We start from the raw sequence: 123,220 nt of genomic DNA, 5'->3' as shown, positions 1-123,220 counted from the left end.
TCTCTCTCTCTCTCTTCCCTCTCTCTCTCTCTTCTCCTCTCTCTCTCTTCTCCCTTCTCTCTCTCTCCCTCTCTCTCTCTCTCTCCTCTCTCTCTCTCCCTCTCTCACTCTCTCTCTCCCTCTCTCTCCCTCTCTCTAACTCTCTCTCCCTCTCTCTAACTCTCTCTCCCTCTCTCTAACTCTCTCTCCCTCTCTCTAACTCTCTCTCCTCTCTCTAACTCTCTCTCCCTCTCTCTCCCTCTCTCTAACTCTCTCTCCCTCTCTCTAACTCTCTCTCCCTCTCTCTAACTCTCTCTCCCTCTCTCTAACCTCTCTCTCCCTCTCTCTAACTCTCTCTCCTCTCTCTAAACTCTCTCTCCCTCTCTTCTCCCTCTCTCTCCTCTCTCTAACTCTCCTCTCCTCTCTCTCCTCTTCTCTAACTCTCTTCTCCCTCTCTCTTAACTCTCTCTCCCTCTCTCTAACTCTCTCTCCCTCTCTCTAACTCTCTCTCCCTCTCTCTAACTCTCTCTCCCTCTCTCTAACTCTCTCTCCTTCTCTCTAACTCTCTCTCCTTCTCTCTAACTCTCTCTCCCTCTCTCTAACTCTCTCTCCTTCTCTCTCCCTCTCTCTCCCTCTCTCTAACTCTCTCTCCTTCTCTCTAACTCTCTCTCCTTCTCTCTCCCTCTCTCTCCCTCTCTCTAACTCTCTCTCCTTCTCTCTAACTCTCTCTCCCTCTCTCTCCCTCTCTCTAACTCTCTCTCCTTCTCTCTCCCTCTCTCTCCCTCTCTCTAACTCTCTCTCCTTCTCTCTAACTCTCTCTCCTTCTCTCTCCCTCTCTCTCCCTCTCTCTAACTCTCTCTCCTTCTCTCTAACTCTCTCTCCCTCTCTCTCCCTCTCTCTAACTCTCTCTCCTTCTCTCTCCCTCTCTCTCCCTCTCTCTAACTCTCTCTCCTTCTCTCTAACTCTCTCTCCTTCTCTCTCCCTCTCTCTCCCTCTCTCTAACTCTCTCTCCTTCTCTCTAAACTCTCTCTGCCAAATTCAAATTCATATTCAAGCTGCTTTATTGGTATGAAAAGCAATATTGCCAAAGCAAGAATGTAAACAATATACATTGTAATAAAGAATAATAATAACAACAATAAAATGTTAACAGTCAGTAGAATTAATATAACAAATCACTCTCTCTTTCTCTTTCTCTCTCTCTTTCTCTCAATTAAATTACATTTTATGTCATTAAATTAGCTTTATTGCTTTACAGGCAGTTAGATTTGGGTATGTCATTTTAGACGGAAATTGAAAAAAGGGGCCCGGTCCTTAAGAGGGTAACTTTGTTAAAGCAAGGCTTCTGAACTCTGGTGTATTTTCTGCACTATGTAATGATATGGGCAGCGACCATCTAACGCTTTTACAACATACAGAAGTGCTCTGGTTATCAAGGGGCAAAGTATTGACATGCTTTTTTGAATTGGGAGATGAGCTTCAAATTTTATTTACTGACCAAAATGTTCACTTTTCTGACTGCTTATATGATGACGAGCTTCTCACACGACTGGCCTATCTGGGTGATGCTTTTTCTCGCCTGAATGATCTGAATCTAGGATTACAGGGACTCTCCACAACTATATTCAAGGTGCAGGACAAAATTGAGGCTATAATTAAGAAGTTGGTGCTCTTCACTGTCTGCATTAAGAAGGACAACACTCAGGTCTTTCCATCATTGTATGATCGTTATCCCTTTCATGCCCTGCCTCCAGTCCACTTACCAATACCTGAACAAGAGAGCCTCATCGAAATTGCAACAAGCGGTTCATGAAAATTGAATTTAATCAGAAGCTACTGCCAGATTTCTGGATTGGGCTGTGTTCAGAGTATTCTGCCTTGGCAAATCGTGCTGTTAAGTCACTGAGGCCCCTTATAACCACGGACCTATGTGAGAGTGGATTCTCGGCCCTCACTAGCATGAAAACTAAATACATGTATGTGTGGAAAATGATTTAAGACTGAGACTCTCTCCAATACAACCCAACATTGCAGAGTTATGTGCATCCTTTCAAGCACACCCTTCTCATTAACCTGTGGTGAGTTATTCACAATTTTCGATGAACAAATAAGGTTTTATATGTAAGACGGTTAAATAAAGAGCTAAATAATTTATTATTATTATATTATTACTGATGCCCTGGTCCTATAAGAGGTCTTTGTCACTTCCTACGAGCCGGGTTGTGACAAAAACTCACACTCATTCTTATGTTTAATAAATGTATCGTGTAGTGTGTGTGTGGCAGGCTTACAACGATGGCAAAAAAACAACATTTGAGAGTGCGCTGACCCTGGTGCTAGAGGGGGTACAGCTGGAGGTTGAATGTTTGAAGGGATACGGGACTATAACACGTTTGGGAACCACTGCAGTGGTCTCTCCCTCTGTATTTTCCTGCCCCTCTCCGTAAGTGTATCTCTCTCTCGCTCTCTGAACATGTCTCTCTGTATATTTATGTCTGTGCATTCCTCTTTCCTTCTCTTTCCTTTTCTCCTAACAGTGGGTATATCCCAAATGGCCCCCTATTCACTATTTAGTTCACCACTTTTGACCAGAACCCTATGGGCACAACATAGGGAATAGGGTGCCATTAGTTACAGAAACACTGAGCGATTGAAGCTGACTGCTGAAGGCATGTTGTCCTGAAGATGCATGGGGCCTTATCTCTCTCTGGCTCAGGGACTTTCAAGGCTAAGCTATAGTATAAGGCCTACTGTGTCCCTGGCTCTCTCTACTCCATTCTCCAGTCCACACAGAGCACCAGTCCTAATGCTGCCTGGTGACAGAGGGCTCCAGTAGCAACACTCTAGATTCCAGAACACTCTATAGCTACATTCCAGTAGATTCCGGAACACTCTACAATACTGCAGTCCTAATGCTGCCTGGTAACAGAGGGCTCCAGTAGCAACACTCTAGATTCCAGAACACTCTATAGCTACATTCCAGTAGATTCCGGAACACTCTACAATACTGCAGTCCTAATGCTGCCTGGTAACAGAGGGCTCCAGTAGCAACACTCTAGATTCTAGAACACTCTATAGCTACATTCCAGTAGATTCCGGAACACTCTACAATACTCCCTCTCTCGCATGTTGTGTACTAGAGGACATGTGAAGACCGAGAGGGTGAGAAATACAATAACAGCAAGAGGAGGTAGATGACACAGTGCTGCAAAATAATCCGAAACCATCTGTTTATAATAGCAACGTCAGAGATTCATTTCTATGTGCTGCGAATGCTTCCTTAGTGTAACTATCTTGCAGTACAAATACAGACACTGTATTCTCGACAGCATATTAAAAAAGGCAGGTAAGAACCATTCATGATAAAATGTCTTTATTGTAACACGTTCCTGGTACGATCAGACATAGTTCACACCTGCTCACTATATGGCTCACAACCAAACATGCTCGCCTTTCACACCAGGTTTAGATGACCATCTGGGATAGCTTCAGCGTATCTAAGTGACCCTCTTACACCAACGCTGTTGAATGCTGAGCCTCATAGTTAACCACAGAGGTATAGACCTGTAGCACGGACACTACCTTCTGATATTCCCTCAATGTGCTTCGACACCTCCCAGCTAGTGGCTTGCTTTGGCGTTTTACACTACGATGTGGATGTGACTCTACACTACGATGTGGATGTGACTCTACACTACGATGTGGATGTGACTCTACACTATGATGTGGATGTGACTCTACACTACGATGTGGATGTGACTCTACACTACGATGTGGATGTGACTCTACACTATGATGTGGATGTGACTCTACACTATGATGTGGATGTGACTCTACACTACGATGTGGATGTGACTCTACACTACGATGTGGATGTGACTCTACACTATAATGTGGATGTGACTTTACACTACGATGTGGATGTGACTTTACACTACAATGTGGATGTGCACAGTCACTCACTGACGAGACTCTACACTACGATGTCAATGTGCACAGTCACTCACTGACGCGACAAAACCCACACTCATATCACTGCCTCAATCACTCCAGACTCAGTTTGGATTGGTCGGAAAAACATTCCAGGCACTGTGACATCACACTCTGGAGGATTCCACTGCCATCATGCATTCCGAAACAAAGACCCAAAAATAGACGGATCTAGATTGGAAGAGGCGGCACACAAAGATTTTAACGTGTTTGTGTGTGTGCGCAAGATAGAGGATATTTTGAGAACCTCTGACATCTAAGCCATTTAAAACATTTATGACTTGACTCACTTACTTTACATAAGGTCATGACGCATTGACTTGATTCATACTTAATAGACTCACTCACTTTACATAAGGTCATGACGCGTTGACTTGATTCATACTTAATAGACTCACGTCACTTTACACAAGGTCATGACGCATTGAATTGATTCATACTTAATAGACTCACGTCACTTTAAATAACAAGGTCATGATGCATTGACTTGATTCATACTTAATAGACTCACGTCACTTTAAATAACAAGGTCATGACGCATTGACTTGATTCATACTTAATAGACTCACGTCACTTTAAATAGCAAGGTCTTGATGCATTGACTTGATTCATACTTAATAGACTCACGTCACTTTAAATAACAAGGTCATGACGCATTGACTTGATTCATACTTAATAGACTCACGTCGCTTTAAATAACAAGGTCATGATGCATTGACTTGATTCATACTTAATAGACTCACGTCACTTTAAATAGCAAGGTCTTGATGCATTGACTTGATTCATACATAATTGTGAGAAAATGTTTTACATATTTTTTCACATCAGACAAGTCAACACCATCCAACAAGCTCTCACAATCTCTTTGAAAAATGAGACGTTCAGCCACGTTCTCCAAACTTCAACTTTTGAAGTTAAGGGTTAAGTTTAGTCACTCATTCTGAATTGTTATGGTAAGGGTTAAGTTTAGTCACTCATTCTGAATGGTTATGGTAAGGGCTAAGTTTAGTCACTCATTCTGAATGGTTATGGTAAGGGTTGAGGTTAGTCACTCATTCTGAATGGTTATGGTAAGGGTTAAGTTTAGTCACTCATTCTGAATGGTTATGGTAAGGGTTAAGTTTAGTCACTCATTCTGAATGGTTATGGTAAGGGTTAAGTTTAGTCACTCATTCTGAATGGTTATGGTAAGGGTTAAGTTTAGTCACTCATTCTGAATGGTTATGGTAAGGGTTAAGTTTAGTCACTCATTCTGAATGGTTATGGTAAGGGTTAAGGTTAGTCACTCATTCTGAATGGTTATGATAAGGGTTGAGGTTAGTCACTCATTCTGAATGGTTATGGTAAGGGTTGAGGTTAGTCACTCATTCTGAATGGTTATGGTAAGGGTTGAGGTTTGGGACTCATTCTGAATGGTTATGGTAAGGGTTAAGGTTTGGGACTCATTCTGAATGGTTATGGTAAGGGTTAAGGTTTGGGACTCATTCTGAATGGTTATGGTAAGGGTTAAGTTTAGTCACTCATTCTGAATGGTTATGGTAAGGTTTGAGGTTTGGGACTCATTCTGAATGGTTATGGTAAGGGTTGAGGTTTGGGACTCATTCTGAATGGTTATGGTAAGGGTTGAGGTTAGTCACTCATTCTGAATGGTTATGGTAAGGGTTGAGGTTAGTCACTCATTCTGAATGGTTATGGTAAGGGTTGAGGTTTGGGACTCATTCTGAATGGTTATGGTAAGGGTTGAGGTTTGGGACTCATTCTGAATGGTTATGGTAAGGGTTGAGGTTTTGGGACTCATTCTGAATGGTTATGGTAAGGGTTGAGGTTTGGGACTCATTCTGAATGGTTATGGTAAGGGTTGAGGTTAGTCACTCATTCTGAATGGTTATGGTAAGGGTTGAGGTTTGGGACTCATTCTGAATGGTTATGGTAAGGGTTAAGGTTAGTCACTCATTCTGAATGGTTATGGTAAGGGTTAAGTTTAGTCACTCATTCTGAATGGTTATGGTAAGGGTTGATGTTTGGGACTCATTCTGAATGGTTATGGTAAGGGTTAAGGTTTGGGACTCATTCTGAATGGTTATGGTAAGGGTTGAGGTTAGTCACTCATTCTGAATGGTTATGGTAAGGGTTGAGGTTTGGGACTCATTCTGAATGGTTATGGTAAGGGTTGAGGTTAGTCACTCATTCTGAATGGTTATGGTAAGGGTTGAGGTTTGGGACTCATTCTGAATGGTTATGGTAAGGGTTGAGGTTTGGGACTCATTCTGAATGGTTATGGTAAGGGTTGAGGTTTGGGACTCATTCTGAATGGTTATGGTAAGGGTTGAGGTTTGGGACTCATTCTGAATGGTAAGGGTAAGGGTTGAGGTTTGGGACTCATTCTGAATGGTTATGGTAAGGGTTGAGGTTTGGGACTCATTCTGAATGGTTATGGTAAGGGTTGAGGTTAGTCACTCATTCTGAATGGTTATGGTAAGGGTTGAGGTTAGTCACTCATTCTGAATGGTAAGGCTTGAGGTTTGGGACTCATTCTGAATGGTTATGGTAAGGGTTGAGGTTTGGGACTCATTCTGAATGGTTATGGTAAGGGTTGAGGTTTGGGACTCATTCTGAATGGTTATGGTAAGGGTTGAGGTTAGTCACTCATTCTGAATGGTTATGGTAAGGGTTGAGGTTAGTCACTCATTCTGAATGGTTATGGTAAGGGTTGAGGTTTGGGACTCATTCTGAATGGTTATGGTAAGGGTTGAGGTTAGTCACTCATTCTGAATGGTTATGGTAAGGTTTGAGGTTAGTCACTCATTCTGAATGGTTATGGTAAGGGTTGAGGTTTGGGACTCATTCTGAATGGTTATGGTAAGGGTTGAGGTTAGTCACTCATTCTGAATGGTTATGGTAAGGGTTGAGGTTAGTCACTCATTCTGAATGGTTATGGTAAGGGTTGAGGTTAGTCACTCATTCTGAATGGTTATGGTAAGGGTTGAGGTTTGGGACTCATTCTGAATGGTTATGGTAAGGGTTGAGGTTTGGGACTCATTCTGAATGGTTATGGTAAGGGTTGAGGTTAGTCACTCATTCTGAATGGTTATGGTAAGGGTTGAGGTTTGGGACTCATTCTGAATGGTTATGGTAAGGGTTGAGGTTTGGGACTCATTCTGAATGGTTATGGTAAGGGTTGAGGTTTGGGAAAGGGTTAAAACCAGAAATAATAAAACAGTGTCCACGACTGGGATCAAACACCCTTCTGATCCTGGGTTAAGGGATTTCCCAAGCCACCCTAGTCCACAACACCATAGCAAAACCCAAGCCTACTTGATGGTAATAATGCTCCCTGTTGCCCCTAGTGGCCAGTTTTGAAGGCATTTCAAAACGTCCTCAGGATATGGACAGACGTCCAAATCTGCCGTCAATCTTTAACAACCTGGCTGCACCAGCGCCCTATCTCACCACGGACGCAAATGGTGCAAAACTCCTTTGGCTAAAAACAGAGACTACATTGACTACGTTCTCTGATTCTCTGGCAAAGATCAGAGACTCAGTTTACTCTATTTTGATGGCAAATATCAGAGACTTAGTTATCTCTGTTTTCATGGTAAAGATCAGATACTTAGTTCTCTGTTTCAATGGCAAAGATCAGAGACTTAACTTTCTCTGTTTTGATAGCAAGAATCAGATAACTAGTTTTCTGTTTCAATGGCAAAGATCAGAGACTTAACTTTCTCTGTTTTGATAGCAAGAATCAGATAACTAGTTTTCTGTTTCAATGGCAAAGATCAGAGACTTAACTTTCTCTGTTTTGATAGCAAGAATCAGATAACTAGTTTTCTGTTTCAATGGCAAAGATCAAAGACGTACTTTTCTCTGTTTCAATGGCAAAGATCATACTTAGTTTTCTCTGTTTCAATGGCAAAGATCAAAGACTTAGCTTACTCTATTTTGATGGCAAAGATCAGAGTTAACTTTCTCTGTTTTGATGACAAAGATCAGAGACCTAGTTTTCTCTGTTTCAATGGCAAAGATCAGAGACCTAGTTCTCTCTGTTTTGATGAAAACGAGGGTTCCCTGTTTGCGGTCTACCTGACCTGGCTGTTACTCAACAACAACAATGTTTATTAATGTCTTGTGTCTGACTGATACTAGGTTGCTACAGTATACTCAGGTCGTCTAATTAATGGATTAGAGGCAGAGACACACAGAGGTTCTGTAATCTGCTTTGACAGAGCCACTTACCTACCGTTGCTATTCCAGATCCGCTCTGTCACTGACTCTGGCCTGCCTTTTCACTGCGAGAGAGTGAGAAAGAGAGAGAGAGAGAGAGAGAGAGGAGAGAGAGAGAGAGAGAGAGAGAGAGAGAGAGGAGAGAGCAAGAGAGAGAGAGAGAGAGGGAGAGAGAGAGAGGAGAGAGCAAGAGAGGGAGAGAGAGAGAGAGAGCAAGAGAGGGATATGGCTATCCAACAGAGAGAGAGCGATAGAGAGATAGAGAGACAGAGAGGTGGAGAGACAGAGACAGAGATAGAGAAAGAGCAGAGAAAGAGAGCAGAGAGGTGGAAAGAGAGAGACAGAGACAGATAGAGAAAGAGCAGAGAGAGAGACAGAGAGCAGAGAGAGGTGGAAAGAGAGAGACAGAGATAGAGAAAGAGCAGAGAGAGAAAGAGAGCAGAGAGAGAAAGAGGGCAGAGAGAGAAAGAGAGCAGAGAGAGAAAGAGAGCAGAGAGAGAAAGAGAGCAGAGAGAGAAAGAGAGACAGAGATAGAGAAAGAGCAGAGAGAGAAAGAGAGCAGAGAGAGAAAGAGAGCAGAGAGAGAAAGAGAGCAGAGAGAGAAAGAGAGCAGAGAGAGAGAGCAGAGAGCAGAGAGAGAGAGAGCAGAGAGAGAAAGAGAGACAGAGATAGAGAAAGAGCAGAGAGAGAAAGAGAGCAGAGAGAGAAAGAGCAGAGAGAGAAAGAGAGCAGAGAGAGAGAGAGCAGAGAGAGAAAGAGAGCAGAGAGAGAGAGAGCAGAAGAGAGAAAGAGAGACAGAGATAGAGAAAGAGCAGAGAGAGAAAGAGAGCAGAGAGAGAAAGAGCAGAGAGAGAAAGAGATCAGAGAGAGAAAGAGCAGAGAGAAAGAGAGCAGAGAGAGAGAGAGCAGAGAGAGAAAGAGAGCAGAGAGAGAGAGAGCAGAGAGAGAAAGAGAGCAGAGAGAGAGAGAGAGAGCAGAGAGAGAAAGAGAGCAGAGAGAGAAAGAGAGCAGAGAGAGAGAGAGCAGAGAGAGAAAGAGAGCAGAGAGAGAAAGAGAGCAGAGAGAGAGAGAGAGCAGAGAGAGAAAGAGAGCAGAGAGAGAAAGAGAGCGGAGAGAGAAAGAGAGCAGAGAGAGAAAGAGAGCAGAGAGAGGTGGAAAGTCTTGGAAGTATACAGTTACTTTTACAGGCTTGTGGTGTCTTCAGTAAAAGAAATGAAGCGTTTACTTGTGAAATATTTGTTCTTTTAACAATTTTAGGTTACAATAATAATGTAAATGAGAGCGTACACAACTCTCCTGTAGTATGTCACCCTACTTTACCAGGTTAGTTCATGAATCATTCCTAACGGACATACAATGCAACTGTATCAGACGATAAAAAACACATTTGAATTGACAGATGACATTTTCCTTTCGTCTGCTGTATAACAAAAGACATAAAGCTGACGCCCAAAATGTCTTGTAGACGTTCTGACTAACGGAGAGTAGAAATAAAAGCACAAAGAAAGTGTCACACTAATCATGTTCCCACAACATGTAATAGGTATAGCAGTGTTTTCTTCAGGGTGTACGGTGTACCTACTGAACGACTAAGATGTTTTCTCCATTGACGTTTGGTCTATGTTTGACTTGTGACTTTGATACTGAAGCTGACAATGACATTGGCTCCGGAGTGGCGTAGTGGTCTAAGACATTGCATCTCAGTGCTAGAGGTGTCACTACAGAACCTGGTTTGATCCCGGTCTGTATCCCAACCGGCCGTGATTTGGAGTCCCATAGGGACAACAATTGGCCCAGCGTCGTCTGGGTTTGGCAGAGGTAGGCCGCCATTGTAAAATAAGAATTTGTTCTTTACTGACTTGCCTGGTCACATGTTTTTTTTCCCTCATTGCTCCTGTCAACACTGTGCTATCATACTCGAAGAATGTGATATCATACTCGAAGAATGTGCTATCATACTCTAAGAATGTGCTATCATACTCTAAGAATGTGCTATCGCACTCTAAGAATGTGCTATCATACTCGAAGAATGTGATATCATACTCGAAGAATGTGCTATCATACTCGAAGAATGTGCTTTCATACTCAAAGAATGTGCTATCATACTCGAAGAATGTGCTATCATACTCGAAGAATGTGCTATCATACTCTAAGAATGTGCTATCATGCTCTAAGAATGTGCTATCGCACTCTAAGAATGTGCTATCATACTCGAAGAATGTGCTATCATACTCAAAGAATGTGCTATCATACTCGAAGAATGTGCTATCATACTCGAAGAATGTGCTATCATACTCGAAGAATGTGCTATCATACTCGAAGAATGTGCTATCATACTCGAAGAATGTGCTATCATACTCGAAGAATGTGCTATCGTACTCGAAGAATGTGCTATCGTACTCGAAGAATGTGCTATCGTACTCGAAGAATGTGCTATCGTACTCGAAGAATGTGCTATCGTACTCGAAGAATGTGCTATCGTACTCGAAGAATGTGCTATCGTACTCGAAGAATGTGCTATCGTACTCGAAGAATGTGCTATCATACTCGAAGAATGTGCTATCATACTCGAAGAATGTGCTATCATACTCGAAGAATGTGCTATCATACTCGAAGAATGTGCTATCATACTCGAAGAAGGTGCTATCATACTCAAAGAATGTGCTATCATACTCAAAGAATGTGCTATTATACTCGAAGAATGTGCTATCATACTCAAAGAATGTGCTATCATACTCGAAGAATGTGCTATCATACTCAAAGAATGTGCTATCATACTCAAAGAATGTGCTATCATACTCAAAGAATGTGCTATCATTCTCGAAGAATGTGCTATCATACTCGAAGAATGTGCTATCATACTCAAAGAATGTGCTATCATACTCAAAGAATGTGCTATCATACTCAAAGAATGTGCTATCATACTCTAGCGATATCCAAGAAAACATTTATCATCCGTCAGGCATTCAGAATGCCTTCTTTACACCTTCACTCAAATTAAAATCACTCTGTCTACCGAACCGCAAAGAAAGTTTCTTTATCAGGGAGAATATTCTGTCATTTACGAGTCACATTACTAGTTGATCCATTGATTATTACTGGTACAAGTTTAGCCTTTTCAGATCATTTGTGTTCCTTGGTATTTGGAGATGATTCTAAGCTTTATTTTACCTACTGAGGCACTGAAAGTTCAAATTGTAACGTTGTTGTTGATATGCAGACTTGCCCTGAGGGTATACCTTAAAATGACCCTTACCACTTAACCCCTCTTAACTTTTAACCATGCTTAACTCCTCTGAACATTTAACCCCTCTTAACCTTTGACCATGCACACACTGTCTCCTGTTACTGTGGTTATAGTTGCTGTGGTTACAATTACTGTTCAGTCCAACTACATTCAACTCCTGATATACAACTGTTATAACTGTAATGACAACGTGCACTAACCAATGATTTTGCACTTATAAGAGGTGTACTTATCAGGAATCGACTGTATTACAACATTCCCCAGAAAACATCTCTGTCCTGTACTGTTGTTTAGCTGCTACAGCTTTCAGAGAATGTCGTTCTTTGGTTGGCTATGGCGTAATCCTTTCTCCTTCTCACGGGTATACACATTACAGCCAATAAGATCTATCATCAAATATGAAAAAGCTTAAAACTGGAATACTGATCTGAATACAAGAGCTTGGGATAGATAGCTGAATAAAAACACAGTCCAATGAGAAAAATAATCCAGTTTCAGAAGAGGTCTAAGAGCCAAACGCTGTGGGCTTTCAATAACAATCGTATCCCTGTCAAATGTTCTTCAATGAAGAAAGTAAAAACAGAATGGCAGTGTAAAAAACAAGATGAGAGGAGGAGGAAGAAGAGGGGGAAGAGGAGGAGGAGGAGGAGGAGGAGGAAGAAGAGGGGGAAGAGGAGGGGGAGGAGGAGGAGGAAGAAGAGGGGGAAGAGGAGGAGGAGGAGGAGAAGGAGGAGGAAGAAGAGGGGGAAGAGGAGGGGGAGGAGGAGGAGGAGGAAGAAGAGGGGGAAGAGGAGGAGGAGGAGGTGGAGGAGGAGGAGGAGGAGGAGGAGGAAGAAGAAGAGTGGGAAGAGGAGGAGGAGGAGGAGGAAGAAGAGGGGGAAGAGGAGGAGGAGGAGGAAGAAGAAGAGGGGGAAGAGGAGGAAGAAGAAGAGGGGGAAGAGGAGGAGGGGGAGGAGGAAGAAGAGGGGGAAGAGGAGGGGGAGGAGGAGGAGGAGGAGGAAGAAGAGGGGGAAGAGGAGGAGGAGGAGGAGGAGACGGAGGAGAAGGAGGAGGAGGAAGAAGAGGGGGAAGAGGAGGGGGAGGAGGAGGAGGAGGAGGAAGAAGAGGGGGAAGAGGAGGAGGAGTAGAAGGAGAGGTTTTGTGGACATTGTGATGTAACACTTCACATCTCCTCTGGTCTTCCAAGCATGGGCCATGGGCCATTAGAATAGTCAACACTCCGTCACACAATCAATAAACACACTTCATCAAGCACCCCTATTCCTTATGTAGCACACTTTTTTTGAGCAGGGCCCACAGAGGACTTTGCTCAATGTAGTGCACTACATAGAGGATAGGGTGCCATTTCAGACAAACCCTCACCCTGCACTTAAACCCCTTAAAACCCTTGTTTTTCTCTTTCTGCAGTCAAATACACAACTTGATCTTTTTGAGTTGAGTTGAGTCATTCTTTTCTCAACGTTTTCTTTCCTTGTTTGTTGGTTTTGACTCTCGTACAAGAATAGCGTTGTTTTTCTAGAATGCAAAGAACTGGTTTGTCCTGAAGAAGACACACATAAACAACATGAGAGGATGCTATTGGGGGGGGGGGGGGGATATGTTAAATCATTTGAATAGTAGAACTGAACGGTCCTTTCCCAACAGTCACAGACATATCATAATGGAAATAAGAAGTAGGAGGAATGGAAGCGAAAGACTTCCGTTTGTGTAACACTTTGTTCTTGCTTGTGCCGGGCTGGCCACTCTCTCGCTCATTCCTCTAGGCTGCTTAGATGTCACATTAATCGGACATTTTTTGTTCGGAGGAGTAGGAGGGAGAAGAGAGGAGTCTGATCTGCTGGAGTAAGCAACAGCAGAGGCTTGATTCAGAACAAAATAGTGCCAACCAGGGGCCACTTCAGGCTAAGCTCTTTTCCAATAGGCCCCTCCAGCCTACTCTCTGAGTTCTGCAATTAGTTAAACACAGATCAGGAAGGGCTTGAACTGGACTAAATAAGCTATTTTACACACAGCATTGTACTTCACTGAGGCAGATACTATATACAGGAGAAGGAGACAGTACATGGAGGGTGGAGGGGGAGGCAGTTGGGTCTCTGGGGCTTGGTGCGGAGGCTTGGGGGTGCAATGGTCCGTTTATAGAAGGATCAGAAGAGGGGACAGCAGAGGCGGTAAGGAAGGCAGCTGATGGGTCAGAAAGAAATATGGAGGAGGGGGGTTTGAAGCAGGGGGCCGTGGCCCATGGGGCTGGGGTCCAGGGGGCTTGAGGCAGGGGCCCATGGGGCTGGGGGCCAGGGGGCTTGAGGCAGGGGCCCATGGGGCTGGGGTCCATGGGGGCTTGAGGCAGGGGCCCATGGGGCTGGGGTCCAGGGGGCTTGAGGCAGGGGCCCATGGGGCTGGGGGCCAGGGGGCTTGAGGCAGGGGCCCATGGGGCTGGGGGCCAGGGGGCTTGAGGCAGGGGCCCGTGGGGCTGGGGGCCAGGCAGGGGGCTTGAGGCAGGGGCGCATGGGGCTGGGGGCCAGGGAGGCTTGAGGCAGGAATCCAAGTGCTGGAGGCTGGGAGAGTGGGGGGGGGGGGGGGGGGGGGGGCACATGGTGGTTGGAGCCAAGGACTGGAGGCTAGGGAGCACAAAGGGGGGTCAAAGAACTAGGGTGGGCTGGAGGCTGGGGTCCAGGAGGCAAGAGGACCCAGGGCTGGATCCAGGGAGGCAACGGGAGAGGGGCTGGAGGCTGGGGAGCACTTGGGGGCCCATGGACCAGGGCTGATGATGGTCTCACTCACGGTAGAACACGTATTCAGTGTAGCTGGTCCAGATCTTGTCGTCCGTCTGCTCGTGAGCAAAGGCGCAGGTCCCAGTGGAGTTACAGGCCACCATGTGAAACCCGGCGTCTGCCAGCTTGTCAAAGGCCTGCTCCAGGAAGGTGAATTTGAGGGTAGTAGCGTGACGTGTAGCGCTCTGGGGGTCGGTCCGGGTCACGGCTCTCGTTCAGCGTCTCCCCAAACACCTCTTTAGCCAGCGACGTCTTGCCACAGACCATAATGCGAGCTACACGTCTGAACTTGGCGTCGGACTGACTGTCGCGCCCCAAAGTATAGGAGCCGCGATAACCGATGGTGATGAATCCCGAGCGTTTACCGTCTCCACTGGGGACCAGACTGGCGCAGGCAGCGGCAGTGCCCAGCGAGGCCAGGTTGCGCCCGGTGTCGATGCCCGGCGAGGAGTCCTCCGGGTCGCTCTGACACCCCTCGTCACCCAGCGAGTTCTGCTTGCTGAGTTTGGGCGCCAGGATCTTTATGAGCTCAGGTAGGTTGAAGAACTCAGCCTCCCGCTGCAGGCGACCCCGCTCTGGGAAGTGGTCAGGGAGCACCAGCTGCTGATCTCTCATGTAGTCCAGAATATACCGGAACAGGAAACCATCCCTGTCCAGGAAGAAACGGCCCTTGGTGTCCCTCGCCAGCCCTTTGGTGGTTTTCCTGCTAAACATCTCCCACAGGAGAGAGTCTGGTACGCTGACGAGGGTTGAGTAGCGGGTGATGTACACCTGGCCGCCCACGTTCAGCTCTACTATCTCAGGGAAGATGACTTCCTCCATTACGGGAATGCCTGGGGTGTTATCTGGCAGAGCCATGGTTGTTGTCCTTCTGTCACAGAGAACTCCGCTCACACTGCAACCCTACTCTACTGTCACCTTGCTCGTGCAGTGGGCAGATGATTCCACCTTATAGCCTACAACTGTACACTGCAGCTCAGAATAGGTTACTTGCGTTTATATGAATTACATTTGATTTTGTATATATATATATATATATATCGGTTTGTTGTCAAAATGAACAAAAGGGTATTTCTGAAAGCCTATAGGCGATCTGCGTAGCGTCTATCCCGACAGGCCTTTCTCTGTTAAAAAGAGCTTAACTACAGCAGAGCACTATTCCTACCAGCGCAAAGCAATCCTCTAAACTGCAGTTATATCATCCCAGGCCGTTAATTGCAAAATAGAGAGCACGAAGACATATATTCTAACTACAGGGATAATTTATGGTAGCTAAAACATAACTTGCGTAGACAGTGGATAATAAACATTGTGTCCATGCCCTTTACACGTCACTCAATGGAATATCCTGAATATTGCAGCCGAGGATTGAAACTAAATAGTCTATCAAAATCTATTTCGGGTAAAAATCTGTTGACTCTGTATTTCTCAATGACCCGCTCTATAGATGGGGATCAGTCCGGAATGGAGAATAACCCACAGTCGTCCGTGATGTTTTTCTCTTACTTCTTATTGTCTTGACGCAGAAACACACAAGGTGGAACTTCAATGCAATCCATAGTTGGAGGTGTCGGTTGATGTACCGGTCAGGATTAGCCAATAAAGGAAGCAGATTTCCCAGACGAAATGCGAGCTAGAGCCGTGAACAAAAACACCTCTAGCTGTGCCATCGCCGATGGAACGAGTCCACGAGGCTCTGTCTTTTGTTTGGTCGGTAGGCTTTCTCCTCCCGTAGTAATAGCCACTCTTATGCCATCCCGGAGAGCTCTGCTGCTACAAAAAGTACCGTAAATAATCAGCCCCGTTAAACCCCACCTACCTGCCAGAGTCAGCGTTTATATTATGCAAAACTAACAGTTTCCCATACAGCTATAAAAACAGAGGCAGGTCTTTGATTGTTTAGATGATTCATCAAAGGGAATTATAGAGATGATTCATAATTTGGTGTCATGTCATTGCTGTCATGAGCCATATAGCAAAGCAATTGAGATATCTATTTGATTTGCAATTTCAATTCATTTGTCTTTGTTGTTAACATCAATTGTGAATATAGCAAACAGGAGTGTAAATTACCAACTAGAGTTAGAATAAAAATTTTAACGGTCCTTATAACAAAACTCAGGTTCTTATAATAAAACAGAGGTAAACAGCGACACCTAGCGGAAGAACTAGAACTACGATAATGGCAAATTCCCAAGAGTAAATACAAAAAATGTAACACTAAAAAAAGTTACATATAATTTGAATTCCAAATAAAAAAATATATAATTTCAAAATCGCATTGTAATCAATATCACTTTATCAGTCAATTGCACACAAGATCCAGCTGAAATTTGACTTCTGCTTTTAACCCAACGCCTCTGAAAAATACATATGCACAAAGTTTTTGGGGGAGAAGCGCAGGGGGCTGCCACACTGGATGCCCAGGGAGCAGTTGTTGTGGGGGGTTAAGTGCCTTGCTCAAGGGCACAACGGCAGACAATGGCATCTAGGATTTGATACCAGAAACCCTTTGATTGCCAGGTCACTTCCAGACAGACTTTTCCCGTCCGAGCCGGGATTAGAGCAGGCAGCCCTCCTGAAGAGGTAGCCGTGGCATTTAGCCTAGCGGTTAGAACAACACAACATTTGAGCCACATTCACTTGCCTTGTGTATAAGATATTTGATTTGCAATGCATCCTGCACCTTAGAATAAACTGAAGGTCAATAAGATGTTGTCTGGTTGATTATTTCCTTGTTAGAACAGGGAGTATTCCAATCACTCCTACAGGAGTCCCTCCTGACACACCAGTGTTCCAGCTCCTACAGGAGTCCCTCCTGACACACCAGTGTTCCAGCTCCTACAGGAGTCCCTCCTGACACACCAGTGTTCCAGCTCCTACAGGAGTCCCTCCTGACACACCAGTGTTCCAGCTCCTACAGGAGTCCCTCCTGACACACCAGTGTTCCAGCTCCTACAGGAGTCCCTCCTGACACACCAGTGTTCCAGTTCCTACAGGAGTCCCTCCTGACACACCAGTGTTCCAGCTCCTACAGGAGACCCTCCTGACACACCAGTGTTCCTTTTGGGGAGAGATTTCATCCGGAGGGTAGTGGAAGTGGGAAGCTGAATCCTCTCTCTAACACATACACTCATGCACACACACACACACACACACACACACACACACACACACACACACACACACACACACACACACACAGTGTGTGTCTTACTCACACACACAGTCCATGTATGACTCATTGGTTCTCTCTCACACCAATCTGTTCCCTGATTTCCCAGAGGACCTCCCTCTTTGGGTCCAATACGGTCCCTGTCCCTTCAACACCTAGATCTGCCCGTTGTTAAAATAAAACAGTGTGTGTGTGTGTGTCAGTGGGTATAGTCTAATGTAGCCTGTTATCCATATTAGTCTAATGTAGCCTGTTATCCATATTATAGTCTAATGTAGCCTGTTCTCCATATTATAGTCTAATGTAGCCTGTTATCCATATATAGTCTAATGTAGCCTGTTATCCATATTATAGTCTAATGTAGCCTGTTATCCATATTATAGTCTAATGTAGCCTGCTATCAATATTATAGTCTAATGTAGCCTGTTCTCCATATTATAGTATAATGTAGCCTGTTATCCATATTATAGTATAATGTAGCCTCTTGTCCATATTAGTCTAATGTAGCCTGTTATCCATATTAGTCTAATGTAGCCTGTTATCCATATTAGTCTAATGTAGCCTGCTATCCATATTATAGTCTAATGTAGCCTGTTATCCATTTTATAGTCTAATGTAGCCTGTTATCCATATATAGTCTAATGTAGCCTGTTATCCATATTAGTCTAATGTAGCCTGTTATCCATATTATAGTCTAATGTAGCCTGGTATCCATATATAGTCTAATGTAGCCTGTTATCCATATATAGTCTAATGTAGCCTGTTATCCATATTATAGTCTAATGTAGCCTGGTATCCATATTAGTCTAATGTAGCCTGTTATCCATATTAGTCTAATGTAGCCTGTTATCCATATTAGTCTAATGTAGCCTGTTATCCATATTATAGTCTAATGTAGCCTGTTATCCATATTATAGTCTAATGTAGCCTGTTATCCATATTATAGTCTAATGTAGCCTGTTATCCATATTAGTCTAATGTAGCCTGTTATCCATATTAGTCTAATGTAGCCTGTTATCCATATTATAGTCTAATGTAGCCTGTTATCCATATTATAGTCTAATGTAGCCTGTTATCCATATTACAGTCTAATGTAGCCTGTTATCCATATTAGTCTAATGTAGCCTGTTATCCATATTAGTCTAATGTAGCCTGCTATCGAGCTGTAGGGAGTATGGTGCCTTTTGGAATACCAGCCAGGGTGAGCGCTCCGTCTCAGGGTTCATTTAAACGGTCTTGCCTGGAGAATCAATCCTGATGTATGAAGGAGAGGAGCACAGAAGTGCTGACATCACAGTTCGATAAGTTCTGTCTCTTAGAGGGAGCAGTATGGTAGCGTCACATATCGGCTGTCCCAAATAGAACCACATTCCCCATGTAGTGCACTACTTTTTAACAAGGCCCTTAGAGCTCTGGTCAAAAGTAGTGCACTATATGGGGAATAGTTGCCATTCGGGACATATATTGTATAAGTACTCCTTTCCCATTTTCAATATGGTAACCCACTCTTGACCTAAGTTATTCACTAGGTATTTTATATAATCATTTAAGTGAGTTGTCATACTATTCAACTGAGTAATACATTATCGGTAAAGCTTGAAATAACGTTTTAAATTTCCTACATTTCCATGGAGTTAGACCGCCATCTTGTGGCGATGATTGAGCAAGAGGAGACATTCTATTCCCTAGTCGTGCACTACTCACTAGAGCCTTTGAGGCTCTAAATGCCCCCCAAAAAGGACAGCAAGAACTAAAAAGGTAATTGTTTATTTTGGTTGCTCCTCACCAGTAGTTTCTGAAGTCAGACAAAAAAAAAAATACATACATTTTTTTTGAAACACAATTCATTTCATGGCCAGCCTACTATGTGCATACTTTAAGACTCCAACGACAATCTCTCCACCATTGTACTTAAGGTGTGTGTAGCCAACTGACTGTGGGGTTGCTGGACACCAGTGAGCAGAAATCTCAACAGAATGACCAACCAATTACCTAACAGATATGAAAACAGAAGAGTTCATTAGACAGCTCTCTTTTGATAATACATTTGGATGAATACTGGTCGCTACCGTCCCACTCCAGGCCCTGAAATACCCACAACACTCATATTGTCTCATTCAGGGAATATACATTATACACCTTTGCGTACATGTAAAATTAACAAAATAATAGTTAAAGTGCTTTCTACTGACTCAAACACACAATCTCTTTACACGGCATATGTTTGAGACTTAAAATCACTTTACTTTTCAGATGTCTGTTTTAGCAGAGCTCAGTGCATGAGGAGAAACAGAACATAAGACCTGACCATCGGATGGTTGGCTTGTGTGTGACCACATCTGTGTTCTATGTGATGACACATACACAACTTACAGTGGCATTCACAAGGTCATATACACAACTTACAGTGGCATTCACAAGGTCATATACACAACTTACAGTGGCAATCACAAGGTCAAAAAACTGTGGTGACAACAGCTGAAGTTTTTACCAAACATACAGAACCATCTGTCCACCAAACACCAAAACATTAAAGTTGAATTAATAATAAATTGGCACTGTTAAGAAGAAACAAAAACAAAGTTCTGTTTGTTTTTTAAAAAAACGAGTTGGTTTCAATGCTCGTAGATTAAGGTGCTTGTGTAAACATTGTTCCACTCTGACCTCACAGGTGGACCACCCAAACAGGGCCCACAGGCTCATAATGACATGATTGTGATTCAGATTGCCTTTAAAACAAACGGTATTAGGGTATAAACCAGGTTATTGGGAGGATACTTAGACCTGGGTTCAAAAACTATTTGTAATAATTTCAAATACATACCTTCGTTTGGCTTGCCAGGCAAAACAGAACCAACCGATTCGCAAAAGTCCACTCTAGGCAGGTTAAAGGAAATGCTAAACGTATAAGAAATATTAAAAAAATGATTTGAACCCAGGTTTGAAGACAAGTTGTTAGCAGAGCATTGCAGCTCTCCAGTATGCACTAGTTTGATCCAGATACAGTATGCACTAGTTTGATCCAGATACAGTATGCACTAGTTTGATACAGTAGTCTGATCCAGATACAGTATGCACTAGTTTGATCCAGATACAGTGTGCACTAGTTTGATCCAGATCCAGTATGCACTAGTTTGATCCAGATACAGTATGCACTAGTTTGATCCAGATACAGTATGCACTAGTTTGATCCAGATACAGTATGCACTAGTTTGATCCAGATACAGTCTGGTGAGATAGAGAAGAACAGGCCTGAATGATGTTCTCAAATAACCACTTCCTATATTAGAGGACTTCTGTCCATTTCTTTCTTCCAGATATTCAACAGGAATACACACAGACATATTTTGAGACCCTGAAAAAAATAAATGTTCATCATATGGTGAATCGTCTCTCTGCAGATAAATACAGAAAGAGTGACAGGCGCACCACTGACAACATATACACTGGTTTTAAACTTCACCAACTTCCACCACATGCTTAGTTTGATTACGCCTGGGGGAGAGGGAATGGGGAGGGGGGGTCTGGTGAGACCTCTTCCTACTCTATACAACCAGTAGAAAAAGAGAAACAGTCAGAATGTTATCGTCGCTAGCAGTCTAAATGTACCATTCCATCCTTATCAACTGCCTAAACGTGTTCCCCCTTTGTCGTGTGAATCAGGTAGACTAAGGAGTGAGTGTGCCAGTCTGTCTGTCCGGGTAACGTTGTGTCAACATTGTATTAACAACGCTCCATCAGCATATCTTTGTGATGTCTGGCTATGTGCTGGCTCTTCTCCGAGGGCCTTCGGAAGCCTTTACAACAGTAGTCACAGCAGTGGGGGTATTCCTTGGTGTGGATCGAAATCACGTGGCGTTTGAATCCTGAAGCGTCCGGGCTGTTGTACTCGCAGTACTGACACTGGTACACCTTCCTCCCGCTGTGGGTCTTCATGTGTTTCTTCAGCTCCGTGGACTGGCGGAACCCTCGCCGGCAGCGTTTACACTTAAAGGGGAGGTCCTTGGTGTGAACGGACAGGATGTGTCTGCTGAGGGTGAAAGGGTCAGAGGTCGTGAAGTTACAGTGCCTGCACTGGTGCACCTTGCTGCCCTTGTGCGTCTCTGAGTGTTTCTTCAGCTCAGAGGGCCGGTGGAAGCCCTTCTCACACACGTCACACTGGTGAGGGAAGTCTTTGGTGTGAACAGATATAATGTGTCGTTTTAGATCAGAGGAGTTGGTGCTCTTGTGTTCACAGTGGGGACACTGGTGGGTCTTGTGGCCCTGCACCATCTCTGTGTGCCGCTGTAGCTCCCCTACGTCAGCGTAGGCCTGGGGGCAGTGGCCACACTTAAAAGGCAGGTCGGCACCGTGCTTGCTCTTGATGTGAGTCTTTAGGTTGGACTGGTCTGCACAGCGAAAGTCACAGTGCGGGCAGCAGTACGGCTTCTCCCCCGTGTGGGTCCGCATGTGCTTCTTGAGCTCTGACGGGTGACGGAAGCCTTTAGCACACTCCACGCACACGTGGGCGAAGTTCCTGCTGTGAACGGCCAATAGGTGGCGGTTGAGGAGCCCCTGCTCTGCAGTCTCATAGTCACAGTACTTACAGTGGTGCAGTTTGGACTCCTTGTCCCTCAGGATCAGCTTGTTAGATCCTAGCTGGCTGTCTTCGTGGTAACGCCGGGTGTACTCTGTGTACTCTGGGGTGGTCCTGTTGTATTCTGGGTACTCTGGGGTGGTCCTGTTGTATTCTGGGTACTCTGGGGTGGTCCTGTTGTATTCTGGGTAGTCTGGGGTGGTCCTGTTGTATTCTGGGTAGTCTGGGGAAGAGGTTCTGTCTCTGTCACTGCGATGGACCAGTAGCTTGTGGGACTCCAGGTGGTTGTGGAAGTTGACCTTCAAAAACAAAAACAGAATATATTTATAGTGCATTTTACAGACATGTCACAAGAGCAACACACTTAACAGGGAGGAGTTACAACGTTATATTATAAAACGGGTTGTCTGGTTCCTGATTGGTTGATATGCAGGAGTTATGAGACAACAACTCACGCAAAATACCATGATGTATTAATCTCATAATTCCACTGTCCAGCAGACCAGGCAGGAAATTCATCAACTTAATTTCCCTCTGGGAGAAAAAAAAACATCACACGATTTTTTCCCATGCTACTATTTGGTTTGCAACAGTAGGGGGGGGGGGGGGGGGGAAATCTCTCCCCTGCCAATAGGCTAGCTAGCCCAAGAATGAACCCAAAACTAATAATTCACCATGGAAACCATAAGCACTCAGAAATCCATGAATTCTATTGGACATTTATTGAATGATTATTTATTGAAGTGCTTGTCTCTCATCATCATTGACTCTCTGCTAGCTAGCTACATGCCAATGATTTGTTTAGCATTGCAAGGTCAAATGGCATAGCAACATATAATGAATAGAATGATTATGTTTTGACCCTGTCGTCAATGCTAAGAAAATAACTCATGACCAGTACACTTGGGTAAAAACTTCAGAATGCAAAAACAAAATGTACTCGTTAAAATAATATTTTTAATTCTAAAATGTCCGTCATATTTTAATGAATAAACATAGTGGGGCAAAAACGTATTTAGTCAGCCACCAATTGTGCAAGTTCTCCCACTTAAAAAGATGAGGCCTGTAATGTTCATCATAGGTACACTTCAACTATGACAGACAAAATGAGAGAGAAAAAAATCCAGAAAAATCACATTGTAGGATTTTTAATGAATTTATTAGCAAATTATGGTGGAAAATAAGTATTTGGTCACCTACAAACAAGCAAGATTTCTGGCTCTCACAGACCTGTAACTTCTTCTTTAAGAGGCTCCTCTGTCCTCCACTCGTTACCTGTATTAATGGCACCAGTTTGAACTTGTTATCAGTATAAAAGACACCTGTCCACAACCTCAAACAGTCACACTCCAAACTCTACTATGGCCAAGACCAAAGAGCTGTCAAAGGCCACCAGAAACAAAATTGTAGACCTGCACCAGGCTGGGAAGACTGAATATCAATAGGTAAGCAGCTTGGTTTGAAGAAATCAACTGTGGGAGCAAATATTAGGAAATGGAAGACATACAAGACCACTGATAAACTCCCTCGATCTGGGGCTCCACGCAAGATCTCACCCCGTGGGGTCAAAATGATCACAAGAACGATGAGCAAAAATCCCAGAACCACACAGGGGGACCTAGTGAATGACCTGTAGAGAGCTGGGACCAAAGTAACAAAGCCTACCATCAGTAACACACTACGCAGCCAGGGACTCAAATCCTGCAGTGCCAGACGTGTCCCCCTGCTTAAACCAGTACATGTCCAGGCCCGTCTGAAGTTTGCTAGAGAGCATTTGGATGATCCAGAAGAAGATTAGGAGAATGTCATATGGAAACCAAAATATAACTTTGGTAAAAACTCAACTCGTCGTGTTTGGAGGACAAAGAATGCTGAGTTGCATCCAAAGAACACCATCATACCTGCTGTGAAGCACGGGGGTGGAAACATCATGCTTTGGGGCTGTTTTTCTGCAAAGGGACCAGGACGACTGAGCCGTGTAAAGGAAAGAATGAATGGTGCCATGTATCGTGAGATTTTGAGTGAAAACCTCCTTCCATCAGCAAGGGCATTGAAGATGAAACGTGGCTGGGTCTTTCAGCATGACAATGATCCCAAACACACCGCCCGGGCAACGAAGGTGTGGCTTCGTAAGAAGCATTTCAAGGTCCTGGAGTGGCCTAGCCAGTCTCCAGATCTCAACCCCATAGAAAATCTTTGGAGGGAGTTGAAAGTCTGTGTTGCCCAGCAACAGCCCCAAAACATCACTGCTCTAGAGGAGATTGTTGGGGAATAATCAGAATTGGTTGGTAACATAGGTAAGATGTTTTATATTCATCATATGTTTGTAAGTTACTTCTCATCAGAATGTGTTTGTATAATACTGTGGCGGGGTTGCAGTATCTGTTCTCTGTCAGGACTAAGTTGCATGGGCCGCAGAGAGGGGAGAGGTCAAGGTGTCATCATGTGTAAACATATCTTTTGCTCCACTGTGTCTGTGTGCCAGTTACTCCCTACTTTTCCCATCGGGGAGAGGAGGATGGCAGTGTCTGGAATAATTCTATGCTCCCTCTTTTGTTGCCCCTATCTTAACCTATAGCCTCACTCTCCTCTCCGTGAGCTTGTCCAGGATTGGTTGTATTTAGAATTGGTTGTATATAAATGACAATTTGATATATATCATAGGGTGGGGGTAATGTCTTGGTACCATTTTGTACCAAGGACGAGATAAGAGCTTTGTTTAGGAGACCAAACTGAAGGATAATTTATAGCCAACTCTGTCTGGCTAGGGGATACTCCTCTCTAATGTAAAGTCTTTCTTTGTGTAAGTTCCTAAGACCTGTGGTTTGTCATGTCGACTAGGGGGGGTGGATCTTTGCTATAAAGGATCCCATTTGCCATTATGTTGGGACTCTCAACTTTTCATTAGAGATACTGAACTGTTGAAAGTCAAAATGCTATTGCAAAAGCTTAATTATTATTAAAGGTGAAGATTAAGCATAACTCTGACTGGTGTGTGGTTTGCTCTCATGATTTGGTAAATAGAGGAAATATCCACGGCAAGATCTGCATGGAGGAATGGGCCAAAATACCAGCAACTGTGTGAAAACCTTGTGAAGACTTACGGAAAACGTTTGACCTCTGTCATTGCCAACAAAGGGTATATAACAAAGTATTGAGATACACTTTTGTTATTGACCAAATACTTATTTTTCCACCATAATCTGCAAATAAATTCATAAAAAATCCTACAATGTGATTTTCTGGATTTTTTTCTCTCATTTTGTCTGTTATAGTTGAAGTGTACTATGATAAAAATGACAGGCCTCTCATCTTTTTAAGTGGGAGAACTTGCACAATTGGTGGCTGACTAAATACTTTTTTGCCCCACTGTATGTCTGCAAAGATTATACAAAAAGTTATAATGCCCTCGAACCTGGGAATTAGAGGGACAACTCCCTTCAAGGCAGTAATCCTGGCCCTTGGCTTCGCCTTGGGCCTCAGAACAGCCCTTGTCTGATAATTCCCGGGTTCTCAGGCATTATTGCTTAAATAACAGAAAAGAATAGAGTAAATGAAGGGGAGAAGAAAAGAGGAGTGTAATAACAGATAATGTCCAATGACTTGAACATCAGAGATATGAGAGACGACAGAGACCTTCTTGTTGGTGGTGAAGTCACAGTCGGTACATTGGTACTTCTTAAGGTGGTGGTCAGGATGGTTCTTCATGTGGCACTTGAGGAAGCCTTGTGACCTGAACTTCTTACCACAGATGTGACAGGGGTAGACGGTCAGGGGCATGCCGTCTGGACCGATGATCACAGCTGAGAGGAGACAGGGGGGAAATGTATTTAGCCTTTAATTATCCAGGTGAGCCAATTGAGAACGTATGACCACAGCTGACGAGACAGACAAAGAGCAGAGATGCACAACATGGCCAAAAGTATGTGGACACAGCTTCAAATTAGTGGATTAATCTATTTTCAGTCACACCCATTGCTGACAAGTGTATAAATTCAAGCACACAGCCAAGCAATCTCTATAGACAAACATTGGCAGTAGAACAGCCTTATTGAAGAGCTCAGTGACTTTCAACGTGGCACCATCGTAGGATGCCACCTTTCCGACAAGTAATTTAGTCCTGCTAGAGCTGCCCCGGTCAACTGGAAGTGCGGTTATTTTGAAATGGAAACATTTAGGAGCAACAATGGCTCAGTCGCAAATTGGTAGGCCACACAAGCTCACAGAATGGGACCACCGAGTGCTGAAACGCACAAAAATTTGGTCTGTCCTCGGTTGCAACACTTGCTACAGAGTTCCAAAATGTATGTTCCAAGATGGAGTAGCAGTCGGACGTGTGTTTTGTCTCGTCCCGTGTGTATGTCGTTGTGTTCCTAGTTTTTTCATATATTTGAATCTCACTTTTCATCTACAGACAGAATATACTCTTCTATAACCCGCCTCACCCAATGTGGTACGGATCTGCTATTTTTATACTTTAGAACCGGAACCCCCTTCAGAAGCTAGCCAGCTAACTAGCTAGTAGTCAGTTAGCCACTGCTAGCGGCCTTTACTGTTAACTCGGACACCAGACAGCCTCAGCTCGATCAATACCTGCCAGTCTCTACAGCGCAATATCAACCCAGAGCATATCGGACTGCTTTTTCTCTACCCCATCTCCGGATTCCTACTGCAAGCTAAGGAACATTACACCGGATCATCACAGCTAGCTAGCTGCAATCCGAGTGGCTACACCTGGCTAGTGCCTCTGTCCCAAAGCAAGCACCAGTTAGCCTTGAGGTAGCCTCGAGCTAGGCCCATCTCCCGGCTAGCCGTAGAGGTCTACCAGCAAATTTTTGGGCTACAATACCTCTTTTGCCAATTGGCCTGGACCCTTTATTGCCGACAGAGCCCCGCCGATCCATCACGACATGATCGTCCGAGGTGGTTTCAACAGGCTTCTCCATTGCGACGTCGTCGAAGACCCATCTGCTGGCTATGGCCTGCTAGCCTTCTGATTCGCCGAGCCTCCAGCTCGCCTAGCGTAGTAGCGGCTACCGAACGGCTCCCTGACTCCCCTATTGTTGCTCATTGGATCCTATGACCACTCGGCTACACATGCCTCTCCCCAATGTCAATATGCCTTGTCTACTGGTGTTTATGTTAGTTATTATTGTTTTATTTCACTATAGAGCCACCAGCCCTGCCCTAAATGCCTAGTTATTTTGTCGCACCCTCCATACATGCGGAGACCTCAACTGGCTTAACTGGTGCCACCAGAGACGCAACCGCTCTCATCGTCACTCAATGCCTAGGTTTACCTCCACTGTACTCACATCCTACCATACCCTTGTCTGTACATCATGCCCTGAATTTATTCTACCACGCCCAGAAATCTGCTTCTTTTATGATCTGTCCACAACGCACTAGACGACCAGATCTTATAGCCTTTAGCCATACCCTTATCCTATTCCTCTGGTGATGTAGAGGTTAACCCAACCCTGTAGCCCCCAGCTCCACCCAAGGCGCTCTCATTTGTTGACTTCTGTAACTGTAAAAGCCTTAGTTTCATGCATACTGCAGAGATAGCCTGCAGAGTTCTGTCTTACTATCCAGGTCAGTGCCCAAACAATTCGAGCTTCTACTTTTAAAAATCCACCTTTCCAGAAATAAGTCTCTCACCGTCACCTCTTGTTATAGACACCCCTCAGTTGTGCCGTGGACACCATATGTGAATTGATTTCCCCCCCCCCCCCCCCCCCCCCCATCTATCTTCAGAGTTCGTACTGTTAGGTGACCTAAACTGGGATATGCTTAACACCCCGGCCATACTACAATCTAAGCTAGGTGCCCTCAATCTCACACAAATTATCAAAGAACCTATCAGGTACAACCCTAAATCCATAACCATGGGCACCGTCATAGATATCATCCTGACCAACTTGCCCTCCAAATACACCTCTGTTGTCTTCAACCAGGATCTCAGCGATAATTGCCTCATTGCCTGCATCCATAATGGGTCCGCAGTCAAACGACCACCCCTCATCACTGTCAAACAATCCCTAAAACACTTCAGAGAGCAGGCATTTCTAATTGGCCCATGTGTCCTGGAAGGATATTGACCTCATCCCGTCAGTAGAGGATGCCGGGTTGCTCTTTAAAAGTGCAGAATGTAGAACTAAGAACAGATATAGCCCTTGGTTCACCCCAGACTTGACTGCTCTTGACCAGCACAAAAACATCCTGTGGCGTACTGCATTAGCATCGAATAGCATCCGCGATATGCAACTTTTCAGGAAAGTCAGGAACTAATATACACAGTCAGTCAGGAAAGCTAAGGCTTTCAAACAGAAATTTGCATCCTGTAGCACTAATTCCAAAAGGTTTTGGGACATTGTAAAGTCCATGGAGAATAAGAGAACCTCCTCCCAGCTGCCCACTGCACTGAGGCTAGGAAACACTCACCACTGATAAATCCACGATAATCGATCATTTCAATAATCAATTCTCGGGACGACTCTTTTCTCTGTATATATCAATGTCGCTCTTGCTGCTGATGATTCCCTGATCCACCTCTACGCAGACGACACCATTCTGTATACATCTGTCCCTTCTCTGTAGACTGTGTTAACTAACCTCCAAACAAGCTTCAATGCCATACAACACTCCTTCCGTGGCCTCCAACTGCTCTTCAACGCTAGTAAAACTAAATGCATGCTCTTCAACCGATTGCTGCCCGCACCCGCCCGCCCATCCAGCATCACTACTCTGGATGGTTTTGACTTAGAATATGTGGACAACTACAAATACCTAGGTGTCTGGTTAGACTGTAAACTCTCCTTCCAGACTCACATTAAGCATCTCCAATCCAAAATTAAATCTAGAATCAGCTTCCTATTTCGCAACAAAGCCTCTTTCACTCATGCTGCCAAACATACCCTCATAAAAATTACTATCCTACAGATCCTTGACTTCGGCGATGTCATTTACAAAATAGCCTCCAACACTCTACTCAACAAATCTGATGCAGTCTATCACAGTGCCATCCATTTTGTCACCAAAGCCCCATTTACTACCCACTACTGCGACCTGTATGCTCTCGTTGGTTGGCCCTCGCAACATATTCGTCACCAAGCCCCATATACTACCCACTACTGCGACCTGTATGCTGACGTTGGTTGGCCCTCGCAACATATTCGTCACCAAGCCCCATATACTACCCACCACTGCGACCTGTATGCTGACGTTGGCTGACCCTCGCAACATATTCGTCACCAAGCCCCATATACTACCCACTACTGCGACCTGTATGCTCTCGTTGGTTGGCCCTCGCAACATATTCGTCACCAAGCCCCATATACTACCCACCACTGCGACCTCTATGCTGACGTTGGCTGACCCTCGCAACATATTCGTCGCAAAGCCCACTGCCTCCAGGTCATCTATAAGTCTTCGCTAGGTAAAGCCCCGCCTTATCTCAGCTCACTGGTCACCATAGCAACACCAACTCGTAGCACAAGCGCCAGCAGGTATATTGCACTGGTCACCCCCAAAGCCAACACCTCATTTGGCCACCTTTCCTTCCAGGTCTCTGCTGCTAATGACTGGAAAGAAATGCAATTAAAAAAAATATTGAAAATTATTTATTTAAAAAAATAAATTAATAATAATTGAATAATTAAAAATAATTGCCGAAGCTGGAGACTTACTCTCCATCTTTAAGCATCAGCTGTCAGAGCAGCTTACCAATGTACCTGTACACAGCCCATCTGTAAATAGCACACCAAACTACCTCATTACCATATTGTTATATATAATTTTTGGGCACCCCAGTATCTCTACTTGCACATCTATCACTCCAGTGTTTGTTAAATTGTAAGTATTTCGCTTCTATTCCCCATTTACTGCCTTACCTTCCTAATCTTACTACATTTGCACACACTGTACATAGAAAACAAGTATTGTGTTATTGACTGTACGTTTGTTTATCCCATGTGTAACTGTTGTTTTTGTCGCACTGCTTTGCTTTATCTTGGTCAGGTCGCAGTTGTAAATGAGAACTTGTTCTCAACTGGACTACCCGGTTAACTAAAAGGTGAAATAAAATAATAAAACTGCCTCTGGAAGCAACGTCAGCACAAGAACTGTTCGTTGGGAGCTTCATGAGTTGGGTTTCCATGTCCGAGCAGCCACACACATGCCTAAGATCACCATACGCAATGCCAAGCGTCGGAGCGGTGTAAAGCTCGCCGCCATTGGACTCTGGAGCAGTGGAAACACCTTCTCTGGAGCAGTGGAAACACCTTCTCTGGAGGGATGAATCACGCTTCATCATCTGGCAGTCCAACAAACTAATATGGTGGATGCCAGGAGAACGCTACCTACCCGAGAACGCTACCATTGCCGTGCACAAAGCGTGGTCCATACAGAAATGGTTTGTCGAGATCAGTGTGGAAAAACTTGACTGGCCTGCACAGAGCCCTGACCTTAACCCCATCTAACACCTTTGGGATGAATTGGAACGTCGACTTAGAGCCAGGCCTAATCGCCTGATCTCACCAATGCTCGTGGTTGAATGAAAGCAAGTCCCCACAGCAATGTTCCAACATCTAGGGGAAATCCTTCCCAGAAGAGTGGAGACCTGTATCGCATACAGGTCGCACCATATTAATGCTCATGATTTTAGAATGAGATGTTTGTCTAGCAGGTGTCCACATACTTTTTTACCATGTAGTGTATATTACTGAGGAGCAGATCAAAACTCACAAGGTCTAAGAGCAGAATAAATAAAAAGGAAGCAACAGGGAATCTGCACCATGTTTTCAACCCTCTGATCATTTGATATATTAAGGAGATATAACTAGTTGTATGTTCTTTGAGCTCATGTCAGACGAACGGATAATGTAATGTCTGTCTGTACCGGTCTGGAACTGCCGTGATAATGTAATGTCTGTCTGTACGGGTCTAGCACTGCCGTGATAATGTAATGTCTGTCTGTACGGGTCTACCACTGCCGTAATAATGTAATGTCTGGCACTGCCGTGATAATGTAATGTCTGTACCGGTCTGGCACTGCCGTGATAATGTAATGTCTGTACCGGTCTGGCACTGCCGTGTCTCGCCATTCCTCTTCTTCTTCTTGATCTTCTGTTTGAGGGCTCTGTTGGTGCCCTGACCGTCTCTGATCTGAAGGTATGGCCTGGTCCCTCCATTCCTCACCGTGTCCACACTGTTGTTATCTACATTTAAAACAGCAGGAGAAACAGACTTATCTACATATAAAACACATTAAGCCCCACCCTCTTCAACATGTATATAACAGGGCACTAGAACAGTCTGCAACATGCAGCCTCAACCTACTAGAATCTGAAGTTAAATGTCTACCGTTTGCTGATGATCTGGTGCTTCTGTCCCCAACCAAGGAGGGCCTACAGCAGCACCTAGATCTTCTGCACAGATTCTGTTGGACCTGGGCCCTGCCATACCTGGGCCGTGACAGACCTGGGCCGTGACAGTGAATCTCAGTAAGACAAAAATAATGGTGTTCCAAAAAAAGTCCAGTTGCCAGGACCACAAATACAAATTCCATCTAGACACCGTTGATCTAGACCACACAAACAACTATACATACCTCGGCCTAAACATCAGCACCACAGGTAACTTCCACAAAGCTGTGAACGATCTGAGAGACAAGAAGGGCCTTCTATGCCATCAAAAGGAACATAAAATTCAACATACCATCTAGCCCCCCCAAAAATATGTCAAATCAGTTATAGAACCTATTGCCCTTTATGGTTGTGAAATCTGGGGTCCGCTCACCATCCAAGAATTCACAAAACGAGAGAACCACCAAATTAAGACTCTGCATGCAGAATTTTGGAAAAATATCCTGTGGGTACAACGTAAAACACCAAATAATGCATGCAGAGCAGAATTAGGACGATACCTGCTCATTATCAAAATGAACAAAAGAGCAGTTACATTCTACAACCACCTAAAAGGAAGGGTACTCCCAAACCTTCCATTACAAAGCCATCACCTACAGAGAGATGAACCTGGAGAAAAGTCCCCTAAGCAAGCTGGTCCTGGGGCTCTGTTCACAAACACAAACACACCCCACAGAGCCCTAGGACAGCAACACAATTAGACCCAACCAAATCATGAGAAAACAAAAATAATTACTTGACACATTGGAAAGAATTTACAAAAAAAATGAGCAAACTAGAATGCTATTTGGCCCTAAACAGAGAGTACACAGTGGTAGAATACCTGACCACTGTGACTGAAACAAACTTAAAAGAAATCTTTGACTATGTACAGACTCAGTGAGCATAGCCTTGCTATTGAGAAAGGCCACCGTAGGCAGACATGGCTCTCAAGAGAAGACGGGCTATGTGCTCACTGCCCACAAAATGAGGTGGAAACTGAGCTGCACGTCCTAACCTCCTGCACCACCATATTAGAGACACATATTTCCTTCAGATAACAGACCTATAAAGAATTTGAAAACAAACCCAATTTGATCAACTCCCATATCTACTGGGTGAAATACCACCGTGTGCCATCACAAAGGCAACCCATATATTTTCCCTTTTGTACTTTAACAATTTGCACATCGTTACAAAACTGTACATAGCCATAATGACATCTAAAACGACCCATATCATTATTGTTTATTTCACTTTAGTTTATTTTCTATTTCACTTGATTCGGCAACATTAACATATGTTCCCTATGCCAATAAAGCGGGTCTAGCACTGGGGCGGCAGGGTAGCCTAGTGATTAGAGCGTTGGACTAGTAACCGGAAGGTTATAAGTTCAAATCCCCGAGCTGACAAGCTTGTCGTTCTGCCCCTGAACAGGCAGTTAACCCACTGTTCCTAGGCCGCCATTGAAAATAAGAATTTGTTCTTAACTGACTTGCCTGGTTAAATAAAAGGTAAAAAACATTTTAAAAGCCCTTTAAATGGAATTACACAGCAGGGGAGGAGAAAGACTTATGAACAAAAACAAAACATGAAACAATTTAAGATTTTACCGAGTTACAGTTCATAAGGAAATCTGTTAATTAATTAGGCCCTAATCTATGGATCACATGACTGGGAATACAGATATGCATATGTTGTCACAGATACCTTAAAACAAAAAGGTAGGGCCTTGGATCACAAAACCAGTCAGTATCTGGTGTGACCACCACCTGCCTCATGCAGCGTGATACATATCCTTCACATAGAGTTGATCAGGCTGTCGATTGTGGCCTGTGGAATGTTGTCCCACTCCTCTTCAATGGCTGTATGAAGTTGCTGGATACTGGGAATACGCAGTCAATTGCACTCTTCCTCAAAACTTGAGACATCTGTGGAATTGTGTTGTGTGACAAAACTGCACATTTTAGAGTGGCATTTTATTGTCCCCAGCACAAGGTGCACCTGTGTAATGATCATGCTGTTCAATCAGCTTCTTGATATGCCACACCTGTCAGGTAGATGGATTATCTTGGCAAAGGAGAAATGCTCACTAACAGGGACGTAAAAAATGTGCTCACAACATTTGAGAGACATAAGCTATTTGTCCGTATGGCACATCTCTGGGGTCTTTAATTTCAGCTCATGAAACATGAGACCAACACTTTACGTGTTGCGTTTATATTTTTGTTCAGTATACATATAAACAGCAGGGGAGGAGAAATAAGGGTTTAGCAAATACTAAAACAAGCACTACTGCTGAAAGGTCTGTGTGTGAGCGTGTACACGATTTACTATACCTGTGAGTACCATAAGTCTTCACAAGAATAGTAAACCAACTAAATTCAGCTGTTGGTCAACTGTTGGCCCCCAAAAAGGTTTCAACATCCACCGTGAAACGAGAGATGAGAACCTCTGTGAATACCGGCCAAACTCGTATTTAGAAGTTATTCTCCTGTAACAAAATGTTTTCCCATTTCATTTTTTTTTTTTTTAACTACTCTTACCCTCAGCCTACTATAACGAAGGCTGGTTCAACAGCAATTTGGCTGATTCAACAGATTTGATGATAACAATAAATCCATGTAAAATGTAATGCTGTTGAAAAACAGATTAATTTTATTAAAAACCAAACAAAAACAAGCAAATTTATTAGAAAAAAATCTGTGTCCTGGTTTAATGGTGAGAACGTCTGTGGCGCTCATGCAATGCACTTCTGGAAAAGTGTGACTGCGATTTGTAAGACGGTTCCAATATGTATAAAAAACATATTTGGAAGCAGTATAACAGGAGAGGGGACATTCTCCCTTTCTCTTTACATTGGATCTTTGTCCAGCTTGGATGGGCGTAAAATCAGAGCCTGCGTTGTTTAAAAATGATATGCCCACAGGAAGCAATTATGGTGCCTGTAAGTGTATTAAGACATTTAGCTTGTATTACAATTATTCACTCATTTTAAGCCTAAAATAATAATGAATTTAATCATGCTTATTGGCAACGTTTGGTTTGTCCATGCTCAGTCCTAATGCAATTCACTGTAGGCCTCGCCCCTATTTCAGTGCTGACAGGTTCGAGCAAACATATTCAGCAAAGGTCTATATTTTGTTATTTTGTTTCTGTAAGCTGTTCTAACAAACTATAAAACAAACTAACATTGGAATTGATTCCAAGGAAATACATAAAATATAGTAAATACACAACCACATATTTAGCCATGGAGCATGTTACGATTGGCAAGTGAGGGGCCAAGCCTCGACAAAAGCCACAATTTGTTAATTCATCAAACCTATAGCGCTACCTCCGGGGGCTACCTCCGGAGGCTTGGACTTAACATTGCGTTCGGTTTGTTAAAATAGAGCCCATAGTTGTCTGTGTTATATCCAGATGAAGGAATACTGTTATTAATGAATATAAAACCAGTTGATCACACAAATCTTATTTCTTACCGTAGGCAGCAGCCCAGGAGACAGGGACTAACATCTTGCTGTTTGGAGAGTCATCTAGCTGGTTCTCCTGGACTGCAGAGGTCTCCTCCTCTCCAACAATCACCTCCATGTACACCTGCTCTGCCATGTCTGACACATCTGTAAACACACAGACAGATTCAGTAACAACCCTTACCCTCCTCCTCAACCAACTACACCTGCTCAGCCAAGTCGGCCAGGTCTGGAAAACAGAACGACACAGACACATGTACAGAACATGCACAAACACTGTTGATTTGCACAACGCCATCTTCAAAATCTTTCTGAACGGCACCTGTGAAAGCTATTTGTTGAAAAATAAAAAAGAATGAACCTAACCAGGTGTGTTTGATCACATGACTGGACAGGTAAAATGAAGGGTTCCACTAACAAGCCACAGATGGAGTTATTTTTTTAAAGAGTGTTTACTCACTGATATCTTCCTCTGACTGGGCGTGGTCCTTCACAGCCATGTAGACCATCCTCTCCCCCCGGCCATGTCTGCCTCCTCCCCCAGACTCCGACCCAGCATGGTGGCCGTTATGGCAGTCACTTTCAGACACCACCTCGGTCCCACCTACAGACAGAGACAGTAACCACACTTCAATAGACAGTTTAATGCTAGTAGAGTTTCACAGTGTTCAATAGACAGTTTAATGCTAGTAGAGTTTCAGTGTTCAATAGACAGTTTAATGCTAGTAGTTTCAGTGTTCAACAGACAGTTTAATGCTAGTAGTTTCAGTGTTCAACAGACAGTTTAATGCTAGTAGTTTCACAGTGTTCAACAGACAGTTTAATGCTAGTCAAGTTTCAGTGTTTAATGGTCATATGTACAGGGTTGCATGTGTGATTGCAGGGTACATTAAAAACCTTAGGCTTCGAGCCCCAACATGCAGGACGTGAAATGTAATAAAACCAATAGAAATAGTACTAGAACTGTTTTGAATAAATAATGTTATACCATATATATATATATATATATATATATATATATAAAAACATTGCGACAGCTGTGATAGAAACAGGAAGTTTTGGTACAATTTTATAGATGCTGACAGATTATTAGTTAATTATTCGACATGGTGGGATCGTTGTATGATGGTAAAATTAATTATGCGAGAAAACGCCTTTATGCGCAAATATTAATATACAATAACCATATTGAAGTATACTTGGGAGTCACGCGAGGATATGTTGTGTGGTCCTCCCAATACAACTGGGGAAACCGTGCAGTTTATTAGGCTACAGATTAAATAAGTTGCGATGAACTTCACAGGGTGCTGAAAGTGCACTGTGACATTGATGCTCCTTTCAATAAAATATCGAGGGTCTTATTCTGGTGAGATGATGACGTTTGACTGCTGTTTAACAAATAAACTACATCTGGTTCTTCTCCATAATAATGTCATTATGTAGACTAGCCTCCCCTCACTGTATCCGAGAGCTGTTGTACCCAGACCAGAGGAGACACATGCCATTTAAAATGCAACAGTTTGTGACAAAACTATCAGTTGAGTTGAAAATGATGCAAACACATTGAACTTTTCATTTTTATTCCGTACATGAAAAAGTACATTTTGTGGGGCACTACGTCATCACGCACTGATTTTATATACAAAAAGTCATTTTTGGGAAATAGCACTGGTGTGATAAAGCACATATTTTCTTATGCAGATTTTTGAATATTTGCATAAAAATCTGTCGCCAATTGGAAGGACACCTAGCTAGTCACACCCTAGCACACTTATGATCTCTCTACTCCTCCAGGGAACACTTACCATCTAAACTATCATTTCCATGTATGTAGCTGATACTTCACGTTAGAAGATAATAGTTTGATGCCATTCAGAATATGAACATTATGCTCTGAAATAACCAAGGTCAAATCATGACGTCGGTAATTTTCAGGTCGGAAAGTTGGAGCTCTAGAAAGATGCCAGAGTTTCCGAGTTGGATGACCATTCAAACCGATTATTCCCTAGTCGGAGCTCATTTTTTTCCTGCGTTCCCAGTGGTCTTGAACGCACTGAAGTCGGAGAGTTCCCAGTTGTTTTGAACGAGATAGAAGTATCACTCACCTATCTCCACATCATCATCAGCCTCGGCTTTGAAGATGTAGACCTTGATGACCTCGGACCCCTCCTTGTTGGAGTCTTCATCATGCATCACCTCAGTAGTGATCTCTAGAGGAGTGTCTCCTCTGTCCAGCTTCTCACCAACGTCATCCACTGGATGGATGGACGGACACACACACACACACTAAGATTACAGTAGTGATCTCTAGAGGAGTGTCTCCTCTGTCCAGCTTCTCACCAACGTCATCCACTAGATGGACGGACACACACACACACACTAAGATTACAGTAGTGATCTCTAGAGGAGTGTCTCCACTGTCCAGCTTCTCACCAACATCATCCACTGGATGGACGGACACACACACTTAGATTACAGTAGTGATCTCTAGAGGAGTGCCTCCTCTCTTCTCAACAACGTCATCCACTGGATGGACACAAACAACACATGACAGTAAGCTTTTCCACAGCAGCAGGGTAGGACAATACCAAGGACTTGGAAGGCAAAAATGATCAGAAGAGTTCATGAAATATGCTCTCAAAACAGACTTCAGAAACGGTCTACAAACAATCCTTCAGATATATTCTAGCCTATATATTTGCAGTGGTTGTAAATATTGATTCAAATTAGGGCTGTCCCCAATTAGGCTGTTGGTCGACCGAGATGGTTTTAGGTCGAGCAGTAACACATACATATACACACACAGTACCATACAAAAGTTTGGATACCCCTACTCACCCCTATTTTTCACTATTTTCTACATTGAATAATAGTGACGACATCAAAACTATGAAATAACACATGGAATCATGTAGTAACCAAAAAAGGTGTTAAACAAATCAAAATATTTTATATATGATACTTCAAAGTAGCCACCCTTCGCCTTGATGACATCTTTGCACACTTGGCATTCTCTCAACCAGCTTCATGAGGTAGTCACCTGGAATGCTTTTCCAACAGTCTTGAAGGAGTTCCCACATATGCTGAACACTTGTTGGATGCTTTTCCTTCACTCTGCGGTCCAACTCATCCTAGACTCTAGACTGAAAGACAATTTATGCTTGATTCTAAAAATGTGGTCGGAGGCTCATTATCGAAGGTGTTTGGCAATTGCGTAGCCTCCAAAGGCCAAATCGAGCTCTGTACCACATAGTCAATGAGCCCCCTAAATGTTGTAACAATGAAGAAGGGCTCTGAATAGCTCCGCATTGACATGATTGGTTGACGGTAGGGGGGAAACGGTACACGCTGTATAAATACAAACAAATTTCCATGACAACAGCGCTGCACTGCTCCGCGAAGTATGAATGCCCTGACTTCTGCTGAGGCCAAATCACGGATAAATGCCTACTTCGGCATTCGTCTCTCTACCGCCAATTTGTGCACATTCATTGTCTCATAACTTCATCGTGTGAATTGGTTGCGTTTGATTGTTAGTGTCTATCAATTCCCCTTTTCATATATCACCACTAGTACATTTACCCATCATTCCTAATCTACAACATGTTACTTTGGTTACGGTCATTTTTTTTATCCATTCAATATTTTTCCTGTCTTCCTGTTGTCAGTGTCATAGTGGACATGTTGTTTGCAGAGTGCACAACCTATACCTGGTACACTCGTGAGAAACAACTTTTGGTTTATTTTATTTTATTTACGAGTTCTGTCAAATTAGTCATTGTCTTTTGTTTGGAGCACCCCTGTCAAATGTTAAGTAAGGACACACACACATGGAAGTAGGCCCATAGGCTACCTGTCATGCACGCAAATGTAGACATAAAATGTGCCCATTTGGGGATCTGATAGTATTTCTGATTGGCTTAACACACCACCTGTGGAGCTTCTCAAAGTAATGTTTTCTTTACCTCAAACAGCAAGCAAACAAATTCTGTTTTTACATCCATTGAGAATGACAATAGTTCCTCAATGTATTTGAAAAGATCTTTCCAGCTCTCTCCCTTTTGATAACCACTCAGCCTGAAAAGGGGAAAATGCGATTCTCTGATCCAGTGAAAATATCATAAAATATGCTTCTTATCAATGCTCGACTTGAACTGTAATAGGTTCCGGTAGTCATTTTGGGTGCTGGTACTGTTTACATTTAGGTGCAGGAGCTCCACAATACTTTTAAACTAATTTTCTATAAGAGGAACAGGAGCTCAAGAGGTAGAACATTTGAGGTACCTGTTTTCAGCTCCGGTGAGCTCCTGCCCAAGTCAAGCACGGGTTCTTATCCCTTGTGTCTGTCCTGAGCTCACTGGCGGAAACTGAGGGCCCAGAATAATGTTATACAAATGTTGTAAGTTCGATAGTGCTAGCTTGAGGCTGAACACAAGTTAATAGTTGATACAATGTTTCAAGTTTGTTGCAGACAGGCCATGTGTAGCCAATGTGATTCATAGGATTTTTTAAAGATGTTTTTAAATCAGGATATTTTCTACCTGCAGGCTGCAATGTTTTGATTTGTTTTTACATAGTTGGCAATGGAAGTAACGTTTTAGGTATGTATCATGTTCATTTAGATTGATATAATTTTTATCAACCACATGACAATGATTGAGATATGAAGACATTATTTTAAATTCAATTAAACTTTCACGAAAATGTGAATATGAAAACCATAACTGTCACGTAGATCTGTTGAAATGGTAAGATAAATTGGTATTCCACATGAGAAAGTTTGCCGACTCTTCGTGTAGCCTATTACCGGAAACTTCAGGAGAGTAATGGCAGAAAGCCAGCAGGAGCGGGAGGAGGATAGTTGGGACAGTTTTTTTCTTCTTCTGGTTATCTAGATCTTTGGCACCCTCTTAAGGCATCAAACCATAAACTTTAAGCATCAGACAAGCTCAAAGCACATATATAATTTTATTAAAACACATAGGGTGTGTCTATATGGGAAAAAACATGTGTAAAAATTTTTAACAATCCATTGGTCGAAAGAAGGGACAGCCCTAATATTACTGATTATAGCAAATAATTCAATGAAATCAAGGCTCAGTCTGTTTCTAGGTGTAGTTGACTCACAGGAGATCATGAGGTAGTCCTCCTCATCAGTCTGCAGAGAGACAGCCTCCACGTCCACCGGCAGCTCCTCGTGGGCCTGGATCACTGTCTCCTCCTCCCCCACCAACACCTCCTGGTCCAAGCCCTCCAACCCGTCCTCCTCCTCCTCCTCCTGGTGCTCCACAAAAAGCTGGTCTGGCATGTGGTGGTGGTGATGGTGGACTGAGCCCTGGATGAGGTCTGATGTTAGAACATGGTGATGGTGAGAGTCTATAGCCTCCTCGATGGCCACTTCGGAACCCAGCAAGTGTTCGTGTCCGATGTCAGGGCCTTCAATCACCTCAGTCTCTAGATATTCCTCTAGGACCTCTACCTCTGCTTCAAGGCCCTCGACTTCCACCTCCGCCTCCAGGGCCTCGACCTCCAGGCCTTCAACCACCTCCGTCTCGAGGCCCTCAACCATCTGTGTCTCTAGCTCCACCACCTCCGCTCCAAAGCCTTCAACTTCCGTCTCGAGGCCTTCCACCTCCACCTCCGTCTCGAGGCCCTGCACCTCCAGGCCGTGCTCCAACAGGATGCCTTCGTCTGTCATGACGTCAGACAGGAGCATGCCCTCAGGCACAGACACCAAAATGTGATCCCCGTCGATGTGGGCCAGGCCCCTCATTCCTGCCACTGCACAGGGAAACAGTAAGAGGGGGAAGATTATTACAGGAATGTTTTTCCACTGCAGCCCTGGTTTGGCCTGAGGCATTTCCAGGCTTTCCTCTTTGTGGAAAAGCACCAAAAAAGGTACAGCTACACAAGACTTTGCTGTAGTGTGTTCAGCATCTAACTTTGCATGAGGCATTGGGCTATCAAGTGAAGGCTAATTAACCCAAAGTATACATTATCACAAGGCTATATTGACCTACCAAAGTCTTGCATGATCATGGTGTGAGGCATCTTTAACTCCTGTGTGTGTAGCTCCAGGATCCCTCCACCGTGGTCCATCTCTTTGATCTTAAAAAAGCTTAAATAAAATTATTCATGTTAGGCCTACACATCCTTTCAAGAGGTTCAATACTCGTTACACACTATGTGAATTCAGGAATGTCAGATGATTAGGGACAGTATCCACAAAGTATATCAGAGTAGGAGTGCTGAACTGGGATCAGTTTGGCTTTTAGATCATAATGAATAATATTATATGGACAGATCTTAGAGCAGCACTCCTACTCAGAGAAAGGCCCTGGATATTAATTACTGTCAGTGTGTATTACCTTCACATTTGATGACAATGCACTCTAAAATAAGAACAGTGTGTTGCTGGTGTGTCTTCCTTCCATTGGGAGAGAGAACCCTGCAAAGAATGGACAACAAACAGATAGATGTCACTGAAAACATTGATCTTTCATCCAGGGAACACAAGAGGAAGTGTGGAAAAAACTGACGACATCACATATCCAGTAGATATCCTCTGCGTATGCTATTTTATGATAAGGATGCTGAAACTGCAGTATTCTAGCTACTGGCATTGCTGTGTCTGCCTTGACAAAATTCATGTCTGGAAAAATATGACCACATAGTTAATTGGTGCTACTGTGGAAACTGTTGATTGGTTAACACTTGTTGATACCATTTGAGTCAGTCCTAGCTCATATGGAATATGACTGAATAATGAGATATTCGGTCATATTTATATTATGCGACGGTCGAAAGAAACCTAGAACGGATAAATAACGGTTGTTTTTCCTGCTTCTCAAATGCAATGATTTGAGTTGTCCCACACACGCCCACCATTCATTGCCCAATTTCATGGCTGCCTGGATTATGCAACTGTAGGGCATGCTAGCGAGTACTCGCTATTTAAAACAAAAAGAATGAACAGAACCAACTAGTTAGTATTACTAATTCCACCTGATTACCAAAATGTTCGTGTTAACACTTGCAAACATCCACATTCATTGGGTGGCGGTGGCGTAGAGGGCTATCTGTAGCGGGCTAGCCCGCAAGCTAATAACGAACTAAGCAAGCTTGTTCGGAGTTGTGCAGACGTTTTGCGGCAGATGTCGACATCTGGGGGGAAATTCCACAAACGCAACGTTGAGCAATACTGCAAAGAAAGGGATGTATAATAACAATAATAAGTCATTGAAAAGGGTGTATAGTGCTTGGTGGCTGTTACTTACGGTATATTTATATATAAACCGTTGCGCCCACAATAACCGTAGCTAGTTAGCCTCGATTCCGCCATTTTGGTTAGCTAGTTTGATAGCGTGTTTTAAAACTCCATAAAACCTCCATACATCAACGATTGGTGCTAAATGAACACCATGACACGCGATCGATACCACAAAATAAATACAATCGTCCTGTACATTCACAACATTGCTAGTAGCTAAACATTTATCGATGCATTTGTAATTGCGAAGGGACATTAGCTAGCTAGCCTAGCATGTTAGCTAGAGCATGCGGCATTATCAACCATGTTGTTTTTCGACGGGCTGTAGAAGGCCCGTAACGGCCGACTGGGCCCTAGTCATATATTTGATATGCATTTTCAATCGTTTCGAAATATTTTACCTTATAATGGACTCCTTCAAATTGATCGTCGATATGTTTCCTTTCTCGGTTGTGTCTGTTATTGTTTGGGTTTATTTTTCGACACTAAGATAAATGCGGCCTGTACATTTGGATCCCCGGGCACTCTTTCCGAGGCCTGGGCCAATCACGTTGCTCGCTCGCAACGGAGGGCGGGAGGGCCAGACAATGCGTGGCCTCGTTTAGCGCCGATCCCTGTCTGTTTGCGTCACGCAGGCGAGAGCTTTGAGTACACATCGATATTGTCAAATTGACACAAAGATAATTTACTTACCTACTGATCAGAATTGTTACAGCAGTTGATGAAATAAGAATATACACGTGTGTTAGTTAATGTGTTTGATTATCGGGCAGGGTTCAACATTGGAGGACAGTTGTGCATTGAAGTTACTATTAATCATGTGCATACACTCATTCATGTTCCCTAATAAAGTTGTCCCCTACTATGACAGCTACACATGTTGGAATAGACACATTGCCTTGTTCAATAGGATATAACAGTTGGATTATTCATAGGTTATCACAATATATAGATATTTTTATATAGCAGCAAGTGTTCCAGCCTACGGCACATCGATCTATGGTCCATGCATGCTGAACAGAGGAAGAGCATCTGCACGAGAAACAAAGTAAACGTTCAAGTTCTGGGTAGGTTTTATTGTTCGTTTTCATTACAGTTCCTGGTTTTCAGAGGCACTCCACATGAGGGTGCATAGCTGGTTGTCTAAGAAAAGGCATAAGGCCTTTGCTTCGTGCATAAAACAGTTCATTTTATTAGTACAGTGGTATTCAAAAACCAAAACAGATTAACCTACCGATATGCAGTAAAAACAACTGTGGTAAATCAAAGCATACAGTATCTCAACTACAAGTAGTACTTTATTGGATTTTAGAAACAGTGCTGCAGCATCAGAAATGCACCTTGGCACAAAGAATTTAACCCAACAATAACATGTTTTATTTTCTTAAGGGGGTCTTGATGGAAGGGCAGTGTGGTCCAGAGATGTTGTGTTGTGTCAGACTTGGCAAAACACAAATAGACAACACTTATAGGAGGAATCACAACCAATCAATCACTCACAAACATTCAAAAAACTATCCCACACGCATCAACATGGGGTTTGTTCCTTGGAAGAACAGACTTACTATTGATAAGGCTATTATGCAACAAACTAATTTCTTTGTCCTCAGAGGAAAGAAAACTAAACAGAAACATCATGCAACACCCAAGAGGATCACCTTCATATCAGTTAGGAGTTCAACTTCACACACAATAGAACAGTCCACCCAAAGTATTCAATAACAACCGTTCTGTACATCTACAGAACATAAATCAAAAACAACCCGTAGTCTTCTCTCAACAACTATCATAAAATATAGACTGGAATTGACTAGTTAAAAACAACATATTTTGTGGAAGCTTTGTCTAGATCCCTAGAGAGAAAGAACGGTGTGTTTGTGCGCTCAGTCACTTTCTATCCGGTCTCTCTCCAGTATATCCGTGGTGTGAGAGGGTTCTTCATGCCAGGGAAGGTCTGTTCATCTACAGTGGTCCAGCCTACAGAGGTATGTTCAGAGGCAAGTAAGCTGGTGTTGCCCACAGGGGTATGTTCAGAGTCAGTATGCAATGTTGGTGTTTTTTATACTAAAATGTGAGGTACAGGAGAGGTGGAGGAAGTTTCCTTGTTGCCTCAGTAACAGCCGTCTCTCCACGACTCATTTGAGATTGGGCCATTTGTTCTAGTCATCCCCATAGACCTAACAAACAAAGACAACAATGACATGAGTCTTGATAGCTGTAAGAGTGTCATTCTAACGGTTTGTGGCCGCCACTGATAAGGAGTAATCACGTTTAACCAACGGAGTGACTGTACTGAAAAATCACACTCCTATCAACTCACTTTATGAAAAGTAATCATCCCAAGTCATAATGCTGAATGTGTATTTCTAAATAATCAATCACCTTCTAGGTGTCTGGGCCAGTCTTCCTCTGGAGGATGGGGCTGCTGCTTGCCTCCCACCCCCAGTAGAGGCTCTCCCAGCTGGGTAGGCTCCCCCATTGGCAGGCCCTGGGGACTGGACCCTCCGTTCCCCTCCAATGGGTCCACTCTGGACTACAGGCAGGACCCTGGAGGGCTGGCGGGCCCCTGGCATGGAGCCCATGGCTTTGACAGGGACCCGCATGGACAGAGGGGACTGGCCACTGCCTCGCATCCGACTAGATGACATACCTGGGGAGGGGGTGATGGGCATGATGAGATGGGTTTAGTAGAGTGCCATCCACACTGCAAAGTAGTACACATGTGGTCTTCTCACTTATTTCATGTTCATATGCCAATGCTCTGATGACAGTACAATTCAGGTAATGAGAGAGAAGAGCACAGTCTCTGTATACATGACATCAGGATTTGTGACAGAAAAGAGTTGTAGACTAGATGCCTGTACCCAGAGGAATATTAGTGGAACTGAGGTGTATAACCAGGGAGGGACGGAGGGACAGTAATGAGGGAGGAGTTGTCGACTAGATGCCTGTACCCAGAATAATATTAGTGGAACTGAGGTGTATAACCAGGGAGGGAGGGACAGTAATGAGGGATGAGTTGTATACTAGTTGCCTGTACCCAGAGGAATATTAGTGATTTTAGGGTGTGGGGGGGTGGTTGTGAGACAGGCGAGGTACCAGTAAGGGTTACCTGAGGGGAGTAGGGGACATGTGAGAGGCTCCCTCTGAGCCTCTCAGGATAGGGTACGCAGTATCAAGTTCTACTTGAGAGAGTGGGGGAGGTTTACAGGCCAGGTGAGGGTAACCTGAGGAAGGGGCCGGTGTACAGGCCAGGTGAGGGTAACCTGAGGAAGGGGCAGGTGTACAGGCCAGGTGAGGGTAACCTGAGGAAGGGGCAGGTGTACAGGCCAGGTGAGGGTTACCTGAGGAAGGGACAGGTGTACAGGCCAGGTGAGGGTTACCTGAGGAAGGGGAGTGGGGCAGGTGAGATATGCGGTTGCCAGAGCTCTGGAGGTTAGCCTCCATGCTGCGGCTGTTCCTGACCGCCTCCAGGGAACGCAGGCTGGTGCGGGGGGCCAGGTTAGGCATGCTGTGCCTCACCTCTTCTGGAACCACACACACGGTTTGAGTTGGAGAAAGAATGAACTGAAACGGTGTTCTATAGAACTAATCGATTTATAAGTCATGTCTTCAAACGATACAGAGTACATCTGACTGACAATTCCATGTAGTTCTGACTGTGTACTGATACTGCTTTGTTTTCGGGTTAGTGTGTGATGCATGAACACTTCTCTCCGGTCTCCACCTACCCTCAGTCTTGGCAAACTTTAGCAGCTCGGGCCCGGGTCCCTGTAGCGATCGACGTGGAGCGCGTTGCCGGGGGGCCCCCAGCCTGCTGTACTCTGCCTGGCCCTGGGAGCCTGGTGAGGGGGAGAGGCAGCGGGGCGAGCCCAGGGGAGAGGGGGAGTAGCGGAGGCGTCGCTGGGGCAGAGAGCAACACTCATCCTCCTCATCCTCCAAGCTGTAGGTATCAAACTCCTGGTCGCTGTAGGTTCCACCCCGACGTAGAGACTGGAGGGAGGCAGAGGAACTACGACGAGACACTGAGGCAGAGCTGGAGGCATAGTCCTGTCTCAGACCTGAGAGGGGAGAGAGTTACAGAGCCTGGACGCTGCCACAGACATACACATGAAAGAACAAGCGTCTACGGGCTTGTGTAGTTAGTATCTACATGGACAATAACTTTGAAAGACATACACACCCACACATTACAAACACAGTCCTGCCCTAAGCACACACTACCACAGAGTGTGCATATTCACGCTCTTCTTCTTTATCAGTTATCTGTGGCATATTGACAAGCACAATGTAACCCTTTAGAGACTTAAGAGTATTCTACACACCATTCACCCTCTTCCTGAAATACATTATCACCAGTCCTTATTCTACACAACACCACTCACTCTCTTCCTGTAGGCGGGCCATGATCTGGACATCAGTGAGGTCCTGTAGCTTGTAACCCATGGTGATGGAGTCGTCTGAGGTACTCAGCTCACTGTCTACAGACGACTGGGAACTCAGAGCAGAGTACATACTCATGTAGCCTGGAAAAACAGTAACACCATGATTTAGATATAATCCACAACAGCCCCTTGAGGGATAAAAATAAGGACTATAATACAACCTGAAAACCAAGGACATGCAACTATACATTATCCATACAGTAGTCAATTCTCTTGATTAGTCGAGAGAGAGAGAGAGAGAGAGAGAGAGAGAGAGAGAGAGAGAGAGAGAGAGAGAGAGAGAGAGAGAGAGAGAGAGAGAGAGAGAGAGAGAGAGAGAGAGAGAGAGAGAGAGAGAGAGAGAGAGAGAGGCTGAAAGTAAAGCAGCACGTGGTGTATTAATATCATGCGTACCTGAGCCACCACTGGTTAGTAGGATTTTGTTAGTGGATTTGTTGTGGTACCCAGGAGAGAGGAGCCCAGAGCCAGAGGAGCCAGCCTCCCCCGTCTGACCAGAGCTGCTGTAGATGTTCCTCCAGCGAGATGCTAAAGGCACACAGGAGGAGACAGGAGAGGACACACACAGTTACATAAACAGGAGTCAGGGCAACGTTTAAAAGGCAACCTGTATCGTGACCTTGTAGACAAATAAAACACAGTCGGGTGGAAGTGTGCGCTCAGGATTTCTTTACCAGTTCTTTAGGTACTGATTCTGAAGTGTACAAAAACTTTACAAATAATTCCTGATCAAAAGAGAAACTTTCATCATCGTTTCAAAATGGTCGGCCGTGGCTGGTTCATTTTAAAAACTGTTGCAAAAGAGCGAGTTGAAACTAAAGGCATTGATTTTGTATTTAGTAGGACAGATGATGTTTCCAAGAGCTTAAGGTGGGACCATGTCTGTACAAAAAGAGTTTTAGAACTTACTGTCCTATACTTATGAAGAGCTAACAATGGTGTCTATATTATTTTACCAACTTCACATAGCGTCATTGTTGGCCACTACCTTCATTCCGACTCATTGCTGGAGCCAATGGGCCAAAACACAAGTTTGGGAGGGTGAAACTGTTCTCGTAGCCTATAAGGGTGATCTAGAGGTAGCAATGAGGCTATGGTAGGTCATTATTCCTAAGGAACTGGTTCCTATATTTTTTATTTACTTCCTCCAGGAAGCAGTATTGTTTGCCATTGGCTACATCAAGTGTGGCAGGGTGAAACTCTCCAATATCACACTTATATAACATAACTCATATCTATGGGGTAGGTTATAGCCTAGTGAATGATTTCCTATATTTGCCGGCTGCCTGTGCCAGTGGGTAGCTGATGTAATACATTGAGCGCAGGAGTTCTCTTTGATCTTTTCTACAATGAAGTCAACTCTGGGGCTGTATTCTCCTGTACCACCCAATGAGCAGCACGGTGGTGTGCATGTCAACGTTTCACTTCTAAAGTGGGTAGTTTCATGGCCTGACAGAGGTATTTGCACCAGAACACAGCGATCCGTCACAGGGCAAGGTAATCCAACCCAACAGCCAGCCTCTACACCATGACATCACGTGGTCATTGAGCCAGGCCCTGGTCAGGTGTGAATGGCTTGGTTGTTCAGTAGCTGCAAGAAGTACCAGACGCACACCGGATAAATAAATAATGAATGGGGGTGTGCTGCTGGATCTAACACTGGTAAACTACTGGTGGTGGCGGAGTTGCCCGGGATTCTCTACATTAGGAGCACCAGATAACATTTTTGGGGGATTGAGAAGCAGCATATAAAATGGGGCCTATATAGAATCTAGCTACTTTTGAAGCACACGTGCATTAGAAAATAACATGTAACACTTTAGACAGTTTATTATAAAAGCAAAACATGTCCATAGGAATACATGTAATTGAAATTACAAAGTCATTTGGTAGATTATTAAGTTTCTACATTGTGTAAAAATCACAATTTCCCTATTGAGATGCATTACATTGACAATTGTACACGGTCTCTAAAAACGTCAGGTTTGTTCATTGCTATGATCATTGATCCCCTTTCTCCCAGATGTTTGCGTATACTAGTAAAGTAACCAGGTTGGCAGCTAGCTAACGAGGTAACATGTACTAGTAAAGTAACCAGGTTGTTAGCTAGCTAACGAGGTAACATGTACTAGTAAAGTAACCAGGTTGTTAGCTAGCTAACGAGGTAACATGTACTAGTAAAGTAACCAGGTTGTTAGCTAGCTAACGAGGGAACATGACTGAACGAAGTGTAAACAAATAGTTAACTGCACGCAAGTACTTTTAGAATGGCCCAGGACATGGTTTATGAACGTTAAACGCGGTCCCGGCGATCCGCTATAGGAAGATTAAAACGTTGCAGCGGTAATATGGGGTCAGACCTTTTTGACCTGGTTGGGCTAGAAGTCATTTTCACTGTAGTAACGGCGCAACCATGACCCGAATAAATCTGCACCCACAAAAATGAGGTCCAGAGAAGACTCGTGAATAAAAACATTCCCTCGTTATGCCAAGATCATACATTTTCTCATAATCACGACAAGTTGTTTTGTAGAGATTGAGAGAAACTCTATACATACAGTAGGTGTGGACATATTGATGATCGGTTGACAGTAGTGTCATAGTGCCTCGGAGGCAGTAAGACTCTACAATTACCTTTAATAAGAGCACATCTGCTTTAAGTATCCGTGTGCTAGTGTATAGGCCTGGGCCGTATCAAACCCCCATCAATAAAAGCTGATTTCAATCAATATGTCCACTCCTATTTATAGAATTTCTCATGATTGACAACACTTTTGTTAAGTCATTATCAGCAGAAAATGTTCTTGTGATCTCACCATAACGTTGGGGTGTGATTATATTTTCCCCATAGTATGTTGTACCAAAGATGCCTGACAAAGGGAACATAACGTTATGACTATAACTCCTGTTCCCTGAAGGACGGGAAACGAGGTACAACCGTTTGGCCCCACACCGCCTGTTCCTGGGCTCGGTGAACAGTGGTATAGAAATTAAGGACTGAATCCAAGCCTCACACTTATAACCTGTGGAACAGGGGGCTTCCAGAGAGGTGCAGATTTCATTGGCCATGTCAGGCGTGTTTGTAGATCCTTCAACTGAAGTCGCTGGAGTGAGACTCCCAATAGTATGTTGCACCTTGTTTCCCTCCTTCAGGGAACAATAGTTATAGTCATAACATTATGTTATTGGATAGGAGGCTGTACTGGTTATTGCCTCAGGTAATGTGATATGACTGCATTCACTGTTAGTCAGTGGCAAGCTCATCTTGTTTTATTTGTTTATTGCTTGTTATGAGGTTATTGGGTGTTGGACAGGAGCGTTACTTTGCACCGGTACTGTTGGTATAGGGTTACTGGGCACAAGGAGGAAGCAATGTTATTGTAGAAGGGTTCCTACAGGATTGTTATAATGTTAATGTAAGGTTATCAAAAGGTTGTATATGGTTATTATAGGATTACTATAAGGTTATTGTATATGGTTATTACATGGTTAGTGTAAGGTGACTGTGGTTACTATAGTATAGTTACTTTAGAGTTGGTATATGATCATTATAAGGTTATTATCAAGGTTACTAGGTAGGTGTGTACTCTGGTCGAGACGGTTGAGCAGGGTGCGACAGGCCACCTCCGTCTCTGGGCTGGGGTGGTCCAGAACCTTCCGACACCACTTCAGAGGAGACTCAGGCCTGGGCTCAGCAACTACCTGCTTCTTAGGGGAGACATACAACCTGCAGAGAGACGAGGGAGAGAATAATTTGTTTATTTATATTTAAAAGCGATAGAGAGAGGGTGGGGAGGAGAAAGGAGAGATGTGGTGGATAATGAGGCAGGCAGCAATGAAAGGAAGAGGATGAGAAAGGAGGTGGTGGATGGAGAGAGAGAGAGGAAGAGGAAGAGGATGAGAAAGGAGGTGGTGGATGGAGAGAGAGAGAGCAAGAGGAAGGGACAGAAAGAGAAAGAGGCAATTTACATTTTGCAAAGCCTCAAAGCCTGTTCATCCAGACTGCAGTCAAGCGAACAGCAGAACAGTGGGATAAGAAAACAGCATTAATGGTTCTCTGGCTTGCGAGTTACGCATTTAGTAACTTGTACTATGTGGGAATGTTTGCAGGAGGCCTGTCTTCTAGTCTTACGCATTGTTGGAACAACCACACACAAACTCGTTATCATTCATACCACTAATCACCTAATACTAGAAATAGACTCCACTTGTTTCAACATACAGCATGTCTTTGTTACAAACATAAGGCATTGCCATAAGGCTAAACCATCCTTTTATCCAATCCTAGAAGGTCACCACTCCATCAACCCATTTTAGCCTATCCCGGATTCCCGGGCAATAACCACAGTCCACAGCCGTGTGGTTTGTGCTCAGCCCACACCTGGCAGTGCTACCTCCTCCTTCCACAGTAGCAATATCAGCAGCACTGTGGCCTGTGTATGACCCCATCTCCTAATGAGGGCTCTACTGTACTGTCCTCTCCCAGCAATCACTATGCATTACCTTCTACTGCATGAGTTGTCTGAAATAGGCACATCTACAGCACGTCTAGCCTACTGTAGACAATGTGCCTACTACACAATAAGGTGATAATCTCAACTGAAACCAGCACTGGGCCTGATCGTCTTGCATTGCTAACCATGTGTATGTGACAAATAACATTTGATTTGCTTTAACTGTTTGAGTACATGTGAAGTAAAGCCAAGTGGAAGTGAGTGTTTAAGTCCCTCTCCTTGAAAAAAGTGCAGCGCAAACTGCCAAGTTCGTTAGGACGTTTGATCCGGGTCACATGGGGGAATGCTTTGAGCCGCCAAAACACACACAAAAGAGGCCTGGCTGTGCTAACTGGTTTTTGAGTAATCAACTTGGGCTAATCTTCCCATTGGACAAACACAAAAGACAAGCCCTCTATCCCACTGGGACCAGCAACAATGAAGACAGTAGTTAGTCAGGTCCCTCACTACAGATGTTTCAGCAGTCAGTCAGGTCTCTCACTACAGATGTTTCAGCAGTCAGTCAGGTCTCGCACTACAGATGTTTCAGCAGTCAGTCAGGTCTCGCACTACAGATGTTTCAGCAGTCAGTCAGGTCTCGCACTACAGATGTTTCAGCAGTCAGTCAGGTCTCGCACTACAGATGTTTCAGCAGTCAGTCAGGTCTCGCACTACAGATGTTTCAGCAGTCAGTCAGGTCTCGCACTACAGATGTTTCAGCAGTCAGTCAGGTCCCGCACTACAGATGTTTCAGCAGTCAGTCAGGTCCCTCACTACAGATGTTTCAGCAGTCAGTCAGGTCCCTCACTACAGATGTTTCACTAGTCAGGTCTCTCACTACAGATGTTTCAGCAGTCAGTCAGGTCTCGCACTACAGATGTTTCAGCAGTCAGTCAGGTCTCTAAAGTCAGAACTTGATCCTGGAACAGTTTCGTTCTAGTAATTGGAGAGCTGACCAGCGGTGGCCGATGCTAAGTAGTAGGCCTAGTTACCTAGGCCAGTTGTTTAACAGTCAGATCATTTGATACACAGAGCTACAGTTGAAGTGCTGAGTGACTAAGGGCAGATCTTTTGGTAAATGGACCATTTGTTGTTGTTTTTAATACACAAGAGCTAAATATAAATACTGGTAGGCACGCCATCATCTGCACACACAACAAAGCGCTCATGCATGGACATTGGACACTTTTGTTCACCTTAGCTTGTGTACCATTTCTTGGCTTGTTCCTTGCACATCCGGGTTACTTCTAGACTCAACCCCGACAGATTGCCAGAATTCTCCATACCTCTCAGTAAATGTTTTTAGAAGCAGAAGGTCCATGATGGATCACATGCACCCTAAGCCCCCCCAAAGAAGTTTAGGCCCCAGCAGCAGCCATCCAGCCTCTAGCCCAAATGGCACCCTATTCACTATGTAATCCACTACAACCATAGGGTTCTGGTCGAAAGTAGTGCATCATAAAGGGAACAGGGTGCCACTTACGACTCAGTCCTGAGCCCTAGCCACCAGTCCAAAGCAGCTTAGGGGTCCATGCCTGGGCAGATTATTTATTTAATGTTGTAGTAGTGATAACCACCTGGGGCTCATACATACTGGTTAATAATGTGGTAGAGAGAACAAGGCCTTGCTGCTTTGGGTTGTTAATCCACAGATCAGCTGCTGAAGTAGCTACCAGGAATACAATATGGTACCCGTTTGTGTCAGACAATACTGTACAAAATGGTACAGCTAAAACAAACGCATAATAGTTAACTTCAAAAATAAAATAAAAAACACCCGGAACTTGGCAAACACACACAAGCCTCATGTCCAGATGAACATGGTGGTGTACAGAGGGGAAATTAAATGAAGATGGACTCACTTGGAATTAGCAGTCTGCCATTGCAAACATTGAGGTAATCCAATCCTGTTAATTTGATTCTGGTAAACAAGCCAAGCTCCTCCTTCACCACAGAAGAACCCAGACTAGACAGCAACAGCAGTACAGGGTTGACATTCATTTGAAGAGAGTGAGATGATCATTTGAATGATGCAAATCCTGACTGAGACAGCAGTAGTAGAAGCCCTGAGCAGCGACTGAGACAGCAGTAGTAGAAGCCCTGAGCAGCGACTGAGACAACAGTAGTAGAAGCCCTGAGCAGCGACTGAGACAACAGTAGTAGAAGCCCTGAGCAGCGACTGAGACAGCAGTAGTGGAAGCCCTGAGCAGCGACAGACAGCAGTAGTAGAAGCCCTGAGCAGCGATTTGTTCTTAACTGATTTACCTAGTTAAATAAAAGTTTTTAAAAAATTTTTTTTAATAATAATGTGGCATAAACAAAGGACCACTAATGTCTTGTTTCCACGTCTCTGGTTGTGGAAAATGCTGCAGCCTTGGCTCATCTCACACACACACTCTTATGAACTTCGCCAAGTATGAAGCAATAAGTCAAGTCATGCTATTGGACTACCTATGGCTGTGTGTATTAGGGCCCAAAGGCTGTATGTATTAGGGCTAGAGGTCGACCGATTAAATAGGGCCCATTTCAAGTTTTCATAACAAATCGGTAATCGTCATTTTTGGATGCCGATTATGGCCGATTATATTGCGCTCCACGAGGAAACTGCATGGCAGGCTGACCACCTGTTACGCGAGTGCAGCAAGGAGCCATAAGTTGCTAGCTAACATTAAACTTATCTTATAAAAAACAATCAATCTTAACCTAATCACTAGTTAACTAGTTAACTACACATGGTTGATGATATTACTAGTTTAACTAGCTTGTCCTGCAGTGCACATAATCAATGCGGTGCCTGAAATTGTGTCACATCTCTTGCGTTCAGTGTAAGCAGAGTCAGGGTATATGCAGCAGTTTGGGCCGCCTGGCTCGTTGTGAACTGCATGAAGACCATTTCTTCCTAACAAAGACCGTAATTAATTTGCCAGAATTTTACTTATGACATAACATTGAAGGTTGTGCAATGTAACATCAATATTTAAACTTAGGGATGCCACCCGTTCGATAAAATACAGAACGGTTCCGTATTTCACTGAAAGAATAAACGTTTTGTTTTCTAAACGATATCTTCCGGATTTGACCATATTGAAGACCTAAGGCTCGTATTTCTGTGTGTTATTATATTATAATTAAGTCTATGATTTGATAGAGCAGTCTGACTGAGCGGTGGTAGGCAGCAGACTCATAAGCATTCATTCAAACAGCACTTTCCTGCATTTGCCAGCAGCTTTTCGCAATGCTTGAAGCACAGCGCTGTTTATGACTTTAAGCATATCAACTTCCGAGATTAGGCTGGCAATATAATAGTGCCTATAAGAACACACAATAGTCAAAGGTATATGAAATACAAATGGTATAGAGAGAAATAGTCCTATAATAATTACAACCTAAAACTTCTTAACTGTGAATATTGAAGACTCATGTTATAAGGAACCACCAGCTTTCATATGTTCTCATGTTCTGAGCAAGGAACAAACGTTAGCTTTCTTACATAGCACATATTGCACTTTTACTTTCTTCTCCAACACTTTGTTTTTGCATTATTTAAACCAAATTGAACATATTTCATTATTTATTCGAGACTAAATGTGTGTATTAGGGCCCAACGGCCGTGTGTATTAGGGCCCAACGGCCGTGTGTATTAGGGCCCAGAGGCCGTGTGTATTAGGGCCCAGAGGCCGTGTGTATTAGGGCCCAGAGGCCGTGTGTATTAGGGCCCAGAGGCCGTGTGTATTAGGGCCCAGAGGCCGTGTGTATTAGGGCCCAGAGGCCGTGTGTATTAGGGCCCAGAGGCCGTGTGTATTAGGGCCCAGAGGCCGTGTGTATTAGGGCCCAGAGGCCGTGTGTATTAGGGCCCAGAGGCCGTGTGTATTAGGGCCCAGAGGCCGTGTGTATTAGGGCCCAGAGGCCGTGTGTATTAGGGCCCAAAGGCCGTATGTATTAGGGCCCAAAGGCCATATGTATTAGGGCCCAAAGGCCATATGTATTAGGGCCCAAAGGCCATATGTATTAGGGCCCAAAGGCCATATGTATTAGGGCCCAAAGGCCATATGTATTAGGGCCCAAAGGCCATATGTATTAGGGCCCAAAGGCCATATGTATTAGGGCCCAAAGGCCATATGTATTAGGGCCCACCATAGCAAAATGCTTTAAAAATGGAAAACAAGCACCTTTCTTATTGGACAAGTTTCAATCCATTTTATTCAGTTGGGTGCCTAGTGAATAGGACCCATGTCTCCTCGGCCGTTGAGAGGCCCAGCTGTGCTGCAATAGTTCTTGCTCTGCGCTCAAGCCTCCTCCTCCCTCTCTGGGTATTCATGTCAGAGGAGAAAATCACTACTGCTGCTGAGCGCACACATAGTGCCCAGAGTAAATCACGTTGGCTGGCTGCCCCTCGCCCAGCGACAACAGTGGCCCCTCTCCCTCTCTGTCCATTTCAGTCTCCCTCCCAGTCACTACCCATCCTCTCTCTCCACACTAACCCCTCTTTTCTCTCTCCCAGTCACATAGATTCAGTGATCAGAGGCACTGCCTGTCAGTGCCCATTTTACACAGCCCACAAAGCAGAGCATTTCCAAGACAGAAGCAGCGCACAGATATTTCCATCTAAAGGCCTGCTAGCTCAGCTGCATCAAATCTGCATGTAGTTTCTGCATGTTTTCCTCTGGTTGTTGCGTATCATGGAAACCAGGCCAACTGCCACAGCAGAGACCCACCTCCAACCTAGGGCCACGTCCCAAACAGTACATTTTTCCCTACATAGTGAACTAGGGCCCTGGTCAAAAGTAGTGCACTGTAACGGGAATAGGGTGCCATTTGGGATGTTGGTATGACTAAAGGTGGCAGTCATAGTCCCTATACTTGTGAAAGGTTCAACAGAACAGTAACATAATGACTCATCTGGCTATAGGGTCTTCCATCATCCTGAGTGTGAACACAAACTCATCCCACACACACAGTATGACATCACGCTGACCCCTGGAGACAGTGGTAAACAGATGTCTCCACGGCAACGTGGGGGTGGAGACTAGTGAAGGTACGTCTACCTCCATCTGCAGCGATCAGAATGTGTCCTAGTGTCTACTGGGAATAAGTTTCATCTGAACAGAGCAGAATTTTAACCTTTATTTAACTAAGCATGTCAGTTAAGAACAAAATCTTATTTTCAATGACGGCCTAGGAACAGTGGGTTAACTGCCTGTTCAGGGGCAGAATGACAGATTTGTACCTTGTCAGCTTGGGGATTTGAACTTGCAACCTTTCGGTTGCTAGTCCAACGCTCTAACCACTAGGCTACCCTGTCAGGCACTCCCTCATCTACAGATACACAGCAGATGAGGAAGGGGCCGTAGACTGAAGAAGCTGACTAAGACCCTAAGACCCTTTATGATCGGAGCATAGAAAATAAAAAGGTAGGAGTCCTTACAAACAGTGTGCAGTGGATATTTGACTGAATCTGAAATGGCATTCTATTCCCTATATAGTGCACTACTTTAGACCAGAGCCCTATGGCACCCTATTCCCTATATAGTGCACTCCTTTTGAGCAGAGCCTTATGCAGGCCCCAGTTTAAAGTACTGCATTAGCTTTATAGGAAATAGGTTGGAATTCCAGATGCTTCCTTTGTCTCGCTCCTATCCCCATGGTACCTACCAGCTGTCCTCGTCATCCACCTCTGCAAGGTCCTCCCATAGGTCCAGAACATCAACCTCATCCAGGGCCAACGGGTCCACCCCTGAGTCGCTCTCCGCCAGGGTCTCAGACTCATAACTGTCCAGAGAGGGACTCTCTGGGGTTGTGCTTAGCCCCTGGGTCGGTGCCGGTCCTGGTCCATTCCCGCACGGCAGGGTCAGAAAGCCTGCACACAATCCACCATCCGCATCCTCTATCCGGTTAGCTGCAGGGAGAGGGGACATATCCTCACTGCTACTACTGTCCTGAGGAGGGGACAGCTCCAAGTCACTGCTGCTACCTAGTTCCGTTCCACAGCTTCCACTGCTCCCCAACCTGAGAGGGGAGTTGGTGTTGGTAACCTCTTCGCTGGAAGAGATTCTCTCATTGATGTTGGTACTGGTTGTGAGGTTACTGTTTGTGGTGGTCGCTCCTCTGAGATGTAGATTCTTACTGTCTCCCCTGTTGCGGAGTGTTTGATTCTGGACCTCAAGTCTTCGAATGAGCTCCTGGAGCTTACGTACCTCCTCCAACTCCACCCCTGCTAGCTCCTGCTCCTCCTCGTAGCTTTGCTGGGACGTCTTCATGAGACCCCCGGTACAGTCATTGCCTGCCGGTTGGACCTCACCGGCGCTGTCCGGAACTACCATGTCGCCGCTGTTCTGCTAGGGGAAGATAAACGAATGTGTCGATCAGCAGCTCGCGTAAGAAACAAACAATTGAAATCACTGTTTTGAGATAATCAATCATCCGAACAAACACCCAAACTGCAAGCTCATCGTGGTGCGATAACTAATCAATTTGATCAGAGCTAGTTACTTCGTTACGTTTACATGTCAATAAAAGCCATAGACGGCAGTTGAATATATTTTCTGGCTACATCAACTAACAAACTCCCATGTTTATAATTAATAACGCTGCCATGATGAGTAAAGAAATAACGGCCGAAGCTACGAAGGCTGACAAATTGTAGGCTAACAGCGGGCACAAACCGCATCTCCCCCCACTCACATTCAGTTTCATTGAATGCCGCCAACATTTGCAGCTAAAGATAAGTGCAGCGTCTAGTTGCCATTTGTTGCTAGCTAATTAGATCAAACTGACATTAAAACACATGCTTTTATATCATTTATCATGCAAGCCAATAGATCATTGTCCTTACATCGATGCATTTCCAAGAGAACTGTTGATTAGCCAGCCACCAAGCTAAAGCGCTAGCTAAACATAACAAACCTACCTTGGATTCACCGGTTGAGATGAGCCGTGTTGTCAAGAAATTCTCGAATTAGCCCGATAAATCCAATGCACGAGTTTGCATTAATCAAGTACGTTTACAAGGAATACATTTTTTTTTTAAGTAAATGAGATGTATGTAAGAAAAATATATGATTATCGATGTAATAGCTCGAAGCACGCTAAGCCATGTCCCTGTTAGCCTATAACTGGCTAGTTAGTAAAGATAGGTAACTAAGCAGCTATGTTTTGCCAGCTTTGAGGGACTCCAGTTGATCCAATCAGAGCATTGATCCCGCCCCCTAACTGACATTAACACGGTATTTGCTGCCACCTACAGGCTACTCCAGGTATTGCCTGTCGTTTTCTTCTCGTGCGCTAGAGGTCGCCAAATAAAAGGGGTAAGAAAAACTAACCCAATGTCACAGCTGAGGTGCATCGAGTTCGCTTCAACGTTTTCTACGTTGCGTGACGATTTGAAATGAAACGACACGTTTCCCCAAAACGATGAGAACCGTTCTTCAACAGTATTTGAGGTACGTTTGCTCCCGTTTGGTGCGTGTGGCGAGGTGTGGCCTGATCAATATGGGCATGACCAGAACCATGTATTTAGAATAAATAAGTAAAAACGTTGCTCTGGGTGTGAATATTTCAAATTGCAGAACACTTGCAGCACACTATAGAGTAATCGCCCTCTGAGCCACCATAATTACAGCGTTTGTCAACTGGTCATTCAGTACAGTACAGTTTCCTTTCTGGCATACTTAACGCAGCCCTGTCATCAGTACTATACACTCTTTGGCCACAAAATTGTCAGTCAACATGAGAGTAAATTACATACCTAGTACAACACCAAACATTCCAAGACATCTCATTTACTCTCATGGTAGATTACATACCTAGTACAACACCAAACATTCCAAGACATCTAATCTACCACAATACTTATAATTATCCAAATAACCTGTCTTCAACATAACAAACTACATGAGCTGTGAATGGGGAACATAAACTAACTGAATAAAATAACTCCTCTGTAGTATTGTGATGCAACACCTCGCTTTATCTGTGCCAAGACCCACACATACCATCATTGCTCATGTTCTGCAGATGCCTTACTTCTGTTGCAACAGTGATTCTCATGGTAATAAACATGCTTCACTTATTGAATTGTACCTGTAGATAATAGAGCTATATGAGTTCGTAGCCTACGACCAGAAACAAGCCCTGGGCAGAGACCTGATGTTGATCTAGTGGAAGAATACTGGGTTGGGCTCCCAAAGTGAAGGCAGAGAGAGAGGGTGGAACCTGTGAGAACATGTACTAATAAGTAGGCTTCAGCACATGTTACTGTGTGTGTACCCCATCCTATTCTTCACTATATGAGCTGTTATGTTCTGGATTCAAAGTAAAGATGAGAGGGGGGACTTTTCTGTTCAAAAGTAAAGAAAAAAGTCTTATTGTGGCCAGATAACCCCCATAAATATGGCATCATGAAATACAGAAATATCAAGTTGACATAAGTATTCACACCCCTGAGTAAATACATGTTAGAATCACCTTTGGCAGTGATTACAGCTGAGGGTGTCTCTGGGTAAGTCTCCAAGAGCTTTGCACACCTGGATTGTACAATATTTGCACATTATTCTTTAAAAAAATTCTTCAAGCTCTGTCAAGTTGGTTGTTGATCATTGCTAGACAGCCCTTTTCAAGTATTGCCATAGATTTTAAAGACAATTTAATTCAAAACTGTAAATAGGCCACTCGGGAACATCCAATGTCACCTTGGTAAGCAACTCCAGTGTATATTTGACCTTGTGTTTTAGGCTATGGTCCTGCCAAAAGGGGTCGTCTCCCAGTGTCTGTTGGAAAGCAGACTGAAACAGATTTTGCTCTAGAATTTTGCCTGTGCTTAACTCTTTTCCGTTTCTTTTTATCCTAAACAACTCATTTGTCCCCACCGATGACAAGCGTACCCATAACATGATGCAGCCACCACCATGCTTGAAAATATGAAGAGTTAGTATTAGTAATTAGGTTAGTATTGTGGAGTAACTACAACTTTCTAGTTACTCATAATTTTTCTCTTATCACAGCCACTAAACTCTGTAACTGTTTTAAAGTCACCATTGGCCTCATGGTGAAATCCCTGAGTGGTTTCCTTCCTCTCCGGTAACTGAGTTAGGAAGGAAGCCTGAATCTTTGTAGTGATGGGGAGTATTGATACACCATCCAAAGTGTAATTAATAACTTCACCATCCTCAAAGGAATAGTCAATGTCTGAATTATTTTTGTTTTCCCATCTACCAATAGGTGCCCTTCTTTATGAGGCATTGGAAAACCTCCCTTGTCTTTGTAGTTGAATTTGTGTTTGAAATTCACTGCTGGACTGAGGGACCTTATAGATAATTGTATGTGTAGGGTACAGAGATGAAAAAGGTTTAAAAATCATGTTCAACACTAATATTGTACACAGAGTGAGTCCATGCAACCTATTATCTGACTTATGCAAATATTTCCTCCTGAATTTATTTATGCTTGGCATAACAAAGGGGTTGGCTCCTTATTGACTCGACATTTCAGCTTTTCATTTTTAATTCATTTGTAAAAATGTAATTACACTTTGACATTATGGAGTATAGTGTGTAGGCCAGTGATACAACATCTCAATTTAATTTGAATTCAAATGTAATTTTAAATTCAGGCCGCAACACAACAACATTTGGATGAAGTCAAGGGGTGTGAATACCTTTTAAGGCACTTTCACAATAGGAGAGATGTGTAAGATCTGGCAAGTGGAGGCATGATCCATGATCAATTGTGGAACGCAGTTGTTTTAAATCTCCTCTGCTAAATTCATAGACATGATTCCTTCCTTTTTCAACTATAAGAACAGGCAGACCTGTTAGTAACACGATCTTGACTTCCCCTTTTTTTGCAGTGGCACAAACTGTAAAAAGTGTTTGTGTAATTGTGCAGAAGAAGACCCCAGAAAATTCAACTGAGCAAATGTACTTATAATCTCACGAGTGGCGCCGCTGTCTAGAGCACTGCATCCACTTCTTGAGGTTTCACTACAGACACCCTGGTTCGATTCCAGGCTGTATCACAACCGGCTGTGATTGGGAGTCCCATAGGGCAGTGCACAATTTGCCCAGCATCATGTAGGCGTCATTGTAAATAAGAATTTGTTCTTAACTGACTTGCCTAGAATATATATATCTATTAAATAACCAGGGTTGGGGAGTAACGGTTTACATGTAAGGGATTACAACAACTGTAACTGTAATCGATTATGTTACCAGCAAACATTTTGTAATCAGATTAAAGATACTTTTGAAAAACTAGATGATTACTTCGAGGATTACTTTTAAATTCAGAAAGGATGTTTGCGAAAAAAATATTTGACACTTCTCTGTTTTCTCAATGACAGTTCAAATCACAATGGAAAAAGGCGCACGTTTAAATTTGTTCCACCTGAGCGAGTCTGACCAGGTCAGAGACCACTATGATGACACAACAAATGTGTTTGATGGGATCGCGGGAAAAGAGCAGGAATCGGCTTTTGTAGGCTACAGTCCAAATTGTGTCTTTCAGTGGTACGACTGCTGTCGGAATCCAATTTGAATAAACTCTTGGAGGTAAGGATGACAGCAGTCCATAGTGGTGTAGTCTACGGGGACACGGATATCACTTATTATTGATATCTACATAGCACACTGAAGTAAATCAAACTGCTGCTCTCTCATTTAGCTATTTGCGCCTTACCTATTGTGGTTGTTGTGGATGGCTGTGTATGAATAGACATGTGTATTTGTTAAACAAAGGGATACCCAGACCCCTCTCTTTATGCTGCTGATACTCTCTGTTTATTATCTATGCATAGTCCCTTTAACTCTACCTACATGAACATATTGCTATTGTTATTTTACTGCTGCTGTTTAATTATTTGTTACTTTTATTTTTTATTTTCTATTTTTTTATTTAACCCTTATTTTTCTTAACTTCTTAATTAAAGCATTGTTGGTTAAGGGCTTGTAAGCATTTCACATTTCACTGTTGTATTCGGCGCATGTGACAAATACAATTTGATTTTGATTTGAACCCAATAATGGTTGAATTCAAGAAGTTGAAGCTACCTGTCAATCATTGTTTTTGAAACCAGTGGGCAGCCAGTGGAAAATGCGCTCTTGCAACAGCTGCATAGTGCGGATCCCAGCCTATGGAACAACAGCTGCATAGTGGATCCCAGCCTATGGAACAACAGCTGCATAGTGCGGATCCCAGCCTATGGAACAACAGCTGCATAGTACGGATCCCAGCCTATGGAACAACAGATGCATAGTGGATCCCAGCCTATGGAACAACAGCTGCATAGTGGATCCCAGCCTATGGAACAACAGCTGCATAGTGGATCCCAGCCTATGGAACAACAGATGCATAGTGGATCCCAGCCTATGGAACAACAGATGCATAGTGGATCCCAGCCTGTGGAACAACAGATGCATAGTGGATCCCAGCCTGTGGAACAACAGATGCATAGTGGATCCCAGCCTGTGGAACAACAGATGCATAGTGGATCCCAGCCTATGGAACAACAGATGCATAGTGGATCCCAGCCTATGGAACAACAGATGCATAGTGGATCCCAGCCTATGGAACAACAGATGCATAGTGGATCCCAGCCTGTGGAACAACAGATGCATAGTGGATCCCAGCCTATGGAACAACAGATGCATAGTGGATCCCAGCCTATGGAACAACAGATGCATAGTGGATCCCAGCCTGTGGAACAACAGATGCATAGTGGATCCCAGCCTATGGAACAACAGATGCATAGTGGATCCCAGCCTATGGAACAACAGCTGCATAGTGGATCCCAGCCTATGGAACAACAGATGCATAGTGGATCCCAGCCTGTGGAACAACAGATGCATAGTGGATCCCAGCCTATGGAACAACAGATGCATAGTGGATCCCAGCCTATGGAACAACAGATGCATAGTGGATCCCAGCCTGTGGAACAACAGATGCATAGTGGATCCCAGCCTATGGAACAACAGATGCATAGTTGATCCCAGCCTGTGGAACAACAGATGCATAGTGGATCCCAGCCTATGGAACAACAGATGCATAGTGGATCCCAGCCTATGGAACAACAGATGCATAGTGGATCCCAGCCTATGGAACAACAGATGCATAGTGGATCCCAGCCTATGGAACAACAGATGCATAGTGGATCCCAGCCTATGGAACAACAGATGCATAGTGGATCCCAGCCTATGGAACAACAGATGCATAGTGGATCCCAGCCTATGGAACAACAGATGCATAGTGGATCCCAGCCTATGGAACAACAGCTGCATAGTGGATCCCAGCCTATGGAACAACAGATGCATAGTGGATCCCAGCCTATGGAACAACAGCTGCATAGTGGATCCCAGCCTATGGAACAACAGCTGCATAGTGGATCCCAGCATATGGAACAACAGATGCATAGTGGATCCCAGCCTATGGAACAACAGCTGCATAGTGGATCCCAGCCTATGGAACAACAGCTGCATAGTGGATCCCAGCCTATGGAACAACAGCTGCATAGTGGATCCCAGCCTGTGGAATGAAAGTGAGGCTTTTATTGCTCAATCTAATTCATGCCTAATGGACACATGCTCAAACTTGCACACTTCTGATAGACTTAAAGGGGCAATCTGTTGTTGCTTCATCCATTTTTGGACTTATAAATATATTATATATATTAATGTAAAGATATAATTTAATCGGATTATTATTATATGTAGTAGAAACGATGGGTTAGAAGAAACCTACATAACCAACCCATAAAATAAAATGTAACATCCATATATGGCCAGCTATGTAAACTTTAACATTGATTTATCCTGCAATAGATGTCATTAAATTGGTAACATACATTTTTATCTTCTTCTAATGACTCTTAAAGGGAAAGTAATCTAAAAGTAAACTGAATGTGATCAGATTACGTTACTAAATTTGGGGAATCCAAAAGTTATGTTACTGATTACAATTTTGGACAGGTAACTAGTAACTGTAACAGCAACCTGTGGCGGCAGGTATTCTAGTGGTTAGAGCGTTGGGCCAGTAACTGAAAGGTTGCTAGATCAAATCCCTGAGTTGACAAGTTAAAAATCTGTTGTTCTGGACAAGGCAGTGAATCCACTATTTCTAGGCTGTTATTGTAAGTAAGAATTTGTTCTTAACTGACTTGCCTAGTTAAATAAAGGTTAAGAAACATTTAGAAAGTAACCTACCCAACCCTGATCATAACTTGTACAGGACTGATTGTACATTCTATTGTTTTATGAACCTAAACCACACCTCTCTGTTGGCATGCTGGGTCCTGTTGCAAGGGCAGAGGGAGGAGTACGGATATGTCCCAAATGGCATGCTATTCCTTTTGTAGTGCACTACTTTTGACCTTGGATCATAGAGCTCTGGTCAAAAGGAGTGCACTATATAGGGAATAGGGTGCCATTTGGGACTGAGACTGGCACTACACCTGGCTGGCTATAGTAAAACCATCAAAGTGAAACAGTACACAAGCAATACAGAACTTGTGGGGAATAAACGTTGGTAGTGCCTGCATTTCAATATCCAAGGGAAACACGCAACTAAATGTTGTACAGCTCTGAATATACAACAGCCCTGTGTTGTGCTGCAATGCTGTTCCTATGGAAACATCTCCTGGTAACATTTGTTTTGAAAGTGTAATAGTTTGATCATAATAAAGGGTGTTTCGTGTTTGACTCATCAGATTTGCTTGAGTTTGTAGTCAGAGTTGGAGGCATCAGTTGGCATCCACAGCTGATTAGCTACATGTTGTACAACACCACCACCTTACAGTAGCATCCACAGCTGATTAGCTACATGTTGTACAACACCACCACCTTACAGTAGCATCCACAGCTGATTAGCTACATGTTGTACAACACCACCACCTTACAGTAGCATCCACAGCTGATTAGCTACATGTTGTACAACACCACCACCTTACAGTAGCATCCACAGCTGATTAGCTACATGTTGTACAACACCAACCTTACAGTAGCATCCACAGCTGATTAGCTACATGTTGTACAACACCACCACCTTACAGTAGCATCCACAGCTGATTAGCTACATGTTGTACAACACCAACCTTACAGTAGCATCCACAGCTGATTAGCTACATGTTGTACAACACCAACACCTTACAGTAGCATCCACAGCTAGGGTACACTTGGTTGAGACTCTGACAAGAAAAATGTGTTGCAATACCTGTGTAGCACACAATGAAATGGAAATATTTTCATTTTATGGCTGACAAGAGTACTGTATCAGGGGAGAACGACAGGCCTTTCTCATTGAAGCCATGGGAGTTCAAGGCTGACTGTGGTACTGCAGGCATTGTTTGCAGTAAACAGGATCCCCCATGATTATAGTGAATGGAAAAATGTCAATTTTCGTGGTCAATCTTTGTGTAAATAAAATCATGTTTAGAAGACAATCATGGTCCAAATAATTGCTTCTAATACACCAGATGTATGTACTGATTATTTAAAAATCGGACAGAGAACAAGTTATAAGGATAATTTAGTTACTAATGACAATCTGCAGTCCCCCGGTCGACCTTCAACTTGAGTTACTCAGAGGGGGCTAGCCTGCAAAGTCACTTCCTGGAGTAGCTCAAACTGCGCATGTTATGTCTCCATGAGACGCCATCTTAACAGACTTCATTTGGCTTCAATGCGCTATTGATTCTCCACATAGGAACGAATAGTGCCACGTGATCAATGGCTTTGTCCATTCATATGTCATTCACAGTCATCGGTTGGTATGTGCCTCAGATTACACTTCAACCTGCCCTGAATGAGCTCTGCCAGTAAATGAAACTAGCTAATAATCACTCATACATACGTCTTTAAAATAATGTTCTTAATAGGATTGAATACTCAATATAATGACAAAAATATCACAAGATTACACTTATCTTATTGCTTAAGTTAAAAAAAAATAAGACAAGACTAAAACACTCATTTTATTAAAACAAAAATATCTTCTCTCATGTTATTGTTACAGAACTTATCCAGAATGGCACTGTGTACAGGCAGAACATTGGGCATAGTTGACTGTTGATGGTGACAGTATTATATGTCATTGACACAAACACAACATGCTCAGTTCTTCCTTTTTTTCAACAAACACCATATCTTATCCATCCAATCGTACTGGCCTTCCCTTTACTAATCATGCACCCCTAACCCCACAGCATCAGAGTCAATGCCATTGTGATTCATTAACATGGTGAAACGCAAAGAAGCAGAAGAAGAGATGATAGACATGTTTCTTAAAAGGAGGAGAAGAGAGAACGACGACTGGAGGAGAGGAAGCCTGGTGTTTCATTTGGAGCCTCCTTCAGCTTTCTTCTCCTGCTCGATATCTGTGAGAGAAAGAGAGACATGTTAGTGATTAGTCTATGTCTTGAACACTGTTGTGATGGATATCTGGCATATTGAGTAATCAAACTATCAGATATTTGTTCATCACCTAATCTATTCCAAAACGCTCAAAACAGGACACCACAACCAATCCAAAATGGAAGATACTGTATCCTAAAATGTCAGTACATCATCATACTGAACGTTAAAATCATGAGCTATCACTGGGCAATAGAAGAGGATAAAAATAGTCTCAGATGGAGCAATAGAAAGAGGATGAATCCACTCTCAGGAGGGGCGCAGGCTGAAAGGCAGCTTGGGAGACAGATGGTTCCTCTCTTGTCATTGGCTTGTTATCAGCCTGGCTAGCTAAACCTCCTGTCATTGGCTTGTTATCAGCCTAGCTAGCTAAACCTCCTGTCATTGGCTTGTTATCAGCCTGGCTAGCTAAACCTCCTGTCATTGGCTTGTTATCAGCCTGGCTAGCTAAACCTCCTGTCATTGGCTTGTTATCAGCCTGGCTAGCTAAACCTCCTGTCATTGGCTTGTTATCAGCCTGGCTAGCTAAACCTCCTGTCATTGGCTTGTTATCAGCCTGGCTAGCTAAACCTCCTGTCATTGGCTTGTTATCAGCCTGGCTAGCTAAACCTCCTGTCATTGGCTTGTTATCAGCCTGGCTAGCTAAACCTCCTGTCATTGGTTTGTTATCAGCCTGGCTAGCTAAACCTCCTGTCATTGGCTTGTTATCAGCCTGGCTAGCTAAACCTCCTGTCATTGGCTTGTTATCTGCCTGGCTAGCTCAACTTCCTGTCATTGGCTTATCAGCCTGGCTAGCTAAACCTCCTGTCATTGGCTTTTTATCAGCCTGGCTGGCTCAACTTCCTGTCATTGTCTTGTTATCCACCTGGCTAGCTAAACCTCCTGTCATTGGCTTGTTATCAGCCTGGCTAGCTAAACCTCCTGTCATTGGCTTGTTATCAGCCTGGCTAGCTAAACCTCCTGTCATTGGCTTGTTATCAGCCTGGCTAGCTAAACCTCCTGTCATTGGCTTGTTATCAGCCTGGCTAGCTAAACCTCCTGTCATTGGCTTGTTATCAGCCTGGCTAGCTAAACCTCCTGTCATTGGCTTGTTATCAGCCTGGCTAGCTCAACTTCCTGTCATTGGCTTATCAGCCTGGCTAGCTCTACCTCCTGTCATTGGCTTTTTATCAGCCTGGCTGGCTCAACTTCCTGTCATTGGCTTGTTATCAGCCTGGCTGGCTCAACCTCCTGTCATTGGCTTGTTATCAGCCTGGCTGGCTCAACCTCCTGTCATTGGTCAAGTGTCTTTGATCCTGTTATCAATAACCCTCTCCTTTATACAGTAAATCTTCAAAATGTGTGTGACGCTTTATGGTATACCTGCTGGTAATACCACACTGTACAGTCCTGTCTGATATTTGCAAGGTATTTATGGAGAAATGGTGCTTTAAGAAATAAAATAGAAGACGACACACTAGAAAATGGTAACAGAGTAATTGTCATGTCATTGTAATATTACCATGTAATACTGATGTAAATACCTGGTAAATAGATAACTGAAAATAGAAAGCCTAACCAACCAAATTCAATAGGGGTCTACATTTCTTTACTAGAGGTTCCTCCCTGCATTGCAGTATTCTCTGTCCTGGGGTGGGGGTTATTGCAGCGGATGTTTCTAGAGCAGTGAACATGCATGATGCTTACTACTGCACTCCCAATCACACCTCCTACCACACTGCAAGAGAACATCTTGATATCTACCCAAATCACACCTCCTACCACACTGCTACTGACAGAGAACAACTAGAATATCCACCCAAATCACACCTCCTACCACACTGCTACTGACAAACAATGTGTATATATTTCCACACTATGAGGTTGGGATAATACTGTGAAATTGTGAAAGTTATGATAATGCCATTTTAGGGTAGGAGCTGTTTGAAAAGACCACCTGAAATGCCAGCGTGTTTTGGTGGGATGGAGTATTGGCCTTCCGTGGTGAACCACTGCTTCAGTCTAGTCCATCCTGTCTTAACCACGGCTTCAGTCTAGTCCATCCTGTCTGAACCACGGCTTCAGTCTAGTCCATCCTGTCTGAACTATGGCTTCAGTATAGTTCTTCTTGTCTGAATTAAGGTTTCAGTCTTGTCCATCCTGTCTGAACTATGGCTTAAGTCTAGTCCATCCTGTCTGAACTACGGCTTCAGTCTAGTCCATCCTGTCTGAACTACGGCTTCAGTCTAGTCCATCCTGTCTGAACTACGGCTTCAGTCTAGTCCATCCTGTCTGAACTACAGCTTCAGTCTAGTCCATCCTGTCTGAACTACGGCTTCAGTCTAGTCCATCCTGTCTGAACTACGGCTTCAGTCTAGTCCATCCTGTCTGAACTACGGCTTCAGTCTAGTCCACCCTGTCTGAAGTACGGCTTCAGTCTATCCTGTCTGAAGTACGGCTTCAGTCTAGTCCATCCTGTCTGAACTACGGCTTCAGTCTAATTCATCCTGTCTGAAGTACGGCTTCAGTCTATCCTGTCTGAAGTACGGCTTCAGTCTAGTCCATCCTGTCTGAACTACGGCTTCAGTCTAGTCCATCCTGTCTGAACTAAAGCTTCAGTCTAGTCCATCCTGTCTGAACTATGGCTTCAATCTAGTCCATCCTGTCTGAAGTACGGCTTCAGTCTAGTCCATCCTGTCTGAACTAAGGCCTCTCTAGATCTGCACTAAACCCCTCGCTAGTACAGTCCCTGTCTGCACTAAACTCCTCTTTAGTACACCCCCTGTCTGCACAGAAAATCTCCCTCTACACACCCTCTCTGACTGCACTAAAAATCTCCCTCTACACACCCTCTCTGACTGCACTAAAAATCTCCCTCTACACACCCTCTGACTGCACTAAAAATCTCCCTCTCCACACCCTCTCTGACTGCACTAAAAATCTCCCTCTCCACACCCTCTCTGACTGCACTAAAAATCTCCCTCTACACACCCTCTCTGACTGCACTTAACCCTCTTTAGTCCACACCCTTTCTGCACCAAAAGGCAGCTTCTCCCCCCCTAACTGCACTGCCTCTCCACTGCAGCTGGACTGCAAAGCTCAATGTCCAGGCCAAGACAGCCCAGATCTATATGTTAATGTTCTATACTATAATGTTATCAATACCAGTTCTATATGACTACTATAATGTTATCAATACCAGTTCTATATGACTACTATAATGTTATATCAATACCACAGTAATAGCTGAGGCTCACAAGGCCACGGCACCACTAAAAGATCAGCACGGTTCTGCAACACAGCTGGATAACAGTAAGACAAGTGTGTACTTGATAACTGGAATGCATTGGGCGTACCTGTACAAATGGGACAATGCTGTACTGTTCCTGGATGTGAAGATTTAACCTCTACTTTAAATATAGTCAAACGAAGAGAAACTACACATTACTCACACTACGGTAGATGGGCACTAACACTACAGTAGAAGGGCACTAACACACTACTAACACTACGCCAGAAGGGCACTAACACTACAGTAGAAGGGCACTAACACTACAGTAGAAGGGCACTAACACTACAGTAGAAGGGCACTAACACACTACTAACACTACGGTAGAAGGGCACTAACACACTACTAACACTACAGTAGAAGGGCCCTAACACACTACTAACACTACAGTAGAAGGGCACTAACACTACAATAGAAGGGCACTAACACACCACTAACACTACAGTAGAAGGGCACTAACACACCACTAACACTACAGTAGAAGGGCACTAACACACCACTAACACAACAGTAGAAGGGCACTAAACACTACAGTAGAAGGGCACTAACACACTACTAACACTACAGTAGAAGGGCACTAACACACCACTAACACTACAGTAGAAGGGCACTACCACTACGCTAGAAGGGCACTAACACTACAGTAGAAGGGCACTAACACTACAGTAGAAGGGCACTAACACTACGGTAGAAGGGCACTAACACTACGGTAGAAGGGCACTAACACTACGGTAGAAGGGCACTAACACTACGGTAGAAGGGCACTAACACTACAGTAGAAGGGCACTAACACTACAGTAGAAGGGCACTAACACACTACTAACACTACGGTAGAAGGGCACTAACACACTACTAACACTACAGTAGAAGGGCACTAACACTACAGTAGAAGGGCACTAACACACTACTAACACTACAGTAGAAGGGCACTAACCCTACAGTAGAAGGGCACTAACACACTACTAACACTACGGTAGAAGGGCACTAACACTACGGTAGAAGGGCACTGACACTACAGTAGAAGGGCACTAATACACTACTAACACTACAGTAGAAGGGCACTAATACACTACTAACACTACAGTAGAAGGGCACTAACACTACGGTAGAAGGGCACTAACACTATGGTAGAAAGGCACTAACACTACGGTAGAAGGGCACTAACACTACAGTAGAAGGGCACGGCACTAACACTACAGTAGAAGGGCACTAACACTACAGTAGAAGGGCACTAATACACTACTAACACTACAGTAGAAGGGCACTAATACACTACTAACACTACAGTAGAAGGGCACTAACACTACGGTAGAAGGGTACTAACACTACAGTAGAAGGGTACTAACACTACAGTAGAAGGGCACTAACACTACATTAGAAGGGCACTAACACTACAGTAGAAGGGCACTAACACTACAGTAGAAGGGCACTAACACTACGGTAGAAGGGCACTCACACTACGGTAGAAGGGCACTAACACTACAGTAGAAGGGCACTAACACTACAGTAGAAGGGCACTAATACTACAGTAGAAGGGCACTAACACTACAGTAGAAGGGCACTAACACTACAGTAGAAGGGCACTAACACTACAGTAGAAGGGCACTAATACTACAGTAGAAGGGCACTAACACTACGGTAGAAGGGCACTAACACTACGGTAGAAGGGCACTAACACTACAGTAGAAGGACACTAACACACTACTAACACTACAGTAGAAGGGCACTAACACTACGGTAGAAGGGCACTAACACTACAGTAGAAGGGCACTAACACTACAGTAGAAGGGCACTAACACACTACTAACACTACAGTAGAAGGGCACTAACACACTACTAACACTACGGTAGAAGGGCACTAACACTACAGTAGAAGGGCACTAACACAACACTAACACTACAGTAGAAGGGCACTAACACTACATTAGAAGGGCACTAACACACTACTAACACTACAGTAGAAGGGCACTAACACTACAGTAGAAGGGCACTAACACTACGGTAGAAGGGCACTAACACTACGGTAGAAGGTCACTAACACTACAGTAGAAGGGCATTAACACACTACTAACACTACAGTAGAAGGGCATTAACACACTACTAACACTACAGTAGAAGGGCACTAACACTACGGTAGAAGGGCACTAACACTACAGTAGAAGGGCACTACCACTACGGTAGAAGGGCACTAACACTAGAGTAGAAGGGCACTAACACTACAGTATAAGGGCACTAATACTACAGTAGAAGGGCACTAACACTACAGTAGAAGGGCACTAACACTACAGTAGAAGGGCACTAACACTACAGTAGAAGGGCACTAATACTACAGTAGAAGGGCACTAACACTACGGTAGAAGGGCACTAACACTACAGTAGAAGGGCACTAACACTACAGTAGAAGGGCACTAACACTACAGTAGAAGGGCACTAACACTACAGTAGAAGGGCACTAACACTACAGTAGAAGGGCACTAACACACTACTAACACTACAGTAGAAGGGCACTAACACTACAGTAGAAGGGCACTAACACTACAGTAGAAGGGCACTAACACTACAGTAGAAGGGCACTAACACTACGGTAGAAGGGCACTAACACACTACTAACACTACGCTAGAAGGGCACTAACACACTACTAACACTACAGTAGAAGGGCACTAACACTACAGTAGAAGGGCACTAACACACCACTAACACTACAGTAGAAGGGCACTAACACTACGTTAGAAGGCCACTAACACACTACTAACACTACAGTAGAAGGGCACTAACACTACAGTAGAAGGGCACTAACACTACGGTAGAAGGGCACTAACACTACAGTAGAATGGCACTAACACTACAGTAGAAGGGCACTAACACACTACTAACACTACAGTAGAAGAGCACTAACACACTACTAACACTACGGTAGAAGGGCACTAACACTACAGTAGAAGGGCACTAACACACCACTAACACTACAGTAGAAGGGCACTAACACTACAGTAGAAGGGCACTAACACTACAGTAGAAGGGCACTAACACTACAGTAGAAGGGCACTAACACTACGGTAGAAGGGCACTAACACTACAGTAGAAGGGCACTAATACTACAGTAGAAGGGCACTAACACTACAGTAGAAGGGCACTAACACTACAGTAGAAGGGCACTAACACTACAGTAGAAGGGCACTAACACTACGGTAGAAGGGCACTATCACTACAGTAGAAGGGCACTAACACTACAATAGAAGGGCACTAATACTACAGTAGAAGGGCACTAACACTACAGTAGAAGGGCACTAACACACTACTAACACTACAGTAGAAGGGCACTAACACTACAGTAGAAGGGCACTAATACTACAGTAGAAGGGCACTAACACTACAGTAGAAGGGGACTAACACTACAGTAGAAGGGCACTAACACTACAGTAGAAGGGCACTAACACTACGGTAGAAGGGCACTATCACTACAGTAGAAGGGCACTAACACTACAGTAGAAGGGCACTAATACTACAGTAGAGGGGCACTAACACACTACTAACACTACAGTAGAAGGGCACGAACACTACAGTAGAAGGGCACTAACACTACAGTAGAAGGGCACAAACACTACAGTAGAAGGGCACTAACACTACAGTAGAAGGGCACTAACACTACAGTAGAAGGGCACTAATACTACAGTAGAAGGGCACTAACACTACGGTAGAAGGGCACTAACACTACAGTAGAAGGGCACTAACACTACAGTAGAAGGGCACTAACACTACAGTAGAAGGGCACTAACACTACAGTAGAAGGGCACTAACACACTACTAACACTACAGTAGAAGGGCACTAACACTACAGTAGAAGGGCACTAACACTACAGTATAAGGGCACTAACACTACGGTAGAAGGGCAATAACACACTACTAACACTACGCTAGAAGGGCGCTAACACACTACTAACACTACAGTAGAAGGGCACTAACACTACAGTAGAAGGGCACTAACACACCACTAACACTACAGTAGAAGGGCACTAACACTACATTAGAAGGGCACTAACACACTACTAACACTACAGTAGAAGGGCACTAACACTACAGTAGAAGGGCACTAACACTACGGAAGAAGGGCACTAACACTACAGTAGAATGGCACTAACACTACAGTAGAAGGGCACTAACACACTACTAACACTACAGTAGAAGGGCACTAACACACTACTAACACTACGGTAGAAGGGCACTAACACTACAGTAGAAGGGCACTAACACACCACTAACACTACAGTAGAAGGGCACTAACACTACAGTAGAAGGGCACTAACACTACGGTAGAAGGGCACTAACACTACAGTAGAAGGGCACTAACACTACAGTAGAAGGGCACTAACACTACGGTAGAAGGGCACTATCACTACAGTAGAAGGGCACTAACACTACAGTAGAAGGGCACTAACACTACAGTAGAAGGGCACTAACACACTACTAACACTACAGTAGAAGGGCACGAACACTACAGTAGAAGGGCACTAACACTACAGTAGAAGGGCACTAACACTACAGTAGAAGGGCACTAACACTACAGTAGAAGGGCACTAACACTACAATAGAAGGGCACTAACACACTACTAACACGACAGTAGAAGGGCACTAACACTACAGTAGAAGGGCACTAACACTACAGTAGAAGGGCACTAACACTACAGTAGAAGGGCACTAATACTACAGTAGAAGGGCACTAACACTACGGTAGAAGGGCACTAACACTACAGTAGAAGGGCACTAACACTACAGTAGAAGGGCACTAACACTACAGTAGAAGGGCACTAACACTACAGTAGAAGGGCACTAACACTACAGTAGAAGGGCACTAACACTACAGTAGAAGGGCACTAACACTACAGTAGAAGGGCACTAACACTACAGTAGAAGGGCACTAACACACTACGGTAGAAGGGCACTAACACACTACTAACACTACGCTAGAAGGGCACTAACACACTACTAACACTACAGTAGAAGGGCACTAACACTACAGTAGAAGGGCACTAACACACCACTAACACTACAGTAGAAGGGCACTAACACTACGTTAGAAGGCCACTAACACACTACTAACACTACAGTAGAAGGGCACTAACACTACAGTAGAAGGGCACTAACACTACGGTAGAAGGGCACTAACACTACAGTAGAATGGCACTAACACTACAGTAGAAGGGCACTAACACACTACTAACACTACAGTAGAAGAGCACTAACACACTACTAACACTACGGTAGAAGGGCACTAACACTACAGTAGAAGGGCACTAACACACCACTAACACTACAGTAGAAGGGCACTAACACTACAGTAGAAGGGCACTAACACTACAGTAGAAAATGCGCACTAACACTACAGTAGAAGGGCACTAACACTACGGTAGAAGGGCACTAACACTACAGTAGAAGGGCACTAACACTACAGTAGAAGGGCACTAATACTACAGTAGAAGGGCACTAACACTACAGTAGAAGGGCACTAACACTACAGTAGAAGGGCACTAACACTACAGTAGAAGGGCACTAACACTACGGTAGAAGGGCACTATCACTACAGTAGAAGGGCACTAACACTACAATAGAAGGGCACTAATACTACAGTAGAAGGGCACTAACACTACAGTAGAAGGGCACTAACACACTACTAACACTACAGTAGAAGGGCACTAACACTACAGTAGAAGGGCACTAATACTACAGTAGAAGGGCACTAACACTACAGTAGAAGGGGACTAACACTACAGTAGAAGGGCACTAACACTACAGTAGAAGGGCACTAACACTACGGTAGAAGGGCACTATCACTACAGTAGAAGGGCACTAACACTACAGTAGAAGGGCACTAATACTACAGTAGAGGGGCACTAACACACTACTAACACTACAGTAGAAGGGCACGAACACTACAGTAGAAGGGCACTAACACTACAGTAGAAGGGCACAAACACTACAGTAGAAGGGCACTAACACTACAGTAGAAGGGCACTAACACTACAGTAGAAGGGCACTAATACTACAGTAGAAGGGCACTAACACTACGGTAGAAGGGCACTAACACTACAGTAGAAGGGCACTAACACTACAGTAGAAGGGCACTAACACTACAGTAGAAGGGCACTAACACTACAGTAGAAGGGCACTAACACACTACTAACACTACAGTAGAAGGGCACTAACACTACAGTAGAAGGGCACTAACACTACAGTATAAGGGCACTAACACTACGGTAGAAGGGCAATAACACACTACTAACACTACGCTAGAAGGGCACTAACACACTACTAACACTACAGTAGAAGGGCACTAACACTACAGTAGAAGGGCACTAACACACCACTAACACTACAGTAGAAGGGCACTAACACTACATTAGAAGGGCACTAACACACTACTAACACTACAGTAGAAGGGCACTAACACTACGGAAGAAGGGCACTAACACTACAGTAGAATGGCACTAACACTACAGTAGAAGGGCACTAACACACTACTAACACTACAGTAGAAGGGCACTAACACACTACTAACACTACGGTAGAAGGGCACTAACACTACAGTAGAAGGGCACTAACACACCACTAACACTACAGTAGAAGGGCACTAACACTACAGTAGAAGGGCACTAACACTACAGTAGAAGGGCACTAACACTACGGTAGAAGGGCACTAACACTACAGTAGAAGGGCACTAACACTACAGTAGAAGGGCACTAACACTACGGTAGAAGGGCACTATCACTACAGTAGAAGGGCACTAACACTACAGTAGAAGGGCACTAACACTACAGTAGAAGGGCACTAACACACTACTAACACTACAGTAGAAGGGCACGAACACTACAGTAGAAGGGCACTAACACTACAGTAGAAGGGCACTAACACTACAGTAGAAGGGCACTAACACTACAGTAGAAGGGCACTAACACTACAATAGAAGGGCACTAACACACTACTAACACGACAGTAGAAGGGCACTAACACTACAGTAGAAGGGCACTAACACTACAGTAGAAGGGCACTAACACTACAGTAGAAGGGCACTAACACACTACTAACACTACAGTAGAAGGGCACTAACACTACAGTAGAAGGGCACTAACACTACAGTAGAAGGGCACTAACACTACAGTAGAAGGGCACTAACACTACGGTAGAAGGGCACTAACACACTACTAACACTACGCTAGAAGGGCACTAACACACTACTAACACTACAGTAGAAGGGCACTAACACTACAGTAGAAGGGCACTAACACACCACTAACACTACAGTAGAAGGGCACTAACACTACGTTAGAAGGCCACTAACACACTACTAACACTACAGTAGAAGGGCACTAACACTACAGTAGAAGGGCACTAACACTACGGTAGAAGGGCACTAACACTACAGTAGAATGGCACTAACACTACAGTAGAAGGGCACTAACACACTACTAACACTACAGTAGAAGAGCACTAACACACTACTAACACTACGGTAGAAGGGCACTAACACTACAGTAGAAGGGCACTAACACACCACTAACACTACAGTAGAAGGGCACTAACACTACAGTAGAAGGGCACTAACACTACAGTAGAAGGGCACTAACACTACAGTAGAAGGGCACTAACACTACGGTAGAAGGGCACTAACACTACAGTAGAAGGGCACTAACACTACAGTAGAAGGGCACTAATACTACAGTAGAAGGGCACTAACACTACAGTAGAAGGGCACTAACACTACAGTAGAAGGGCACTAACACTACAGTAGAAGGGCACTAACACTACGGTAGAAGGGCACTATCACTACAGTAGAAGGGCACTAACACTACAATAGAAGGGCACTAATACTACAGTAGAAGGGCACTAACACTACAGTAGAAGGGCACTAACACACTACTAACACTACAGTAGAAGGGCACTAACACTACAGTAGAAGGGCACTAATACTACAGTAGAAGGGCACTAACACTACAGTAGAAGGGGACTAACACTACAGTAGAAGGGCACTAACACTACAGTAGAAGGGCACTAACACTACGGTAGAAGGGCACTATCACTACAGTAGAAGGGCACTAACACTACAGTAGAAGGGCACTAATACTACAGTAGAGGGGCACTAACACACTACTAACACTACAGTAGAAGGGCACGAACACTACAGTAGAAGGGCACTAACACTACAGTAGAAGGGCACTAACACTACAGTAGAAGGGCACTAACACTACAGTAGAAGGGCACTAACACTACAGTAGAAGGGCACTAATACTACAGTAGAAGGGCACTAACACTACGGTAGAAGGGCACTAACACTACAGTAGAAGGGCACTAACACTACAGTAGAAGGGCACTAACACTACAGTAGAAGGGCACTAACACTACAGTAGAAGGGCACTAACACACTACTAACACTACAGTAGAAGGGCACTAACACTACAGTAGAAGGGCACTAACACTACAGTATAAGGGCACTAACACTACGGTAGAAGGGCAATAACACACTACTAACACTACGCTAGAAGGGCACTAACACACTACTAACACTACAGTAGAAGGGCACTAACACTACAGTAGAAGGGCACTAACACACCACTAACACTACAGTAGAAGGGCACTAACACTACATTAGAAGGGCACTAACACACTACTAACACTACAGTAGAAGGGCACTAACACTACAGTAGAAGGGCACTAACACTACGGAAGAAGGGCACTAACACTACAGTAGAATGGCACTAACACTACAGTAGAAGGGCACTAACACACTACTAACACTACAGTAGAAGGGCACTAACACACTACTAACACTACGGTAGAAGGGCACTAACACTACAGTAGAAGGGCACTAACACACCACTAACACTACAGTAGAAGGGCACTAACACTACAGTAGAAGGGCACTAACACTACAGTAGAAGGGCACTAACACTACGGTAGAAGGGCACTAACACTACAGTAGAAGGGCACTAACACTACAGTAGAAGGGCACTAACACTACGGTAGAAGGGCACTATCACTACAGTAGAAGGGCACTAACACTACAGTAGAAGGGCACTAACACTACAGTAGAAGGGCACTAACACACTACTAACACTACAGTAGAAGGGCACGAACACTACAGTAGAAGGGCACTAACACTACAGTAGAAGGGCACTAACACTACAGTAGAAGGGCACTAACACTACAGTAGAAGGGCACTAACACTACAATAGAAGGGCACTAACACACTACTAACACGACAGTAGAAGGGCACTAACACTACAGTAGAAGGGCACTAACACTACAGTAGAAGGGCACTAACACTACAGTAGAAGGGCACTAACACATTACGGTAGAAGGGCACTAACACACTACTAACACTACGCTAGAAGGGGACTAACACACTACTAACACTACAGTAGAAGGGCACTAACACTACAGTAGAAGGGCACTAATACACTACTAACACTACAGTAGAAGGGTACTAACACTACGGTAGAAGGGCACTAACACACTACTAACACTACAGTAGAAGGGCACTAACACTACAGTAGAAGGGCACTAACACTACGGTAGAAGGGCACTACTACACTACTAACACTACATTAGAAGGGCACTAACACTACAGTAGAAGGGCACTAACACTACAGTAGAAGGGCACTAACACTACGGTAGAAGGGCGCTAATACTACAGTAGAAGGGCACTAACACTACAGTAGAAGGGCACTAACACTACAGTAGAAGGGCACTAACACTACGGTAGAAGGGCACTAACACTACAGTAGAAGGGCACTAACACTACAGTAGAAGGGCACTAAACACTACGGTAGAAGGGCACTAACACTACGGTAGAAGGGCACTAGTACACTACTAACACTACAGTAGAAGGGCACTAACACTACAGTAGAAGGGCACTAACACTACAGTAGAAGGGCACTAACACTACAGTAGAAGGGCACTAATACTACAGTAGAAGGGCACTAACACTACAGTAGAAGGGCACTAACACACTACTAACACTACAGTAGAAGGGCTCTAACACTACAGTAGAAGGGCACTAACACTACGGTAGAAGGGCACTAATACACTACTAACACTACAGTAGAAGGGCACTAACACTACAGTAGAAGGGCACTAATACTACAGTAGAAGGGCACTAACACTACAGTAGAAGGGCACTAACACACTACTAACACTACAGTAGAAGGGCACTAACACTACAGTAGAAGGGCACTAACACTACAGTAGAAGGGCACTAACACTACAGTAGAAGGGCACTAACACTACGGTAGAAGGGCACTAACACACTACTAACACTACGCTAGAAGGGAACTAACACACTACTAACACTACAGTAGAAGGGCACTAACACTACAGTAGAAGGGCACTAATACACTACTAACACTACAATAGAAGGGTACTAACACCACAGTAGAAGGGCACCAACACTACGGTAGAAGGGCACTAATACACTACTAACACTACAGTAGAAGGGCACTAACACTACAGTAGAAGGGCACTAACACTACAGTAGAAGGGCACTAACACTACAGTAGAAGGGCACTAACACTACAGTAGAAGGGCACTAATACTACAGTAGAAGGGCACTAACACTACAGTAGAAGGGCACTAACACACTACTAACACTACAGTAGAAGGGCTCTAACACTACAGTAGAAGGGCACTAACACTACGGTAGAAGGGCACTAATACACTACTAACACTACAGTAGAAGGGCACTAACACTACAGTAGAAGGGCACTAATACTACAGTAGAAGGGCACTAACACTACAGTAGAAGGGCACTAACACACTACTAACACTACAGTAGAAGGGCACTAACACTACAGTAGAAGGGCACTAACACTACAGTAGAAGGGCACTAACACTACAGTAGAAGGGCACTAACACTACGGTAGAAGGGCACTAACACACTACTAACACTACGCTAGAAGGGAACTAACACACTACTAACACTACAGTAGAAGGGCACTAACACTACAGTAGAAGGGCACTAATACACTACTAACACTACAATAGAAGGGTACTAACACTACGGTAGAAGGGCACTAACACACTACTAACACTACAGTAGAAGGGCACTAACACTACAGTAGAAGGGCACTAACACTACAGTAGAAGGGCACTAACACTACAGTAGAAGGGCACTAACACTACAGTAGAAGGGCGCTAATACTACAGTAGAAGGGCACTAACGGTACAGTAGAAGGGCACTAACACTACAGTAGAAGGGCACTAACACTACGGTAGAAGGGCACTAACACTACAGTAGAAGGGCACTAACACTACAGTAGAAGGGCACTAAACACTACGGTAGAAGGGCCCTAACACTACGGTAGAAGGGCACTAACACTACAGTAGAAGGGCACTAATACTACAGTAGAAGGGCACTAACACTACAGTAGAAGGGCACTAACACACTACTAACACTACAGTAGAAGGGCACTAACACTACAGTAGAAGGGCACTAACACACTACTAACACTACAGTAGAAGGGCACTAACACTACAGTAGAAGGGCACTAACACTACGGTAGAAGGGCACTAACACTACAGTAGAAGGGCACTAACACTACAGTAGAAGGGCACTAAACACTACGGTAGAAGGGCCCTAACACTACGGTAGAAGGGCACTAGTATACTACCAACACTACAGTAGAAGGGCACTAACACTACAGTAGAAGGGCACTAACACTACAGTAGAAGGGCACTAACACTACGGTAGAAGGGCACTAACACTACAGTAGAAGGGCACTAACACTACAGTAGAAGCGCACTAATACTACAGTAGAAGGGCACTAACACTACAGTAGAAGGGCACTAACACACTACTAACACTACAGTAGAAGGGCACTAACACTACAGTAGAAGGGCACTAACACTACAGTAGAAGGGCACTAACACTACAGTAGAAGGGCACTAATACTACAGTAGAAGGGCACTAACACTACAGTAGAAGGGCACTAACACACTACTAACACTACAGTAGAAGGGCACTAACACTACAGTAGAAGGGCACTAACACTACAGTAGAAGGGCACTAACACTACGGTAGAAGGGCACTAACACACTACGCTAGAAGGGCACTAACACACTACTAACATTACAGTAGAAGGGCACTAACACTACAGTAGAAGGGCACTAATACACTACTAACACTACAGTAGAAGGGCACTAACACTACAGTAGAAGGGTACTAACACTACGGTAGAAGGGCACTAACACACTAATAACACTACAGTAGAAGGGCACTAACACTACGGTAGAAGGGCACTAATACACTACTAACACTACAGTAGAAGGGCACTAACACTACAGTAGAAGGGCACTAACACTACAGTAGAAGGGCACTAACACTACGGTAGAAGGGCGCTAACACTACAGTAGAAGGGCACTAACACTACAGTAGAAGGGCACTAACACTACAGTAGAAGGGCACTAACACTACGGTAGAAGGGCACTAACACTACAGTAGAAGGGCACTAACACTACAGTAGAAGGGCACTAAACACTACGGTAGAAGGGCACTAACACTACGGTAGAAGGGCACTAACACTACGGTAGAAGGGCACTAACACTACAGTAGAAGGGCACTAACACTACAGTAGAAGGGCACTAAACACTACGGTAGAAGGGCACTAACACTACGGTAGAAGGGCACTAATACACTACTAACACTACAGTAGAAGGGCACTAACACTGCAGTAGAAGGGCACTACCACTACGGTAGAAGGGCGCTAATACTACAGTAGAAGGGCACTAACACTGCAGTAGAAGGGCACTAACACTACAGTAGAAGGGCACTAACACTACGGTAGAAGGGCACTAACACTACAGTAGAAGGGCACTAACACTACAGTAGAAGGGCACTAAACACTACGGTAGAAGGGCACTAACACTACGGTAGAAGGGCACTAGTACACTACTAACACTACAGTAGAAGGGCACTAACACTACAGTAGAAGGGCACTAACACTACAGTAGAAGGGCACTAATACTACAGTAGAAGGGCACTAACACTACAGTAGAAGGGCACTAACACACTACTAACACTACAGCAGAAGGGCACTAACACTACAGTAGAAGGGCACTAACACTACGGTAGAAGGGCACTAACACACTACGCTAGAAGGGCACTAACACACTACTAACTCTACAGTAGAAGGGCACTAACACTACAGTAGAAGGGCACCAATACACTACTAACACTACAGTAGAAGGGCACTAACACTACAGTAGAAGGGTACTAACACTACGGTAGAAGGGTACTAACACACTACTAACACTACAGTAGAAGGGCACTAACACTAGAGTAGAAGGGCACTAACACTACGGTAGAAGGGCACTAATACACTACTAACACTACAGTAGAAGGGCACTAACACTACAGTAGAAGGGCACTAACACTACAGTAGAAGGGCACTAACACTACGGTAGAAGGGCGCTAACACTACAGTAGAAGGGCACTAACACTACAGTAGAAGGGCACTAACACTACGGTAGAAGGGCGCTAACACTGCAGTAGAAGGGCACTAACACTACAGTAGAAGGGCGCTAACACTACAGTAGAAGGGCACTAACACTACGGTAGAAGGGCACTAACACTACAGTAGAAGGGCACTAACACTACAGTAGAAGGGCACTAAACACTACGGTAGAAGGGCACTAACACTACAGTAGAAGGGCACTAACACTACAGTAGAAGCGCACTAATACTACAGTAGATGGGCACTAACACTACAGTAGAAGGGCACTAACACACTACTAACACTACAGTAGAAGGGCACTAACACTACAGTAGAAGGGCACTAACACTACAGTAGAAGGGCACTAACACTACGGTAGAAGGGCACTAACACACTACGCTAGAAGGGCACTAACACACTACTAACACTACAGTAGAAGGGCACTAACACTACAGTAGAAGTGCACTAATACACTACTAACACTACAGTAGAAGGGCACTAACACTACAGTAGAAGGGTACTAACACTACGGTAGAAGGGCACTAACACACTACTAACACTACAGTAGAAGGGCACTAACACTACAGTTGAAGGGCACTAACACTACGGTAGAAGGGCACTAATACACTACTAACACTACAGTAGAAGGGCACTAACACTACAGTAGAAGGGCACTAACACTACAGTAGAAGGGCACTAACACTACGGTAGAAGGGCGCTAACACTACAGTAGAAGGGCACTAACACTACAGTAGAAGGACACTAACACTACAGTAGAAGGGCACTAACACTACGGTAGAAGGGCACTAACACTACAGTAGAAGGGCACTAACACTACAGTAGAAGGGCACTAAACACTACGGTAGAAGGGCACTAACACTACGGTAGAAGGGCGCTAACACTACGGTAGAAGGGCACTAACACTACAGTAGAAGGGCACTAACACTACAGTAGAAGGGCACTAAACACTACTAACACTACAGCAGAAGGGCACTAACACTACAGTAGAAGGGCACTAACACTACAGTAGAAGGGTACTAACACAACGGTAGAAGGGTACTAACACAACGGTAGAAGGGTACTAACACACTACTAACACTACAGTAGAAGGGCACTAACACCAGAGTAGAAGGGCACTAACACTACGGTAGAAGGGCACTAATACACTACTAACACTACAGTAGAAGGGCACTAACACTACAGTAGAAGGGCACTAACACTACAGTAGAAGGGCACTAACACTACGGTAGAAGGGCGCTAACACTACAGTAGAAGGGCACTAACACTACAGTAGAAGGGCACTAACACTACGGTAGAAGGGCGCTAACACTGCAGTAGAAGGGCACTAACACTACAGTAGAAGGGCGCTAACACTACAGTAGAAGGGCACTAACACTACGGTAGAAGGGCACTAACACTACAGTAGAAGGGCACTAACACTACAGTAGAAGGGCACTAAACACTACAGTAGAAGGGCACTAACACTACGGTAGAAGGGCACTAACACTACGGTAGAAAGGCACTAACACTACAGTAGAAGGGCACTAACACTACAGTAGAAGGGCACTAAACACTACGGTAGAAGGGCACTAACACTACGGTAGAAGGGCACTAATACACTACTAACACTACAGTAGAAGGGCACTAACACTACAGTAGAAGGGCACTAACACTACGGTAGAAGGGCGCTAATACTACAGTAGAAGGGCACAAACACTACAGTAGAAGGGCACTAACACTACAGTAGAAGGGCACTAACACTACGGTAGAAGGGCACTAACACTACAGTAGAAGGGCACTAACACTACAGTAGAAGGGCACTAACACTACGGTAGAAGGGCACTAACACTACAGTAGAAGGGCACTAACACTACAGTAGAAGGGCACTAAACACTACGGTAGAAGGGCACTAACACTACGGTAGAAGGGCACTAGTACACTACTAACACTACAGTAGAAGGGCACTAACACTACAGTAGAAGGGCACTAACACTACAGTAGAAGGGCACTAATACTACAGTAGAAGGGCACTAACACTACAGTAGAAGGGCCCTAACACACTACTAACACTACAGCAGAAGGGCACTAACACTACAGTAGAAGGGCACTAACACTACAGTAGAAGGGCACTAACACTACGGTAGAAGGGCACTAACACACTACGCTAGAAGGGCACTAACACACTACTAACTCTACAGTAGAAGGGCACTAACACTACAGTAGAAGGGCACCAATACACTACTAACACTACAGTAGAAGGGCACTAACACTACAGTAGAAGGGTACTAACACAACGGTAGAAGGGTACTAACACACTACTAACACTACAGTAGAAGGGCACTAACACTAGAGTAGAAGGGCACTAACACTACGGTAGAAGGGCACTAATACACTACTAACACTACAGTAGAAGGGCACTAACACTACAGTAGAAGGGCACTAACACTACAGTAGAAGGGCACTAACACTACGGTAGAAGGGCGCTAACACTACAGTAGAAGGGCACTAACACTACAGTAGAAGGGCACTAACACGACAGTAGAAGGGCACTAACACTACGGTAGAAGGGCACTAACACCACAGTAGAAGGGCACTAACACTACGGTAGAAGGGCACTAATACACTACTAACACTACAGTAGAAGGGCACTAACACTACAGTAGAAGGGCACTAACACTACAGTAGAAGGGCACTAACACTACGGTAGAAGGGCGCTAACACTACAGCAGAAGGGCACTAACACTACAGTAGAAGGGCACTAACACTACAGTAGAAGGGCACTAACACTACGGTAGAAGGGCACTAACACACTACGCTAGAAGGGCACTAACACACTACTAACTCTACAGTAGAAGGGCACTAACACTACAGTAGAAGGGCACCAATACACTACTAACACTACAGTAGAAGGGCACTAACACTACAGTAGAAGGGTACTAACACAACGGTAGAAGGGTACTAACACACTACTAACACTACAGTAGAAGGGCACTAACACTAGAGTAGAAGGGCACTAACACTACGGTAGAAGGGCACTAATACACTACTAACACTACAGTAGAAGGGCACTAACACTACAGTAGAAGGGCACTAACACTACAGTAGAAGGGCACTAACACTACGGTAGAAGGGCGCTAACACTACAGTAGAAGGGCACTAACACTACAGTAGAAGGGCACTAACACGACAGTAGAAGGGCACTAACACTACGGTAGAAGGGCACTAACACCACAGTAGAAGGGCACCAACACTACGGTAGAAGGGCACTAATACACTACTAACACTACAGTAGAAGGGCACTAACACTACAGTAGAAGGGCACTAACACTACAGTAGAAGGGCACTAACACTACGGTAGAAGGGCGCTAACACTACAGTAGAAGGGCACTAACACTACAGTAGAAGGGCACTAACACGACAGTAGAAGGGCACTAACACTACACTAGAAGGGCACTAACACTACGGTAGAAGGGCACTAACACTACAGTAGAAGGGCACTAACACTACAGTAGAAGGGCACACCTTTGAGTATTTTATGACTTCCTGGCCAGCCAAAGGCATTAGGTTGAACAGGGACAAAGGCCTCTTATTGTTGCCCTCAGGTGTGTACCAGGCTCCCGGTTAATCAGTAATATGCCTATGTCATACTAGTGCAGTGTTGCCTTCTTTTCTCTGTACAAAACAGTGGGAGGCACTTAGCTACTGTAAACAGAGAGGGAGACAGGTACAGGGTAGATACTGTAAACAGAGATGGAGACAGGTACATGGTAGCTACTGTAAACAGAGAAGGAGACAGGTACAGGGTAGATACTGTAAACAGAGATGGAGACAGGTACATGGTAGCTACTGTAAACAGAGATGGAGACAGGTACAAGGTAGCTACTGTAAACAGAGATGGAGACAGGTACAGGGTAGATACTGTAAACAGAGATGGAGACAGGTACAGGGTAGATACTGTAAACAGAGACGGAGACAGGTACACAAATAATGCATGCAGAGCAGAATTAGTCCGATACCCGCTAATGATCAAAATCCAGAAACGAGACGTTAAATCCTACAACCACCTAAAAGGAAGTGATTCCCAAATCTTCCATATCAAAGCCATCACCTACAGACAGATGAACCTGGAGAAGAGTCCCCTAAGCAAGCTGGTCCTGGGGCTCTGTTCACATACACAAACAGACCCCACAGAGCCGCAGGACAGCAAAACAATTAGACCCAACCAAGTCATGAGAAAACAAAAAGATAATTACATGACACATTGGAAAGAATTAACAAAAAAACTGAGCAAACTAGAATGCTATTTGGTCCTAAACAGAGAGTACACAGTGGCAGAATACCTGACCACTGTGACTGACCCAAACTTAAGGAAAGCTTTGACTACTTACAGACTCAGTGAGCATAGCCTTGCTATTGAGAAAGGTCGCCATAGACAGACATGGCTCTCAACAGAAGACAGGCTACGTGCACACTGCCCACAAAATGAGGTAAAAACTGAGCTGCACTTCCTAACCTCCTGTCAAATGTATGAACATATTAGACACATATCTCCCTCGAATTACAAAGACCCACAAAGAATTCAAAAACAACCTCGATTTTGATAAACTCACATATCTACTGGGTGAAATACCACAGTGTGTCATCACAGCAGCAAGATTTATGACCTGTTGCCACAAGAAAAGGGCAACCAGTGAAGAACAAACACCATTGTAAAAACAACCCATATTTATGTTCATTTTCCCTTTTGTACTTTAATTATTTGCACATCGTTACAACACTGTATATATACATAATATGTCATTTGAAATGTCTTTATTATTTTGGAACTTCTGTGAGTGTAATGTTTACTGTTCATTTTTATTGCTTATTTCACATTAGTTTATTTATTAACATTGCTTTGGCAATGTTAACATACAGTATGTTTCCATGCCAATAAAGCCCTTACATTGACATTGAATTTAATTGACAGGGAGAGAGAGACAGGTACAAGGTAACAGGTACAGGGAGAGGGAGACCGGTACAGAGAGAGGGAGACAGGTACAGAGAGAGGGAGACAGGTACAGAGAGAGGGAGACAGGGGGTGGGACATGAGTAGGAGCAATAAGGGGAGGAGACAGAAAAGGAGATAGGATAGGAGGGTAGGAGAAACGTACCCTCCTTGGTTGGCAGAGTGTTCTTCTCAGCAGTACTGGTCTTCTTTAGACACTTCTTGTCAAAGGTCTCCACTCCCTGCTTCACTGGGTTGTTGTCGCCCATCTTAGATGATGTCTGATGGAGAAGGAGTCAGAATGTAAATGTCGAGAGAGAGAGAAAGAGAGAAAGAAAGAGAGTCCTTATTCAAATATGTAATCTAGAATACAGGTGAGTGCATGCAGGTGAAGTCCAGCCGCACCCACTCTACCCCCCCCCCCCCACACACACACACACACACTTTACCCCCCCCCCCCCCCCCCACACACACACACCTGTATAATCCATATAGACTACTCTAGCTAGTTACGTAATTCAGTTACACACACCACACACCACTCCCACGACTTCACCATTTACCATCTAACAAAGGAGAACAAATAGTCAAGAGAGAGAGAGCTTGTCTTATGGTGTTATGTTTCACTGAGAGTTACCCAAGCACTCAGGTCTGCTGCAATTCACTGGTTCTGGTATACAGGAACGTGTACTGGTACGTTCTGGTTCCGCGAGAAGCTGCAGAAAGAGCATATTGGGATGGAAACATTGAATTCTCTAAATCTATGAAAGGATGTCAATGAATGAACCTACATGCATTGGGATGTTAAAGGTGCGACTTACTAGTCTATTAGATCTGTGTTGACCTCTAACCTCATTTCGACACAAATGCAATTCTTAGCATACTATTAGAAGGTCTACATTTCAGTGTGATTTCACATGCAAGGGCCAATGGCATATCACGTGCCACCTCCACACACGGGTGCTTAATTGAACAAATATTGAGTTTATACTTTCGCAAACACAGAACTCACAAACACAGTCTCATGATCTGCTTGCAGGTAGACCTTATCTAGGTGCCCGCGTGCGCAATAACTGGGTGTGACGGGGTAGATTTTGTTTCATCAGACCAATTTACGCAAAACGCACAGATTAATTGATAGGTGTCAACGCCATCTTCAGTAAAAAAAATAAGATATTTTGACGGATCTGTCATGTTAAGGCATGTTGAGCTCACCGGTAGAACATGTTTTTATCATAAAACCGCACCCCGATGAACCGCCAATCTATAAGCAGACTGTAGGCTAGAACCATGGCATTGCGCCGTCAGCATCACATGCATTGATTGGGCTTTAGGTAACAGTGCGACAACTTAAAACATGTAAATATATTCGGCATGTCATCACACCAAGACCTGTAACTATTTTATATAACCATGATGATGACAATTAGCCTAACCTAACCATACAATAATTAAACACAGACACGTTTAATAGCCTAGTTGGAATGATGTGTAGGGGTGCAGGCGCATTAAATGCATGCATTGCAGAGCTGTCAACACAGCAACAAAATAAATCCTTAAATAGCCTAACACTAAATCATATAGCCTAATAATAACCAATAGTCTATAGACTACTCTTTACTGACAATCAAATACAACCTGCAAATACAACCTACAACCGACAGTCCCTTCCTTCTGTCTAAAAAAATACATTTTAAAAACGTCTGAAAACATGCTTAGAATTGCGTAATAACACCACCACCCATCAGAATAACGTTATTAGACTGTAGTAGACAGCAACTGCCCAACTAACGAACAAACAGAGGGAGATAACAAGATGGAATTTGAATAATTTGTCTACTAAAGCTACCAATATTTACCTGGTACGGGGATGTGCGGTGAGAATGTCCGTTACAGGTACAACGTCTGGGTGTAGGCTTAAATAGGGAAAGCACGCCCTTTCTCACACCGCCATGGACACCAATCTGAGCTACGGCATTGGCCCAATCCATCCAGAAGAGGGATATCATTGGCCAAGCTAAATCTATGAATTGAGATGTTCAGGGGGAACAATCTTGTGCAGTGTTCGTTTGATAAATCAGAAAGTGATACCACAGCGCCACCTTGTGGATATATACAGCATAGCCTACAGGGCAACGCAAGAAGCATCTTCGTCACAGGAAGAGAATTCCCTCAGCACGAAGTTCAGTATAAAATGCAAACACATATTCAGAATAACTTGCAAGATGAAAGTCAAGTGTGGTTTGATAAAACATGTATTAATGCTCAGGGATATATACTGAACAACAATATAAATGCAACATGTGTTGGTTCCATGTTTCATGAGCTGAAATAAAAGATCCCATAAATCTTTCAGAAGCACAAAAAGCTTATTTCTTTCAAATTTTGTGCTTCAATTTGTTAAGATCCCTGTTAGTGAGCATTTCTCCTTTGCCAAGATAATCCATCCACCTGACAGGTGTGGCATATCAAGAAGCTGATTAAACAGCATGATCATTACACAGGTGCACCTTGTGCTGGGGACAATAAAAGATTGCTCTAAAATGTGCAGTTTTGTCTCGAGTTAAGGGAGCATGTAATTGGCATGCTCACTGCAAGAATGTCCACCAGAACTGTTTCCAGATCATTTAATGTTAATTTGTCTACCATAAGCCACCTCCAACATTGTTTTAGAGGATTTGGCAGTACGTCCACCGGCCTCACAACCGCAAACTGAAGAGTATTTATGTCTGTAATAAAGCCCTTTTGTGGAGGAAAAATCCTTCTGACTGGCTGGGCCTGGCTCCCCAGTGAGTTGACCTATGACCTCCCAATGCTGCATCCCTGCCCATTCATGTGGAATTCATGGACTAGGGCCTAATGATTTATTTCAATTGACTGATCTCTTTGTTGGAAGTGTAACTCTGTAAAATCGTTGAAATTTTTGCGCATCTATTTTTGTGCAGTTTTGTGCAGCTTGATGGATCAACATTGTATAGTACAGAGTCTAGGATATGTTCTGAGGTCAAAACATTATCATTCAAGTATTCAGAGTAGAATAGAATACATTAGAATAGAATAGATACACTTATAGTCCATTTTTTGAGAAAGGGAAGTTGGTAATGGTATCCAGGTATAAGACAATAGAAGGGTAGGCCTATACTGAGTGATTGTAACGGCAGATTTCCTCCTCTTCGTCTGAAGAGGAGGAAGGATCGGACCAAGAAGCTGCGTGGTAAGTGTTCATGACGATTTATTAAAAATGAACTGAACACTGAAATACAAAACAATAAACGATGTGATGAAACCTGAAAAAACGAAATACCGTGTGGCAACAAACACTCACACGGAAACAAACACCCACAAACCAACAGTGAAACCCAGGCTACCTAAGTATGATTCTCAATCAGAGACAACTAATGACACCTGCCTCTGATTGAGAACCAAACTAGGCTGAACACAAAACCCCAACATAGAAAGACAAACCTAGACTGCCCTCCCCAACTCACGCCCTGACCATACTAAATAAAGACAAAACAAAGGAAATAAAGGTCAGAACGTGACAGTGATACATATCTCATTTGATTCACACGCAGTTCATTTAAATATTAAAGCCCATGTTGACGAAACTTGTTAGAGCACCTTGAACATAAATGGATCTCCTAGGCTTTGATACATTCAGGACTTAAAATAGGACACAGTGAGGCACCTGAGAGAAATAGAACCATTAAACATCATTGCACAGTAATCTTTGGCTCATAAAAACGGATATCAGAGAGAGTTTTGATGATTGAGGCCATACAAATGTAATTAAATGTTTAGCGACTGTCCCTCAAAAACAAAATAGAAATCTGTCAAATTAAAAGTTTTCCTGTTCACTTTTTAAACATTGAATAAAATGTGCACAGCCTGACTAATAAAGTGGTGCCCAACTGCAGCTGCTGGACCATCCTTGAGACCATGCTGCATTCCTGAACAGAACAGCTCCATAAGACATCAGCAGTCATCACCAAGGGTACCATTTCAGTAGTCAAAAGTGGTCTCCTCTACTGCTCTCCTGCTCTTCTCTCCTTTGCTCCTTCTAGCGGATGTGTGCAATATGGTGCATGCCTTCCAGGTGACCACCCACCACTCAGGTTTCACACGAGGCAGATGAAGGACAAGAGAGAGAGAGAGAGAAACAGAGAAAGAGTGAGACAGAGAGAGAGACAGACAGACAGACAGAGAAAGAGTGAGACAGAGAGAGATAAAGAGAGAGAGACAGAGACAGAGAGAGAGAGACAGAGAGAGAGAGACAGAGAGAGAGAGAGAGACAGAGAGAGAGAGAGAGAGACAGAGAGAGAGAGACAGAGAGACAGAGAGAGAGAGACAGAGAGAGAGAGAGAGACAGAGAGACAGAGACAGAGAGAAAGAGAGAGAGAGAGAGACAGAGAGAGAGACAGAGAGAGAGACAGAGAGAGAGAGACAGAGAGAGAGAGAGACAGAGAGAGAGAGAGAGAGAGAGACAGAGAGAGAGAGACAGAGAGAGAGAGAGACAGAGAGAAAGAGAGAGAGAGACAGAGAGAGAGACAGAGAGAGAGAGACAGAGAGAGACAGAGAGAGAGAGACAGAGAGAGAGAGAGACAGAGAGAAAGAGAGAGAGAGACAGAGAGAGAGACAGAGAGAGAGAGACAGAGAGAGAGAGAGAGAGAGAGAGAGAGAGACAGAGAGAGAGAGAGAGACAGAGAGACAGAGAGAGAGAGACAGAGAGAAAGAGACAGAGAGAAAGAGAGAAAGAGAGAAAGAGAGAGAGAGACAGAGAGAGAGAGAGACAGAGAGAGAGAGAGAGAGAGAGACAGAGAGAGAGACAGAGAGAAGAGAGAGAGAGAGAGAGACAGAGAGAGAGAGAGACAGAGAAAAAGAGAGAGACAGAGACAGAGAGAAAGAGAGAGAGAGACAGAGAGAAAGAGAGAAAGAGAGAGAGAGACAGAGAGAAAGAGAGAGAAAGCGAAAGAGAGAGAAAGCGAAAGAGAGAAAGACAAAGAGAGAGAAAGCGAAAGAGAGAAAGACAAAGAGAGAGAGACAGAGAGCGAGAGAGAGAAAGCGAAAGAGAGAGACGAGAAAGTTCGAGAAGTTCTTCCCGGGTGCTTCCCAAATTGCACTGCAAAGGGAATAGGGTGCAATTTGTGACGCAGACCTTGTCTGGAATGGAGCAATGAGGTGTTGTGTTTCAGTGTGATGAGCGTCGGTCGTAGATGGCTGTAGTGATTCCCCAGCTGATACAGCTCCTGAGGATAACCAGGGAACCTCCACGGTACAGCAGGGGGACGCTCCTCTTCAGCTGACCTTCCCACAGTGCCTTCCAGCTCTCCCTCACCCCCGCTGCCTCACCCACCATCCCAGCCTGCATGTTGACCACCAGCACAGACAGAGGATACAGGGGCAGGTTGATCGCCATGGAGCTGATTATCATTCCTGACAGGAAGGATGAGGCCATAGGAGGAAGCCCCTTCTCCCTCAGAGCAGCACTGACGGGGTCCTTCAGACCGAAGTAGATGCAACTTCCCAGGGTGTTACGGGCCAGTATGGGGATGAAAGCTCTGTAGTACCCCGACCCCAGCCTCTCTGCCCCCAGCCGGGCCAACACACTCCTCAGGGTGGGCAGGCTGCGGTCGTTGCCCCCGTTCTGCAACACATTCTGCACACGCTCAAATGGCGTGAACACCAAGGCCTCCACGATGCCTGTGCCGAGCCCGGCCACAGCTGGTAACGCGGGGAGAGGGATGACCCCGCAGGGGTTGGTGATGGAGGAGAGACAGTGGAGGAAAGTGTCATGTATCCCGAAAAGTAGTGTCCCATTCAGGGTTTTCATCAGTAGAGGGGGCACCACCCCCCTGTAGAGCTTCAGGAAACCCTCCTTCCTGAGTTGGCCTATCGCCTGGCTGACTACGGTGGTGTGAAGCTGCTGGCGGAACACGATCTTGTAGATGGGGAAGGTGGTGAGAGTGGACACCAGGCTGGAAGTGCCACCATGCAGGAAGCTGGGGAGCCAAACCATAGTGTTCTTCCTGTGGTCTTCATGGTTATGTCCAGGACCCCCGCCCCATCACTGAGAGAACAAGATGCACCATATTGAAGACAGGGTGGATACAGACAGACAGATGCAGACTAGAACAAACCAATCATACAAATACAGCCTATAATAATACTCCATTTAATCTATGAATAACAAACACATTAATAACACTGCAATAATCAAAAATCTCTTTAGAATAATAGCTTGTGGAAAAAAACAACTGTCCACCATCCAAAATGTATCAACTACCTTTAAACTTGCTCATCAGCTATATGTACTAATGAATCACTTCTACGATAAAATTACACATAAGAATACATGTATTGAGCAACAGTTTCAAGACGTTTTAGCCTACTTACCAGAACACCTAAAACGACTGTTTAGCCCACAGATGATTGTCTTGTTTTATATCTAGCCTAGTCGGAATCAATCAATCTGCAGATTGCAAATCCATCGCAAGCATTTACAAGAAATTCCTTTTTAAGACCGCACAAGCGAAATGAAACCAACACATTTAGACAAAAAATAAACAAATCGTATTTCCCTTAACGACCTCGCTTCTTTTAAAATGTCAGGCAAAATGACTAAGGCCAAAATAACGATTGGGAAAATATAAACAAAATAAATGTGCGTTGTATCGGGTTAAAAATAATTAATTACAACACTGTCAATCTTGTCATTGCGGGGTTGAGGATCCCGCCCCTCCTAGAATTACCATTGGATGGATTTCTACGACTGGTCTCCGTCGATTGGACAGCATTACTTATCAATTAATGTCGTGCAGGGAGCCTTTGTCACAGAAGACAGGGTTGTAAAGCGGATCGCTTAAATAGGTATAAGGGCAGGGTGAGGCGATGTACTTTAAAAATGTGGCAATATTTCGACAATAAAGTCCAAATAAAATTTTGTGAATAAAGTGGCAATATTTCGAGAATATACTCGAAATGTAATTTTAAGAATCAAGTCAAAATGTTGAGAATAAAGTCGCAGTTGTAGTTCAAAATTAAAGTAGGGGGTTTGGTCTCCCTGGCTCCCTGTTGCTGTGGGCGCCACCGTTGAAATGCCTGCAGTTTTAGAATTGACTTTAGTAATAAGGAAATCCTTTCTCTTTTAGCTCATAATAACCAAATTAGAACATAATAACCAAGTAGGCCTATTGTGATCTGGAAGAGGTTGTGCCACTGAGTATTTTCAGGGGGAAACCACCTATTGCATCCAAGTTGCCGGTGTGGTTAATACACAATAGATCATCAGTTCCTCATCCACTCCCTTTCTGTAAGGCTATTGACTCTATACGAATGGTAACAGCTCTATCAAACTGAAACATGGCACCTCACCTAGATTTGAGTCAAAGAGAGGAATTAGGTAAGGTTATCTTATCTCACTGTATCTATGTTTATTAATCCCAACTTCTTACAAATTCTTTAAATAATAGTCCCGTACGAGATATTTCCATAGCTGGTAATGGGAACAGGCCCGAGCCCCGTGATCTGCGTGAAGAGGAGGAGGATATACGGCTCCCTTGGGAACAGGCCCGAGCCCCGTGATCTGCGTGAAGAGGAGGAGGAGGATATACGGCTCCCTTGGGAACAGGCCCGAGCCCCGTGATCTGCGTGAAGAGGAGGAGGATATACGGCTCCCTTGGGAACAGGCCCGAGCCCCGTGATCTGCGTGAAGAGGAGGAGGATATACGGCTCCCTTGGGAACAGGCCCGAGCCCCGTGATCTGCGTGAAGAGGAGGAGGAGGATATACGGCTCCCTTGGGAACAGGCCCGAGCCCCGTGATCTGCGTGAAGAGGAGGAGGATATACGGCTCCCTTGGGAACAGGCCCGAGCCCCGTGATCTGCGTGAAGAGGAGGAGGAGGATATACGGCTCCCTTGGGAACAGGCCCGAGCCCCGTGATCTGCGTGAAGAGGAGGAGGAGGAAGAGAGGCGGGAGAGTGGGCTGCCTGGTGAGAAGTCGAAGGCGATTGAATAAACCCTCACTTCCCTCAATTCTGATAGCAAATGTGCAATCTTTGGACAATAAAATCGACGATTTACGCTTAAGATTAAACTACCAACGGGACATTAAAAACTGTAATATCTTATGCTTCACTGAGTCGTGGTTGAACGATGACAACATCAACATACAGCTGGCTGGTTATATGATGTACCGGCATGATAGAACAGCGGCGCCTGGTAAGACAAGGGGCGGCGGTCTATGTATTTTTGTAAACAGGGAAAAGAACTCTGGACCATCTATACTCCACACACAGAGACGCATACAAAGCTCTCCCTCGCCCTCCATTTGGCAAATCTGACCATAATTCCATCCTCCTGATTCCTGCTCAGTACATCACTGGGGCCAAGCTTCCTGCCATCCAGGACCTCTATACTAGGCAGTGTCAGAGGAAGGCCCTAAAATAAGCCAAAGACTCCAGCCACCCTTGTTATAGACTGTTCCCTCTACTACCACACGGCAAGCTTTCCCGGAGAGCTAAGTCAAGGTCCAAGAGGCTTCTAAACAGCTTCTACCCACAAGCCATAAGACTCCTGAACATCTAGTCAAATGGCTACCCAGACTATTGGTATTGCCCCCCCCTCCACACCACTGCCACTCTCTGTTGTCATCTCTGCATAGTCACTATAATAACTCTACCTACATGTACATATTACCTCAACTAACCAGTGCCCCCAAACATTGACTCTTTACCGGCATCCCCCTGTATATATAGTTATTTCTTACTGCTGCTCTAATAATTACTTGTTACATTTGATCTCTTATTCTTATCCGTATTTTTTGAAACTGCACTGTTGTTTAGGGGCTCGTAAGTAAGCATTTCACCTGTTGTCTTAGGCGCATGTGACTAATAAAATTCTATTTGAAATAATATCCTATTGATGAGCCAACTTGTAAATGCAGAGGGTATTTTATTGAATTATAAGGAATTCTTTTCACTTTACAAGATTACTGTAACACCTAAAGATGTTGCAATTGTGTTAGATGTCATTCCCTCAGGTGTTGCTTTATCATTCAGGAACGTGTCAAGACCCTCAGAACATACCTACGATTAACCCTGTTGACTCATCAGTAGGAAAGATCTGTTTTTCTTTTAGTCCATTCAACAACAATAGATCTATACAAGCCTTGTTTCAACAGGATGTTGTATCTAAACCTTATGTCATGCCTTTTGGAATGGTTTTATTGATAATATCTTTTGTAAAAAAGTTTGGATGTTGCCACACACATACCTACTTGTTAACAGTGTGTGCAGTGTGTGCCCCCCCCTCTCCTTGTTTGAGGAGAGTGCACAGTTATGAACTTGAAAATGTATTAATTAACCAATTAGGCACATTTGGGCAGTCTTGATACAACATTCTGAACAGAAATGCAATGGTTCGTTGAATCAGTCTAAAACTTTGCACAAACACTGCTGCCATCCAGTGGCCAAAATCTAAATTGTGTCTAGATTCCTAGATTCCTAGTCATTGGCACTTCAAAAACACACGTTTCTTTATTTGTATCTTTTACCAGATCTAATGTGTTATATTCTCCTACATTCATTTAACATTTCCACAAAGTTTAAAGTGTTTCCTTTCAAATGGTATCAAGAACATGCATATCCTTGCTTCAGGTCCTGAGCTACAGGCAGTTAGATTTGGGTATGTAATTTCAGGTCCTGAGCTACAGGCAGTTATATTTGGGTATGTCATTTCAGGTCCTGAGCTACAGGCAGTTATATTTGGGTATGTCATTTCAGGTCCTGAGCTACAGGCAGTTATATTTGGGTATGTCATTTCAGGTCCTGAGCTACAGGCAGTTATATTTGGGTATGTCATTTCAGGTCCTGAGCTACAGGCAGTTATATTTGGGTATGTCATTTCAGGTCCTGAGCTACAGGCAGTTATATTTGGGTATGTCATTTCAGGTCCTGAGCTACAGGCAGTTATATTTGGGTATGTCATTTCAGGTCCTGAGCTACAGGCAGTTATATTTGGGTATGTCATTTCAGGTCCTGAGCTACAGGCAGTTATATTTGGGTATGTCATTTCAGGTCCTGAGCTACAGGCAGTTATATTTGTCATTTTAGGCAAAAATTGAAAAAAAGATCCTTATTAAGGAAGTTTCTTATAAAATTATTCAGAAATATTATCCTGCCAACCACTATATGAAGAAGTAAAAAAATCAAAAACAACATACATACATCAAATCCAATCAAATTGTATTTGCCACATACACATGGTTAGCAGATGTTAATGTGAGTGTAGCGAAATGCTTGTGCTTCTAGTTCCGACAAAGCAGGAATAACCAACGAGTAATCTAACCTAACAATTTCACAACAGCTACCTTATACACACAAGTGTAAAGGGATGAAGAATATGTACATAAAGATATATGAATGAGTGATAGTACAGAACGGCATAGGCAAGATGCAGTAGATGGTATCGAGTACAGTATATACATATGAGATGAGTAATGTAGGGTATGTAAACATTATATTAAGTGGCATTGTTTAAAGTGGCTAGTGATACATTACATAAAGATGGCAATATGCAGTAGGTGGCATAGAGTACAGTATATACATATGAGATGAGTAATGTAGGGTATATAAACATTATATTAAGTGTCATTGTTTAAAGTGCCTAGTGAAACATTTTTTACATGTATGGCAGCAGCCCCTCAATGTTAGTGATGGCTGTTTAACAGTCTGATGGCCTTGAGATAGAAGCTGTTTTTCAGTCTCTCCGGTCCCTGCTTTGATGCACCTGTACTGACCTCGCCTTCTGGATGATAGCGGGCTGAACAGGCAGTGGCTCGGGTGGTTGTTGTCCTTGATGATCTTTATGGCCTTCCTTACACGGGTGGTGTAAGTGTCCTAGAGGGCAGGTAGTTTGCCCCGGGTAATGCGTTGTGCAGACCTCACTACTAGAGGTCGACCATTATGATTTTTCAACACCGATACCGATACCGATTAATGGAGGACCAAAAACCTGATACCGATTAATTGGCCGATTTTTAAAAATGTATTTGTAATAATGACAATTACAACAATACTGAATGAACACTTATTTTAACTTAATATAATACATGAATAAAATCAATTTAGCCTCAAGTAAATAATGAAACATGTTCAATTTGGTTTAAATAATGTAAAAACTAAGTGTTGGAGAAGAAAGTAAAAGTGCAATATGTGCTATGTAAGAAAGCTAACGTTTGAGTTCCTTTGCTCAGAACATGAGAACATATGAAAGCTGGTGGTTCCTTTTAACATGAGTCTTCAATATTCCCAGGTAAGAAGTTTTAGGTTGAGGTTATTATATATATATTATATATTTTAATAAATGCATAGGTAGAGACAGGTGGGTCGTGTGTGTATGCAGGTGGTTGTGTGGGGGAGAAGGGTTGGGGGTCTAATACACTCGTTCAAACAGGTCACACACACACCGTACCCCCAAAGCGATACCATTCTGACAGCCAGGGTGCGTTGTCAGACTGCGATGAGATATGGAGTTGCCCGCAGACACCCTTCAAATTCGTAACAATGTTATCCTTAATCCCCTGCATATGCCAACACAGAGCAATAGTGTATTTTAGAGAGTAACAGCTAGGCCAGCAGCCTATATGTCAGAACGAAAGGTTAATTTACAGATTTGTGCGTAATGGTATGGTGTTTTATGTACGCTACACTTCCAATGAAGTAGCTTCATAGGCCTATGCTTATTATCTTGTGAATGTAGGTCACGGATTGCGTGAAGGATTGTGCGTCGTGGTGCTCAAACCCCATGCTCAAACCCCATGTCAATGATATTGCCACGGAGCAGAGGGGCAGGGGTCTCCATAGTATATAGAACATAGACATGGGACATAGCCCCCGGTCTCCAGGGTCCCAATATAATTATTTATATTATATTATATTATTTATAGTGTGCGCACGTAGTCTGCTAGCCTATAGTCAGGATAGTAGACATAAGGGGGAATACTACTGTTATAGTAAATGTTGTGTCTTTACTATCATTAACTGAAGTTTATCAAAGATTCTCTGTAATTAGTTATTATGGGATTAGACTGATTAATCATGTAACTGTAATTACTAGGAAGTCGGGGCACCAAGGAAAAATATTCAGATTACAAAGTTATAATTTCCTAAAATAACTTTTCAGATGTTTTATCTGATCAATTAGTCTTTGAATTAATTAATTATTTACTTTACCTCATTAGTCTCATTCCAAACGTCGTAAATTGTTGGTTATCTGCACGAACCCAGTCTTCACTATGAGTCATCCATACATCAATTGTCTTAAATCATTTATTTATTATTAACTAATTCACAGAAATGCATAAACAAACAAACAAACAAACAAGGTAAATGTGGTTACATGAAATGATAGGAGAATGTGCCCTAGTGGGCTGAACCGGCATGGTGGCTTGTTAGACAAAAGGGGAAGTGGGGTCGACTAAGAAGTCACTACAGAGTGATAATTATAACAATTGAAATACTAATCCTTAGCACATGAACGCTCACTCATTCGGGAACAATTGTAATCAATATATATATATATATTTACGCTCAGTGTGTCGTCTTGATCGCTGGTGAAAAGTTCATTTCTTTTGTAGAATTGTCGTCTCTCTCCCGGTTGTGGTTAGAGGGGATTGTTCAGAGTGACATTCATTATAGAATGGCTGTTTCGGAGGTTGTCGTTCTTCACGTTCAATGATACCGAATTCCTAGCTGCAGACTAGTAATTAATATCAAAGACTTGTTCTTATTCTGTCAGTATCGATAGTCTAAGAGTTTATCCACGTGGTATGGTTAAAAGTGCCATCCGTTTTGTCACTAAAGCACCTTATACCACCCACCACTGCGACCTGTATGCTCTAGTCGGCTGGCCCTCGCTACATATTCGTCGCCAGACCCACTGGCTCCAGGTCATCTACAAGTCCATGCTAGGTAAAGCTCCGCCTTATCTCAGTTCACTGGTCACGATGGCAACACCCACCTGTAGCACGCGCTCCAGCAGGTGTATCTCACTGATCATCCCTAAAGCCAACACCTCATTTGGCCGCCTTTCGTTCCAGTTCTCTGCTGCCTGTGACTGGAACGAATTGCAAAAATCACTGAAGTTGGAGACTTTTATCTCCCTCACCAACTTCAAACATCTGCTATATGAGCAGCTAACCGATCGCTGCAGCTGTACATAGTCTATCGTTAAATAGCCCACCCATTTTTACCTACCTCATCCCCATACTGTTTTTATTTATTTACTTTTCTGCTCTTTTGCACACCAATATCTCTACCTGTACATGACCATCTATCACTCCAGTGTTAATCTGCAAAATTGTAATTATTCGCCTACCTCATGCTTTTTGCACACAATGTATATAGACTCTCTTTTTTTCTACTGTGTTATTGACTTGTTAATTGTTTACTCCATGTGTAACTCTGTGTTGTCTGTTCACACTGCTATGCTTTATCTTGGCCAGGTCGCAGTTGCAAATGAGAACTTGTTCTCAACTAGCCTACCTGGTTAAATAAAGGTGAAAAAAAAATAAAAAAAATGAATAAAAGATTCAGCAATGGTCTACAACGTTTGTCTCCTCCTCTAATGGACAAAAATATGGTCTGCAACCTTTTGCCATCTCGTAATTGAGGTAAACTCGGTCTGCTGATCGAAAACCCGAGTGGGGGTTTTATTTGGAAGGGCCGAAGACTGTTGTCCCAGGAGGCCTGATCCTAACTGGGCTCAGGGGCGGTCCTCTGATTTAGTTCAAATCAAAAGGGAATTGTATTTTTCTTCATTAAACAGTCCAAAATCATATGACACAATTTTACAAACCGTATCATACTCACTCATTCATCTTATACAACAATTAGATGTAAACCTCATATCTGAGGCTATTATATAAACAGCGTTATGGTAATGTGGCCACACGTCTCCCATGAGCTTCCCCAAGTTGTGACAAACGGACCAGTTCGTAGCTGGATTCTTCACCGATCTTTTATACTTTCTCCGGAACATGAAATTTGTTCCTGTGGATGTATTTCAAGGCCTACCTTCAAGCTCAGTGCCTCTTTAATTGACATCATGGCAAAATCAAAAGAAATCAGCCAAGACCCCAGAATTTTCTTTTTAGACCCCCACTGGTTCATCCTTGGGAGCAATTTCCAGATGTCTGAAGGTACCACGTTCATGTGTACAAACAATAGTACGCAAGTATAAACACTATGGGCCTGACTTCCAACTTAAACTGTAGTAATTGGAATGCTACCAGCAGCAGACCCTTGATATGGGGATAGCCTAATAAACAAACCTGAATCCAGGCTTCATTCGTTTTCACCATCTCTTTAATAAGATCACATTCAGCCATCAAATATTTGGTGCAGTGATTCACCTTACTGAAGTCACACACAATCAGAATATAAGCACATACAGTTGAAAGTCGGAAGTTTACATAAACTGAGTTTAAATGTATTTGGCTAAGTTGTATCACAATTCCTGACATTTTATCCTAGTAGAAATTCCCTCTTAAGTCAGTTAGGATCACCACTTTATTTTAAGAATGTGAAATGTCAGAATAATAGTAGAGATAATTATTTATTTCAGCTTTTATTTCTTTCATCACATTCCCAGTGGGTCAGAAGTGTACATACACTCAATTAGTATTTGGTAGCATTGCCTTTAAATTGTTTAACTTGGGTCAAACATTTTGGGTAGCCATCCACAAGCTTCCCACAATAAGTTGGGTGAATTTTGGCCCATTCCTCCTGACAGAGCTGGTGTAACTGAGTCAGGTTTGTAGGCCTCCTTGCTCGCACATGCTCTTTCAGTTCTGCCCACACATTTTCTATGGGATTGAGGTCAGGGCTTTGTGATGGTGTTAGGAGAATTATGTTCTTAATGTTCATAAACTGAACTTCAATTAAACTACTCGGTCTGCTACCAAGAATTTGTAAGATTCTTGATGAAACGAAAGACAGAGGCCAGTCTACAATAGTCAAACGTTTATTTACGAGAGCTCTACCAATCATATCATGTACATTAGTTTATATACCTCCCATTTCATCATAAATGTCCCTCCTCCTCTCAGACAATGACAATATAGTTTACAAGTCTTCTCCTACACATACAATGCTTATCACATCCTGCAACATGTTACACAATCTACTGCAAGCCCAACGGTTTCTCCCCTCTCCGGGTGGGGAGACCTCCTTCCCGTTATCAGTTTCACAGTTGTCACAAGCTGTCTGCCACAGTTCCTAGTCTGTTCCTCTTTCTTACGGACAAACATTCTTCATCATTATACAGAGGCAGGGTAGAATTCTGTTAGATATAGTCCTATCATTACATTAAATGTATACATCATTTAGTCATTATATATAACATTCATAACAGAATGCCACTCCAATACCTTGACTTTGTTGTCCTTAAATAAAACCTCTTAAAGATCGGATCTTTTTTTTCAACGTTTTGTTAAAAATCGCGCAAAATGTCAACATCCTGCTACTCATGCCAGGAATATAGTACATGCATATGATTAGTATGTGTGGATAGAAAACACTCTGAAGTTTCTAAAACTAGTTCAATCATGTCTGTGACTATAACAGAACGTGTGGAGCAGGCAAAAGCCCAAGGAAAACTGTTCACAAAAAAATATAAATAAAAATCCTTCCGCCAGTTGCCTGTATTGTCTATGGCAAGGGAAAATAGATAGCGACCAGTTTACAATGCCTACAGCTTCCACACGATGTTGCCAGTACTGTCATTTGCTTTGAAGTTAATCCTTGGTGAGATGAGAAATAGGCACTTACTGTTACACTTCCTGTACACAGCTGGAAGTTTTGAGAGAGAGAAAATGGAGCATCATTTCAAGAATTGCTGCTATTGAATACAGATCGCCCCGTGATCAATTTGATAGATTAACGTTTACTAATTCCTAAAGTTGGTTTACAAAAGTAGTTTGAAGTGTCTTGTCAAAGTTTATCGGCAACTTTTTTAATTTAAAAAATGACGTTGCGTTTTGTAAAGCTGCTTTTTCCTGGATCAGACGGGCTTAATAAATGGACATTTTGGGTATACATGGACGGATTTAATCGAAAAAAAAGACCCAATTGTGATGTTTATGGGACATATAGGAGTGCCAACAAAGAAGCTCGTCAAAGGTAATGAATGTTTTATATTTATTTCTGTGTTATGTGTAGCGCCGGCTACGCTAATTCCTTTGTTTACGTCTTTTTCCGGCATTGCGCGGGGGGGGGGGGGGGGGGGGGGGGTGCATGCTATCAGATAATGGCTTCTCATGCTTTTGCCGAAAAGCATTTAAAAAATCTGACATGTTGGCTAGATTCACAACGAGTGTAGCTTTAATTGAGTACCCTGCATGTGTGTTTTAATGAAAGTTTGAGTTTTAGCGAGTACTATTAGCATTTGGCATTGCGCATTTCCTGTTGGCTATGAGAGACGCAGACGTCTCACCGTGCCCTAAGCCATTTTACCACAACTTTGGAAGTGTGCTTTGGGTCATTGTCCATTTGGAAGACCCATTTGCAACCATGCTTTAACTTCCTGACTGATGTCTTGAGATGTTGCTTCAATGTATCCAGATCATTTCCTGCCTCATGATGCCATCTATTTTGTGAAGCACACCCACAACATGATGCTGCCACCCCCGTGCTTTACGGTTGGGATGGTGTTCTTCGGCTTGCTTTTCTCCAAAAAGTACGATCTTGTCCCCATGTGCAGCTGCAAACCGTAGTCTGGCTTTTTTATGGCGGTTTTGGACCAGTGGCTTCCTCCTTGCTGAGCGGCCTTTCAGGTTATGTCGATGTAGGACTCGTTTACTGTGGATATAGATAATTTTGTACCCGTTTCCTCCAGCATCTCCACAAGGTCCTTTGCTGTTGTTCTGGGATTGATTTGCACTTCAGTACGTTCATCTCTAAGAGACAGAACGCATCTCCTTCCTGAGCGGTATTACGGCTGCGTGGTCCCATGTTGTTTATGTTTGCAAACTATTGTTTGTACAAATGAAGGTGTACCTTCAGGTGTTTGAAAATTGCTCCCAAGGATGAACCAGACTCATGGAGGTCTACAATTATTTTTCTGAGGTCTTGGATGATTTCTTTTGATTTTCCCAAGATGTCAAGCAAATAGGTACTGAGTTTGAAGGTAGGTCTTGATATACATCCACAGGTACACCTCCAATTGACTCAAATGATGTCAATTAACCTATCAGAGGCTTCTAAAGCCATGACATCTTCTGGAATTTTACAAACTTCTGACCCACTGGAATTGTGATACAGTGAATTATAAGTGAAATAATCTGTCTGTAAAAATGACTTGTCATGCACAAAGTAGATGTCCTAACCGACTTGACAAAACAACAGTTTGTTAACAAGAAATGTGTGGAGTGGTTGAAAAATGAGTTTTAATGACTCCAACCTAAGTGTATGTAAACCAGTTTTAATGACTCCAACCTAAGTGTATGTAAACTTACAACTTCAACTGTACATGAAACTTTAAAGTCAGACAGATACCACTCTTTCCAGAGTTTATTATACAAATGTAATTGAAAGAAATTAAGTAAATAAAAATAGCAGAGACTTTTCTAGGAAGCTCCATCCTGCAGAGCTAAAAACCAACAGCTTCTAGACGGCAACCTCGAAGAGCAAAACCTGCCTCCTCTGCACCCACTGAAAGAACGATTCCCAATAGTCTTAAGAGGGGCAATCCGCAATTAGAACCCCCCCCCCCCCCCCCAATACTTGTTTAGGTCAACAGGTGAGGGATGAGGTTGGAGTTATGTACCCATTCTCAAATTCCCAGACAGAGCTAGGGATGCAGATCATGAAGATCATGGAGGAGGCGTTTATAAGTTAAAATCTTCAAGAATCAGTGGGCTATTTCCCATTATGTCCAAAAATTAGAAGTACCAATCCTAGATTGCCCCTTTAAAAAAGACTTATGAATCACCCAGATGAACATCAGTGGCACTGTCAACTATAACTCATAACACATTATGAGTCTCATCTTTCAACCGGATCAAAAAGAAAAAGAAAATAATAAAATACCTGAAGTCAGTCAGCATCCAACCGTCTCTCGCCCTCTTTTTGTAACAGAAGTATTGTAACAGCATTATTATGAACAACTGTTGGCATTAGGTGAGTTCACCCACTCACAATAAATAATCAACACTGACCTCTTTTGTCCCTGATATACATGTCCCATATGGCACCCTAATCCCCATGCAGTGCACTACTTTTGACCAGGGCCCATAGGGCACAAGTCAAAAGAAGTTCACTATGTAGGAAAAAGACTCCATTTGGGATGCAAACACTGTTTACGGGTGAGAGAGGGACATGTCATCATTATTAATAATCATTCATCCTAATTATTATGTGGTTAGTTAGCAATAGCAGCAGAGCGATGCTAATATAAATGGGGGTGTTTCTCCCGGTTGGGGTCAATTCAATTTAAACCTCAATTCAGAAAGTAAACCTAATTCCAAATGCAATTCCACATTTTCCTGATTGAAAATAATTGGAATGTCAGTATTAGAGGTCTACCGATTCATCGGAATGGTCGATAAATCAGGGCCGATTTCAAGTTTTCATAGCAATCGGAAATCGATATTTTTGGGCGCCGATTTGCTGATTATTATTATTATTTAACTAGGCAAGTCTGTTAAGAACACATTCTTATTTTCAATGACGGCCTAGGAGGCAGAACGACAGATTTGTAACCTTGTCAGCTCGGGCGATCCAATCTTGCAACCTTACAGTTAACTAGTCCAATGCTCTAACACCTGATTACATTGTACTCCACGAAGAGCCTGCCTGTTAGCGAATGCAGTAAGCTAAGGTAAGTTGCTAGCTAGCATTAAACTTATCTTATAAAAAACAATCAATCAATCAATGATTGTCATTGCTCCAATGTGTACTTAACCATAAACATCAATGCCTTTCTTAAAATCAATACACAAGTATATATTTTTAAACCTGCATATTTAGCTAAAAGAAATCCAGGTTAACAGGCAATATTAACCAGGTGAAATTGTGTCATTTCTCTTGCGTTCATTGCACGCAGTCAGGGTTTATGCAACAGTTTGGTCCGCATGGCTCTTTGCGAACTAAATTGCCAGAATTTTACGTAATTATGACAACATTGAAGGTTGTGCAATGTAACAGGAATATTTAGACTCATGGATGCCACGCGTTAGATAAAATTTCCGGATTAGTCAAAGGTATATGGTTTAGAGAGAGATAGTCGACGCGTTATAATTCCTGTAATAACTTGCGGCTGAACTTGAAAGGGGTTCCTTCGTTATTTTACCGTTCATGTCTTCCATAGAGAATGTCTTGATCTACTTCAAATAAGGTCTGTGTTTCGTGCAGACTTAAACCGCCTCTGCGTTTTGACACCCCTGTAAATCTCACTAGGATAAGGTAACGTTTGTCAACATATTTTCAGAAATCCACTCTACAATTTTTTTTACAAATCTTGGCTTATATTTAGCCAATATTGATCAGTTACCTTGTCCTATGGAGATCTACACAGTTATAACATTGGCAAGGTGTTGTAAGCCTACACGAAACCTAAAAATATCCTATGGATTAAATGAAGGAACCGCTTTTCAGATGTTGCTAGAAGGTGTCATGGGAATTATGACTCACACTTTGGTTGTCAATTCTTACCATGTCCATTATTAAAATAGGATTTCCTCCATATAGAAATGACAGTTTTTGTTTTCAACATTCATCACAGGTAACTTAAACTCTATTTTTACTCAAACAGTTGAGAGTATTTGTCTCCTAAGCAGACTCTTCAGTATCATTGTCACTTCAGAGCTGTGTGTGTGTGTATTTATGTATCAAGTTCAAATAAAAGTGTTCATTCAGTATTGTTGCAATTGTCATTATTACAAAAATGTGTGTGTATGATATATAGATACATAAAACTTTTTCCCCCTAATAAAATTGGCCGATTATCGGCCTTTTTTGTCCTCCAATAATCGGTATCGGCATTGAAAAATCATAATCGGCCGACCTCTAGTCAGTGTACTTCTTGAATTGACTGGAATTGAAATGGAATCGAGCCCAACACTGGTGTTTGTATAGGACATTCCCTCTCTTCCTCTTTCTGGTGTAACAGAACACTAGGGCTGGATTCTATCCAGTGATGAGAAACATTCCAGAATACTGGGCATAGAACTGAAGAGCCTACTCTGCTTTCCTTAGTCTACCTGAAAGACAATCATATCTGTTCCCCAAAGTCCCTATTCTGCATGAGATATGGCCGTGTCTGTTCTGAATGTTCTGTTGTCCCCTACTGAACAGTGCCCCAGATGACTCAGTGTGTGTGTGATGTTACAAGGGAACGTGGCTGAAGAGGTAGGAGACAGATTCTCCATTGTGGGTCCTGCGGATGGCCTCTGCCAAGATCATAGAGATGTCAATCACCTAGAGGAGAAACAGATGGTGAATAACACATAATAAACTACGTTCAGGAAACATCCGGAAACATGTCAGACTATTTACCGTTGATAAACAGAAAGTGTGCTCTCTCATTTATAGAGTGAACTATTTTAATTATCTTAGCACAAACTTTTTAGGTGATATGATTATTCAAACTATTTGCCGTTGTCTTAGTTGTTAAACATCACAGTAGCAACAATAGAATTTCAGCTTAAATCACCGCAACATTATTGGACAATATGACAGTCTACTTATGTTAAGGTGAATGACCCTGATATAACCTCTGACCCCTGACCTGTATCTTAGGACAGTAATATACCACCTGACCTGGATCTAAGGACAGTGCTGTGACCTCTGACCTGTATCTTAGGACAGGTCTTCATCTTCTCCTCCTGAGGGATAGTGTTGGTGACGACCACGGCCTCGAAGCAGGCGTTGTTGATGCGGGAGATGGCCGGGCCAGAGAAGATACCGTGGGTCAGGATGGCATACACCTTGGTAGCACCAGCTGAGATCAGCCTGAGGGTGGAGTGACAGTATCTCCTTAAAAAACTGTAGGACTATAGCACCTTCGAACATTTACCTGTTTGAATACACTAATTTTTGCTACAAGGACTCTCATTTGGATGAAGGAGAAGTGAAATGTGAAATAGTGGTTGGTATTTCCACAGCTCTGTAATAAGAATGTCTTGACATCAAATCAGAGATCCATTTGAATGTACAGGATCATAATCAATGTTTGTTTTTGTGTGGTTAAGATTCAGCCCAGACACCCATTGCCTGGGCATAGATACGTGTTAAGGTCAGTAGAGGTCATAAGTTGAGACTTTACTTACTTGTCGGCCGCGTGACAGATAGTACCACAGGTGTCTGCCATGTCATCCACCAAGATGGCCACCCGGTCCGTGACGTCCCCGACCAGCACCATGCGATCCACCTCATTGGCCTTCTTTCTCTCTTTGTGGATCAGAGCAAAGTCCACATTGAGCCTGTCCGCTATGGAAGTCACTCTGTCACACAGAACACACTGTTAAGAGGAAGCCAAGTCACAGAGGCACAACAGATGGTCCACTTTTATCGTATGACGATGTGTTAGTGTGAAGGAGCAGTTACACACTAACGTGTGAATCTAAAGTTAATTTCACCACAGATAAGGCAGAGTTAAAGAAAGACGTGGCTGCAAGGTAAAACCCGTAAAAGAGAGGTGATGTTCTTGAAGCAGTAGTCTAGCATGCACACAGTGGTTCCCATATTTACCAAGCACCCCCCCCCCCCCCTCTCCATCTTTCTCTGATTGGCCAAAAGAAGACATTTGATTAAAAGCCCCCAGACCAAAAGCTTTTTGACCACTCCGTCCTGCCTCACCTCTTGGCTCCCCCTGCGTCTGGAGAGACGATAGTGCAGGTCTTCCACTCTGCGATGTTCTCCTTGATCCACTTCAGTACAGCAGGCTCAGCATACAGGTTATCCACTGGGATGTCGAAGAAACCCTGGAGATACCAGACACACACAGACAGGAGTCAGAGGCTGCTGTCTGTGTGTTGGATTGGAGGGAGCAAAAGAAGAATTTACATCACTATAGTCTGGCTGTTTGGTTTCTCTACTGCCAGACCCCAGTGTCCTACCTCCTCATGTCCTCTACTGCCAGACCCCAGTGTCCTCCCTCCTTTACTGCCAGACCCCAGTGTCCTCCCTCCTCTACTGCCAGACCCCAGTGTCCTCCCTCCTCTACTGCCAGACCCCAGTGTCCTCCCTCCTCTACTGCCAGACCCCAGTGTCCTCCCTCCTCTACTGCCAGACCCCAGTGTCCTCCCTCCTCTACTGCCAGACCCCAGTGTCCTCCCTCCTCTACTGCCAGACCCCAGTGTCCTCCCTCCTCATGTCCTCTACTGCCAGACCCCAGTGTCCTCCCTCCTCATGTCCTCTACTGCCAGACCCCAGTGTCCTCCCTCCTCATGTCCTCTACTGCCAGACCCCAGTGTCCTCCCTCCTCCTGACTATATGTCGACCGATTAATTAGGGCCGATTTCAAGTTTTCATAACAATCGGAAATCTGTATTTTTGGATGCCGATTTAGCCGATTGTTTTATTTTAATAACCCTTTATTTAATCTTTAACGAGGCAAGTCAGTTAAGAACACATTCTTATTTTCCATGACGGCCTGGGAACAGTGGGTTAACTGCTTGTTTAGGGGCAGAACGCCAGATTTTTACCTTGTCAGCTCAGGGATTCAAATCTTGCAACCTTACGGTTAACTAGTCCAACGCTCTAACCACCTGCCCTACGAGGAGCCTGCCTGTTACGCGAATGCAGTAAGAAGCCAAGGTAAGTTGCTAGCTAGCATTAAACAAGCATTGAGCTGTTTATGACTTCAAGCCTGACAACTCCCGAGATTAGGCTGGTGTAACCGATGTGAAATGGCTAGCTAGTTAGCGGGGTGCACGCTAATAGCGTTTCAAACGTCACTCGCTCTGAGACTTGGAGTAGTTGTTCCCCTTGCTCTGCATGGGTAACGCTGCTTCGAGGGTGGCTGTTGTCGATGTGTTCCTGGATCGAGCCCAGGGAGGAGTGAGGAGAGGGACGGAAGCTATACTGTTACACTGGCAAAACTAAAGTGCCTATAAGAACATCCAATAGTCAAAGGTATATGAAATACAAATCGTATAGAGAGAAATAGTCCTATAATAACCTCAACCTAAAACTTCTTACCTGTGAATATTGAAGACTCATGTTAAAAGGAACCACCAGCTCTCATATGTTCTCATGTTCTGAGCAAGGAACTTAAACGTTAGCTTTCTTACATGGCACTTTTATGTGCTTCTCCAACACTTTTTTTTGCATAATTTAAACCAAATTGAACATGTTTCATTATTTATTTGAGGCTAAATTGATTTTATTGATGTATTATATTAAGTTAAAATAAGTGTTCATTCAGTATTGTTGTAATTGTCATTATTACAAATATATATATGTTTTTATTTTAAAATCGGTATCGGCTTTTTTTTGGTCCTCCAATAATCTGTATCGGCATTGAAAAATCATAATCAGTCGACCTCTACTGCCAGACCCCAGTGTCCTCCCTCCTCTACTGCCAGACCCCAGTGTCCTCCTGACCTCTACTGCCAGACCCCAGTGTCCTCCCTCCTCTACTGCCAGACCCCAGTGTCCTCCCTCCTCTACTGCCAGACCCCAGTGTCCTCCTGACCTCTACTGCCAGACCCCAGTGTCCTCCTGACCTCTACTGCCAGACCCCAGTGTCCTCCTGACCTCTACTGCCAGACCCCAGTGTCCTCCTGACCTCTACTGCCAGACCCCAGTGTCCTCCTGACCTCTACTGCCAGACCCCAGTGTCCTCCCTCCTCACGACCTATACTGCCAGACCCCAGTGTCCTCCTGACCTCTACTGCCAGACCCCAGTGTCCTCCTGACCTCTACTGCCAGACCCCAGTGTCCTCCCTCCTCCCGACCTCTACTGCCAGACCCCAGTGTCCTCCCTCCTCCCGACCTCTACTGCCAGACCCCAGTGTCCTCCCTCCTCCCGACCTCTACTGCCAGACCCCATGGTCCTCCCTCCTCCTAACCTCTACTGCCAGACCCCAGTGTCCTCCCTCCTCCTGACCTCTACTGCCAGACCCCAGTGTCCTCCCTCCTCCTAACCTCTACTGCCAGACCCCAGTGTCCTCCCTACTCCTGACCTGGATCTGTGAGGCGTGGAGGTCCATAGTGATGATGTGATCAGCCCCAGACACAGACAGCATGTTAGCCACCAGCTTGGCTGAGATGGGCGCTCGACTCTGCAAGGAAACACACACACACCTCATTTGTTCTACTCATGGAGTCTTCCATCTTACAAATTGGTCCGTATTACATTTCCTTCCCAAAGCCACAAGGGGCAGCTGATAGGCTATTCTAAACTACAGTTACGTGTACAACTCAAAAGTCGATATCAAACTACTCAGCTCCTTCAAGAAGCCCAAGAAAAGTGATACTGTACAAAAAGTTAATAACAGTATACTTTTGGCAGATACATAGTACATGCAATACATTATATTGGGAGGACAAGGACATGCACTGATATAAACCATGGAAGGAATGGAGGCAGGCAGGTGATGGTAACAATACAAACAAACAGAAGACACAATGACTGTTCACTGCTCACTGCTCAACTTAAATCAGTGGAGAAATCAAAACAAAACCCAGGCATGCTCCCAGTCCCATCCATCTGCTGTGTCTGCCTGCTGGAGTCCGTCCACACAGTCAGTGACAGCAACATGAGTGGTAAGATCACACTGGACGTTGATGGGGTGTAATGGCAGGGTTGGGGTCAATTCAATTTCAATTCAGGAAGTACATTGAAATTAATTCCAATGCTTTTGAATTAAAAACATTTGGAATTTGGTTTAATTTCTGAATTGACTGTAATTGAACCCAACTCTGGTGATGCGATATAATGGTCGGCGGTGTGACAGTAGAGTAACTAGATGTCTGTCCCTCACCCCCACCTTGTCCTTCTTGTCCTGCCGTGCGTAGGGGAAGCAGGGGATGACGGCTGTGACCCGGGAGGCCGAGGCGATCTTACACGCATTGATCATAATCAGCAGCTCCATCAGATTATCATTGATTTCCCCACAGCCGCTCTGTACGATGTAGACATCCTCTCCACGGACACTCTCCCCGATCTCAACACTGTTATGGCCCAGGGGAGGATGGGGTAAACAACACTCTCTGCTAACACAGCACTAATGGTGAGGGATATTCATCATGAGACATTGAAAACACAGCCTACAGGTGTTTAGGGCTAAGGGACTTATAAGTGCAGTGACAAGATAATATTTCACAGTAAATGCAGTGATAAATGCAGTGATAAATGCAGTGATAAATGCAGTGATAATTACTGTATGAGCAAAGAACAGCACAGAATGAGAAGTATACAGCTTGATGCATCCGTGTTACACAAGAAGTTACAATAAACAATTGTTTCACTTTTGCTAGCCTGTAGGGGTTGTCAGCTCTCCCAATATTCAGAAATTAGTTGAAATGTATGGGGAAGTGAAGTTCGCCCAATACGCAACAAACTGAGAGCCAAAATAAACTCCAGTTATGCGTGACTTAAACTACAAGTTCCAAGCACCTTTGCGAGGCAGCATCAAAAGCAGCACGCTAAACATAACGTTTCTTTAACATATTTCTCGAACATAAGATTTAAACAGATTAGCTTTCTGTACATTAAAAGTTTACACTGACCATGTTTCTTGATTGCTGAATTTCTTGGTGACAACCTTGCCGAGTTCCATCCCAAGACGGTCAGCAATTTTGTGAGACAGTTCCCGATGCGAGCTACCGCTGAATATCTTAATGTTCGGCATTTTTGTATGTTCCAGGGCTTCGTTCTACGGAAGCTAGCTACAATGCTAGTAGCTGCAAATAAGTGATATACGATCTATTAGTTCTAGTGAACTGTTGGAAATCGATCGCTAGTCGATAGATATCATCAAGCTTGGTGCGTTGCCTACCTGCCCACCATCGTTCCCTTCTTCACGCATGCGCCTTTTCCTGGTCGTCTTCTTCTTCTTCTTTGGGGTTAAACGGAGGTTGGCATCCAATATATTGCATTACCGCCACCAACTGGGCTATAATATAGATCCATTAAACTTTGTGATACAAAATGGGAAAAGGAACAACAAACGAAACCTTCCAACTAACCCTTCACTGTTTAAAAATCCACTACCCCATTCCACTACTTTGACCCTATCTGCTCCTGTACCCAGCCAGCCCAGCCAGCCTGGCCAGCCAGCCCAGCCAGCCGCACCATGCCAATGGCATGCCAACCACCGATCAAAACACCCTGTAACTCTTCTGAAGTCAAATCTCGTACACCCAAACACTTCTCTGCAGCTGCCACCACAACATCTATGTTCTGTGATTTACATTCTATTTCTGCAGTTTGGTTGACATTCATTGTAATGAATGCTAAGAAGCCAACCTTACTGAAACATATCACTGGTTGGCCTCTTGTCCCTGGTGGCATCAACAATACACCGCCCACTTCACATGACAATGACATCCTTCATACCTATATACATATACTGAACAAAAATATTAATGCAACATGTAAAGTGGTTGGTTGATTGCTTGTTATGACTTCAGAAGAGGAGGTGAGGGCCCTCGGAGTGTGGTGTCAGGAAAATAACCTCACACTCAACGTCAACAAAACTAAGGAGATGATTGTGGACTTCAGGAAACAGCAGAGGGAACACCCCCCTATCCACATCGATGGAACAGTAGTGGAGAGGGTAGCAAGTTTTAAGTTCCTCGGCATACACACCACAGACAAACTGAATTGGTCCACTCACGCAGACAGCATCGTGAAGAAGGCGCAGCAGCGCCTCTTCAACCTCAGGAGGCTGAAGAAATTCGGCTTGTCACCAAAAGCACTCACAAACTTCTACAGATGCACAATCGAGAGCATCCTGGCGGGCTGTATCACCGCCTGGTACGGCAACTGCTCCGCCCTCAACCGTAAGGCTCTCCAGAGGGTAGTGAGGTCTGCACAACGCATCACCGGGGGCAAACTACCTGCCCTCCAGGACACCTACACCACCCGATGTTACAGGAAGGCCATAAAGATCATCAAGGACATCAACCACCCGAGCCACTGCCTGTTCACCCCGCTATCATCCAGAAGGCGAGGTCAGTACAGGTGCATCAAAGCTGGGACCGAGAGACTGAAAAACAGCTTCTATCTCAAGGCCGTCAGACTGTTAAACAGCCACCACTAACATTGAGTGGCTGCTGCCAACACACTGACACTGACACTGACTCAACTCCAGCCACTTTAATAATGGGAATTGATGGGAAATGATGTAAATATATCACTAGCCACTTTAAACAATGCTACCTTATATAATGTTACTTACCCTACATTATTCATCTCATATGCATACGTATATACTGTACTCTATATCATCGACTGCATCCTTATGTAATACATGTATCACTAGCCACTTTAACTATGCCACTTTGTTTACATACTCATCTCATATGTATATACTGTACTCGATACCATCTACTGTATCTTGCCTATGCTGTTCTGTACCATCACTCATTCATATATCCTTATGTACATATTCTTTACCCCCTTACACTGTGTATAAGACAGTAGTTTTGGAATTGTTAGTTAGATTACTTGTTGGTTATTACTGCATTGTCGGAACTAGAAGCACAAGCATTTCGCTACACTCGCATTAACATCTGCTAACCATGTGTATGTGACAAATACAATTGGATTTGATTTGATTTGCTAGCTACAAATTGTAACGTGATATGCGAATGCGACTCGTGTAGCTATCCCTTGGTCATGACCGAGTCCCATTATACACATAAGAGTCTTTGGATGAAGGTGTCCTCTGAATGAGTTTTGCCCCGACACCCGGTCTGGCCCCGACACCCGGTCTGGCCCCGACACTCGGTCTGGCCCCGACACTCGGTCTGGCCCTGACACCCGGTCTGAACATTAACACGCAATGTTGGCAATACTGTTTTAGAAGCATAAGGACCTTTTCTTTCAAATCAGGGAGAAATAAAAAAATATATAAACTAAAGGTTAAATTGATACACTTTTATAGGTTTAGTTTTCCCAAACGGCTATATCTACATGTTACAGCAACAGAGGGACCACCTGCGCTAAGTAGCTATCTAGCATCCCACTGAACACCTGTGAGTTTGAAGGCAGCCAGAAATGTGTTGTCACAGAAAAATACTGTCGGCTGCAACTGTGATAAGGCCTGGTTGAAACAGTAGACAGCAGTGGTGGTAGGTGATGTTTAAGATGAGGGAGGACAGTCTTTTTTATTGAGCATGGCTTTCATTTCTATTAAAGCCTTTTGGATGACTGTCATTCATATCCCATTCACACAGCTCAATTTAACATCAATAGATTTAGACTACTACATGATACTCAAATTTCCCTATACCCATCATGAGATTGCTACAACCTAGCCTGTAAATTAAAGTTTAGGTCGAGAGAAGGTGACAGACAGTGACACATTTAATATCGCTTTGCACTCTCTTGCCTGCATCTAGCTGACCTAGGGTGTAATCATTAGTCCAAAAGTTGCAAACGAGAGCTTATATTCGACAAATTCAAGTATGTTTATCAATTTTTTTGATTTGTTACATTTGCTTCCGTTTAAGAAAGGTTTTTCAACAGAATCAGCGGAATGAATACACCCCTGGTCACACACAAACACAGTAGACTTTCATAGCAGACACATACACACAGCATGATCATTTTTCTCATTGTAGAATTCCTTCTCGCATCCACGCACTCTCCTCCTCTCACCATTTCCCTTCGCTTGTGGACATCAACACATCAGCTGTCTGTGACCAGGTGAAAAAACCTTTCCAAGCCAAACCTTCATATCATAAACACTAACTGCTACACCCAGCCTACATCGTTAAAAGTACTAGCTAACGTCATAGCTAGTCAACATAGCTACTAGAACTAACACGTTAGTAAACCCTCTACAATCAAGCAATTGTGAACAGCAAGCAGTTTAGTAGTTACACCGGCAGGCCCCTGTGGCAATAAATGTATAAAACTTAAATCTTACCTCAACTTGGAAGAGTTCCAGTGTTGCATATCTGTAGCCAGCTCGGTAACATAGCATCCCTCTGTTTGAGCCTGGCGTCTGAGTAGGCTAGCTAGCTGCAGTCGCTAGCAAATTGAAAGTGAAAATATATATATATATATAGCTAGCCCTCTCTCACGCTCTCATGCTTTAAATAAATACATACATTTGTACAAAACTGTTCAACTATCATCTTTAATGCACTGTAGTGCTAGCTAGCTGTAGTTTATTATCTGATCCTTTGATTAGGTGGACAACATGTCAGTTCAGTAACATATTAGGTCCTTTGACCTTGAGGAGTAACCGCATGCTCCTTAAGAGTAATTAGCTAGTTGTAGCTAGTGCAAAGCACCAGTAGGAATGTTTCAACAACCTTTACTTGGCAATACTTTCTTTGTTCTCAATTCGGATGAAACTTGTCTTATAAACGTCTGTGTGCAGTTGCAGGTGGTACTCCAAAAATCTGAGAAGATGCAAGAAGCATTTTTCACTCGATATAAAAAGTGTATTTAATATTTTTCAGAACATTCTGTTTTTTTTTGAAGTACCACCTGCAACTGCACACAGATGTTTATAAGAGACAATATATTCCCAAATCCAGAACGAAGAAAGTATCGCCAAGTAAAGTTTTGTCGAAAATATCCTGATTCTGGCTGAACAGCAGCCTATGCAGAGGAGTTTAATGTTTACATGGTTAATATTATGCCATGTTCTCTGCAGTAATGTGTTGGCAACAAGAGTGAAATTTGTGTTGACATAAAATAGTCTTCAAGGTTTTGAAGTGATGTGCTTAAATGACCAATTAACATTCTCTCTGATTGCTGACTGACAATAGAGGCCGCAGTAATCTAGGCCAGAAGTTTGGAGAAGGACAACGTGGATTTGTAGAAGGATAGGCTACTTCTGCCCAATGCTCAGTAAGGAGAAGGACAGGCTACTTCTGCCCAATGCTCAGTAAGGAGAAGGACAGGCTACTTCTGCCCAATGCTCAGTAAGGAGAAGGACAGGCTACTTCTGCCCAATGCTCAGTAAGGAGAAGGACAGGCTACTTCTGCCCAATGCTCAGTAAGGAGAAGGACAGGCTACTTCTGCCCAATGCTCAGTAAGGAGAAGGACAGGCTACTTCTGCCCAATGCTCAGTAAGGAGAAGGACAGGCTACTTCTGCCCAATGCTCAGTAAGGAGAAGGATAGGCTACTTCTGCCCAATGCTCAGTAAGGAGAAGGATAGGCTACTTCTGCCCAATGCTCAGTAAGGAGAAGGATAGGCTACTTCTGCCCAATGCTCAGTAAGGAGAAGGACAGGCTACTTCTGCCCAATGCTCAGTAAGGAGAAGGATACGCTACTTCTGCCCAATGCTCAGTAAGGAGAAGGATAGGCTACTTCTGCCCAATGCTCAGTAAGGAGAAGGATAGGCTACTTCTGCCCAATGCTCAGTAAGGAGAAGGATAGGCTACTTCTGCCCAATGCTCAGTAAGGAGAAGGATACGCTACTTCTGCCCAATGCTCAGTAAGGTGAAGGACAGGCTACTTCTGCCCAATGCTCAGTAAGGAGAAGGATAGGCTACTTCTGCCCGATGCTCAGTAAGGAGAAGGATAGGCTACTTCTGCCCAATGCTCAGTAAGGAGAAGGATAGGCTACTTCTGCCCAATGCTCAGTAAGGAGAAGGATAGGCTACTTCTGCCCGATGCTCAGTAAGGAGAAGGATAGGCTACTTCTGCCCAATGCTCAGTAAGGAGAAGGATAGGCTACTTCTGCCCAATGCTCAGTAAGGAGAAGGATAGGCTACTTCTGCCCAATGCTCAGTAAGGAGAAGGATAGGCTACTTCTGCCCAATGCTCAGTAAGGAGAAGGATAGGCTACTTCTGCCCAATGCTCAGTAAGGAGAAGGATAGGCTACTTCTGCCCAATGCTCAGTAAGGAGAAGGATAGGCTACTTCTGCCCAATGCTCAGTAAGGAGAAGGATACGCTACTTCTGCCCAATGCTCAGTAAGGAGAAGGATAGGCTACTTCTGCCCAATGCTCAGTAAGGAGAAGGATAGGCTACTTCTGCCCAATGCTCAGTAAGGAGAAGGATAGGCTACTTCTGCCCAATGCTCAGTAAGGAGAAGGACAGGCTACTTCTGCCCAATGCTCAGTAAGGAGAAGGATAGGCTACTTCTGCCCAATGCTCAGTAAGGAGAAGGATACGCTACTTCTGCCCAATGCTCAGTAAGGAGAAGGATAGGCTACTTCTGCCCAATGCTCAGTAAGGAGAAGGATAGGCTACTTCTGCCCAATGCTCAGTAAGGAGAAGGATAGGCTACTTCTGCCCAATGCTCAGTAAGGAGAAGGACAGGCTACTTCTGCCCAATGCTCAGTAAGGAGAAGGATACGCTACTTCTGCCCAACGCTCAGTAAGGAGAAGGATAGGCTACTTCTGCCCAATGCTCAGTAAGGAGAAGGATAGGCTACTTCTGCCCAATGCTCAGTAAGGAGAAGGATAGGCTACTTCTGCCCAATGCTCAGTAAGGAGAAGGATAGGCTACTTCTGCCCAATGCTCAGTAAGGAGAAGGATAGGCTACTTCTGCCCAATGCTCAGTAAGGAGAAGGATACACTACTTCTGCCCAATGCTCAGTAAGGAGAAGGATAGGCTACTTCTGCCCAATGCTCAGTAAGGAGAAGGACAGGCTACTTCTGCCCAATGCTCAGTAAGGAGAAGGATAGGCTACTTCTGCCCAATGCTCAGTAAGGAGAAGGACAGGCTACTTCTGCCCAATGCTCAGTAAGGAGAAGGATAGGCTACTTCTGCCCAATGCTCAGTAAGGAGAAGGATAGGCTACTTCTGCCCAATGCTCAGTAAGGAGAAGGATAGGCTACTTCTGCCCAATGCTCAGTAAGGAGAAGGATAGGCTACTTCTGCCCAATGCTCAGTAAGGAGAAGGACAGGCTACTTCTGCCCAATGCTCAGTAAGGAGAAGGATAGGCTACTTCTGCCCAATGCTCAGTAAGGAGAAGGATAGGCTACTTCTGCCCAATGCTCAGTAAGGAGAAGGATAGGCTACTTCTGCCCAATGCTCAGTAAGGAGAAGGATAGGCTACTTCTGCCCAACGCTCAGTAAGGAGAAGGATAGGCTACTTCTGCCCAACGCTCAGTAAGGAGAAGGATAGGCTACTTCTGCCCAACGCTCAGTAAGGAGAAGGATAGGCTACTTCTGCCCAACGCTCAGTAAGGAGAAGGATAGGCTACTTCTGCCCGATGCTCAGTAAGGAGAAGGATAGGCTACTTCTGCCCAACGCTCAGTAAGGAGAAGGATAGGCTACTTCTGCCCGATGCTCAGTAAGGAGAAGGACAGGCTACTTCTGCCCAATGCTCAGTAAGGAGAAGGACAGGCTACTTCTGCCCAATGCTCAGTAAGGAGAAGGATAGGCTACTTCTGCCCAATGCTCAGTAAGGAGAAGGATAGGCTACTTCTGCCCAATGCTCAGTAAGGAGAAGGATAGGCTACTTCTGCCCAATGCTCAGTAAGGAGAAGGATAGGCTACTTCTGCCCAATGCTCAGTAAGGAGAAGGATAGGCTACTTCTGCCCAATGCTCAGTAAGGAGAAGGATAGGCTACTTCTGCCCAATGCTCAGTAAGGAGAAGGATAGGCTACTTCTGCCCAATGCTCAGTAAGGAGAAGGATAGGCTACTTCTGCCCAATGCTCAGTAAGGAGAAGGATAGGCTACTTCTGCCCAATGCTCAGTAAGGAGAAGGATACGCTACTTCTGCCCAATGCTCAGTAAGGAGAAGGATAGGCTACTTCTGCCCAATGCTCAGTAAGGAGAAGGATAGGCTACTTCTGCCCAATGCTCAGTAAGGAGAAGGATAGGCTACTTCTGCCCAATGCTCAGTAAGGAGAAGGACAGGCTACTTCTGCCCAATGCTCAGTAAGGAGAAGGATAGGCTACTTCTGCCCAATGCTCAGTAAGGAGAAGGATACGCTACTTCTGCCCAATGCTCAGTAAGGAGAAGGATAGGCTACTTCTGCCCAATGCTCAGTAAGGAGAAGGATAGGCTACTTCTGCCCAATGCTCAGTAAGGAGAAGGATAGGCTACTTCTGCCCAATGCTCAGTAAGGAGAAGGACAGGCTACTTCTGCCCAATGCTCAGTAAGGAGAAGGATACGCTACTTCTGCCCAACGCTCAGTAAGGAGAAGGATAGGCTACTTCTGCCCAATGCTCAGTAAGGAGAAGGATAGGCTACTTCTGCCCAATGCTCAGTAAGGAGAAGGATAGGCTACTTCTGCCCAATGCTCAGTAAGGAGAAGGATAGGCTACTTCTGCCCAATGCTCAGTAAGGAGAAGGATAGGCTACTTCTGCCCAATGCTCAGTAAGGAGAAGGATACACTACTTCTGCCCAATGCTCAGTAAGGAGAAGGATAGGCTACTTCTGCCCAATGCTCAGTAAGGAGAAGGACAGGCTACTTCTGCCCAATGCTCAGTAAGGAGAAGGATAGGCTACTTCTGCCCAATGCTCAGTAAGGAGAAGGACAGGCTACTTCTGCCCAATGCTCAGTAAGGAGAAGGATAGGCTACTTCTGCCCAATGCTCAGTAAGGAGAAGGATAGGCTACTTCTGCCCAATGCTCAGTAAGGAGAAGGATAGGCTACTTCTGCCCAATGCTCAGTAAGGAGAAGGATAGGCTACTTCTGCCCAATGCTCAGTAAGGAGAAGGATAGGCTACTTCTGCCCAACGCTCAGTAAGGAGAAGGATAGGCTACTTCTGCCCAATGCTCAGTAAGGAGAAGGATAGGCTACTTCTGCCCAATGCTCAGTAAGGAGAAGGACAGGCTACTTCTGCCCAATGCTCAGTAAGGAGAAGGACAGGCTACTTCCGCCCAATGCTCAGTAAGGAGAAGGATAGGCTACTTCTGCCCAATGCTCAGTAAGAAGGATAGGCTACTTCTGCCCAATGCTCAGTAAGGAGAAGGATAGGCTACTTCTGCCCAATGCTCAGTAAGGAGAAGGATAGGCTACTTCTGCCCAATGCTCAGTAAGGAGAAGGATAGGCTACTTCTGCCCAATGCTCAGTAAGGAGAAGGATAGGCTACTTCTGCCCAATGCTCAGTAAGGAGAAGGACAGGCTACTTCTGCCCAATGCTCAGTAAGGAGAAGGATAGGCTAGTTCTGCCCAATGCTCAGTAAGGAGAAGGATAGGCTACTTCTGCCCAACGCTCAGTAAGGAGAAGGACAGGCTACTTCTGCCCAATGCTCAGTAAGGAGAAGGATAGGCTACTTCTGCCCAATGCTCAGTAAGGAGAAGGATAGGCTACTTCTGCCCAATGCTCAGTAAGGAGAAGGATAGGCTACTTCTGTCCAATGCTCAGTAAGGAGAAGGATAGGCTACTTCTGTCCAATGCTCAGTAAGGAGAAGGATAGGCTACTTCTGCCCAATGCTCAGTAAGGAGAAGGATAGGCTACTTCTGTCCAATGCTCAGTAAGGAGAAGGATAGGCTACTTCTGTCCAATGCTCAGTAAGGAGAAGGATAGGCTACTTCTGTCCAATGCTCAGTAAGGAGAAGGACAGGCTACTTCTGCCCAATGCTCAGTAAGGAGAAGGACAGGCTACTTCTGCCCAATGCTCAGTAAGGAGAAGGATACGCTACTTCTGCCCAATGCTCAGTAAGGAGAAGGATAGGCTACTTCTGCCCAATGCTCAGTAAGGAGAAGGATAGGCTACTTCTGCCCAATGCTCAGTAAGGAGGAGGATAGGCTACTTCTGCCCGATGCTCAGTAAGGAGAAGGATAGGCTACTTCTGCCCAATGCTCAGTAAGGAGAAGGATAGGCTACTTCTGCCCAACGCTCAGTAAGGAGAAGGATAGGCTACTTCTGCCCAACGCTCAGTAAGGAGAAGGATAGGCTACTTCTGCCCAACGCTCAGTAAGGAGAAGGATAGGCTAC

At 43.9% G+C, this 123,220-nt stretch overlaps 4 protein-coding genes, 1 long non-coding RNA gene and 1 pseudogene across 16 annotated transcripts; all 6 read right to left on the bottom strand.

Moving 5' to 3' along the window:
- Nucleotides 1-14,019: 14,019 nt before the first annotated feature.
- On the bottom strand, nucleotides 14,020-16,083 carry LOC116355076 (BTB/POZ domain-containing protein KCTD12-like; annotated as a pseudogene).
- A 3,048-nt stretch (nucleotides 16,084-19,131) lies between these two features.
- On the bottom strand, nucleotides 19,132-42,755 carry LOC109883711 (zinc finger protein 711-like). 3 transcript variants are annotated; one of them, XM_031797152.1, is made up of 11 exons: nucleotides 42,508-42,755; nucleotides 41,205-41,284; nucleotides 40,857-40,954; nucleotides 39,964-40,617; nucleotides 36,942-37,091; nucleotides 35,297-35,440; nucleotides 34,846-34,983; nucleotides 31,034-31,174; nucleotides 25,593-25,759; nucleotides 22,131-22,255; nucleotides 19,132-22,100 (listed from the first exon to the last, which is right to left on the bottom strand). In XM_031797152.1, exons 3-11 carry the CDS (start codon nucleotides 40,933-40,935, stop codon nucleotides 21,104-21,106), a joined length of 2,595 nt encoding a protein of 864 aa, XP_031653012.1. In that variant the 5' UTR covers nucleotides 40,936-40,954; nucleotides 41,205-41,284; nucleotides 42,508-42,755; the 3' UTR covers nucleotides 19,132-21,103. The 3 variants fall into 3 exon arrangements, with proteins under 3 accessions (XP_031653012.1, XP_031653010.1, XP_031653011.1); XM_031797150.1 differs by having other exon boundaries at nucleotides 19,132-22,255; XM_031797151.1 differs by having other exon boundaries at nucleotides 19,132-22,255; nucleotides 40,857-40,944; nucleotides 42,508-42,723.
- Nucleotides 42,756-43,157: 402 nt separating this feature from the next.
- On the bottom strand, nucleotides 43,158-58,186 carry zgc:66447 (SLAIN motif-containing protein-like). Of its 7 annotated transcripts, none has more exons than XM_020475747.2 (9): nucleotides 57,949-58,186; nucleotides 56,694-57,376; nucleotides 50,121-50,275; nucleotides 46,945-47,076; nucleotides 46,492-46,632; nucleotides 45,838-46,167; nucleotides 45,490-45,633; nucleotides 44,489-44,756; nucleotides 43,158-44,283 (listed from the first exon to the last, which is right to left on the bottom strand). In XM_020475747.2, the coding sequence occupies exons 2-9, from the start codon at nucleotides 57,359-57,361 to the stop codon at nucleotides 44,217-44,219; spliced, it is 1,905 nt and encodes a 634-aa protein (XP_020331336.1). In that variant the 5' UTR covers nucleotides 57,362-57,376; nucleotides 57,949-58,186; the 3' UTR covers nucleotides 43,158-44,216. The 7 variants fall into 7 exon arrangements, with proteins under 7 accessions (XP_020331336.1, XP_020331338.1, XP_020331339.1 ...); XM_020475749.2 differs by having other exon boundaries at nucleotides 45,490-45,630; XM_020475750.2 differs by having other exon boundaries at nucleotides 50,136-50,275.
- A 7,797-nt stretch (nucleotides 58,187-65,983) lies between these two features.
- On the bottom strand, nucleotides 65,984-90,215 carry LOC109883712 (uncharacterized). The gene is made up of 4 exons (XR_002254220.2): nucleotides 90,031-90,215; nucleotides 88,809-88,887; nucleotides 88,338-88,452; nucleotides 65,984-66,399 (listed from the first exon to the last, which is right to left on the bottom strand). It is a non-coding gene; the product is annotated as an uncharacterized LOC109883712 (long non-coding RNA).
- Nucleotides 90,216-93,160: 2,945 nt separating this feature from the next.
- Nucleotides 93,161-95,214, bottom strand: LOC109883713 (solute carrier family 25 member 53). Its single transcript, XM_020475744.2, has 2 exons — nucleotides 94,565-95,214; nucleotides 93,161-94,238 (listed from the first exon to the last, which is right to left on the bottom strand). The coding sequence occupies exon 2, from the start codon at nucleotides 94,185-94,187 to the stop codon at nucleotides 93,360-93,362; it is 828 nt and encodes a 275-aa protein (XP_020331333.2). The 5' UTR covers nucleotides 94,188-94,238; nucleotides 94,565-95,214; the 3' UTR covers nucleotides 93,161-93,359.
- Nucleotides 95,215-105,629: 10,415 nt separating this feature from the next.
- On the bottom strand, nucleotides 105,630-114,237 carry LOC109883714 (ribose-phosphate pyrophosphokinase 1). 4 transcript variants are annotated; one of them, XM_031797862.1, is made up of 8 exons: nucleotides 114,174-114,237; nucleotides 113,905-114,078; nucleotides 113,163-113,346; nucleotides 112,356-112,454; nucleotides 110,026-110,150; nucleotides 109,497-109,670; nucleotides 109,020-109,179; nucleotides 105,630-108,645 (listed from the first exon to the last, which is right to left on the bottom strand). In XM_031797862.1, exons 2-8 carry the CDS (start codon nucleotides 114,024-114,026, stop codon nucleotides 108,553-108,555), a joined length of 957 nt encoding a protein of 318 aa, XP_031653722.1. In that variant the 5' UTR covers nucleotides 114,027-114,078; nucleotides 114,174-114,237; the 3' UTR covers nucleotides 105,630-108,552. The 4 variants fall into 4 exon arrangements, with proteins under 4 accessions (XP_031653722.1, XP_020331334.1, XP_031653721.1 ...); XM_020475745.2 differs by having other exon boundaries at nucleotides 113,157-113,346; nucleotides 114,174-114,223; XM_031797861.1 differs by having other exon boundaries at nucleotides 113,157-113,346; nucleotides 113,905-114,215.
- Between the last annotated feature and the right edge of the window lie 8,983 nt (nucleotides 114,238-123,220).

The sequence above is a fragment of the Oncorhynchus kisutch genome, linkage group LG19, assembly GCF_002021735.2.
Source record: "Oncorhynchus kisutch isolate 150728-3 linkage group LG19, Okis_V2, whole genome shotgun sequence".
Lineage (NCBI taxonomy): Eukaryota > Metazoa > Chordata > Actinopteri > Salmoniformes > Salmonidae > Oncorhynchus > Oncorhynchus kisutch.
Note: the sequence above shows the minus strand (reverse complement) of the source record. Positions and strands in the feature narration are given on the sequence as shown.

Bases quoted from the DNA above. Each gene is read 5' to 3' on its own strand.
- LOC109883711 (XM_031797150.1), bottom strand. From the start codon at position 40,935: ATGGACCACGGTGGAGGGATCCTGGAGCTACACACACAGGAGTTAAAG. The intron at 40,618-40,856 runs GTAGGTCAATAT...TTCCCTGTGCAG, and splicing joins CATGATCATGCAAGACTTTG to TGGCAGGAATGAGGGGCCTG. The intron at 22,256-25,592 runs GTCTCTGTCGTC...TTGTTTTTGAAG, and splicing joins ACTTCACCACCAACAAGAAG to GTCAACTTCCACAACCACCT.
- zgc:66447 (XM_020475747.2), bottom strand. From the start codon at position 57,361: ATGGTAGTTCCGGACAGCGCCGGTGAGGTCCAACCGGCAGGCAATGAC. The intron at 46,168-46,491 runs GTGAGTGGTGTT...CTCCCCTCTCAG, and splicing joins GGCCCGCCTACAGGAAGAGA to GTCTGAGACAGGACTATGCC. The intron at 45,634-45,837 runs GTAGGTGGAGAC...GTGTGGTTCCAG, and splicing joins AAAGTTTGCCAAGACTGAGG to AAGAGGTGAGGCACAGCATG.
- LOC109883713 (XM_020475744.2), bottom strand. From the start codon at position 94,187: ATGGTTTGGCTCCCCAGCTTCCTGCATGGTGGCACTTCCAGCCTGGTG.
- LOC109883714 (XM_020475745.2), bottom strand. From the start codon at position 114,026: ATGCCGAACATTAAGATATTCAGCGGTAGCTCGCATCGGGAACTGTCT. The intron at 110,151-112,355 runs GTCAGGAGTAGG...TGGTATCTCCAG, and splicing joins TCCACGCCTCACAGATCCAG to GGTTTCTTCGACATCCCAGT. The intron at 108,646-109,019 runs GTCAGAGGTCAC...TTTCTCCTCTAG, and splicing joins AGACCTGTCCTAAGATACAG to GTGATTGACATCTCTATGAT.